This window comes from Dermacentor andersoni, chromosome 1, assembly GCF_023375885.2.
Source record: "Dermacentor andersoni chromosome 1, qqDerAnde1_hic_scaffold, whole genome shotgun sequence".
Lineage (NCBI taxonomy): Eukaryota > Metazoa > Arthropoda > Arachnida > Ixodida > Ixodidae > Dermacentor > Dermacentor andersoni.
The window spans coordinates 293,040,204-293,145,857 of NC_092814.1; the positions used below are offsets into that span (position 1 = coordinate 293,040,204).

The window sequence follows — 105,654 nt, forward strand, 5'->3', positions numbered from 1 at the left end:
CTTGCATTTTCTTTATTTCGATGAAACTAGACATGCTTTCTCGGAAATAAGTACGCGCAGGCCTGGTGTCTGGGTCGCAGTAGTACCCAGACATCCTTGCACGCCATAAACTATGAAGGCCATTGAGCATTATTAAGTCGAAGGGAACCCCGTCCTCATTCTTTACCGCCAGGTACCCGATTCCATGCGGATTTAATGGTAACTCTTTCTTCATTGTAGGAAAAATTATGGGGTTTTACGTGCCAAAACCACTTTCTGATTATGAGGCACGCGGTAGAGGAGGACTCCGAAAATGTAGACCACGTGGGGTTCTTTAACGTGCACCTAAATCTAAGTCACGGGTGTTTTCGCATTTCGCCCCCATCGAAATGCGGCCGCCGTGGCCGGGATTCGATCCCGCGACCTCGTGCTCAGCAGCCTAACACCATAGCCACTGAACAACCACGGCGGGTGTTCGTTGTCGGACATCCCAGAAGAACACCCCGGCCCAGCAATGCAAAAAGACATGGTCTATTGTTACATGTTGCTTGAAAAATCGAGCAGTGCGAGTCCCAGGGTACAAGGAAGCCACGTTCTTCCATGAATGTCTTCACTGAGAGTGTTCCTGTGTGTAATTTAAAAAAGAATGTCTTTACCCCAGTAGGCACCTGCATATTTTTCACTCGTTTAAGGACATCCTGTCCTGATCTTCCACTGTATAGCACTCTGTACAATGGCACTGGAAATACAATGTCGCAAAGATCTTTATATAATGTTTTCCTTTTAACGTCTCAAATACTCAAATACTGAAATAAATACTCAAAAGAAAAACGCACAGAAAGAAAGCGCACGCTATCTGCAACTTCGTTAAGATTGCCACGAAGCGTTCCGGGCATACCATCTGTACTAACAATAAGTGCCGGCAAAGCGCCTCTCAACCGAGCTGGCATACAGTACGCAGAAAAGGATCACGCACATCCCGAAAAAACAAAGATCTGTTGACGAGCTGTCGTACAAAAAGATGCGCCAAGCCCAGCCCCCCTTCCTTCACGTGCCTGAACAGATTGGTTCGGCTACACCTTTCCCAGGTAGAGCCCCAGATAAAAACCGCGAACACTCTGTGCAACCTTTGTACGTTTACCCTTGAATAGTACAACGTCTGCATGATGTACAACAACTTCGTAATAAAAAACATGTTACACACAGTTGCCTTTGCGAAAATGGACAGGTTGAAGCCTTTCCACCTGTCTGCTTTTTCTATTGTCTGGTTTGCTTGGTTCGTCCAGTATTCGTCGCTATTTTTGTAACTGTCCATGGGAACACCTAGACAATTGGTCAGGGTTTTCATCCAGCTCACATTTGCAAAATTGTCCGGGGCCGAGGACCACTCTCCGTGCCACAAACCGAGGGACTTCCCCCAGTTCACTGTACTGCCCGTCACATGACAAAAATTTTTCGCTACCCTTATTGTTTCCGTCACACTTTCTTTGCTTGTACAACACACCGCGATGTCATCTTCATATGCCAAGAGCTTGATGTGTGTGGCTGCCAAGCTATACCCGCGTATTTGTTCATTCTCAGTTATTGCCAAACACATAGTTTCTATGTAAATGTCAAACAAAAGAGGACTGAGAGGGCAGCCCTGAAGCACAGAACGCCTGACGTTAATGGGGGCCCCCAATTATTTATTCACAATTAAGCGTGTTGTGAAATTCTGGTACGCCAACGCCACTCCCTCAGTGATGATGAAACCAACATTAACGTAATCCAAAATGGCAAACAAAATATCATGAGAGACACAATCAAACGCTTTCTCGAGGTCGAGCTGAAGCACCGCGACTCCGCCCGAGGTGACGTCACAGCACACCAGCACGCACCGCATCATGTGAATATTTGAAAAAATGAACCTTCCTTTGATACCACACGTTTGGTGATCTACCACTATGTCCTTTATGACGCTTTGAAGTCTGGCAGCCAAAGCTCTCATAAAAACCTTATAATCAACATTCGTTAAAGATACTGGCCTGTAAGATGTTACTAGCCTAAGTTTCTCCACTTGGTCACTCTTAGGAATGAGTATGGTATGCGCTTTTCCAAAAGAAGGCGGCAAAGTTTCGTTATCATACGCATCATTAAACAGCTCAGTTAGCAACGGCGACAGTTGTACTTAGATTTAGGTGCACGTTAAAGAACCCCAGGTGGTCGAAATTTCCGGAGTCCTCCACTACGGCGTGCCTCATAATCAGAAAGTGGTTTTGGCACGTAAAACCCCATAATTTACTTTTTTTTAACGGCGACAGTTCTTTCTTGAAAGCTTTATATAAACACGCGCCCAGACCGTCAGGTCCAGGTGATTTGCCTTGGTTCAAATCATCAATCGCTTTTTCAACTTCGCTTTCTGTTATTTTCCCTTCCAATGATTCTTTCGTATCGTCACTCAATCGCGGCATGCGACATAGAAAGGCCTTTATAAACTCGTCTATATTCACTTCTTGAAACGCAAAGAGCGACTGGTAATACTCTAGAAACACTCGGCCTATGCACTTACTATCGTCGGCAACTGTGCCGTTCCATAAAATCCTGTCGACATGATTCCGTCGTCCTTGCGCTTTTTCAAGTCCCAGCGCCCGTTTAGTGGGCGTCTCCCCTGCTACTAATGCATTTGCTTTTGCTCGCACAATCGCACCTTGATACCGTTCCTTGTCAAGCTGCTCGATTTTTTTTCTTTAACGGCTCCTACATCTTGCTTATACGCCCCAGGCTCTTCGCACTCTAGCGCTATCAGCTGCTTAAGCGTCTTTCGTAAGCCCCTTTCTTTCATTTCCTTTTCAAATCTTAAGCAGCTCGATCTTTCTAAAGCTTTCATTTTTACGTTTTGTTTGAACCATTCCCATTTCTCTGCTCTTGTTTCACCATTTTCGTCACTTACTTTCCTGACGGCCTCATGTACTGCCTAAGGCATTCATTTTCCATAGGTCCCAATTAAAATCTTCTTTCTTACTCTCCGTGCCTATATGACATTTCACCAAGCAGTGATCTGAAAACGATACTGGTGCCACAGAATAACTATTGCACTTTGGAATCATGTCTTGCGATACGTATATAAGGTCTAACCGCGCATGACTACTACATTGATATCGCGTGTACATGACTTCCCGCTCCCCCTCCAGGCACTCACAGACATCAACCAGTTCATTATCACAAATTAGCTTAGTCAACACACTACTGCTTTTATCTCGAATACCAGCATTATTGACTCTATCGCGAGCCCTCAAAACAACTGAAATCCCCCAACAAAACCATGCACTTATCTGTGTTAAGATACTGAAAAAGATTCGCAAAAAATGAGGCGAGCTCTTCCACAGCATTCGGCGCATATATGCACATGACTCTGAATTCAAGTTCACGAAAAACAAAATCACAAAAAATAATCCTTCCGGATGGACATGAAAATACATTTTTACCAACAAGGCCAGGCAACTTCTTAACAAACAGAACACAACCGGCGGACGTCCCTACCGCGTGGCTCACGACCTAATAATAACTAGTCATGAAACGCCGCACCATGCTCCCGGTCTCCTCGTCTTCGTCAACTTTTTGTCTCCTGGACAGCTAGTACGTCTAGGTCGTGGTCAGTGGCCAACCGCCGGATTTGACTTTGCCTACGTCTAGCCGCCGACCCTCTTACGTTTAGTGTGGCAATAATGAGTGACGGATTAGGAGCCATGCTGAACTAAAGTATAAGTTAGGCCCTGAGCATGGTGCTTACCCTTCACGACCAGCCCTCGGCTAGCCGCCTCGGGAACTGCCTGTCTTCCCGGTGGTGTTCGTCTGCTGCACTTTGTCACCAGGCCTTCTCTCGAGCGCAACATTTGGCTTAGGCTTGAAGACCGACCGCCTCCCTAGAGGCGTCTTCGCCGGCGGCGCGTCACTAGTGCTCGATGCCACGTTGTTCTTGCCTCCGGCCTCGTCACGGGGGCACTTGGATGTGGCACCAAGACCAGCGGCCCGTTCCCCATCGTTAGCGGCCTCGCCCTCTTGCATCGCTGACTCGTCGTCATCCCGTTCAGCTTCACTAGCACCTGCCTTCGCAGGATCTTTGTCCTTCTCGACCCTTGCAGGCACCTGCTCAGCGACTTGGACGACCTTGGCGTCAGCGACCTCCGGTACCCTCATGGTACTTGTCGCTGGGGGCACTTGTTCTCCGGCTCCCTTAGCAGCGTCTTCGGTTTCGACTGCATCCATGACGTGTACTGCTGCCTCTTCACTCGCCACTGGGCCAGTCGCAGTGGCGTAAGTCTTGACGCAGTCGGCGTCGACGTGCCCGAAGCGTCTGCAACGCGAGCGGTGCGGCACCTTACAGTCCCGCCTGACATGTCCTGTGCCTTGGCAGCGTAGGCATTGCATCGGACGACCGGGCACCACTACCAAGGCCAAACCCCCGGCAACGCGTACCTGGTGAGGAATATCTTCCACTTTCAGTCCGCCCTTCAGCTTGAGAAGAACTGTCCTCGTGGTCGAACATTTCTCCGCAACGCCTTGAACACGCCACTTCTCCCGGCTCACCTCAACCACCTTGCCGAAGGCCGCCAACGCAGTCCGTACGTTTTCTTCCACGCCGTGCAGCAGCCAGTGAAGCCAGAGCTTCACCTGCTGGTCCTGAGGGTCGACGATAACACATCGCCGCCCCTTAACCTGAAGCTCTTTCAAGGCCAGCAGTCGCTTTGTTGCAGCCGCATAACCGAGGGTCACTGCCCAGACATGATTCACTTGGTACGCCCCAAGGCACACAACTTCCGGCAGCAGGCCCGTGGGCGTAAGAGCATCCCTAAAGTATTCGACCTTATAGGCCTCGCTTGTACATCACCGTGTAGAAACACGGTGTTATTAACAATTCGTCCTTTTGGCAGCTGAGGCAAAATAAACTGGTGGTCCGTTTCTTCGTCGTTGCTTAACCTGTTTCCGCGGCCAAAAGTGGCCGCTGTCGCTACTCCAATGAGGCTATGATTCTGCTGACCGCTCAGCTCGGCTGCCGGAAGCAGAATGAACGAGCCGACGTCGCTTCCCATATGCGGCACGTTTACAGTATCGTATTATCTTGGCTCTCTGCAAAAACGAAGACAAAGAAGTGGGCATGTTTGATCACGTTTGGACTGAAGAGAATGGGAGCATACTGAAAAAAAGAATAGGTAATTTTCTTCTGTTTTAAGTAAACACTTCTTCATAAACCGACTGACAGTAACATGAGAAATAATAACGGGCTCGTCAGGGATATCAACCCGGGACCTCTCGCAGCCAAAGCGAGAATCATACCCCTAGACCAACGAGCCTTTTTTTTTCTTTATTACCGGTTTTGCAACAACAATACACATACAACACATGCAAAGTCAAAACGGGGTTACAATACAATTTGTCAATACATTGAGCGATATGCCATCAGTCGTGTTGTGACTGGCGTTGTCACTTAAAATTCCCTTCGTGTGACTAAGGGTTCTACCCTGGCTGCCCAGGGAGAAAGAGATTCTTTTATTTTTTCGACTTCTAATAACCGAGCTATGCTCTCTCGAAAGTACAGCCTTGCTGATCCTCCATCGGGTTCACAGTAGAAGCCAGCCATTCGTGAGCGCCATATACTGTGCAGGCCTGTCAGCATGATTAGATCGAAAGGTACTCCTTCTTCCTTGTCTATTGCAAGGTACCTAATGCCATGCGTATCTAGTAGGAATTCTGATTTGATTGTCCTCTGCAACGCATCGCAGAAGAACACCGCTTCCCAACAGTGAAGAAAAACATGGTTGATCGTTTCCGGCATTTTGCAAATAATGCAATGAGACCTCCATGGCATATAAAACCCACGCTCCTCTACAGGGAGAGTTCCGGTATGCAGTTTGAAAAAGAAAGTTTTCGCACTTGGTGCTACTTGCATTATTTTAACCTGTTTGAGTACGTTCTGACCCAGGTCTGTACTGTATATCGCCCTGTACAACGGGATTGGCAACACTATATCACATAAGTCTTTATAGAATTTCCTCTTTTTAACAGAATATAAATAATCATTCGAAAAACTAACACTCAAAAATCGCACACTCGCTACTACTTCCCGAAAATAACCTTGTACCGTCCCCGTCAAGACTTGCGTGCTAATAACATATTCAGGTAACAGTCGCCCTAATCTGGCCTGGCACACCGTTTGCAGAAATGGGTCGCTGACCTCGCGAAAAAAGAAAAATCTATTCACTAATTGTTTGAGAAAAAGGTGTGCCAGTCCAAGTCCCCCACACTTTACACTCCTGAACAAATTTGTGCGACTGCACCTTTCCCACGTAGATCCCTACACAAAGGTCGCAAAAACCCTATGCAGTTTCTGCACATTTACCCTAGAACAGTGCATCACTTGTATCACATACCATAGTTTAACCTCAAAAAACATGTTACACATGGCTGCCCTCGCAAACATGGAGAGATAATTCGCCCTCCAAGCTTTCGCCTTTTCGCGTAAGAGTTCTGCTTGTTGCTGCCATAGTCATTATTTTTGTAGGATTCAAGTGGCACACCAAAGTACTTCGCCGGCGTTTTCTGCCATAAAACATTGGCAAGAATGTCCAGGGTAGACGGCCACACGCCGTGCCAAAATCCCAGACACTTTCCCTAGTTTACCCGGCTCCCTGTAACGTCGCTAAACAATTTAACAGTTATAATGGTTTCTTCAATGTCTTCATAGTCAATACAACATACCGCCACATCATCGGCATATGCGAGCAGTTTGACCTCTGAAGATTGTAACCAAAAACCATGAATAGAATTATTTTCAATTATTGACGAACATAACGTTTCAATATATATCCAAAACAAAAGTGGACTGACGGGACAGCCCTGACGCACGGAACGCTGCACTTTATTGGGGGCCCCCAATTCTTTGTTAATAATTAGTCTGGTAGAGCAGTTCCGATACGCCAGAGCTGCACCGTCCATGATGATGGATCGGACATTAATGTGTTCCAATATTGCAAACAAAATAGCATGCGCTACGCAATCAAATGCCTTCTCCAGATCCAACTGGAGTACGGCCACACACGCTTCAAGCGAGTCACAACATTCAAGAACTGAGCGCATCTTGTGAACATTCGCCGCTATAGTGCGACCCTTAATTCCACACGTTTGGTGCGGGCCGACTTTGTCTTGAACAACCGACTGAAGTCTAGCTGCTAAGACTTTCATTAGTATTTTGTAGTCGACATTTGCGAGTGCTATTGGTCTGTATGATGTTACACTTTTCAACTTATCTACATCCTCTGTCTTCGGAATCAACACCGTGTGTGATTAGCCGAAAGATGGCGGTAACGCCTTACCATCGTACGCTTCGTTAAAAAGTGCTGCAAGTACTGCTGACAATTCCTTTTTAAACCGCTTGTACGACGCAGCGCAAAGCCCATCAGGGCCCGGCGACTTGCCAGGATTCAACTTGTCAATAGCGCGTTCCACTTCAAAAAACAGTTATCGGCGATTCTAATGCAACTTTTCTTCACTCAGTTGAGGCATGCTTTTCAAGACGTTTGTCTTACACTGTTTTAGGTCCACGGGCCTAAATGCGGACAGATTTTCGTAGTGTTCAAAGAACGCACGTGGGATACCATCATTAAACTTCGTTACCACCCACCTCGATCATGTCAATATAATTACGTCGAGCGTGCGATTTTTCCAGTCCGAGCGCCCTTTTTGTGGGCGCCTCCCCTATCGCAAAAGATTCGGCTCGAGCACGAACTATAACTCCGCGATAGCGTTCCTCGTCATGCAGTTCAAGTTTCTGTTTAATATTCCGCATGTCGCTTTTGTATGCTCCCGGTTCTTGGCACTCCAGCTCTGTCAGCTTTTCCAAGATTATTCTCAGTTCCTTTTCTTTCTTTTTTGTTTCATGCATTATTGCGACGGAACGATCGATGGCTTTCATTTTAATGCACTGTTTAAACTCTTCCCATCCATCTGTTAATTCACCCTCGCCGCTCATTAGAATTTTTTTGATGCAGTCCGATACATATCCTCCGAAACTTTCGTCAGTAGTTAAGTTTGAATTCATTTTCCACAGCTCCCAAGAGAAGCTGCCGCCTTTTTCTTCCTTCCTATGTCACATTTAACTAGACACTGATCAGTGAAGGAAATAGGATATACACTAACTATTACACGTTGGTATTGCTTGAAGTGACAAATACGATCTAAGCGCGCATGGCTATTTCCTTGAAAGTGCGTGAAACGCACATCTCGCGTCCCTATCATACATTCAGCCACATCTGCTGATTCGCATTCAGTAATTATCTCGTTCAAAGCATCCCGACTTTTATTATTTTATTATTAAACTCACCTAACAACACCATCTACTTTTCAGAAGACATATGCTCTTTTAACTTGAAAAAAAAACAAAGCCCGTCCAACGCGTTTGGTGCATAACGACGCAAAGAAAAATCACATAAAACTAATCTACCAGATGGACATGAAAAAAAACCTTGCACCGTGATACCGGATAATTTTCTAACAAACAGCACGCAGCCCGCTGACGCCCCTAAGGCGTGGCTCACTACCGCGTAGTACCGTGGCGTAAACCGCTGCACCATGCTTCGGGTCTCTACGTCACCATCCACTTTTGTCTCTTGCACGGCTAACCCGTCAAGGTCATAGTCCACCACCAGCCTACACACTTGGCTCTGCTTTCACTTGGTGGCCAGAACTCGAACGTTTAGCGTGGCCAATCTAAGCGACGGGTTGGGAGCTGTGATTATAGGTCTAGTGAAAAGATTTGGCCCGGAGCATGGTGTTTACCTTTCGCGCCTAGCACACAGCTAGACGCCCCCGGAGCCGCCCGGTGGACCGGTACCACTGGAAAGAGGTGGGGGCTTCTTCTCGGACTTCTTGTCTACGGTAGCTGGGTTCGGTAGTGGCTTGTAGCTGCTGCGCCTGCCCATTGGCGTCTTCGAAGGCGGCCCACCTTCCCCACTTCCTTCGTTCGCTGCATTGATGTCGGGAGCCTTCTCAAGAGGTAGTTTGACCGAGGCTCCGGCATTGCTGCTCATAGGGTCGTTCTTAGCCGACTGGTCCTCAGTTCTCTCCATTCGCTCGCAGGCTTCCGTTAGGCTGCTCATGCTTTCTTCCTTGGTCTCTTCTGCTGGCTCTTTCGCCGCACCTTCAGTAGCGTTTTCCTTGTCCGGTGGTGTCCCCGCGCCCGCATCAGGTGCAAGCACACCGCCTACAGCATATGGGGTTGCCTGGTCTCCTGCCCCTTTCACCGCATCTTTGGCCTCGGCCGCAACCATCACCAACCTTGCCGTGTCATCGCCTTCGGCTGGCCCGGTCATAGAGGCGTATGTACGTACGCACTGGTCCTCGGCGTGTTCAAACCGACGGCATTGCGAGCACCGGGGAACCTTGCAGTCTCGTCGTACATGACCAGTGCCTTGACAGTGCAAGCACTGCATTGGCCTGCCAGGAACGACGACTAGGGCCAGCTCACCGGCGACCCTAATTTGGTGCGGGAGATCTTCCACCTTCACGCCGCTGTTGAGCTGGAGCAAGACGGACCGGGTAGTCATCCCCTTGTCGTTGATACCCTGAACGCGCCATCGCTCTCGCGTGACCTGTACGGCTTTAGCGAAAGCCGCCAACTCCGTTCTTACATCTTCATCGGCCACACCATGTATTACCCAGTGAAGACGAAGCCGCACCTGCTGGTCCTAAGGGTCGACCACGATGCAGCGTCGCCCGTTTACCGTCAGCTCCGTGACTTCCAGCATCCGTCTCGTGGCGTCCGCGGTGTTCATGGTCACAGCCCAGACGTGGTTAATCTGGTAGGCCCCCATGGCCACCACCTCCGGCAGCAATCCTGTTGGACTAGGAGCATCCCAGAAATCCTCTACTCTGTAGGGTCTAGCTCGCACGTCGCCGTGCAAAAACACGGTGTTTAGCACGACGCGTCCCTTTGGCAGTGGAGGCAAAATAATCTGATAGCCTGCGTCATCTTCGCTGTTCCACCTGTTTCCGCGGCCAACAAAGGCCGCTGTCGCAGCTCCACTGAAGCCCATGATTCTGCGGACCGCTCAGCTCGGCTGCCGGAAGCAGACTGCCCCTAGACCAACGAGCCGACGTCGCTTCCCATTTGCGGCACGTTTACAGTATCGTAACATCTTGGCTCTCTGCAAAAACGACGACAAAGAAGTGGGCATCTTTGATCACGTTTGTGCTGAGAAGAGAATAAGAACATACTGAATAAAAAAAGAATGGATAATGTTGTTCGGTTTTATTTAAACATTTCTTCATATGCCGACTGACAGTAAAAAGAGATAATAACGGGCTTGTCCAGGATTTGAACCCTGGACCTCTCGCACCCAAAGCGAGAATCAAACCCTTAGACCAACGAGCCGATGTCGCCTTTTTTCTTTATTGCCAACTTCGACGTTCTAAATCAAGGTTTACAAAGGATAAAACGTGTGGGCCACACTTTGGCCAACACGGTACTAAAGATTTTTCAACAACGGTAATTCATCAAATACAGAGATCCATTGCGGTGGATCAGGCAGCGCTTTGAAAGCATCTCTCTCACACACAGCAATCTCAATGAAATTTTCCCGAACCGGTCGAACAGCAATGTCTCTGTTTTGGAATTGCAGTCTAGTTTTCCACATTGCGTGGAGGCTCAGGATCATAATAAGGTCATACGGGACATCCTCAGTGTTATCAATCGGTAAGAAGCGTATTCCATATGGGTCTAAGGGTAAGTGTTCTTTCAATGTTCTCTGCAGAACATCCCAGTGAAAGATGGCGTCCCAGCAGTGTAGGAATGCATGTTCTATTGTTTCCAGTGTTTTACATTATAAGCAGTCGATGCTGCAGGGGATGAATATACGCTTTTCATGAAGCCAGGTCTTAACGGGAAGTGTTTTCGTGTGTAATTTAAAGAAAGATTTAGCTGACGGCCGTATTGGCATTCTTTTCACTCTCTTTAGAACGTCTTGTCCTGGGCCTCCATGGTGTGGAAGACGGTACAAAGGTTCAGAGAGCATTGTGTCCACGAGATGTCTGTATAGTTTTTTTCTTTGTAACGGTGGACAGATATTGCTGTGAAAAATGTGCATTGACCATCCTATATCAACATACCACTTCACGCAGGTAACCAGTCACGGCTCCTGGCATATTGCGAACAGTCGAAACAAGCAATCCTGGAATTTGTCTACACAGCCGTACCTGTATCACCGTTCGGAGAAAAGGATCGTCTTGATCCCGTAAAAACACAAAGCGTGACACGACTTGTCGCAGAAACAAATGAGCTAGACCAAGCCCACCTTTCTTGACAGGGAGGAACAAGTTCGTTCGACTCATCCTCTCCCAGGTGGAGGCCCAAATGAAAACTGCGAAAACACGGTGTGCTTTTTGTACGCTTACCCTCGCAGCACACAACACATTTATAACGTACCATATTTAGAAACTAAAAAAAGATTGCAAACAGTGGCTCTAGAAAACATTGACAATTGCTTTCCTCTCCACCCGTCAGCCTTTTACTTTCCTTTCGAAACTTGATCGAGCCAGTACGATTCAGGTTCACGGTAACTTCCGAGAGGCACACCCAAGTACTACGTTGGTAACAACGACCACTTCAATCGATAAAGGGTTTCCGGCGTGTCTTTCCAACTACCGAGCCAGAAGCAGTCTCTCTTATCCCAGTTTATCTGGTCTCCAGTTGAATCACAAAACTTTTCAACGACAGTCGTGGCCTCCTTAATGCTCGCTTTGTTTGTGCAGAAAATCGCGATATCATCGGCATATGCAAAAATTTTAACGTGCGCTGCCTGAAGCCGATAGCCTGCTATGCGCTCGTCATTTTTAATCGGCAAACAGAATGGTTCGAGATAAGCAGAAAATAGAAGGGGCGACAGCGGGCATCCTTGCCGCACCGACGAGAGCACGCGAAAGCTATCGGTGAGCTCCCCATTACAATGAAGCGCGTTAAGCATTCTCTGTACGCCATCATGACGCCTTCCGCTATGACGTTGCCAACGTTCGTATGTTCCAGTATGCAGAACAAAGCCTTGTGCGAGACGAGGTCGAAGGCGTTTGCCAAATCGATCTGCATCATCACGACGTGATCGCCAATCGCATCGCAACACTCAAGCACACTTCGAGCCACTTGTACATTTGTTGTGATACTGCGGCCTTTAATGCCACAAGTCTGGTGCGGCCCTACCAATGTTTTAATTGCACTTTGCAGTCGTTTGGCTAAAGCTTTCGCGAATATTTTATAATCGATGTTGGCTAGAGTTATCGGGCGATATGACCCCGGCAACAAAATATTTCCTCATCATCACTCTTCGGAATTAGCACGATATACGAGGTTGTGAAAGACAAGGGCAATCTTTTTCGCTTATACGCTTCGCTGATAACTTCGTGAAGAACACGAGCCAATGCAGACTAAGGTTCTATAGAAGATGGCTCCCAAGCCATCAGGCCAGGTGCTTTATCGATGGACAACTCATGTATTGCGCACTCTATCTCACTCAGGATAATTGGCAGTTCCAGCCGTGTCCTAATTTCTTCATCGAGCTTTGGCATCAGTGAGAGAAATTCTTTCTGGTAGCTATATTTAGGATTCCGCGGATGACGGCGATCCCTTGCTTGATGTCATTTTTGTCGGACGTAATGCTGGACGGGTTAGCCGCCAGCTAGCCTTTAGCTAGCTGGCGGATTTCTTTCCGACATGCGTACCTTTTCTCGTCTAATAAGGCTCGTTTCGTTGGAGTTTCTCCCGCCCACAACTTCTCAGACCTTGATCTCACTAGTGCTGCTTTGTATTTCTCGGTGTCCATCCTTTCCAGTTCAGTTTTCACTTCCTTTAGCTCGTTAACATGCACACCAGGCTCGACACTTCCCATGCTAATAAAGAATTGCAGTTGCTGGTGAAGCTTTGTTTCTGCTTGTTGCAGGTTGTGTCTAATGACACTGCTTCTTTCAATGGCCATTGTTTTTACTTTCTGTTTAGATTCTTCCCATTGAATGGCAAAGCTTACTGGCTTGGCTGAAGTCAGGTTTTCTAGTTCCTTCGCTACAGCATCGACAAAAGGATTGTCATGCAACAACTGCGCATTCATTTTCCAGAGATCCCAGTTAAAGGGCCGTTTGCTCTGTCTTTTCCCGAACGTAGCAGTTACCAAGCAGTGATCTCTGTATGCTACAGCTTGCACATCATATTCACAACATAAGGGCACTAATTCGGCTGACACGTACAATCTATCTAATCTAGCGTGGCTATCACGCTCGAAGTGGGTAAATCACGGGTGAGTACCACTGGCAAAAACAATACCCACATCTTCCAGGTCATAATCATGCACCACCGCGTTTAATAATTCGGCACTCTCATCGCGAGCGCGTGAACATTTTGCTCGGTCTTCAGCATAGCAAACACAGTTAAAATCACCCAGCACTATTACGGCCTTGGAACAGTTTACGTACGCTTCAAGACGCTCAAAGAAAAATCGACGGTCTGTTTCAATATTCGCCGCACAGATACAAATAACACGCTAATCCAAATCCCAAAAACAAAAATCAGCCACTGAGAGGCGCCCAGTTTCACACGAAAACTGACTGCACACAAATGCCCAAGTTATTTCGTATCAATATAGAGCAGCCGCCTCATCCACCAACCGCGGGACAAACACACACGTCAAAGTGAGCATGAAAATTAGGCACCATTATGTCGGTTAGCTCCTGGCTCTCGTTGCTTGGATTCCCACTATATGTAAGTCATTATCCAAGAGGAGACGACTTAGCTGACATTGCCGTCTTCTTGCACTGATCCCTCGTACATATAACGTAGCGTTCCTTCGATATTAACCGCCGTGGCTACACGGTAGAATGGTGCCCATCACAGTTACACAAGGACGAGTGCTCATAATGATGCGCCGATAACCACGTCGAATGCCACTAAAGGAGACACAGCTCGACCTTCCGAAAAGGGCACTCAAGTGCAACTTGGGCCTCCTTTCCTGACAAGAATCTAGAAAAGTAGCACTCAGAATGACGGCCATTGCACTCACCGACCCCCCAACCCCATTCGAGCTAGACAGCTCGGAGTTACGGAGGCGGTTTACCCGCCTGCCGTGGATCGACCGTAATGCTCGGCCGCGGCTTCAAGGTCGACCTCCTTATACCTGGCGCTTTGGGCAGTGGCTCGTCTCCATGGCTGCCGTTCTGTTTCGCCGCCCGACTAACTGTCTGGTCGTGGCGCCGTTACCCCGTCGGTTGGCTAGCTGGGCCGGTAAGGGTGTCCATGCCCTCAGGATCAAGTAGGCAGGAGGTCGCGTCCGTCTCTGGTGGGGTTTTCACTTCAGCATTCGGCACGGCCGCAATGCCCTCTGCAGACGCTTGTCGGTGTCCTGTGGCGACAGCCTGAGCGACGTGTTTCTCCTGCTGTTCAAGTCGCACCGCAGACTTTGCCACGACGTCAGCTGCTTGACCAGCCGCGGACGACGCGTCTTCCATGTCCGCCTCATCCATGAGTAGGGATGAGTTGTCCTCGTTGCCCACGGGTCCGGTCACGATAGCGTACGTCCGCTCGCACTGACTGTCCTCATGACCGAAGTGTCGGCAGGCACCACACCGTGGAATACGGCACTCGAGACGAATGTGGCCTGTGCCGCGGCAGCGTAGGCAGAGAGGAGCCCTGCCCTGCACAACCACGGGAGCAAGTTCGCCGGCGACGCTCACCTGATGCGGAAGGTCGTCGAGCTTTACGCCCGGCTCCAACTTCAGCGTAACGAGCCTTGTTCAGTTCTTACCTGCTACGCCGTGAACCCACCAGCGCTCACGGACGACGTCCGTGACCTTTCCAAACGGCACGAAGGCAAGACGTACATCCTCGTCAGGAACGCTGTGCAGCAGCCAATGCACTTTCAGACGTACGTCCTGGTTGGCGGGGTCAATGACGAGACACCGGCCCTTTTTGACCTGCAGCTCTCCAACGCTGACGATCTTTTTCACCGCGTCGCTGTCCTTGAAGGTCACAGCCCACACATGACTCATACGGTAGGCCCCGAGAGCAACCACTTCCGGCAGGAGCGATAACTGAGCGAGCGCGTCTCGAAATCTTCCACCCGGTATGGGCGGGCCCTGATATCACAGTGTAGGAAAACCGTATTCAAAACAAAACGCCCTGTTGGCAAAACAACTCGATACTCGTTGTCCGAGGCAGAAATCCTGTTACGGCGGCCCGTCTGGGCCGCTGAAGCCGCTCCTACGGAGCCCACGATATACACGTCCGTCACGCTCGGTGGCCGGAAGTGTTGAAAAAAGTTATTGACCCGGACGTGATTTTAACACGCAAACTTCTGATGTGGAGTCAGACGCGGTACCGTTGCGCCACCGAGTCACGACAAATCTGCTATACCTTTGTTCAAGCTGCATGCAGTATATGGTTATGCATAAAGAACGATCGGAGCGCGTTCTCAGTGGAGTGCAGATGACGCCCAATTCCTATCCCAATAATGTAGCCCAGTGGCAACCAGATGACCTTATAATGCGTCAGCGGAAGGAAAAAAGTTATTGACCCGGACGTGATTTGAACACGCAACCTTCTGATCTGGAGTCAGACGCGCTACCGTTGCGCCACCGAGTCCCGACAAATCTGCTATACCTTTGTTCAAGCTGCATGCAGTATATGGTTATGCATAAAGAACGACCGGAGCGTGTTCTCAATGGAGTGCAGATGACGCCCAATGCCTATCGCAATAATGTAGCCCAGTGGCAACCAGATGACCATATAATGCGTCAGCGGAAGGAAAAAAGTTATTGACCCGGACGTGATTTGAACACGCAACCTTCAGATCTGGAGTCAGACGCGCTACCGTTGCGCCACCGAGTCTTTTTTTTTTTCTTTATTACCTTGTGATGAACATTGTACGAACATAACAGCAAACAAAAATACATCAAATCCCTAGCCATACGGCTAGTTCGTATGTTTTAAAAATGGCTTAATTTTGGCCAATTCATCAACAACAGTAATCCACTCCGGAGGATCATTTAGGGCCTTATAAACATCCCTAATATAAATGACAGCTTCTACGAAATAGTGTCTTGCCGATTGGGGATACAAATTCGCATGTCTGACGTCCATTCTTGTTCGCCAGATACTGTGCATGCACACGACCACGAACATATCACTTGGTACTCCTGGTTCAGCACAAGGTAAGTACCGGATTCCGAAAGGGCTTAAAGGCAGGTCTTTTTTTAAAGTCCTTTGAAGCACATCCCATAGGAACATCGCGTCATGGCAGTCGAGAAAAACATGTTCAATTGTTTCCGGTTTTCTACAAATGGAGCAATTGTCAGACCATGGAACAAAAAGGCCTTTGCTGTGTAACCATGGCTTCGCGGGTAGTGTGCCGGTATGCAGTTGGAAAAAAAGATTTCATTGAAGGATTCACCGGCATTCGCTTAATACGCTTGAGTACGTCACGCTCAGGGCCCAACTGGTACAACTCACGGTACACAGGAATCGGCAAAAAAACATCAAGCATGTCTTTGTATAAGCGCTTACGTGTCACACTCGTTAGGTACTCATAGGAGAATCTTGCCTTAAGAATCTGCACCGAAGATACAACTTCTCGTAGGTAACCAGATAAGACTGCTGGCCTCAAACAATACGTTGATATTACGTAGTCTGACAAGGAATCCTGTAACCGCACTTGGATTACAGTTCGAAGAAAAACGTCAGCCTGTTCACGCAAGAAAAAAAATCTCGTCACAATCTGCTTGAAAAATAAATGTGATAGTCCCAAGCCCCCATTTCTAACTTAATGAAAAAGGTTGCAACGGCTCATGCGCTCCCAAGTGGACCCCCAGATAAAAACTGCAAAGACCCTATGCAGTTTTTGTACAGAAACTAGTAATTCCTATCACCTGCAGCACATAATACAACTTAGCAATTAAAAACGCATTACAAACAGCGGCTCTTGAAAACATAGAAAAATTATGTCCCCCCATTTTTCTGTTTGTAACTTAACTCTTCCTGCTTCATCTGCCCAATAGTCCTTGCTATCCTTATAGTGTTTCAGTGGAACTCCCAAATAGCTATCCGGTGTGGTGTTCCATTGTATGCTGCACAACGTGCCTGGACCGTGTTCCCAGTTGCCATGCCAGAAGCCAAAACATTTTGACCAACTAATCACGCTTCCTGTTGCTGTACAAAAATCCTTAGCCTCTTGTACAACTTCACGCATGCTTCTTTCATCTTCGCAAAATGCTGCTATATCGTCAGCGTAAGCATTGAAAAAAGTGTAGCCCCGAATAATCGGATTTGCAAGTACTTTTAAACAAAAGGGTTCGAGGTAAAGATCAAAAAGGAGGAATGATAAACAGCAGCCTTGTTTTACAGATGTTTCAACGCAAATACTTTCACTCAGTTTCTTATTAATCACAAGTTTCACTGTACATTTGTCATACACCATTTTCACGCCCTCTAGAATTAAAGATCCTACATTGACGTGGTTCAGTATAAGGAACAATATTTCGTGCACGGCTCTGTCAAATGCATTATTAAAATCTAGTTGAAGCATAGCAACTCGATCCTGCATGGCATCGCAATATTCAAGAACAGTTCTTGCTACATGGATATTTGTAAGAATAGATCTTCCTTTAATTCCGCATGCCTGATGCGGACCTACAAGGGACTTTACAACACTTTGGAAACGGCGAGACAAAACTTTCATGAAGACCTTGTAATCAGTATTCGTTAAACTTATCGGTCGGTATGTTTCTACTGAAAGCAGTTTGACCGGGTCATTAGTTTTCGGAATGAGTATGACGTGGGATGTTCGAAAGGATGGTGGTGTTAGTTTCTTTTCATAGCACTCTTCAATAACTCGGTGTAGAAATTCTGCCATTTCACTTTTGGAGAACTTATATACAGCTGCCCCGAGACCATCTGGGCCAGGTGATTTACCAGGACTGAGATCGTCTATGGCCTGCTCAACTTCTGCGACTATTACTGGCCTTTCAAGTGACTGTTTTGTCTCGTCATCAAGACTAGGCATGAGCGGTAGAAAAACACTTCGAAACCTTTCAGTATCGCATGCTTTATGACTAAAAAGCTTTCTGTAATATTCAACAAAGGCACGCTCTATCATTTCACTCTCTCGAGTAACGTTATTTTGAAAACTGATTTCACTAATTTCCTTCGATACTGCATGTCTCTTCTCATCGCTGAGCGCGCGCTTTGTGGGCGTCTCACCCAACCATAGCCGCTCGCACCGCGCCCTTATCATTGCGCCGCGATACTTTTCTGTTTCTATGATCTCAAGCTTCACCTTTACTTCTTTTATTTCTTTCGAGAACAACCCGGGCTTAGCATTGTCTGCGCTGACCATGTAATCTAACGCAATATGCTGCTCCTTTTCTTGCTGTTTTTCTTTCTGCCTTAATATACTTGCTCTTTCCAAAGCGGCGATCTTGAAGTCGATCTTGAACTGTTCCCACACCTGTGTAAAATTACACGTTTGATTCAGCTGCATACTGTTTATATATTCCTTTATCTTTGCAACACAAATTTTATCCTTTAGTAATTTGTTGTTGAATTTCCACAACTCCCAGTTGAACTTTGACACTTTTTTCTTTGCACCTAAAATAATCATGACTAAGCAGTGATCACTAAAGCTCACATGCTGCGTATGGTACTGGGAACACAAAGGTACAAATCCAGCAGGCACATAAATTCGATCCAATCTAGCATGAGACACATTTTGAAAGTGAGTGTATTTTGCTTGGTCTTCGTGCGTCAACACTAAGCCAATATCTTCGAGTTCATTCTCCTCAATCATTACGCGTAATACTTCTGCACTTTTCTCTCTATGATTTCTGTTACTAGATCGATCTTCAGGCCGACATACGCAATTGAAGTCGCCAAGAAGTAATACACTCCTTTCCCCTTCTAGGCAAGGTCGCACAGTATGAAAAAAATCTTGCGGCTCATTGATTCTATTCGGTGCATAGACACAAACAGCACGCCAGGCAATTTCAGCAAACACAAAATCACAAAATACTAGCCGACCATTTTCACTACTAGACACAGATTCAATAACCCCAATGCTTTTTTGAATAAAGATAGCACAACCACCGGACCTACCAACTGCATGACTCACGCATACATTATATCTGCTACGGAAGACTTCAACCATTTTACCAGTAAGTTCTTCACTCTCGATTTTGGTCTCTTGGAGCGCTAACAAGTCTATATCACTTTCTAAGAGAATGCGACTTAGCTGATATTGCCGTCTTCGTACAGAAAGGCCTCTTGAATTAAAAGTTGCGATGCGCAAGGCATTTTTAAAGTTTACCGCCAAATCAAGTTGGGATTATTGCCAATTTACTCACTTTTTTTACGTCAAACAGGGGCATGGGCTGACAAGGCTTCCATATATGTGGCCGTTCCAGGGTATTAACGCGAACAAGTACTCCGCTGACTGAGCGGGGTTGTACAAGGGAAGAAAAAAAAAGAAAAAAAAAAGAAAAAGCCGCCGCTAAGAAGGCGGCAGTTTTGAATTAGTCCGGCGGGCCGGCGCAAGGTTTGGCGTTGGCTTGAAAGACTGCCGTCTGGACGTTGCAGCCTTTGTGGGAGGTTCTCCGGTGCTTGTTACATCACCTCTTGCAGAGGTGTCTCCAGTTTCCTCTCGGGTTCTCTTTGCAGGTCCGCTGCCAGACGCTGCCATATCGACATCTGTGAAAATTTCCTCTGTGGCTTTCTTGTTTTCCGGAAGAGAATCGCTGCTGTGGTCTTGGGTGTCGTTTGCGTCTTCTTTCGGTGTGTCCTTGCTCACTACGGCAGCGATAGGCCCAGGGTTTTCCTCGCTACTCGGTTTGTTGGCGTCTCCGCCTGGGGTGTGCAGAGGCACTGCTGCCTCAGTCTTTCCTTTCTCGCCATGTTCTCTGGTAGCTTCTTCTGCATCGTCCATCATGTGCTCGGAAACCAAATCCCTCCGGGCTGGGCCTGCTACGCTGGCGTAGGAACGCACGCACTGGGTCTCGTCGTGGCCGTAGCGACGACAGAGCCCGCAACGTGGAACACGGCACTCCCGACGTATGTGGCCGATGCCGCGGCACCGGAGGCAGAGCGGAGCTCTGCCTGGAACGTGGACGAGTGCGACATCTTCAGCAACACGCAATTGATGAGGCAAATCTTCGATGGTGACGCCCACTTTCAGTTTTAGTGTTACGGAGCGCGTTGTTGATCCTTTATCAATGCATCCTTTCACCTTCCATTTCTCTCTTGTGATTTCAGTCACCTTTCCGAAGACCGCCAGAGCCGTTCGCACATCGTCGTCCGGCACACCATGGAGTAGCCAGTAGAGCTTCAGGCGTACTCCTCTGTCGCAGGGGTCTATAACCATGCAGCGCTCATTCTTGACATTGAAGGTGTCTGCAGCCAGTATCTTCTTCTTTCCTTCCTCGTCCTTGAACGTCACTGCCCACAGGTGATTCATTTGGTACGCCCCAAGGGCAACCACCTCCGGCAGCAGTGAAAGACGGTCGAGTGCGTCGCGGTAATGCTCGCAGTGATACGGCCTTTCCTTTAGGCAACCATGCAAAAACACCGTATTCAAAACAGAATCACCTGTGGGCAGATGCGGCAAAACAACCTGGTAATCTTCAGCCTGCTTGTCAGAAGACCTAGTTCCGCGGCCATTGGCCGCTGTAACCGCTCCGAGGGAGCACATGCTTGCACGACCGTTCACTGTGGTGGCCGGAAGTGGAATGCGCCACCGAGTCACGACAAATCTGCTATACCTTTGTTCAAGCTGCACGCAGTATACGGTTATGCAAGAAGAACGATCGGCGCCCAATGCCTATCGATGACGCCCTATCGATGAACGATGACGCCCAATGCCTATCGCAGTAATGTAGCCCAGTGGCAACCAGATGACCATATAATGCGCCAGCGGAAGAAAAAATGTTATTGACCCGGACGTGATTTGAACACGCAACCTTCTGATCTGGAGTCAGACGCGCTACCGTTACGCCACCGAGTCACGACAGAAGTGTTATATCCGCACCTCTGTTCAAGCTGCATGTAGTATACGGTTATGCAAAAAAAACGATCGGCGCGCATATTCAATGGAGTGCAGATGACGCCCAATGCCTATCGCAATAATGTAGCCAAGTGGCAACCAGATGACCGCATAATGCGTCAGTGGAAGGAAAAAGCTATTGACCGGGACGTGATCTCAACACCAAACCTTCTGATCTGGAGTCAGACGCGCTACCGTTGCGCCACCGAGTCACGACAGAACAGTTATATCCGCACCTCTGTTCAAGCTGCATACAGTATATGGTTATGCAAAAAGAACGATCGGCGCGCATACTCAATGGAGTGCAGATGACGCCCAATGCCTATCGCAATAATGTAGCCCAGTGGCAACCAGATGACCATATAATGCGTCAGCGGAAGGAAAAAAAGTTATTGACCCGGACGTGATTTGAACACGCAACCTTCTGATCTGGAGTCAGACGCGCTACCGTTGCGCCACCGAGTCTTTTTTTTTTCTTTCTTTCATGGTATTTATTACAGTAGCAAGAACCCGATATTCACCAGTTGTGCATAGTCAGAGAATGGAGAGCACACTGACAGTCACTCAGAGAAAAGGCATCGTGCATACTGTGGGTAGAAATGTGGTTCCACTTTAGAAGGGTGGTAAGGATAGGCACCTCACCAAAATGGGGTACCAGTCCGGCTGGGTATCAAGTTCATCATAAACCTGCTTTAGGTGTAGGGTCATTTGGATGAAATTCACCCTTGTAGGTACAACCGTTTCGGCGTTTCTGTCCATCATTCGCGTTTTCCACAAACTGTGCATTCCGATGAGAAAAAACATATCAAAAGGGGCACTATAATCAGCGGTCGGCAGCAGGTATCGCACAGTATGAGCGTTGATGTCAAAGTCTTTTTGTAAAGTCCGTTGGAGGACATCCCAAAATAGTATGGCGTCAGTGCAGCTAATAAAACAATGTTCAATCGTCTCTGGCACGTCACAAAGGCGACAGTTAACAGAAGAGACAAAGATACCCTTTTTCTGTAGCCATGTTTTAACCGGTATGGTTTCACTATGAAGTTTATAAAAGAACGTTTTGCAGCAAGGGGATACATACATTTTACGAACTCGCTTTAGAACATCGTGACCTGGCCATTGAATGTATAGTGATCGGTAAAATGGAGGCGGAAAAAGCATGCACAATAGATCTTTGTATAACGTTTTACGCGACGCAGAGTACAAGTATTCAGTGGAAAACCGAACTGTCAGGAAACGAATCGCCAAGTAAACTTCTTGCATGAATCCCCACAAGCATAAACGCGAAGAAAAATTCGAAGAAACAATTAAGTCGGGTAACGTATTAACAAGTGTGACTTGCATGAATGACCGAAGTATAGGATGCGATGTATCGCGAAAAAAGAAGAAACGAGACACTATTTGCCGCACATAAAGATGCACTAAACCCAGCCCACCTTCACTAACGGGCCTGAAAATATTGTCTCGCCTCATGGGCTCAAAAGTTGAAGACCATACGAAGGTTGCAAAGATTCGGTGAAAGCGTTGGATGTAGAGCCTGGCACAATGTATAACTTGCAATACATAGTAAATTTTTGTTGCCAAGAACTTATTGCAGGCCTCGGCTTTCCCAAAAATAGAAAGTCGGTGTGGAACGAATGTCACGACAAATCTCCTATACCTTTGTTCAAGCTGCATGCAGTATATGGTTATGCAAAAAGAACGATCAGCCCGCATATTCAATGGAGTGCAGATAACGCCCAATGCCTATCGCAATAATGTAGCCAAGTGGCAACCAGATGACCGCATAATGCGTCAGTGGAAGGAAAAAGTTATTGACCGGGACGTGATCTCAACACCCAACCTTCTGATCTGGAGTCAGACGCGCTACCGTTGCGCCACCGAGTCACGACAGAACAGTTATATCCGCACCTCTGTTCAAGCTGCATGCAGTATATGGTTATGCAAAAAGAACGATCGGCGCGCATATTCAATGGAGTGCAGATGACGCCCAATGCCTATCGCAATAATGTAGCCCAGTGGCAACCAGATGACCATATAATGCGCCAGCGGAAGAAAAAAAGTTATTGACCCGGACGTGATTTGAACTCGCAACCTTCTGATCTGGAGTCAGACGCGCAACCGTTGCGCCACCGAGTCACGACAGAAGTGTTATATCCGCACCTCTGTTCAAGCTGCATGTAGTATATGGTTATGCAAAAAGAACGATCGGCGCGCATATTCAATGGAGTGCAGATAACGCCCAATGCCTATCGCAATAATGTAGACCAGTGGCAACCAGATGACCATATAATGCGCCAGCGGAAGAAAAAAAGTTATTGACCCGGACGTGATTTGAACACGCAACCTTCTGATCTGGAGTCAGACGCGCTACCGTTGCGCCACCGAGTCACGACAGCAGTGTCATATCCGCACCTCTGTTCAAGCTGCATGCAGTATATGGTTATGCAAAAAGAACGATCGGCGCGCATATTCAATGGAGTGCAGATAACGCCCAATGCCTATCGCAATAATGTAGCCCAGTGGCAACCAGATGACCATATAATGCGCCAGCGGAAGAAAAAAAGTTACTGACCCGGACGTGATTTGAACACGCAACCTTCTGATCTGGAGTCAGACGCGCTACCGTTGCGCCACCGAGTTTTTTTTTTTTTTTTCTTTATTGCCGGTAATCAGCAGTACATCGGAAGGACAACATAAGGAACATATATACACAGACAGATGAACTTCTCATCCGTTAACAAAAATTAATAAGTAAAAGCCGCCTGTTATATGTGAGCTGGCGTTGTTTAAAACTCTTTAAGATTAGCCAGGGGTTCTATCCTGGCCATCCAAGGCGGTAGGCACTCATGTGTAGCAAGCACATCAGGAAAACGTGTTATTTGTTCTCGAAAGAAAACACGGGCTGGTCTTGCATCGGGATCGCAATAGAAGCCAGCCATGCGGGCTCGCCATATACAGTAGAGGCCAGTTAACATTATCTGATCGAAAGGTGTTCCGTCCTCGTCATCTATCGGTAGATACCTTATGCCATGTGGATCAAGAGGAAATTCTTTCTTCATTGTTCGCTGTAGAACATCCCAAAAGAAAACCCCCGCCCAACAGTGTAAAAAAACATGGTCTATTGTTTCTGGTTGTTTGCATATGAAGCAATCTGAGCCCCATGGCATGTAAAAGCCCCTTTCTTCTAAAAACGTTGCAACTGATAGTGTTCCTGTGTGTAGCTTGAAAAAGAAAGTTTTCATACCAGGCGCTACCTGCATTTTTTTAACACGTTTGAAAACATTCTGGCCTGGGCCTCGACTGTACATAGTTCGGTACCGAGGTGAAGGAAAAAGGTTGTCCAATAGATCATTGCGCAGCCTTTTTCTTGTGACCGTAAACAAATATTCTTTGGAAAACCGTACAGCAAGGAAACGAACACTCAGCACAATTTCCTTATAGAATCCGAACACTGCCACCGGTACACTTTCAGAGCTTATAATAAACTCGGGTAACAAATGCGCAAGTCTAACTTTGCAAACCGATTGAAGAAATGAATTATCATTGTTCCTGAAGAAAAAGAACCGTCCGACTAATTGCCTCACAAACAGGTGGGCCAGCCCTAGCCCTCCATCTTTCACCCGTCTGAAAAGATTGTTGCGGCTGCATCTCTCCCATCCAGAACCCCACACAAACACGGCAAAAACTCTGTGCAATTTCTGTACATTGGCTCTGTTACAAAAAATGAATTGCATAACGTACCATAGCTTAGCTACGAAAAACAAGTTGCACACTGTAGCCCTGGCAAATACTGAAAGGTGTTTGGCTCTCCACGCCTCAGCCTTCTCTTTAACCCTTTTAAGCTCGCACTGCCAGTATTCGTCGCTCTGTTTATAAGCTTCAAGTGGTACACCCAGGTATTTTACTGGCGTTGTCGACCACGTGACATTCGCAAAGATAGCGGGGGTCTTAGGCCACTCCCCATGCCAAATACCGTGGCACTTGCTCCAGTTTACTCTACTTCCAGTGATTTCGCCAAATTTTTTAACAACATTTATCGTTTGCAAAACGCTCTCCTTGTCATTGCAACACACGGCTACGTCATCAGCATAGGCTAGAAGTTTAACTTCTGATGCTTGCATTGTAAACCCATGAATACATTTGTTCTCAATCACTGCCAAACACAGAGTCTCTAGATAAATACAGAACAGGAGTGGGCTGGCTGGGCAGCCCTGACGCACGGAACGTTGAATGCTGATGGGGGCCCCCAGTGACTTGTTAATTATAAGCTTAGTACTTCCGTTCCGGTACGCCATGGCCACCCCGTCAGTAATTATGGACCCGACATTTATATGTTTTAGAATGGCAATTAAAATAACATGAGCAACACAGTCAAAAGCTTTCTCCAAATCAAGTTGGAGAATAGCAACTCGCGACCTTAAGGCGTCACAACATTCCAGAATTGATCTCATTATGTGTATGTTTGTGCTAATAGTACGTCCCTTGATGCCGCATGTTTGGTGACTACCTACTATGGTTTCCATTACTGATTGTAACCTGCAAGCGATGATCTTCATGAATACTTTGAAATCATTGTTGGTAAGTGATATTGGTCTGTACGACGTTACATATTTTAGTTTCGTAGGCTCGTCGGTCTTAGGGATGAGCACGGTGTGTGCTTCCCCGAAAGAATATGGCAATGCGTTTACTTCATACGCTTCGTTAAAGACGTCAGCGAGAAGAGGCGACAAGTCTGATTTAAACTGTTTATAAAAAGGGGCGCAAAGGCCATCCGGACCCGGCGATTTTCCAGTTTTTAAATCATCAATTGCCTTTTCCACTTCACGTGCTGATATCGGTGCCTCTAGTCTGTTCTTCGTGTCGTCGTTGAGTTGCGGCATGCGTCCCAAAAACGTGGCTCTAAAGGCATCTACGTCAACAGGACTCAATGCAAAAAGCTGTTGAAAGTGCTGGAAAAACACTTGCGCTATGTCCTCACAGTCTGTTATTTCGTGATCATCTACTTCAAGTACATCTACGTGGTTACGCCGTGCGTGCCTCTTTTCAAGACCGAGCGCACGTTTAGTTGGAGCCTCATCTGCTGTCAAAGCCTCTGCCCTTGCGCGTATAATCGCTCCCCGATATCGCTCTTCATCGCATATCTCCCATTTCGATTTGATGCTACGCATATCGTCTTTGTATGCGCCCGGTTGGCTGCACTCTAAGGCCGTTAACTTTTCCAACACCACCCTTAGTTCTTTCTCTTTAACTCTTTCTTCGTACTTTATTTTGCAGGAGCGATCGATGGCGGCTAGTTTAATTCGTTGTTTAAAATTTTCCCACTTTTCGGTGACTCGCAACACGTTATTTCCCACTTCTTTCAAATATTCCTGTACTTTGCTTAGAAAAGGCTCGTCAGTTAACAATTTGGAATTCATTTTCCACAACTCCCACGTGAAAGTGTGGTGTTTTGCTTTGCGTCCAACATACATCTTGACCAAACAGTGATCAGTGAATGAAAGAGGCGTGACACCGTAGCTGTTACACAGGGGTATTACGTCTAGTGACACGTACATTCTGTCTAGACGCGCGTGACTATTGCCCTGGAAGTGTGTAATGAACCTCGCGTGTTCCAACCAGACAGTCAGCCACGTCGTCTAGGTCGAAATCGGTTAATAATTCAGCGAGGACATGGCAGCTTTTGTCATTTGTTCTTCGGCCTGTTCTGTCCCGATCTCGGAGTACACAATTAAAATCTCCCAGAATTATCACTTTTTTTGTTCATGCAAATGTGCGTCCTTAAGGATGAAAAAAACAGAGTGCGCTCTTCACAAACATTAGGTGCATATACACACACAACACGCCACGAATCATTACCAACATTAAAGTCAACGTACACTAACCTGCCTGAAGGGCATGAAAAATAATTTTCGATAGATAAGCCGGGAAGTTTCCTAATAAATAAAATAACACCCGCCGACGCACCTTTAGCATGGCTCACTACCGCGTAGTATAAAGACGTAAACCTTAGCACCATGCCCCGGGTCTCCTCCTCCCCTTCAACCTTTGTCTCTTGCACGGCCAGAACGTCGAGGTCTTGGTCCACCATCATCCGGTACACTTGGCTTTGTTTACGCTTGGCGGCCAGACCTCTTACGTTTAGCGTGCCTAAGCTAAGCGTTGGGAGGGCCATGACCTCCTGCAGCAATCCAGTCGGGATGAGTGCATCTCGGAAGTCTTCGACCCTATAGGGCCTCGCTCGCACGTCGCCATGCAAAAACACGGTGTTTTTCACGACAGGTCCCTTGGGCAGTGGTGGCAAAATAAACTGGTAGCTCGCTTCCTCGTCATCGTCCATAAGCCTGTTACCGCGGCCGGTGGCCGCAAAAGCCGCTCCTTCGGAGCCCATGATCCACACGTCCGTACAGCTCGGCTGCCGGAAGTAGAATCCGTTGCGCCGCCGAGTCACGACAAATCTCCTATACCTTTGTTCAAGCTGCATGCAGTATATGGTTATGCAAAAAGAACGATCGGCGCGCATATTCAATGGAGGGCAGATGACGCCCAATGCCTATCGCAATAATGTAGCCAAGTGGCAACCAGATGACCGTATAATGCGTCAGCGGAAGCAAAAAAAGTTATTGACCCGGACGTGATTTGAACACGCAACCTTCTGATCTGGAGTCAGACGCGCTACCGTTGCGCCACCGAGTCACTTTTTTTTTTTCTTTATTTCCAGACAATCAACAAATACATCAATACACTACTCCCCCCCTCTGACAATATTCACTTTCCCACCGCTGCGCTTGGAGCTTGCGGTTGAAATTACAAAACTTTCATTTTGGCAAGGGCATCCATCAATGACAACAGATCATCGTCATATGCTAACTTCTGAAACACTTCCCGTAATTTACTGATATTTTCAGCAAAATATGAGTTTACTGTTCTCACATTTATATCACAATTCCTTACAGCCATGCGGTTTCTCCAGATACTGTGAAGGCCAAGAAGAAAGAACATGTCATAAGGTATACTGTCTTGCACTGTGGATAGGTAACGGATACCATGCGCTGTTAACGGCAATTGTTTTTTAAAAGTTCTTTGCATAATATCCCAAAAGAAGACCGCACTCCAACAGTCTAGAAAAACGTGTTCTATAGTTTCTGGTTTCTTGCAAATCAAACAGTTAGCCCCCCATGGTAAATAGTCCCCTCTTTCTTCTAGCCATGTTTTTACAGGAAAGGTATTAGTATGTAGTTTAAAAAAGAATGTTTTCACTCCCCCTGGTACAATCATTCGTTTCACACGTTTTAGCACATCCTTCCCTTGGCCTTCGCGGTACATTAATATACTATACTACATGCAGCTTGAACAGAGGTGCGGATATAACACTTCTGTCGTGACTCGGTGGCGCATGTCACAAATTATGCGTGAGTTTTGTGACATGCGCCACCGAGTCACGACAGAAGTGTTATATCCGCACCTCTGTTCAAGCTGCATGTAGTATATGGTTATGCAAAAAGAACGATCGGCGCGCATATTCAATGGAGGGCAGATGACGCCCAATGCCTATCGCAATAATGTAGCCAAGTGGCAACCAGATGACCGTATAATGCGTCAGCGGAAGCAAAAAAAGTTATTGACCCGGACGTGATTTGAACACGCAACCTTCTGATCTGGAGTCAGACGCGCTACCGTTGCGCCACCGAGTCACGACAGAACTGTTATATCCGCACCTCTGTTCAAGCTGCATGCAGTATATGGTTATGCAAAAAGAACGATCGGCGCGCATATTCAATGGAGTGCAGACAACGCCCAATGCCTATCGCAATAATGTAGCCCAGTGGCAACCAGATGACCATATAATGCGCCAGCGGATGAAAAAAAGTTATTGACCCGGACGTGATTTGAACACGCAACCTTCTGATCTGGAGTCAGACGCGCTACCGTTGCGCCACCGAGTCACGACAGAAGTGTTATATCCGCACCTCTGTTCAAGCTGCATGTAGTATATGGTTATGCAAAAAGAACGATCGGCGCGCATATTCAATGGAGTGCAGATAACGCCCAATGCCTATCGCAATAATGTAGCCCAGTGGCAACCAGATGACCATATAATGCGCCAGCGGAAGAAAAAAAAGTTATTGACCCGGACGTGATTTGAACACGCAACCTTCTGATCTGGAGTCAGACGCGCTACCGTTGCGCCACCGAGTCTTTTTTTTTTTCTTTATTGCCAGTCCTCGACATATCACAACACAAATTCCTAAATGATATAAACAAAGACCAAAGAAGCAAAAAGGGATGAATACACAAACGGAACAAAGAACAGTAATATTTACATTCGCTGCCGTCCGCTACTGTAGCACGACGTTGTCGGATTAAAATTCCTTTAGTGCTGTAAGGGGTTCAACCCTCGACAGCCACTCAGGAACAGGCTGTTGCAACTTGACCACTTCCACATACCGTTGCATGGATTCACAAAAGTACAGACGCGCCGGTCGGGCATCCGGGTCACAATGGTAACCGGCCATTCTTGCGCGCCATAAACAGTGGAGGCCCGTAAGCATGATCAGGTCGTACGGGAAACGTTCGTCGTCATATACTGGCAGAAACCTGATTCCGTGGGGATCTATAGGTAGCTCCTTTTTTAGAGTCCTTTGTAACACGTCCCAGAAAAAGACCCCTTCCCAACAGTGGATGAAGACGTGATCTACGCTTTCTGTTTTTTTACTTATAAGGCAGTGGGTTCCCCATGGCATGTAGAACCCACGTTGTTCAAGGAAGATTTTAACAGGTAGAGTACCGGTGTGTAATTTAAAAAAGAACGATTTAGTGGCTGGTTGAACTGGCATCTTCTTCACCCTTTTCAATACATCTAGGCCTGGGCCTCCACTGTACGGGGCTCTGTACATCATCATCATCATCATCATCATCAGCCTAGTTACGCCCACTGCAGGGCAAAGGCCTCTCCCATACTTCTCCAACTACCCCGGTCATGTACTAATTGTGGCCATGTTGTCCCTGCAAACGTCTTAATGTCATCTGCCCACCTAACTCTCTGCCGCCCCCTGCTACGCTTCCCTTCTCTTGGAATCCAGTCCGTAGCTCTTAGTGACCATCGGTTATCTTCCCTCCTCATTACATGTCCGGCCCATGCCCATTTCTTTTTCTTGATTTCAACTAAGATGTCGTTTACCCGCGTTTGTTGCCTCACCCAATCTGCTCTTTTCTTATCCCTTAACGTTACACCCATCATTCTTCTTTCCATAGCTCGTTGCGTCGTTCTCAATTTCAGCAGAACCCTTTTCGTAAGCCTCCAGGTTTCTGCCCCATATGTGAGTACTGGTAACACACAGCTGTTGTACACTTTCCTTTTGAGGGATAGTGGCAACCTACTGTTCATGATTTGAGAATGCCTGCCAAACGCACCCCAACCCATTCTTATTCTTCTGGTTATTTCAGTCTCATGATCCGGATCCGTGGTCACTACCTGCCCTAAGTAGATGTATTCCCTTACCACTTCCAGTGTTTCGCTACCTATCGTAAACTGCTGTTCTCTTCCGAGACTGTTAAACAGTACTTTAGTTTTCTGCAGATTAATTTTCAGACCCACCCTTCTGCTTTGCCTCTCCAGGTCAGTGAGCATGCATTGCAATTGGTCTCCTGAGTTACTAAGCAAGGCAATATCATCAGCGAATCGCAAGTTGCTAAGGTATTCTCCATCGACTTTTATCCCCAATTCTTCCCACTCCAGGCCTCTGAATACCTCCTGTAAACATGCTGTGAATAGCATTGGAGATATCGTATCTCCCTGTCTGACGCCTTTCTTTATAGGGATTTTGTTGCTTTCTTTGTGGAGGACTACGGTGGCTGTGGAGCCGCTATAGATATCTTCCAGTATTTTTACATATGGCTCATCTACACCCTGATTCCGTAATGCCTCCATGACTGCTGAGGTTTCGACTGAATCAAACGCTTTCTCGTAATCAATGAAAGCTATATATAAGGGTTGGTTATATTCTGCACATTTCTCTATCACTTGATTGATAGTGTGAATATGGTCTATTGTTGAGTAGCCTTTACGGAATCCTGCCTGGTCCTTTGGCTGACAGAAGTCTAAGGTGTTCCTGATTCTATTTGCGATTACCTTAGTAAATACTTTGTAGGCAACGGACAGTAAGCTGATCGGTCTATAATTTTTCAAGTCTTTGGCGTCCCCTTTCTTATGGATTAGGATTATGTTAGCGTTCTTCCAAGATTCCGGTACGCTCGAGGTTATGAGGCATTGCGTATACAGGGTGGCCAGTTTCTCTAGAACAATCTGACCACCATCCTTCAACAAATCTGCTGTTACCTGATCCTCCCCAGCTGCCTTCCCCTTTTGCATAGCTCCTAAGGCTTTCTTTACTTCTTCTGGCGTTACCTGTGGGATTTCGAATTCCTCTAGGCTATTCTCTCTTCCACTATCGTCGTGGGTGCCACTGGTACTGTATAAATCTCTATAGAACTCCTCAGCCACTTGAACTATCTCGTCCATATTAGTAACGATATTGCCGGCTTTGTCTCTTAACGCACACATCTGATTCTTGCCTATTCCTAGTTTCTTCTTCACTGTTTTTAGGCTTCCTCCGTTCCTGAGAGCCTGTTCAATTCTATCCATATTATAGTTCCTGATGTCCGCTGTCTTACGCTTGTTGATTAACTTAGAAAGTTCTGCCAGTTCTATTCTAGCTGTAGGATTAGAGGCTTTCATACATTGGCGTTTCTTGATCAGATCTTTCGTCTCCTGCGATAGCTTACTGGTTTCCTGTCTAACGGCGTTACCACCGACTTCTATTGCGCACTCCTTAATGATGCCCATGAGATTGTCGTTCATTGCTTCAACACTAAGGTCCTCTTCCTGAGTTAAAGCCGAATACCTGTTCTGTAGTTTGATCCGGAATTCCTCTAGTTTCCCTCTTACCGCTAACTCATTGATTGGCTTCTTGTGTACCAGTTTCTTTCGTTCCCTCCTCAAGTCTAGGCTAATTCGAGTTCTTACCATCCTGTGGTCACTGCAGCGTACCTTGCCGAGCACGTCTACATCTTGAATGATGCCAGGGTTCGCGCAGAGTATGAAGTCGATTTCATTTCTAGTCTCACCATTCGGGCTCCTCCACGTCCACTTTCGGCTAACCCGCTTGCGGAAAAAGGTATTCATTATACGCATATTATTCTGTTCTGCAAACTCTACTAATAATTCTCCTCTGCTATTCCTAGAGCCTATGCCATATTCCCCCACTGACTTGTCTCCAGCCTGCTTCTTGCCTACCCTGGCATTGAAGTCGCCCATCAGTATAGTGTATTTTGTTTTGACTTTACCCATCGCCGATTCTACGTCTTCATAAAAGCTTTCGACTTCCTGGTCATCATGACTAGATGTAGGAGCGTAGACTTGAACAACCTTCATTTTGTACCTCTTATTAAGTTTCACAACAAGACATGCCACCCTCTCGTTAATGCTATAGAATTCCTGTATGTTACCAGCTATTTCCTTATTAATCAGGAATCCGACTCCTAGTTCTCGTCTCTCCGCTAAGCCCCGGTAGCACAGTACATGCCCGCTTTTTAGCACTGTATATGCTTCTTTTGTCCTCCTAACCTCACTGAGCCCTATTATATCCCATTTACTACCCTCTAGTTCCTCCAATAACACTGCTAGACTCGCCTCACTAGATAGCGTTCTAACGTTAAACGTTGCCAGGTTCAGATTCCAATGGCGGCCTGTCCGGAGCCAGGTATTCTTAGCACCCTCTGCAGCGTCACAGATCTGACCGCCGCCGTGGTCAGTTGCTTCGCGGCTGCTGGGGACTGAGGGCCGGGGTTTGATTGTTGTATTCATATAGGAGGTTGTGGCCAAGTACTGCACCAGGGTGGCCAATCCTGCTCTGGTGAGAGAGTGCGTTACCGGTTCTGGTCACCGGGATCAGGCCGCACTCCAGGCCTGTTTGTGCAATTTTCTCAACACACGTTTTTTTTTTTTTGTATTTTCCGGTGGAGAATAGCGCGGCACCGGGATTTGAATCACGGTCCTCTTGCACTGGAGACGGATACTCTACCGTCCCCGTAGGAGTTAAATTAAAAATTAATTTATGGGGTTTTACGTGACAAAACCACTTTCTGATTATGCACGCCGTAGTGGAGGACTCCGAAAATTTCGACCACGTGGGGTTCTTTAACGTGCACCTATTTCTGAGTACACGGGTGTTTTCGCATTTCGCCCCCATCGAAATGCGGCCGCCGTGGTCGGGGTCCGATCCCGCGACCTCGTGCTCAGCAGTCTAACACCATAACCACTGAGCAACCACGGCGGGTCCCGCAGGAGTTGTACGCCTCATTTAACCTACAGTGGTGCCCTACTTGGTCAGTCAAGGTGGACCAATCTGAGCTCGGTTATACAGCATGGATGGCACTCGGCTAGAGAACCTGGTATTTATGACCTGCACATGTGAGTGTGAGGCCATAAATATTTGAAGATCTATATAAATATATATATATATTTTTTTTTTAGGAGGGTTCCCGTACAGTGATAAAATAAAGGAAAAGACATTAAAAGAAAGAAAAAAAAAAGAAAAAAAAAGAAAGAAAAAGGGGCAGAAAAAAAAGGAACATAACAGGTGATTTGAACTCGTGACCCTTCGATGTCGCCCAGAAAGATAGCTCAGTCGGTTGGTTCGTCAGGCCCCAGGCTACTTTCAAGCGCCACAGCTCCTGCTCCGAGCCTCACACTTACGTGGAAAGAGACTCATGTTGTCCGCGATAGTCGGTTTGGAAGGCATACTTTCTAGGAAAAATGTCCGCTCAAGGAGAAGAGCCAACTCGAGCGGCTTTAGAGGCTAGGAAAACTGCCTTAAAATATTTAGACTTGAGGGAAAGCTTCGTTAACAAACTATAACACGGCAATCAGCACTCGAATACGACGAGAGAAATTACTGAGACGTGGAAAATTCCCTTGAAAAAAAAAAATCTGGTTTGCTAGGCAAATGCTTGTATGTATTGAACCTCTTAAAAGATGAGGGGTGAAATATGCGCTCACCGAGAGGGCATCTTCGGCACGAGACATCCCCAAGGCACCTTACAGAGATGTGGAGAGCTTCGCGGCCGGAACGAAGCTTCCCTTCTCCGCCGGCCAAGAGGGGGAAACGCGCTTTCCGATCGCTCAAGGTTGCGCGGACAAAGCCTAACTCTAGCGTCTAGGAAAAGCTTAACCAGGTGCGATGGCGGCACGCATAGCGTGGGAAGCTAGCCGCCAGAATAACTATACCAAGGACTGCTGCTGATGAGGGCGAAATACCTTCGTGTAACTATAATAACCCTAATAGGACTACTTTCGAAAAAAAAAAGGAAACGGCCCAGAGGGCTATACTACGAGAGCTATGACTGATAGTTTTCTCTCTCTCTCTCTCTCTCTATATATATATTTATATATATATATATATATATATATATATATATATATATATATATATATATATATATATATATATATATATATATATATATTCATCTCATCTATGGGATCGCATGCGCGCGCTGTTTCTTTGTCTCTGCGTGTAGTACAGTAAAGAGAGCCAGTTTAAGGGCGGAGAAGAAGAAAGAAGAGAAAAGCAAAAACTGCAGCGTCGTGGTTTTAAAGCGCACCCGTGGTAGAGAAACGGAATGCGATATAAGCGTGCGTAGCCATGATACGCACACGACAAACTGCCTTAAAATATTTAGACTTCAGGGAAAGCTTCCTCAGCAAACGATAGCACGGCAATCAGCACTCGAATATAATTATAACCCTAATACTAATTGTAAATATTCATCTCATCTATGGGATCTAATGCGCGCGCTGTTGCTTTGTCTCTGCGTGTAGTAGTTGAGAGAGCCAGTTTAAGGGCGGAGAAGAAGAAAGAAGAGAAAAGCAAAAAACTGCAGCGCCGTGGTTTTAAAGCGCACCCGTGGTAGAGAAACGGAATGCGATATAAGCGTGCGTAGCCATGATACGCACACGACAAACTGCCTTAAAATATTTAGACTTGAGGGAAAGCTTCGTTAGCAAACGATAGCACGGCAATCAGCACTCGAATATAATTATAACCCTAATACTAATTGTAAATATTCATCTCATCTATGGGATCTAATGCGCGCGCTGTTGCTTTGTCTCTGCGTGTAGTAGTTGAGAGAGCCAGTTTAAGGGCGGAGAAGAAGAAAGAAGAGAAAAGCAAAAACTGCAGCGCCGTGGTTTTAAAGCGCACCCGTGGTAGAGAAACGGAATGCGATATAAGCGTGCGTAGCCATGATACGCACACGACAAACTGCCTTAAAATATTTAGACTTCAGGGAAAGCTTCCTCAGCAAACGATAGCACGGCAATCAGCACTCGAATATAATTATAACCCTAATACTAATTGTAAATATTCATCTCATCTATGGGATCTAATGCGCGCGCTGTTGCTTTGTCTCTGCGTGTAGTAGTTGAGAGAGCCAGTTTAAGGGCGGAGTAGTTGGAAGGCATACTTTCTAGGAAAAATGTCCGCTCAAGGAGAAGAGCCAACTCGAGCGGCTTTAGAGGCTAGGAAAACTGCCTTAAAATATTTAGACTTGAGGGAAAGCTTCGTTAACAAACTATAACACGGCAATCAGCACTCGAATACGACGAGAGAAATTACTGAGACGTGGAAAATTCCCTTGAAAAAAAAAAAATCTGGTTTGCTAGGCAAATGCTTGTATGTATTGAACCTCTTAAAAGATGAGGGGTGAAATATGCGCTCACCGAGAGGGCATCTTCGGCACGAGACATCCCCAAGGCACCTTACAGAGATGTGGAGAGCTTCGCGGCCGGAACGAAGCTTCCCTTCTCCGCCGGCCAAGAGGGGGAAACGCGCTTTCCGATCGCTCAAGGTTGCGCGGACAAAGCCTAACTCTAGCGTCTAGGAAAAGCTTAACCAGGTGCGATGGCGGCACGCATAGCGTGGGAAGCTAGCCGCCAGAATAACTATACCAAGGACTGCTGCTGATGAGGGCGAAATACCTTCGTGTAACTATAATAACCCTAATAGGACTACTTTCGAAAAAAAAAAGGAAACGGCCCAGAGGGCTATACTACGAGAGCTATGACTGATAGTTTTCTCTCTCTCTCTCTCTCTCTCTCTCTCTCTCTCTATATATATATATATATATATATATATATATATATATATATATTCATCTCATCTATGGGATCGCATGCGCGCGCTGTTTCTTTGTCTCTGCGTGTAGTACAGTAAAGAGAGCCAGTTTAAGGGCGGAGAAGAAGAAAGAAGAGAAAAGCAAAAACTGCAGCGTCGTGGTTTTAAAGCGCACCCGTGGTAGAGAAACGGAATGCGATATAAGCGTGCGTAGCCATGATACGCACACGACAAACTGCCTTAAAATATTTAGACTTCAGGGAAAGCTTCCTCAGCAAACGATAGCACGGCAATCAGCACTCGAATATAATTATAACCCTAATACTAATTGTAAATATTCATCTCATCTATGGGATCTAATGCGCGCGCTGTTGCTTTGTCTCTGCGTGTAGTAGTTGAGAGAGCCAGTTTAAGGGCGGAGAAGAAGAAAGAAGAGAAAAGCAAAAAACTGCAGCGCCGTGGTTTTAAAGCGCACCCGTGGTAGAGAAACGGAATGCGATATAAGCGTGCGTAGCCATGATACGCACACGACAAACTGCCTTAAAATATTTAGACTTGAGGGAAAGCTTCGTTAGCAAACGATAGCACGGCAATCAGCACTCGAATATAATTATAACCCTAATACTAATTGTAAATATTCATCTCATCTATGGGATCTAATGCGCGCGCTGTTGCTTTGTCTCTGCGTGTAGTAGTTGAGAGAGCCAGTTTAAGGGCGGAGAAGAAGAAAGAAGAGAAAAGCAAAAACTGCAGCGCCGTGGTTTTAAAGCGCACCCGTGGTAGAGAAACGGAATGCGATATAAGCGTGCGTAGCCATGATACGCACACGACAAACTGCCTTAAAATATTTAGACTTCAGGGAAAGCTTCCTCAGCAAACGATAGCACGGCAATCAGCACTCGAATATAATTATAACCCTAATACTAATTGTAAATATTCATCTCATCTATGGGATCTAATGCGCGCGCTGTTGCTTTGTCTCTGCGTGTAGTAGTTGAGAGAGCCAGTTTAAGGGCGGAGTAGTTGGAAGGCATACTTTCTAGGAAAAATGTCCGCTCAAGGAGAAGAGCCAACTCGAGCGGCTTTAGAGGCTAGGAAAACTGCCTTAAAATATTTAGACTTGAGGGAAAGCTTCGTTAACAAACTATAACACGGCAATCAGCACTCGAATACGACGAGAGAAATTACTGAGACGTGGAAAATTCCCTTGAAAAAAAAAAAATCTGGTTTGCTAGGCAAATGCTTGTATGTATTGAACCTCTTAAAAGATGAGGGGTGAAATATGCGCTCACCGAGAGGGCATCTTCGGCACGAGACATCCCCAAGGCACCTTACAGAGATGTGGAGAGCTTCGCGGCCGGAACGAAGCTTCCCTTCTCCGCCGGCCAAGAGGGGGAAACGCGCTTTCCGATCGCTCAAGGTTGCGCGGACAAAGCCTAACTCTAGCGTCTAGGAAAAGCTTAACCAGGTGCGATGGCGGCACGCATAGCGTGGGAAGCTAGCCGCCAGAATAACTATACCAAGGACTGCTGCTGATGAGGGCGAAATACCTTCGTGTAACTATAATAACCCTAATAGGACTACTTTCGAAAAAAAAAAGGAAACGGCCCAGAGGGCTATACTACGAGAGCTATGACTGATAGTTTTCTCTCTCTCTCTCTCTCTCTCTCTCTCTCTATATATATATATATATATATATATATATATATATATATATATATATTCATCTCATCTATGGGATCGCATGCGCGCGCTGTTTCTTTGTCTCTGCGTGTAGTACAGTAAAGAGAGCCAGTTTAAGGGCGGAGAAGAAGAAAGAAGAGAAAAGCAAAAACTGCAGCGTCGTGGTTTTAAAGCGCACTCGTGGTAGAGAAACGGAATGCGATATAAGCGTGCGTAGCCATGATACGCACACGACAAACTGCCTTAAAATATTTAGACTTCAGGGAAAGCTTCCTCAGCAAACGATAGCACGGCAATCAGCACTCGAATATAATTATAACCCTAATACTAATTGTAAATATTCATCTCATCTATGGGATCTAATGCGCGCGCTGTTGCTTTGTCTCTGCGTGTAGTAGTTGAGAGAGCCAGTTTAAGGGCGGAGAAGAAGAAAGAAGAGAAAAGCAAAAAACTGCAGCGCCGTGGTTTTAAAGCGCACCCGTGGTAGAGAAACGGAATGCGATATAAGCGTGCGTAGCCATGATACGCACACGACAAACTGCCTTAAAATATTTAGACTTGAGGGAAAGCTTCGTTAGCAAACGATAGCACGGCAATCAGCACTCGAATATAATTATAACCCTAATACTAATTGTAAATATTCATCTCATCTATGGGATCTAATGCGCGCGCTGTTGCTTTGTCTCTGCGTGTAGTAGTTGAGAGAGCCAGTTTAAGGGCGGAGTAGTTGGAAGGCATACTTTCTAGGAAAAATGTCCGCTCAAGGAGAAGAGCCAACTCGAGCGGCTTTAGAGGCTAGGAAAACTGCCTTAAAATATTTAGACTTGAGGGAAAGCTTCGTTAACAAACTATAACACGGCAATCAGCACTCGAATACGACGAGAGAAATTACTGAGACGTGGAAAATTCCCTTGAAAAAAAAAAAATCTGGTTTGCTAGGCAAATGCTTGTATGTATTGAACCTCTTAAAAGATGAGGGGTGAAATATGCGCTCACCGAGAGGGCATCTTCGGCACGAGACATCCCCAAGGCACCTTACAGAGATGTGGAGAGCTTCGCGGCCGGAACGAAGCTTCCCTTCTCCGCCGGCCAAGAGGGGGAAACGCGCTTTCCGATCGCTCAAGGTTGCGCGGACAAAGCCTAACTCTAGCGTCTAGGAAAAGCTTAACCAGGTGCGATGGCGGCACGCATAGCGTGGGAAGCTAGCCGCCAGAATAACTATACCAAGGACTGCTGCTGATGAGGGCGAAATACCTTCGTGTAACTATAATAACCCTAATAGGACTACTTTCGAAAAAAAAAAAGGAAACGGCCCAGAGGGCTATACTACGAGAGCTATGACTGATAGTTTTCTCTCTCTCTCTCTCTATATATATATATATATATATATATATATATATATATATTCATCTCATCTATGGGATCGCATGCGCGCGCTGTTTCTTTGTCTCTGCGTGTAGTACAGTAAAGAGAGCCAGTTTAAGGGCGGAGAAGAAGAAAGAAGAGAAAAGCAAAAACTGCAGCGTCGTGGTTTTAAAGCGCACCCGTGGTAGAGAAACGGAATGCGATATAAGCGTGCGTAGCCATGATACGCACACGACAAACTGCCTTAAAATATTTAGACTTCAGGGAAAGCTTCCTCAGCAAACGATAGCACGGCAATCAGCACTCGAATATAATTATAACCCTAATACTAATTGTAAATATTCATCTCATCTATGGGATCTAATGCGCGCGCTGTTGCTTTGTCTCTGCGTGTAGTAGTTGAGAGAGCCAGTTTAAGGGCGGAGAAGAAGAAAGAAGAGAAAAGCAAAAAACTGCAGCGCCGTGGTTTTAAAGCGCACCCGTGGTAGAGAAACGGAATGCGATATAAGCGTGCGTAGCCATGATACGCACACGACAAACTGCCTTAAAATATTTAGACTTGAGGGAAAGCTTCGTTAGCAAACGATAGCACGGCAATCGGCACTCGAATATAATTATAACCCTAATACTAATTGTAAATATTCATCTCATCTATGGGATCTAATGCGCGCGCTGTTGCTTTGTCTCTGCGTGTAGTAGTTGAGAGAGCCAGTTTAAGGGCGGAGAAGAAGAAAGAAGAGAAAAGCAAAAACTGCAGCGCCGTGGTTTTAAAGCGCACCCGTGGTAGAGAAACGGAATGCGATATAAGCGTGCGTAGCCATGATACGCACACGACAAACTGCCTTAAAATATTTAGACTTGAGGGAAAGCTTCCTCAGCAAACGATAGCACGGCAATCAGCACTCGAATATAATTATAACCCTAATACTAATTGTAAATATTCATCTCATCTATGGGATCTAATGCGCGCGCTGTTGCTTTGTCTCTGCGTGTAGTAGTTGAGAGAGCCAGTTTAAGGGCGGAGTAGTTGGAAGGCATACTTTCTAGGAAAAATGTCCGCTCAAGGAGAAGAGCCAACTCGAGCGGCTTTAGAGGCTAGGAAAACTGCCTTAAAATATTTAGACTTGAGGGAAAGCTTCGTTAACAAACTATAACACGGCAATCAGCACTCGAATACGACGAGAGAAATTACTGAGACGTGGAAAATTCCCTTGAAAAAAAAAAAAAAAAATCTGGTTTGCTAGGCAAATGCTTGTATGTATTGAACCTCTTAAAAGATGAGGGGTGAAATATGCGCTCACCGAGAGGGCATCTTCGGCACGAGACATCCCCAAGGCACCTTACAGAGATGTGGAGAGCTTCGCGGCCGGAACGAAGCTTCCCTTCTCCGCCGGCCAAGAGGGGGAAACGCGCTTTCCGATCGCTCAAGGTTGCGCGGACAAAGCCTAACTCTAGCGTCTAGGAAAAGCTTAACCAGGTGCGATGGCGGCACGCATAGCGTGGGAAGCTAGCCGCCAGAATAACTATACCAAGGACTGCTGCTGATGAGGGCGAAATACCTTCGTGTAACTATAATAACCCTAATAGGACTACTTTCGAAAAAAAAAAAAGGAAACGGCCCAGAGGGCTATACTACGAGAGCTATGACTGATAGTTTTCTCTCTCTCTCTCTCTCTCTCTCTATATATATATATATATATATATATATATTCATCTCATCTATGGGATCGCATGCGCGCGCTGTTTCTTTGTCTCTGCGTGTAGTACAGTGAAGAGAGCCAGTTTAAGGGCGGAGAAGAAGAAAGAAGAGAAAAGCAAAAACTGCAGCGTCGTGGTTTTAAAGCGCACCCGTGGTAGAGAAACGGAATGCGATATAAGCGTGCGTAGCCATGATACGCACATAGTACATGGTACCAGCAAAACACTGTCACATAAATCACGATATAACTTTTTCCGTTTTACACTCCACAAATATGCACTTGAAAAACGAACACGCAAAAAAGAAACACTCTGAACTATTTCCCGAAAGAAACCACGGACTGGTCCTGGCATTATTTCCGTACCTACAACGAATTCGGTAAGTGATCTTGACAGCCTCATTTGGATCACCGTGCGCAGAAATGGGTAGTGTGTATCTCGAAAGAAGGAGAATCTATTCACCAGTTGACGCAAGAAAAGGTGCGCCAACCCCAGACCACCATCCTTCACACGTCGGAAGAGATTATCTCGGCTGCATCGCTCCCAGTTCGATGCCCACACGAATACAGCGAACACGCGGTGCAGTTTCTGCACATTAATACGAGAGCACTGTAGGACCTGCATTACGTACCAGATCTTTGACACGAGAAACATGTTGCACGCTGTAGCTCTCGCGAACATTGACAAGTGACAGGCGTTCCATCGGTCGGCTTTTTCTTTTAGTTTTTTTGTCCGCTCCTTCCAGTACTCGCTACTGTCCTTGTAGGCATCAAGGTGTGCTCCAAGGTACTTAACTGGCGTCGTGACCCAGTTTACGTTCGAAAAGTGGTCTGGTGTAGACGCCCATCTTCCCTGCCAAAACCCCAAACATTTCTGCCAGTTAACGTAGCTGTTAGTGACGTTACCAAACTTTTTGACGATATTAACAGTTTTCAATACACTTTGTCTTTACAGCACACAGCCACATCGTCAGCGTATGCCAGTAGCTTCACTTCTGCTGATTGAAGACTAAACCCCTTAATACATTCATTTTCGATGATGGCCAGACATAGCGTTTCTATGTAGACACAAAACAGGAGTGGACTGAGTGGACAACCCTGGCGAACGGAGCGCTTCACGTTAATGGGGGCCCCCAACATCTGATTAATTATAAGTCTGGTATAGCAGCTCCGGTACGCCATGGTCACCCCTTCAGCGATTATGTGGCCAAAATTAACGTGTTCAAGGATGGTAAGCAATATGTCGTGAGAAACACAATCAAACGCCTTCTCCAAGTCTAGCTGGAGGATGGCTACTGCATCGCACATGGCGTCACAACACTCCAGCACACACTTCATTTTATGGATGTTAGTGAAAATGGTTCTTCCACGAATACCACACGTCTGGTGTGGGCCGACTACTTCCTGAATAACTGACTGGACCCGTCGTGCCAACACCTTCATCAATATTTTGTAGTCGCAGTTAGTAAGCGCTATGGGTCTGTAGGAGGAAAGTTGCTTGAGCTTTTCGGTCTCTTCTGTTTTCGGTATTAGTACTGTATGGGACTGGCCAAAGGATGGTGGAAGTATTTTCAGTTCATATGCTTCATTGAAAACTGCTGTTAAGATAGGAGCTAGGTGGCTTTTGAACGATTTGTACCAAGCGGCACAAAGACCGTCTGGACCTGGCGACTTCCCAGGATTCAGGTCTTCGATGGCTTTCATCACTTCATGTTCTGTTAATGGTCGTTCTAAGGTTTCTTTAACCTCACTCGACAGCTGTGGGATTCGTTGCAAAAATAATTTCTTGAGATCGTGCATGTTGACAGGCGTGAATGCAAAACGTTCTTTGTAATGCTCAAAGAAAGCACGCCCTATATTATTGTTATCCGTTAATACCACCCCTTCATATTCGATAGCCTCAATCTGCTTACGTCTCGAGTGCTTTTTTTCTAGCCCCAGTGCTCTTTTCGTTGGCGTTTCCCCGCATGATAGCCTTTCTGCTCTGGCGCGCACTAGCGCACCTCGGAAGCGATCTTCGTCGAATACCTCGAGCTTCTTCTTAACGGCGCGCATATCTTGTTGATAGGCGCCAGGTTGCATGCATTCAAGCTTCGCAAATTTTTCTAGCAATGTTGTTAAATCCTTTTCTCTGGCCTTTTGTTCATATCGCAGTACGCTACTTCTTTCGATTGCCTTCAATTTAATGCTTTGCTTCAGCAACTCCCATTCCTCACCAAATTTCGTAGAACTGTCTGTTCCAAAAGAATTCAGAGCAGCCACTACATTTTCGTTAAAAGTTTCATCCCGTACCAGCTCTGCATTCAATTTCCACAGTTCCCAGACGAACTTGTTTCGTTCTTTCTTCCTGCCCACCGTGCATTTTACCAGGCAGTGGTCAGAATATGATATGGCCGTAACTGTGTAGCACTGGCATTTTTCAACCAAATCATATGAAAGATAGATACGGTCTAAGCGTGCGTGACTTGTGCCCTGAAAGTGAGTGTAGCTTACGTCTCCGTGACCGTGAAAACATTCTGCGATATCTTCTAATTCGAATTCGCGTGTAATCTGCGCCAGGATATCACTACTTTTGTCACAAACCACGCGACGCGTAGACCTATCCTCAGCTTTCAATACGCAGTTGAAGTCGCCTACACAGGCTATCATTTTTTGCACATGTAAATGATGCTTTAAACTCAAAAAGAAATTTGCCCTCTCTTGCACAGTATTAGGCGCATAAATGCAAAACACGCGCCATTCGACATTACAATAGCTGAAGTCACAAAAGACAAGTCGACCAGAAGTACAGGAGAAGTAACCATCTATAACAAGACCAGGGAGCTTTCTCACGAACAGCACACACCCTGCCGAAGTCCCTAAGGCGTGGCTCACTACCGTATAGTAGTTATACGTGAACCTTTGCACCATGCTCCCGGTCTCCTCCTCGCCGTCTACCTTGGTTTCTTCCACGGCTAAAACGTCGAGGTCGTGGTCCACTAGTAGTCTGTAAACCTGACTGTTTCCTTTTGGCGGCCAGACCTCGAACGTTTAGCGTGCCGAGGCTAAGCGACGGGTTGGTAGCCATTATTGGTGAAAACCGGAGGGGAGAAGGCCCGGAGCATGGTGCTCACCTTAACGTCTAGCTGACCGCTAGACGCCTCCGTGGCCATCCGGTGGCCGTCGCCCGGGTTCCTCTTTGGTCGGCTTCGGGGTAAGCCTACGGTCAGTCTCCAGGTTCGGCTTAGGCTTGAGGGTGGAGCGCCTTCCAGGTAGCGTCTTAGCGGGTGGTGCCTCGGAGTCACCGCCGGCCTTTCCGTTGACTTTCTCCTCGTGCTGCAGGGATCTCTTGACCGGTGCCGAGACGGATTCGACGCGGGCGCTAGCAGGGGTCGCGTTGTCGTCCACCTCTGCCTGCGTTGCATCCGTAGCTGGCTGGTGGCTCTCATTTTCTTGCGGGGCCGTCTTCACGCTCTCGACTGTAGCTGCTGGTTCTTTGGGGGGAGGGATATTCCTTCCTCCTTCGGCTTGCTTGGTCGTCGCGCCGGTTTCTGCCGCCACTTTGCCGTTTCCAGCTCCCGTGGCCGCTTCCTCCGCCTCGGTCACGTCCATTACATGGTCTAACGTCGACGGCTCGCTCTCCGCCGAACCCGCGGCTACTGCGTATGAACGCACACAGTCCACGTCGTTGTGTCCAAAAAGCCTGCACCGCGAGCAACGGGGAACCTTGCATTCACGACGAACGTGGCCAGAGCCCCGGCAGCGCAGGCACTGCATGGGACGTCCTGGGGCTACCACCAGCGCAAGCTCGCCGGCGACGCGGATCCGGTGGGGCAGGTCGTCGACTTTCATTCCTGCCTTCAGCTGCAGCAGCACTGCTCGGGTCGTCGAGCCCTTGTCGGAAACGCCATCCACTCGCCAGCGCTCCCGGGTCACTTCCGTCACTTTGCCGAAGGAGGCCAGCGCGGTCTTGACGTCTTCGTCATCCACCCCATGCAGAAGCCAGTGGATACGAAGCTTCACCTGTTGTTCCTTGGGGTCGATGACCAGGCAGCGACGCCCCTTCACCTGCAGCTACTTCAGGGCCGCCAGCTTTTCGGCAGCCTCGGCTGTCTTCATCGTCACCGCCCATACATGGTTGATTTGGTATGCTCCAAGGGCGACGACGCCAGAGAGCATACCAACAGCTTGAACCGCGTCCCGGAAATCTTCCACACGGAACGGGCGAACACGAGCGTCGCCGTGCAAAAAAACTGTTTAAAACGATGCGTCCTGTAGGTAGTCGAGGCAAAATAATCTGGAAATCCTTATCTTCCTCCGCCGAAAGCCTGTTGCCGCGGCTAACAGCCGCATACGCCGCTCCATTGGAGCCCATGATCCCGCGATCCGTTTAGCTCGGGAGCCGGAAGCAGAATGTTGCGCCACCGAGTCACGACAGAAGTGTTATATCCGCACCTCTGTTCAAGCTGCATGCAGTATATGGTTATGCAAAAAGAACGATCGGCGCGCATATTCAATGGAGTGCAGATAACGCCCAATGCCTATCGCAATAATGTAGCCCAGTGGCAACCAGATGACCATATAATGCGCCAGCGGATGAAAAAAAGTTATTGACCCGGACGTGATTTGAACACGCAACCTTCTGATCTGGAGTCAGCCGCGCTAGCGTTGCGCCACCGAGTCACGACAGAAGTGTTATATCCACACCTCTGTTCAAGCTGCATGCAGTATATGGTTATGCAAAAAGAACGATCGGCGCGCATACTCAATGGAGTGCAGATGACGCCCAATGCCTATCGCAATAATGTAGCCAAGTGGCAACCAGATGACCGTATAATGCGTCAGCGGAAGGCAAAAAAGTTATTGACCCGGACGTGATTTGAACACGCAACCTTCTGATCTGGAGTCAAACGCGCTACCGTTGCGCCACAGAGTTTTTTTTTCTTTATTGCCAGATTTCTCCTCGTACAATGGACAGGAATTCTTGCTGGAATTCGACATACATACACTTAGGTTGTACTAAAAACGAGACTCGTACTTTGTCTCGTGTTGTTAGGTTAGTACGGCTCTTGGGTTAGCAACTGATCAAACAACGGAAAGTGTCCTGTAGACGTCGCGGACGTACATAATAGCGTCTCTGAAGTACACTTTTGACGGTTGTGATTTAACATTCTCGTGTCTTACATCCATTCGCGTCTTCCATACACTGTGCATTGTCAACAACATCAGGAGATCACACGGCACGTCCCCTGTCTGATCAAACGGCAGAAATCGAATCCCGTGAGGTGTAAGTGGAAGTTGCTTTTTGAGTGTCCTTTGTAAAATGTCCCACAGAAAAACAGAGTCTGAACAGTCTAAAAATACGTGCTCGATGGTTTCGGGCTTATTGCATATTGTACAGTTAGTACTCCAAGGGACAAAAATACCTTTTTCTTTAAGCCAGGGTTTTACAGGGAGCGTGCCGGTGTGAAGAAAGAAGAAAAACGTCTTGGTCGACGCTCTAACAGGCATCTTTTTAAAGCGACTCAAAACATTACGTTCTCGTCCTAGTACATATAAGGAACGATAGATCGGCACAGGACACATCACATCAAGCAAGTCTCTGTACAATTTTTTCTTTGTTACAGCCGAGAGATATTCAGTCGAAAAGTGGCTTTTCAAAAAACGAAAAGCATCAACGACTTCTTTCATAAACCCTTTCAATGGAACATGATTAGTAGAATACGATGACACTATGTATTCAGGTAATGCCTGGCTCAAAAACACTTGACAAATACTCTGCAGGAAAGCATCGTTCTGTTGCCTCAAGAAAAAGAACCGTGTAACAACTTGTTTAAGAAATAAATGCGATAAGCCTAGCCCTCCGTTTTTAACCAACTGAAATAAGTTCAGACGACTAGTACGCTCCCAGTTCGACCCCCAGATAAACACAGCAAACAGTCTGTGTAACTTTTGCACCGACATCCTTGCCATGCAAAGCACTTGCATCATATAGAAAACTTTTGTTACGATGAACATATTACACACAGTTGCACGTGTAAAGATTGAGAAATCGCGTCCGCCCCATTTTGTTGTTTGGGATTTAACCCGGTCAATTTCACCCGCCCATTGGTCTTTGTTTCCGCGATAGTGTTCCAAAGGAATGCCAAGGTATTTGCCCGGCGTATCAGTAAACCTTATACCTTCGAATTGTGTCGGCCTCTCGTCCCATTCACCGTGCCAGAATCCTAGGCATTTTTGCCAACTAATGGCGCTTCCAGTTAGGCTGCAAAAGGTTTTTGCTTCCTTAATGGCACTTTCGATGCTTTTTTGAGTTCGGCAAAAGATTGCAATGTCGTCTGCGTATGAGAGGATTTTAATTTCGTGCGTTAAGAAGCGATAGCCGCATATAGTTTTGTTGTTCAGAATTTCTAAACAGAACGGTTCAAGATATATGGCGAATAGCAGGCTTGAGGCTGGGCATCCTTGGCGCACACTAGACCTTACTGGGATTCCTTCGCTAAGCTTTTTGTTAATAAGCTTAGTAGTACAGTTTTTATATGCCATTTTCGCGCCTTCACTTATTACGCTGCCTACGTTAACTTGTTCTAGCACTGCGAACAGTATGCCATGTGCGACTTTGTCGAAAGCTTTCTCTAGATCTAGTTGAAGCATTGCTATCTTTCCGGAAAAAGCGTCACAACCTTCTAGTATGCTTCTGGTGGTATGTATGTTTGTGAATATGCTTCGTCCTTTAATCCCGCATGTTTGATGTGGGCCAACTATAGCTGTAATTACTGACTGGAGTCTTCTTGCTACTACTTTCATAAAGATCTTATAATCTACATTTGTCAAACTTATGGGCCGATAAGACTCTACTGACTGCAATTTGGAAGGTTCATCGGTTTTAGGAATTAGAACTACGTGACTCAGTTTGAACGATGGAGGCATTTGTTTGCTATCGTAGGCTTCTGCTATAACATGGTATAGTATTTCTGCTACTTCATTCTTAAAAACTTTATAGAACGCTGATCCGATGCCATCTGGCCCAGGCGTTTTTCCTTTGCTCAAATCTTCAATTGCTTGTTTGATATCATCTCTAGTAATTTGTCTTTCAAGCTCTAGTTTAATATCCTCGTCAGGCCTTGGCATTTGCTTAACATAGTCGTTTATAAATACATCATTTACTTGCACTTCGTTGCCGAGCAAACTACGGTATCGCTCTACAAATGCTGTTTCAATGACGCTCTTATCTGTCGAGACTTCGTTTTGGTAGCAAATTTCATTTATTTCGTTTTTTGTTGCATATCTTTTTTCTTCACCGATCGCCCTCTTAGTTGGTCTTTCGCCTAACCAAAGCCTCTCTGAACGCGCTCTAATAACAGCGCCTTTATATTTTTCTTCTTCCATCTGTTCCATCTGTTTTTTAACATCTCCGACTTCACTTTTAAACAAACCCGGTATTGCAGTCTCTGCATTCAAAAGGAAATCAAGTGTGCACTGTAGTTCTGTTTCTTTTTGTTTTTCTTTATGTCGTAGTATGCATGATCTGTCTATTGCACTTAGTTTAACTTCGCACTTGAATTGTTCCCAAGCTTCGATGAAATTTGTGTGACTCGTGGACACTCTTTCCAATTTCTCGCGTACTATTTGGACAAATGTGTCATCGGTTAAGAGCTGTTCATTTAATTTCCACAGTTCCCAGTTGAATGCAGAGACTTTGCGCTTTCTACCTATTTCAAACATTACGAAGCTGTGATCACTAAAACTAACATGTTTCACAGCATAGTTACAACACATAGACATAACATCCGAAGAGATGTAAACGCGATCTAGTCGCGCGTGGCTTTCGCCATGAAAGTGAGTAAATTGCACTTGATTTCCACGGAATATGTCCCCTACATCAACAAGGCCACATTCATCCACCAACGCCTTAAGCTGTAGGGCACTTTTGTCCCGTACTGGTTCATTCTTAACTGAGTCTTCGGGCATGCAAATACAATTAAAATCGCCAAGCAAAATGACTTGCCTGTCACACTTTAGAAAGCCAGCTACACAATCAAAAAAAACTTTTCTTTCTGTAATTTGGTTCGGCGCGTACACACATACAATTCGCCATTGTACTTGGTTTAAATAAAAGTCGCACAATGCTAGGCGTCCGTCATCAGAGGTGATAACACCCTCTTCAACGATTCCGATACCTCGTTTCAGAAAGATAGCACAACCGCCAGACTTTCCAACGGCATGGCAAACACAAACGTTGAAATCTAATGCGTAAGTTTGGACCATGCGGTCCGCCTGCTCCTCGCTGTCTATTTTTTGATTCCTGTAAGGCTAGAATATCGATGGTATTTTCTTTTAGCAGACGTCTTAACTGCACTTGCCGCTTTCTTGCCGTGAGACCGCGCACATTTAGCGTGCCTATTCTTAATGCCGATAAGGACGTTGAATTCATAGAAAGCGAAAGGTCAAGCGGACCGCTGGATGATTGTGCCGAATTGACAGGACGCACACTTACACTGTTATTTCGCACTGATTCGGGGTGCTTCGTCAAGCATGGCGAAGCCGAGGTGTTTTCCTTGTCGGTAGGCATGGCGACGTTTCGTGCTGCGCGTCCCGCTCCAGTCTAGCAGTAAAGTCATCCCTCGTACAGTGCCCTCCGCTGACGCGGAGGCCCTGTCGGTGTCGTCCTCCTGTCTGGAGGCACGTTGGGCTTCACCTTCAGGGGAGCCCTACGGTGGGACCCTGCCTTTTGGGGCGGTTCACCGGCGTTGACCTTCTCGCGGTTGTCGTCTTCGGTGGTAATTTCCCATGGTCTCTTTGAGACGGCGACGCCAGGGTTGGTCTTTCCTTCTTCCAAGTTGATGCCCTCCATTGCGGTTCCGCTCTCTTCCGTCTCGACTGTTACGCTAACGGCAGCACAGTTGCTAGGGGTTTTCTCAGCCTCTGGCGTATTCTGTGGTACGTCGTTCTTTCCATTGTCACTGGCCGCAGCTTTCATATGTCCCTTGTTTTCGGATGGGACAGAAGGCGTGGCACCCGACGTTGTCGGCTTCTCGCCTCCACTGACGGTCTCCTCCGCGTCGACTTGGTCCATGAGGTGCTCATCGACGGTGTCGCTTCGCCCAGTTCCGGTCACACTGGCGTAGCTACGCGCGCATTGACTCTCGTCGTGGCCATAACGACGACAGAGCTTGCAACGCGGAACTCGGCACTCGCGCCGTATGTGACCGGTGCCATGGCACCGGAGGCAGAGCGGGGGTCTGCCTGGGACGTGCACGAGCGCATGGTCTTCCCCGACGCGAAGTTGAAGAGGCAGGTCTTCCACGGTAACGCCTATCTTCAGCCGTAAGGACACCAGGCGCGTGTGGGAGCCTTTGTCGTTGCAGCCTGCAACGCGCCACTTTTCCCTCGAAATTTCGCTGACCTTGCCAAAAGGCGCCAGGGCGCCTCTGACTTCGTCGTCCGGAGTCGTATGTAGAAGCCAATACAGCTTCATCCTGACGTCTTGATTTCGAGGGTCTATTAGCATGCATCGGTGGTCCTTTACGCTGAAGGCTGGAGCAGACAAAATCTTTTGTTTGCCCTTTTCGTCCTTGAAAGTGATGGCCCAGACGTGGTTCATCTGATAGGCACCCAGGGCCTCCACTTCCAGCATCAGCTGCAGATAGTCAAGTGCCTCACGGAAATGCTCGACTCGGTAGGGCCTCGCCTTCACGTCTCCGTGCAAAAAAACGGTCGTTGTAACAGTCGATCCTGTAGGTAGTTGCGGCAAAATAACCTGGTAGTCATCCTTCGGTGTGTCGTTCAACCTGAGACCGCGGCCCTGCTGGGCCGCTGTAACCACCCCTTCGGAGCAAAACATTCCGCGACCGTTCACTGCGGTGGCCGGAAGTGGCGTTGCGCCACCGAGTCACGACAGAACTGTTGTATCCGCACCTCTGTTCAAGCTGCATGCAGTATATGGTTATGCAAAAAGAACGATCGGCGCGCATACTCAATGGAGTGCAGATGACGCCGAATGCCTATCGCAATAATGTAGCCAAGTGGCAACCAGATGACCGTATAATGCGTCAGTGGAAGGAAAAAAGTTATTGACCCGGACGTGATTTGAACACGCAACCTTCTGATCTGGAGTCAAACGCGCTACCGTTGCGCCACCGAGTCACGACAGAAGTGTTATATCCGCACCTCTGTTCAAGCTGCATGTAGTATATGGTTATGCAAAAAGAACGATCGGCGCGCATATTCAATGGAGTGCAGATGACGCCCAATGCCTATCGCAATAATGTAGCCAAGTGGCAACCAGATGACCGCATAATGCATCAGCGGAAGGAAAAAAGTTATTGACCCGGACGTGATTTGAACACGCAACCTTCTGATCTGGAGTCAGACGCGCTACCGTTGCGCCACCGAGTCACGACAGAAGTGTTATATCCGCACCTCTGTTCAAGCTGCATGCAGTATATGGTTATGCAAAAAGAACGATCGGCGCGCATACTCAATGGAGTGCAGATGACGCCCAATGCCTATCGCAATAATGTAGCCAAGTGGCAACCAGATGACCGCATAATGCGTCAGCGGAAGGAAAAAATTTATTGACCCGGACGTGATTTGAACACGCAACCTTCTGATCTGGAGTCAGACGCGCTACCGTTGCGCCACCGAGTCACGACAGAAGTGTCATATCCGCTCCTCTGTTCAAGCTGCATGCAGTATATGGTAATGCAAAAAGAACGATCGGCGCGCATACTCAATGGAGTGCAGATGACGCCCAATGCCTATCGCAATAATGTAGCCAAGTGGCAACCAGATGACCGCATAATGCGTCAGCGGAAGGAAAAAAGTTATTGACCCGGACGTGATTTGAACACGCAACCTTCTGATCTGGAGTCAGACGCGCTACCGTTGCGCCACCGAGTCGCGACAGAAGTGTTATATCCGCACCTCTGTTCAAGCTGCATGCAGTATATGGTAATGCAAAAAGAACGATCGGCGCGCATACTCAATGGAGTGCAGATGACGCCCAATGCCTATCGCAATAATGTAGCCAAGTGGCAACCAGATGACCGCATAATGCGTCAGCGGAAGGAAAAAATTTATTGACCCGGACGTGATTTGAACACGCAACCTTCTGATCTGGAGTCAGACGCGCTACCGTTGCGCCACCGAGTCACGACAGAAGTGTCATATCCGCTCCTCTGTTCAAGCTGCATGCAGTATATGGTTATGCAAAAAGAACGATCGGCGCGCATACTCAATGGAGTGCAGATGACGCCCAATGCCTATCGCAATAATGTAGCCAAGTGGCAACCAGATGACCGCATAATGAGTCAGCGGAAGGAAAAAAGTTATTGACCCGGACGTGATTTGAACACGCAACCTTCTGATCTGGAGTCAGACGCGCTACCGTTGCGCCACCGAGTCTTTTTTTTTTTTTTTTTTTTTTTTTTATGGCCGATTTTTTTTTTTTTTTCTTTATTGCCAATCCTCGACATGTCACCACAACACACATTCCTTAAATGATATAAACAAAGACCAAAGAAGCAAAAACGAATGAATACACAAACGGAACAAAGAACAGTAATATTTACATTCGTTGCCGTCCGCTACTGTGGCACGACGTTGTCGGATTAAAATTCCTTTAGTGCTGTAAGGGGTTCAACCCTCGCCAGCCACTCAGGAACAGGCTGTTGCAACTTCTGCACTTCCACATACCGTTGCATGCATTCCCGGAAGTATACACGCGCTGGTCGGGCATCCGGGTCACAATGGTAGCCCGCCATTCTTGCGCGCCATAAACAGTGGAGGCCCGTAAGCATGATGACGTCGTACGGGAAACCTTCGTCGTCATATACTGGCAGAAACCTGATTCCGTGGGGATCTATAGGTAACTCTTTTTTTAGAGTCCTTTGTAACACGTCCCAGAAAAAGACCCCTTCCCAACAGTGGATGAAGACATGATCTATGCTTTCTGCTTTTTTACATATAAGGCAGTGGGTTCCCCATGGCATGTAGAACCCACGTTGTTCAAGAAAGATTTTAACAGGTAGAGTACCGGTGTGTAATTTAAAGAAGAACGATTTAGTGGCTGGTTGAACTGGCATCTTCTTCACCCTTTTCAATACATCTAGGCCTGGGCCTCCACTGTACAGGGCTCTGTACATGGGTACCAGCAATACACTGTCACATAAATCACGATATAACGTTTTCCGTTTTACACTCCACAAATATGCACTAGAAAAACGAACACGCAAAAAGGAAACACTCTGAATTATTTCCCTAAAGAAACCACGAACTGGTCCTGGCATTATTTCGGTGCCTACAACGAATTCGGGAAGTGATCTTGACAACCTCATTTGGATAGCGGTGCGTAGAAATGGGTCATTTGTGTCTCGAAAAAAGAAGAACCTGTTTACTAGTTGACGCAAGAAGAGGTGCGCCAACCCCAGACCACCATCCTTCACGCGCCGAAAGAGATTATCTCGGCTACATCGCTCCCAGCTCGATGCCCACACGAAAACAGCGAACACGCGGTGCAGTTTCTGCACATTAATCCGAGAGCACTGTAGGACCTGCATTACGTACCAGATCTTTGTTACGAGAAACATGTTGCACGCTGTTGCTTTCGCGAACATTGACAGGTGACCGGCGTTCCATCGGTCGGCTTTTTCTTTTATTTCTTTTGTCCGCTCCTTCCAGTACTCGCTACTGTCCTTGTAGGCATCAAGGGGTGCGCCAAGGTACTTAACTGGCGTCGTGACCCAGGTGACGTTCGAAAAGTGGTCTGGGGTGGACGCCCATCCCCCGTGCCAAAACCCCAAACATTTCTGCCAGTTCACGAAGCTATTAGTGGCATTACCAAACAGTCTGACGATACTCACAGCGTTCAATACACTTTGCGTATCTTTACAACATACGGCCACATCGTCAGCATATGCCAATAACTTCACCTCTGCTGCTTGGAGGCAAAATCCCTTAATGTATTCATTTTCAATGATGGCCTGACATAGCGTTTCTATGTAAACACAAAACAGGAGTGGGCTGAGTGGACAACCCTGGCGAACGGAGCGCTTCACGTTAATGGGGGCCCCCAGCCTTTGATTAATTATAAGTCTCGTATAGCAACTCCGGTACGCCATGGTCACCCCCTCAGTGATTATGTGGCCAAAATTAACATGTTCAAGGATGGTGAGCAATATCTCGTGAGAAACGCAATCAAACGCTTTCTCCAAGTCAAGCTGGAGGATCGCTACTGCATCACACATGGCATCACAACACTCCAGCACACACTTCAACTTGTGAATGTTAGTGAAGATTGTTCTTCCGCGAATGCCACACGTTTGGTGTGGGCCGACTACTTCCTTAATGACTGACTGCATACGCCGTGCCAGCACCTTCATCAGTATTTTGTAGTCACAGTTAGTAAGCGCTATGGGTCTATAGGAGGAAAGTTGCTTGAGCTTCTCGGTCTCTTCTGTTTTAGGTATTAGTACTGTATGGGACTGGCCGAAAGATGGTGGAAATATTTTCATTTGGTATGCTTCATTGAAAATTGCGGTCAAGATAGGAGCTAGGTGGCTTTTGAACGATTTGTACCAAGCGGCACAAAGACCGTCTGGACCTGGTGACTTGCCAGGGTTCAGGTCTTCGATGGCCTTTATCACTTCCTGTTCAGTTATTTGTCCTTCCAACGTTTCTTTAACGTCACTCGACAGCTGTGGCATTCGCTGCAAAAATAAGTCCTTGAAACTTTGCATGTTGACGGGCCTGAATGCGAAAAGCTTTTGGAAATGTTCAAAGAAGGCACGCCCTATATTCTTCGTATCAGTTACTACCAGCCCGTTATATTCGATGGCCTCAATCTGTTTGCGTCTGGAGTGCTTTTTTTCTAATCCCAGTGCTCTTTTCGAAGGCATTTCCCCGCATGCTAGTCTTTCTGCTCTCGCGCGCATGAGCGCACCTCGATAACGCTCTTCATCGAAAACCTCGAGCTTTTTCTTAATAGCACGCATATCTTCTTGATAAGCTCCGGGTTGCATGCATTCGAGCGTCACGAATTTTTCCAGTAATGTTTTTAAATCCCTTTCTCTTGCCTTCTCTTCATATCGTAGTACGCTACTTCTTTCAATTGCCTTGATTTTAATAGTTTGTTTCGACAGCTCCCATTCCTCGCCCAATTTCATAGAACTGTCTTTTCCAAAAGAATTCAGAGCATTCACTACCGTCTCGTTAAAAGTATCGTCCCGTAGAAGCTCAGCATTCATTTTCCACAGTTCCCAGACGAATTCGTTTCGTTCTTTTTTGCGGCCCACCCTGCATTTTACCAGGCAGTGGTCAGAAAAGGATACGGCAGTAACTGCATAGCACTGGCATTTTTCTACTAAATGATATGACAGGTAGATACGGTCTAATCGTGCATGACTTGTTCCCTGGAAGTGGGTGTACTTCACTTCTCGGTCAGCCCCGAAACACTGAGCGATATCCTCTAATTCAAATTCATGTATGATCTGCGCCATGATATCGCTGCTTTTGTCGTAAATTACGCGTCGCGTAGACCTGTCTTCGATGTTCAATACACAATTGAAGTCCCCAACACAGGCTATCGTTTTGTGCACAGACAAGTGGTGCCTCAAGTTCAAAAAGAAATTTACCCTTTCTTGCACCGTATTAGGCGCATAAATGCACAGCACGCGCCATTGGACATCGCAATAGCTGAAATCACAAACGACAAGTCGACCGGAAGAGCACGAGAAGTAACCGTCTATAACCAGGCCTGGAAGCTTCCTCACGAACAAGACACACCCCGCCGAAGTCCCTAAGGCGTGGCTCACTACCGTATAGTAGTTGTACGTGAACCTTTGCACCATGCTCCCGGTCTCCTCCTCGCCGTCTACCTTGGTTTCTTGCACTGCTAAAACGTCGAGGTCGTGGTCCACTAGCAGTCGATACACCTGACTCTGTTTCCTTTTGGCGGCCAGACCTCGAACGTTTAGCGTGCCGAGGCTAAGCGACGGGTTGGTAGCCATTACTGATTTAAACGGGAGGGGAGAAGGCCCGGAGCATGGTGCTCACCTTAACGTCTAGCTGACCGCTAGACGCCTCCGTGGCCATCCGGTGGCCGTCGTCCGAGTTCGTCTTTGGTCGGCTTCGGGGTGAGCCTACGGTCAGCCTCCAGGTTAGGCTTAGGCTTGAGGGTGGAGCGCCTGCCGGGTAGCGTCTTAGCTGGCGGCGCCTCGGAGTCACCGCTGGCCTTTCCGTCCACTTTCTCCTCCTGCTGCAGGGACCTCTTCACCGGTGCCGAGACGCTTTCGACGCGGGCGCTAGCAGGGGTCGCGTTGTCGTTTTCCGCTGCCTCCGTAGTATCTGTAGCCGGCTGGCGGCTCTCATTTTCTGTCTGGGTCACCCTGACGCTGATTAGTGCGGTTTCTGGCTCGTCGGGAGGAGGGACATTATTCGGTCCTCCTTTAGTCGGCGTCGTCGTCCCGCTCGCTTCTGCCACCGCATTGCCGCTTCCAGCTCCCTTGGCCGCATCCTCGGCCTCGGTCACGTCCATCATGTGGTCTGATGTCAACGGCTCGCTCTCCGCCGACCCCGCGGCTGCTGCGTATGAACGTACACAGTCCGTGTCGTTGTGTCCGAAAAGCCTGCACCGGGAGCAACGGGGAACCTTACATTCTCGACGAACGTGACCAGAGCCCCGGCAGCGCAGGCACTGCATGGGGCGACCTGGGGCTACGACCAGCGCAAGCTCGCCGGCGACGCGGATCTGGTGGGGCAGGTCGTCGACTTTCAGTCCAGCCTTCAGCTGCAGCAGCACAGCTCGGGTCGTCGAGCCCTTGTCGGAAACGCCATCCACCCGCCAGCGCTCCCGGGTTACTTCCGTGACTTTGCCAAAGGAAGCCAGCGCAGTCTTTACGTCTTCATCATCCACACCATGAAGAAGCCAGTGAAGACGAAGCTTCACCTGCTGTTCTTTAGGGTCGATGACCAGGCAGCGACGCCCCTTGACCTGAAGCTCCTTCAGTGCAGCCAGCTTTTGGGCCATCTCGGCTGTCTTCATCGTCACAGCCCATACGTGGTTGATTTGGTACGCTCCAAGGGCGACGACGCCAGAGAGCATACCAAGAGCTTGAAGCGCGTCCCGAAAATCCTCTACGCGAAACGGGCGAACACGAGTGTCGCCGTGCAAAAAAACTGTGTTTAACACGATGCGTCCTGTAGGTAGACGAGGCAAAATAATCTGGTAGTCCTTATCTTCCGATGTCGAAAGCCTGTTGCCGCGGCTAACAGCCGCATAAGCCGCTCCACTGGAGCTCATGATCCCGCGATCCGTTCAGCTCGGGAGCCGGAAGCAGAATGTTGCGCCACCGAGTCACGACAGAAGTGTCATATCCGCTCCTCTGTTCAAGCTGCATGCAGTATATGGTTATGCAAAAAGAACGATCGGCGCGCATACTCAATGGAGTGCAGATGACGCCCAATGCCTATCGCAATAATGTAGCCAAGTGGCAACCAGATGACCGCATAATGCGTCAGCGGAAGGAAAAAAGTTATTGACCCGGGCGTGATTTGAACACGCAACCTTCTGATCTGGAGTCAGACGCGCTACCGTTGCGCCACCGAGTCTTTTTTTTTTCTCTTTATTGCCAAATTGGCACAATACAGTGAAAAAACAACATCACAACATCACATTAAAAATGCTAGCTTGTGTCTGGCTAGCATAAGTGGGTAAAAAAACGCTTCACGGTCAGGAGTTCGTCCAGATAAACACACCAATCTGGCTTTTCTTCCTTCTGTTTGTACACATCTCGTAAATATGCAATGCTTTCGTTGAAGTTGTCCCGGGCTGACCTCGCGTTGACGTCCGCATTACGCACTGACATTCTGGTTTTCCAAACACTGTGCGTTACTAGAATCATTAGCATATCGTACGGCACACCTTCGCTTTCGACGGGAAGAAATCGAATGCCGTAGGGTGTAAGCGGCATTTCCTTTTTCAGGGTTCTTTGCAAGATGTCCCATAAGAATACGGCATCGTAACAACCGAGAAACATGTGCTCGATTGTTTCAGGCCTTTTGCATATTACACAGTCTACCGACCATGGTACTAACAACCCTTTTTCCTTTAGCCACGGTATTGTAGAAAGTGTGCCACTATGGAGCATGAAAAAGAAAGTTTTGACTGACGATCGGATAGTCATACTTTTAACCCTTTTTAAAACATTGCTGCCTGGCCCAGGATTGTACATCCTTCGATACAAGGGAACAGGCATCATCACATCAATTAGGTCTTTGTAGCGGCGTTTTCTCTTGACCTCGCTGAAGTATTCCATTGAAAATCTTACTTTTAGAAACTGGACAGCCGCAACAATTTCATGCATGTATCCGCGGACATTGCGTTGCATATGGGCGCATGATGACACAAAGACATCTGGCAATGCGTTCGCCAATCTCACTTGCATAACACTTCTTAAAAAAGGATTTCTTTGATTGCGATAATATACGAACCTAGAGACAATTTGTCTCACGAACAAATGAATCAAACCCAGTCCTCCCGATCGCACTGGAAGGAACAAATTTGTGCGGCTCACCCTTTCCCATGATGAGTTCCATACAAAAACAGCCAACACTCTATGCAGTCGTTGAATACTCATGCGCGACATGTGCAACGCTTGCAAAACATACCATACTCGAGCAATAATAAAAATGTTACACACTGTGGCACGGGAAAAAATTGATAGGTCTCGTCCTCCCCATTTTTGTGTTTTCTCTCGAGCCTTTTCTGTCTGTTCTTTCCAGTATTCTTGTGTATCCTTGTAATGTTGTAGTGGAACGCCTAGGTATTTACTTGGAGTAGTCGTCCACTGAATGTTGGCGTACGTGACTGGCACACTATCCCATTCACCATGCCAGAAACCCTGACATTTATTCCAGTTTATTCTGCTCCCTGTGTATTGACAGAAAGCTGTGGCATCTTTTATCGCATTTGTTACACTTTCTCTATCGGTACAGAAAACCGCTATGTCGTCGGCGTAAGATAATATTTTGACTTCACAAGCCATAATACGAAAGCCTCTTATTTCCTCATTTTGAATAATCTTTAAACAAAATGGCTCTAAATAAAGGCTAAAAAGTAGTGACGACAGAGGACACCCTTGTTTCACCGAAGAGACGACATGGATGCTTTTGCTGACTTGTTTGTTAATTATAATTGAGGCAGAGCATCCAGTGTAGGACATTTTTACACCTTCCAGTATTATTTTCCCTACATTTACATGTTCCATAATGGCAAACAATATTTCGTGCGTGACAAGGTCAAAAGCTTTTTCCAGATCTATTTGGAGCATTGCCACGTGGTTGGAAAAAACATCACAACACTAAAATATTTCTTGCTACATGAATGTTCGTCGTTATGCTCCTACCTTTAATTCCGCACGTCTGGTGTGGTCCGACTATATCTTTAATAAAACCTTGTAATCTTCTTGCCAAGACCTTCATGAATATCTTGTAATCTACGTTAGAGAGGGTAATTGGCCGGTAAGAGCCTACCAATAATTGCTTAAGTCGGTCGTCCGTTTTAGGAATGAGAATGATATGTGATTGACGGAAGGAAAGGGGAAGCTCTTCTACTTCATATGCCTCTTGTATTACCGCATGCAATGCCTTAGCTATAGGAGTTTTAAATTTCTTATAAAACGCTGAACCCAGTCCATCGGGACCGGGCGACTTTCCGGGGTTCAAATCATCGATTGATTTTTCAATTTCGTTTAATGTAATTGAGGCTTCTAGGACTGATTTTGCATTGTCATCTAGTTGCGGCATAAGTGGAAGAAAAGCGTTTACGAATCCCTTGTTTACTTCTTTCCTTTCACCAAACAATTTCCGAAAGTGCTCTACGAAAGCGTCTTCTATATCACTTTTCTTATCTGTGACTGCACCTCGGTACCTTATTTCTTTGATTTCTTTTTTGGTCGCGTATCTTTTTTCGTCACTAAGGGCGCGTTTGGTGGGCGTTTCGCCCATCCACAAATGCTCTGCACGAGCCCGTATCACTGCTCCTCTATAATTTTCGACATCGATAAGCTCAAGTTGTCGCTTGACGTCTCGAATTTCTTTACTGCGCAGGCCGGGGGTAACACTTTCTTGGCTGATCAAGAAGTCTAACTGGGCTTGCAGTTCTTTTTCGCGTTTTATTTTACTGTGCTTAAGTGCAGAAGCCCGTTCTATCGCCTTAACCTTTATTTTTTTCTTTGAAAAGCTCCCATCTGCCAATTATGTTCTGGTGATCTTCAAGTAAGTCATTAAGGTTTTCCATTGCGTAATCTACGAAAGGTTTGTCATCCAATAGATTGTCATTAAGTTTCCAGAGCTGCCAATTAAATGTACTTTTTCTTTTTTCTGCTCCAAGCGAGAAAGACACTAAGCTGTGGTCACTGAAAGAAACATGATTGACTGTGTAATTACTGCACAAAGGTACAAGAGCTGTCGATATATAAGCTCTATCTAGTCTAGCGTGGCTATTTCCTTGAAAATGAGTGAACTTGGGGGAGTTACACGAAAACAAAGATCCCACGTCATCTAAATTGTGTTCATCCACTATTGCGCTTAAAAATATTGCACTTTTATCTCGAATAGGTCGTTTATTCACTCTATCTTCTGGTTCACAAACACAGTTGAAATCACCCAGTAATATGACCAGCTTATCGCATAGTAGGTGTTTTTCCATTTCCTCAAAGAACACTCGCCGGTCATGTTCCTTGTTTGGTGCGTACACGTTAATCACCCTCCAATTTTTCATTGCGAAGGTGAAATCACAAACAATATAACGACCACATTGACTGACACTCAAAGATTCCTCTACAATCTCAATAGAATTTCGAAGAAATAGAGCACAACCTGCTGACAAACCTACTGCATGACTTATGGCAACATTGTACCGATTTCTAAAAGGTGATACCATGCGATCACTTTGTTCCTGCGTTTCTACCTTTGTCTCTTGAACTGCTACGATATCCAGCTCATTTTCTAATAGCAGGCGACTAAGCTGGTACTGTCGTCTCCTAGACGCCAGACCTCTGATATTTATCGTCGCTATGCGTAGTGCGGTGCCTGATTTTAAAGCCATTTCTTTTTATATGTTCTGCAAAATGATCGCATTACAGTACCCCTTTACAATCTGAAAAATTATTTAGCATAGTATAACACTTACAGCGAAGATGAACCTTGTAGACACATCACTTATGCAGCACAATGCGCGCTATAGGCATCTTCTAACCGGAAGGCTTCACGACACTTGCAAATGAGTTCGCTCACAGTCCCCACGTCTTCCCGAAAACCCCAAAAGGTTGCGCTGCGCGGAGAGTCGGCGTCAAGGCGGAGGTTTTCCCGCCGACCGCCGCTCAGCGGAAAAATTCGGCCTCTGCTTCAATAAAGACCGTCTTATGCCGAGTCCCTTCGGCGGTGGTTCTGTCTCTTCAACTCCTTTGTCTGCTTCCTCGACGCTCTCCTCCAATGGCCGCTTGGTGAGCTGTCCACTGAGGCTTTCGACGACGTCCATGCAGGTCTCTTGGGTTTCTTCCATTTTTGTATCCTCGCTGATAGGTTGACAGGCGCCCTTCGATGTGGTGGCTTTTTCCACGGCCTGGTCTTTGGTATCCCGTTCGCGCTCTGCTGGTTGACGCCTTTCCTCCAAAAAGGGTTTGTTGGCTGCCAGCGTTACCATTTTGCGGACTGTGGTGTCCTTTGACGGCTTCGAAGCTTCTTCAGCGTCGTTTTCATCCATGAGAAGTTCGGATGAATCCTCGCCACTCGTAGGCCCAGCGACGCTGGCGTACGTCTTAGGGCATTGACCTTCTTCATGTCCGAATCTACGGCAGGCACTGCATTTTGGAACCCTGCAGTCGCGGCGAATGTGCCCCGTTGCATGACCGCGCAGGCACATCGGCGGACGGCCTGATACGACCACCAAAGCTTGTTCACCTGCGACGTTCAGCTGGTGTGGTAGATCTTCCAGCTTAACGCCTGCCTTGAGACGCATGGACACCAGCCTGGTTGTGGACCCCTTGTCAGTGATTCCGTGTACTCGCCACCGCTCTCTGCTAATTTCTGTCACTTTTCCATAAGGAAGGAAGGCCACCGGCACGTCCTCGTCTGGAACGTTGTGCAACAGCCAGTGCACTTTCATCCTTACATCTTGGTTTCCAGGATCAATGACGACGCAGCGCCGGTCCTTGACCTTCAATTCACTCGCGGCGAGTAACTTCTTCACGGCTTCGGCACTACTGAAAGTTACGGCCCACACGTGGCTCATCCGATACGCCCCTAAGGCGATCACTTCAGGAAGCAGCGACAAACCAGACAACGCGTCGCGAAAATCTTCGACTCGGTAAGGCCGCGCTTGAACATCTCCGTGAAGAAAAACTGTATTAACAACAAGACGACCTGTTGGCAAATTCGGCAAAATCAACTCGTAGCCTTCTTCAGATGAAAAGTTCCTGTTGCCGCGGCTGGCAATAGCCGCTGTAGCCGCCCCTACGGAGCTCGTCATCGCACAACCGTTCGCTTCGGCGGCCGGAAGTTCGAGTCACGACAGAAGTGTCATATCCGCACCTCTGTTCAAGCTGCATGCAGTATATGGTTATGCAGAAAGAACGATCGGCGCGCATACTCAATGGAGTGCAGATGACGCCCAATGCCTATCGCAATAATGTAGCCAAGTGGCAACCAGATGACCGTATAATGCGTCAGCGGAAGGAAAAAGTTATTGACCCGGACGTGATTTGAACACGCAACCTTCTGATCTGGAGTCAGACGCGCTACCGTTGCGCCACCGAGTCACGACAGAAGTGTCATATCCGCACCTCTGTTCAAGCTGCATGCAGTATATGGTTATGCAAAAAGAACGATCGGCGCGCATACTCAATGGAGTGCAGATGACGCCCAATGCCTATCGCAATAATGTAGCCAAGTGGCAACCAGATGACCGCATAATGCGTCAGTGGAAGGAAAAAAGTTATTGACCCGGACGTGATTTGAACACGCAACCTTCTGATCTGGAGTCAGACGCGCTATATACCGTTGCGCCACCGAGTCACGACAGAACTGTCATATCCGCACCTCGGTTCAAGCTGCATGCAGTATATGGTTATGCAAAAAGAACGATCGGCGCGCATATTCAATGGAGTGCAGATGACGCCCAATGCCTATCGCAATAATGTAGCCAAGTGGCAACCAGATGACCGCATAATGCGTCAGTGGAAGGAAAAAGGTATTGACCGGGACGTGATCTCAACACCCAACCTTCTGATCTGGAGTCAGATGCGCTACCGTTTCGCCACCGAGTCTTCCTTCTTATTACCGGCTTGGCCAAACAAAGTACAATGTGAAAATGACATGGCCATAAAAAACAACTAGTCAATGCCGGACAAGTATGGTGTGATAAGAACGATATAGGTTAGTCAGTTTGTCCAAAGCACTTAGCCAATCAGGAGGATCACTCTGTGCACAGACAAATTCGCGTATATATAGCACACTTTCAATGAAGTATTCTTGTGCAGGGGCCTGAACAATGCGCTCATGTCTAATATCCATACGCGTTCGCCACACGCTATGCATGCACAGAAGCATTAACAGATCGATAGGCACTCCCTCTAGTTCCGCGCATGGCAGGAAGCGTATCCCGAATGGACTTATCTGCAAATCCTTTTTACTGCTGCGTTTTAGAACATCCCACAAAAATACTGCGTCATGACAGTCCAGAAAGATATGCTCGATCGTCTCCAATTTTTTTCATATAAAGCAATTCACAGACCAAGGTACAAAAATGCCTTTGCTTTGCAACAACGGCTTCACTGGGAGAGTGCCTTTATGTAGTTGGAAAAAGAAGGATTTAACAGAAGCTCTTACCGGCATTCGTTTAACACTCTTAAGAGCATCTCGTTCTGAACCTAAATCAAATACTGTACGATACAACGGTACAGGCAAGAATACATCAACAAGATCTTTATACAACTCCTTACTAGTAACAGCGGCCAGATATTCACTAGAAAATCTTGCTTTTAGTACTTGGAAAGACGCGACCACTTCACACAAAAAAGCACTTACAGGCATTTGCCCCGTATACATGGACGACACTACATAATCAGGCAATGAATCGCGCACTCGAGCTTCAATCATTTTTCTCAGAAAGGCATCCTTTTGATCACGCAAAAAAAGAAACCTGCTTACAATCTGTTTGAGGAACCTATGTGACAACCCGAGCCGTCCATTCAACCCTGTATGGAACAGATTACTAGGACTTGTACGTTCCCATGTTGACGCCCAAAAAAACGTCGCGAATACTCTATGCAGCTTTTGCACAGACATCCTCGTCAGACATAACGCTTGCATCACGTAAAAGATATTAGCGACTAAAAACAAATTGCACACAGCGGCTCTTACGAACATTGAAAATTTATGCCCTCCGCATTTGCCAGTCTGGGCAAATGGGGACTCGCACTACATCATTGTCCCAATATTCTTTGCTATCGCGATAATGTTCGAGTGGCACACCTAGGTAGGAGCCTGGCGTTACTGCCCATTGCATATCACAAAACCTCTCCGGCGTGTATTGCCATTTCCCATGCCAAAAACCAAGACACTTGTTCCAGATAATAGCTCTTCCACTTGCAGTACAAAATTTTACAGCCTCTTGTACAACTGCTTCAACACTGTCATGGTCCGTACAAAACACTGCTAAATCATCAGTATATGCTAAAACTCGAACTTGAATTTCATGAAAGTGTATCCCCGGATGTTTGGGCTCTTCAGCAGCCACAAACAAAATGGCTCGAGGTAGAGAGCAAAAAGCAGGGGAGGTAGAGGGCAGCCTTGTCTGACAGACGACTGCACATGAAAACAATCACTTAACTGCCTATTTATTATCGGCTTCGCTATACAACCATTGTACATCATTTTAACGCCTTCGGTAATAACGGTTCCAACGTTGACATGGTCTAGGATCGACAACAAAACTTCGTGTACGATTTTATCGAACGCCTTGTGCAGATCTAACTGCAACATGCCCACGCGCCCATGCATTGTCGTAGCATTCAAGGACACTTCTAGCTGTGTGAACATTGATAAAGATTTTCCTGTCTTTTATGCCGCATGTCTGATGTGGCCCTAAAAGTGACTTAATAACACTTTGAAGACGTCGAGCTAAAATCTTCATGAATTTATTATAGTTCACGTTTGTTACACTGATGGGACGGTATGACTCAACAAACTGTAACTTAATCGGATCATTCGTTTTAGGAATTATTACTACGTGCGAAGCTCGGAACGATGGAGGAGTTACTTTCTTTTCATAAAATTCGCTAATCAGTCGTTCAAGTGCGACTGCCATTTCTGTTCTAAAGGCTTTATATAGAGATGCACCGAGACCGTCTGGCCCAGGAGACTTGTTTGAACTAAGCGCCAGAATCGCTGATTCCTCAGCTGTAATATGGGCTTCTAGAGTGCGCACAATATAGTCCTCTAATCTCGGCATCAGTGATAGGAATTCTGTTCTAAAGCAGTCAGTGTTCGGTGTTTTAAGGCTGAATAGATCTGTGTAATTTTCGACAAATTTCTCTTCGATTTGGGACTTCGTTTTAATAGCATATTTCTGTTATCTCTTTCGACAGAGCGTGCCTTTTTCCATCACTGAGGGCCCGTTTGATGGGCGTCTCCCCGAGCCACAGTTTTTCGTTACGCGCCCTTATCACTTAGACCAACGAGTCGACTTCTTTTCCCATTGCGGCACGTTTACAGTATCGTAACATCTTGGCTCTCTGCAAAAACGAAGACAAAGAAGTGGACATCTTTGATCACGTTTGTGCTGAGAAGAGAATAGGAGCATACTGAAAAAAAGAATAGATAATTTTCTTCGGTTTCAAGTAAACACTTCTTCGTATACCGAATGACAGTAAAAATAATAACGGGCTCGCCCGGGATTCGAACCCTAGACCTCTCGCACCCAAAGCGAGAATCATACCCCTAGGCCAACGAGCCCTTTTTTTCTTCATTGCAAGTCCTCGACATGTCCCAACACAATTCCTTAAATGGTGTACACAAAGACCAAAGAAGAAAAGCGAATGACTACACTAACCGAACAAAGAACAATAATATTTACACTCGTTGCCGTCCGCTACTGTGGAATGACGTTGTCTTATTAAAATTCCTTGAGCGCTGTCAGGAGTTCAACCCTGGACAGCCACTTAGGAACAGGCTGTTGCAACTTCTGCACTTCCACATACCGCTGCATGCATTCCCGGAAGTATACACGTGCCGGTCGGGCACCCGGATCACAATGGTAGACCGCCATTCTTGCGCGCCATAAAAAGTGGAGGCCCGTAAGCATGATGACGTCGTACGGGAAACCTTGTACTGGTAGAAACATGATTCTGTGGGGATCTATCGGTAACTCCGTTTTAGAGTTCTTTGCAACCCGTCCCAGAAAAATACCCCTTCCCATAAGTGGATAAAGACATGATCTATGGTTTCTGGTTTTTACAAATAAGGCAATGTGTTCCCCATGGCATGTAGAACCCACATTGTTCCAGGAAGATTTTAACAGGTAAAGTACTGGTATGTAATTTAAAAAAAATGATTTCGTGGCTGGTGGAACTGGCATCATCATCACTCTTTTCAATACGTCTAGGCCTGGGCCTCCACTGTACACGGCTCTGTACATGGGTACAAGCAAGACACTGTCACACAAATCACGATATAGCTTTTTCCGTTTTGCACTCCACAATTATGCACATGAAAAACGAACACGCAAAAACGAAACACTCTGAACTATTTCCCGAAAGAAACCACGGACTGGTCTAGGCATTATTTCGGTGCCTACAACGAATTCGGGAAGTGATCTTGACAGCCTCATTTGGATCACTGTGCGCAGAAATGGGTAGTGTGTATCTCGAAAGAAGAAAAATCTGTTCACTAGTTGATGCAAGAAGTGCGCCAACCCCAGACCACCATCCTTCACACGTCAGAAGAGATTATCTCGGCTGCATCGCTCCCAGCTCGATGCCCACACGAATACAGCGAACACGCGGTGCAGTTTCTGCACATTAATACGAGAGCACTGTAGGACCTGCATTACATACCAGATCTTTGTCGCGAGAAACATGTTGCACGCTGTAGCTCTCGCGAATATTGACAAGTGAGAGGCGTTCCATCGGTCGGCTTTTTCTTTTAGTTCTTTTGTCCGCTCCTTCCAGTACTCGCTACTGTCCTTGTAGGCATCAAGGGGTGCGCCATGGTACTTAACTGGCGTCGTGACCCAGTTTACGTTAGAAAAGTGGTCTGGTGTGGACGGCCATCTTCCATGCCAAAACCCCATACATTTCTGCCAGTTCACGAAGCTATTAGTGACGTCACCAAACTGTCTGACGATACTCACAGTGTTCAATACACTTTGCGTATCTTTACAGCATATAGCTACATCGTCAGCGTATGCCAATAGCTTCACCTCTGCTGATTGAAGACAAAACCCCTTAATACATTCATTTTCGTTGATGGCCTGACATAGCGTTTCTATGTAGACACAAAACAGGAATGGACTGAGTGGACAACCCTGGCGAACGGAGCGCTTCACGTTAATGGAGGCCCTCAACGACTGATTAATTATAAGTATGGTATAGCAGCTCCGGTACGCCATGGTCACCCCCTCAGTGACTGTGTGGCCAAAATGAACCTGTTCAAGGATGGTATGCAATATCTCGTGAGAAACACAATCAAATGCTTTCTCCAAGTCTAGCTGGAGGATCGCTAGTGCATCGCACATGGCGTCACAACACTCCAGCACACACTTCATCTTATGGATGTTAGTGAAAATGGTTCTTCCACGAATACCACACGTCTGGTGTGGGCCGACTACTTCCTGAATAACTGACTGGACCCGTCGTGCCAACACCTTCATCAATATTTTGTAGTCGCAGTTAGTAAGCGCTATGGGTCTGTAGGAGGAAAGTTGCTTGAGCTTTTCGGTCTCTTCTGTTTTCGGTATTAGTACTGTATGGGACTGGCCAAAGGATGGTGGAAGTCTTTTCAGTTCGTATGCTTCATTGAAAGCGGCGGTTAAGATAGGAGCTAGGTGGCTTTTGAACGATTTGTACCAAGCGGCACAAAGACCGTCCGGACCTGGTGACTTGCCAGGATTCAGGTCTTCGACGGCTTGCAGCACTTCATGTTCTGTTAATGGTTGTTTTAACGTTTCTTTAACTTCGCTCGACAGCTGTGGCATTCGCTGCAAAAATAGATCCTTAAAATTGTGCATGTTGACAGGCCTGAATGCAAAAAGCTTTTTGTAATGTTCAGAGAAAGCACGCCCTATATTATTGTTATCGGTTAATACCACCCCTTCATATTCGATAGCCTCGATCTGCTTACGTCTCCAGTGCTTTTTTTCTAGTCCCATTGCTCTTTTCGTTGGCGTTTCCCCACATGATAGCCTTTCTGCTCTCGCGCGCACGAGCGCACCTCGGAAGCGCTCTTCGTCGAACACCTCGAGCTTCTTCTTAATAGCGTGCATATCTTCTTGATAGGCGCCCGGTTGCATGCATTCAAGCTTCGCAAATTTTTCCAATAATGTTTTTAAATCCTTTTCTCTGGCCTTTTCTTCATATCGGGGTACGCTACTTCTTTCAATTGCCTTCATTTTAATGGCTTGTTTCAGCAACTCCTATTCCTCACCAAGCTTCATAGAACTGTCTGTTCCAAAAGAATTCAGAGCAGCCACTACCTTTTCGTTAAAGGTTTTATCCCGTAGCAGTTCTGCATTTATTTTTCAGAGTTCCCAGACGAATTTGTTTCGTTCTTTCTTGCTGCCCACCCTGCATTTTACTAGGCAGTGCTCAGAATATGATATGGCGGTAACTGTAAAGCACTGGCATTTTTCTACTAAATCATATGAAAGATAGATACGGCCTAATCGTGCGTGACTTGTGCCCTGAAAGCGAGTGTACATAACGTCTCGGTCAGCCCTAAAACAGTCAGCGATATCTTCTAATACGAATTCGTGCATTATCTGCGCCAGGATGTCGCTGCTTTTGTCATAAACTACGCGTCGCGTAGACCTATCCTCGGCGTTCAATACGCAATTGAAATCCCCAACACAGGTTATGGTTTTTTGCACAGAGAAGTGATGTTTTAGGTTCAAAAAGAAAGTTGCCCTCTCTTGCACCGTATTAGGTGCATAAATGCACAACACGCGCCATTAGACATGGCAATAGCTGTAGTCACAAACGACAATTCGACCGGAAGTGCACGAGAAGTAACCCTCTATGACAAGACCAGGGTGCTTCCTCACGAACAGCACACACCGCGCTGAAGTCCCTAAGGCATGGCTCACTACAGTATAGTAGTTATACGTGAACCTCCGCACCATGCTCCTGGTCTCCTCCTCGCCGTCTACCTTGGTTTCTTGCACTGCTAAAACGTCTAGGTCGTGGTCCACTAGTAGTCTATACACCTGATTCTGTTTCCTTTTGGCAGCCAGACCTTGAACGTTTAGCGTGCCTAGGCTAAGCGACGGGTTGGTAGCCGTTACTGATGTAAACCGGAGGGGAGAAGGCCAGGAGCATGGTGCTCACCTTAACGTCTAGCTGACTGCTAGACGCCTCCGTGGCCATCCGGTGGCCGTCGCCCGAGTTCGTCTCTGTTCGGTTTCGCCGCAAGCCTACAGTCGGCCTCCAGGTTCGGCTTAGGCTTGAGGGTGGAGCACCTTCCTGGAAGCGTCTTAGCGGGCGGTGGCTCGGAGTCACCGCTGGCCTTTCCGTCGACTTTCTCCTCCTGCTGCAGGTACCTCTTCACCGGTGCCGAGACGCTTTCGACGCTAGGCGCTAGCAGGGTTCGCGCTGTCGTTTTCCGCTGCCTCCGTAGTATCAGTAGCCGGCTGGCGGCTCTCATTTTCTTTCTGGGCCGCCCTGACGCTGATTAGTGTGGTTTCTGGCTCGTCGGGAGGAGGGACATTATTCGGCCCTCCTTCAGTCGGCATGGTCGTGCCGCCTGTTTCTGCCGCCACATTGCTGTTTCCAGCTCCCTTCGCCGCTTCCTCGGCCTCGGTCACGTCCATCATGTGGTCTGATGTCAACGGCTCGCTCTCCGCCGACCCCGCGGCTACTGCGTATGAACGTACACAGACCGCGTCGTTGTGTCCGAAAAGCCTGCACCGGGAGCAACGGGGAAGCTTACATTCTCGACGAACGTGACCAGAGCTGTGGCAGCGCAAGCACTGCATGGGACGACCTGGGGCTACGACCAGCGCAAGCTGGCCGGTGACGCGGATGTGGTGGGGCAGGTCGTCAACTTTCATTCCAGCCTTCAGCTGCAGCAGCACTGCTCGGGTCGTCGAGCCCTTGTCGGCAACGCCATCCACTCGCCAGCGCTCCCGGGTCACTTCCGTCACTTTGCCAAAGGAAGCCAGCGCAGTCTTTACGTCTTCATCATCCACACGATGAAGAAGCCAGTGGAGACGAAGCTTCACCTGCTGCTCTTTAGGGTTGATGACCAGGCAGCGACGCCCCTTGACCTGAAGCTCCTTCAGTGCAACCAGCTTTGGGGCCGCCTCGGCTGTCTTCATCGTCACCGCCCATACGTGGTTGAATTGGTACGCTCCAAGGGCGACGACGCCAGAGAGCATACCAAGAGCTTGAAGCGCGTCCCGAAAATCCTCTACGCGAAACGGGCGAACACGAGTGTCGCCGTGCAAAAAAACTGTGTTTAACACGATGCGTCCTGTAGGTAGCCGAGGCAAAATAATCTGGAAATCCTTATCTTCCTCCGTCGAAAGCCTGTTGTCACGGCTAACAGCCGCGACAACGGCTAATGCCGCTCCATTGGAGCCCATGATCCCGCGATCCGTTTAGCTCGGGAGCCGGAAGCAGAATGTATATCCCTAGACCAACGAGCCTTTGTTTTCTTTATTACCGACATGGAAACATAGAAAACAAGATGTATTAACAGTACACAACAGTCACGACAAAAGCTCTGCCATTGGTTGGCGGTCACGGGGCTAAAAACATTTGACATTCGCAAGCTCAGTCATCACACTGAGCCATGTTGGTTTTTCTGTTTGCAAATTATACATCTCCTTAATATAACAAATCTTTCAATGAAGTATTCTCTAACAGGCCGGCATAGTAAACAGTTGACGTTCCAAGGCACGGAAAGTCCTTTTTCCTCTAGCCATGCTTTCACAGGTAAAGTATTGATGTGGAGCTGGAAAAAGAAGGACTTTACCGACGGGAGCACTGGCATTTGTTTTACTCTTTTTAGCACGTCCTTTTCAGGTCCAATGCAGAACATTGAGCGATACAATGGCACCGGCAACATTGTGTCTATCAGGTCCTTGTATAAGCGCTTTCGTGGTACCCTACTTAAGTATTCCATGGAAAACCGAACTTTTAACAGCTGAAGAGCCCAGACCACTTATTTTAGGAAACCACGCACTCCGCCTTGACTGCACCTATGTGACGATACAATTAATTCAGGTATATCTTCGCTCAGCCTTGTTTGAGACATAGTTAATAAAAATGGGTCATTTTGGTCGCGTAAGTAAACAAACCTCGACACAATCTGCCTAATGAACAAATGAGCCAGACCTAATCCTCCACTTTTAACCGAACGAAAGAGATTAGGTGCGACTGGTGCGCTCCCAGCTTGAACCCCATACAAACACTGCGAGTACTCTGTGTAAACATTGTATGTTAGCCCTTGACATGGACAACGCTTGGAGCACGTAAGAAATTTTGGCAACGGCAAACAGGTTGCACACTGTCACACGAGCAAACATTGAAAAATTGCGGCCTCCCCATTTAAGTGTACACTCACGAACCCTTTCAGTTTCGGCATTCCAGTAATCAACCGCGTCACGGTAATGCTCGAGCGGCCCCCCTTGGTATTTTGCCGGCGTGACTGTCCAGCGGACATTTGCAAACGTACTCGGATGGTCTTTCCAGTTGTCGATCCATACCCCTAGGGATTTATTAAAGCCGATAGCACTGTCTGTCATTCTGCAGTATGATAAAGCCTCTGCGACCGCGATTTCGATGCTTTCTTTATCCCGACAAAACAACGCGATGTCGTCCGCGTATGCCAGCACTTTCACTTCCGCGGACTGCACTCTGAAACCCGATATTCTATTGTCATTCTTGATTTTCCTACAAAGCAGCTCCAAGTAAATTGCGAATAAAACACGCGACAAACCACACCCCTGGCGCACAGATGACCGGACGCTAAAGTTTTTGGCAACCTCCTTGTTTATAATGAGGCTGGCGGTACAGTCTTGATAGCACATAGGATAGGAAATAGCACATAGGAACATACTGAAAAAGAGAATCGATAATGTTCCCCGGTTTTAATTAAACACTCCTTCATATAACCGACTGACAGTAAAAAGAGAAAGAATAACGGGCTCGTTGGGGATTTGAACCCGGCTCGCACCCAAAGCGAGAATCATACCCCTAGACCAACCAGCTTTTTCTTTTTTTTTTTCCTTTCTCAGGATTGAAACAAAACAATGCAAGTACAAATTCACGCTACATAAACGAATTAAAAACGCTTGCCCACTTTGGACAAACGTGGTTAATCAAAACCGCTTCAGGTTGACAAGGGCATCTAATACAAGCATCCATGCTGGTGGATCATTGTGCGCTTTATATATCTCACGAATAAATGCGATTCCTTCTTTGAAGTACTCTCTGGCTGGCTGGGCGTTCATGTCTGCATGGTGCACTGTCATTCTTGTTTTCCATATGCTGTGAAGGCATAGAGCCATAAACATGTTGTACGGCACCCCTTCATCATTTGGGATTGGGAGGAAGCGGATGCCATATGGGGTAATCGGCAAATCTTTTTTTTAAAGTACGTTGTAGTATGGTCCCTTAGGAAGGTGGCGTCAAGGCAATCAAGAAAAATATGGTCGATAGTTTCTGGCTGCTTGCACAATAAGCAGTTTGTCGTCCAAGGCATGAAGATACCCTTCTGCTCAAACCACAGTTTAACGGGCAGAGTTCCGGTGTGCAAGTAAAATAAAAACGTTTTCGCCGTAGATAGTACTGGCATTCGCTTCACCCTTTTCAGTACGTCTTTGCCTCCTGTTGAAAACATGGTGCGATACAATGGTTCTGGCATAGATACATCAACAGCACCTTTATATAGTTCCTTTCGGGTGACATTGCTTAGATATTCTAATGAGAACCGTGCCGTGAGGAACTCGTAAGACCAGACGACTTCTCGCAGGAAGACTCGTACTTTCGGCCCATTAACCCGATGGGACGACACAATAAACGCTGGCATAACGTCCCACAATCGCATTTGAATCCCAGTACGTAGGAAAGCATTGCTTTGCTCTCGTATAAAGAGAAATCTCGACACTACCTGTTTTAAAAATAAATGCGCCAAGCCCAGTCCGCCACTTTTCGCTGACCGTAATAGATTTGTACGGCTTGTACTTTGCCAAGTTGATCCCCATATATACACTGCTCGTACCCTGTGCAGTCTTTGAATGCTTGCTCTCGTCGCACACAATACTTGCAGAACGTACCAAATCTTGGCTACAAGAAAAAGGTTACACACTGTTGACCTTGCAAATATAGATAAGTCTCTCCCTCCAAATTTGGTGGATTTCGCTTTTATTTGTTCCGCTTCATTTCTCCAATAATCACGAGTGTCTTAGTAGTGATTTAAAGGCACCCCAAGGTATTTCGTTGGCGAAACCATCCATTGCATGCTTTCAAAGACGGCTGGGGTGTCGTCTCAATCCCCATGCCAAAAGCCAAAAGATTTGCTCCAGTTGATAACGCTGCCCGTCACTTTACAAAAACTCTTCGCCACACTGACGGCATTCCTGACGCTTTCTTGGTCAGAACAGAAAACTGCAATGTCGTCAGCGTACGTAAGCAGCTTAACCGCGCTTGTGCTCAACCTAAAACCTTTTATTGCACTGCATCATATGATTTTCTGACAGAAAGACTCCAGGTATAGCGCGTACAGTAAAGGAGACAAGGGGCATCCTTGCCTAACAGAGGACTTTATCTGCAAACTGGCAGTTAACGCTTTATTAATTTTAATTTTGCTAGAAATGTCTGCGTAACACATTTCTATACCTTCTGATAGGACCATCCCGACATTGATATGTTCTAGAATGTTGAAAAGGAATTTATGCACAACTCTGTCGAATGCCTTCTCTAAATCCAGTTGTAACATCGCGACCTTCCCGCAGTACGCGTCACAGCACTCCAGGACGGTTCTAGCCACGTGTATGTCCGTTACAATGGACCTTCCTTTTATGCCGCAATTCTGATGCGGCCCCATAAGCCTGGTTATAACGCTTTGAAGTCGCCTGCCCAAAACTTTAGCGAAGACCTTGTAGTCCGTGTTCGTTAGACTTATCGGTCGATAGCTCGTACAGAGAACAAAGCAGCTGGATCGTCTGTTTTTGTAAAAAGTACAACATTGCTCTGCCTGAAAGGAGGAGGCAACTCTTTGTTCTGTGTGCCTCCTTTATTACGTTATGGAGGACAACTGCTACCTCCGCTTTAGAAGCCTTGTAGAATTCTGAGCCAAAGCCATGAGGGCCTGGCGATTTCCCTGTACTCAAATCATCGATTGCCCCCTCAATTTCTGCAACGCTGATTGGTGCTTCGAGATTCGTTTTAACTTCTGCTTCAAGTTTTGGCATGTGTCTCAAGAAATCGCTTTGAAAACCTTCCACAATCTGTGGTTCGCGGCCAACTAAATCCCGATAATATTCAACAAATGCGTGGCATATCAGTTCCTCGTCTTACACAACTTCATCTTTGTACATTATCGCTTTTATTTCGTTTCGCGGCGCATAGCTTTTTTCATATTATAGAGCACGTTTGGTCGGGGTTTCACCCATATACACTTTTTCCGCACGCGCTCGTATAGCTGCGCCCTATTAGATTTGGAGTCAATTAATTTAATTATGGGGTTTTACGTGCCAAAACCACTTTCTGATTATGAGGCACGCCGTAGTGGGGGACTCCGGAAATTTCGACCACCCGGGGTTCTTTAACGTGCACCTAAATCTAAGTACATGGGAGATTTGGAGTCGGGCTTGTAAGACGATCGGAGGAACTTGGGGCGACAGGACTAGGCGAGCAGGATTTATTTACATTATTTACAGTTTAAACAAGACATACATCGACAGTCTAGCGCGGCTCCCAAATGGAGCCCGCAAGACGAATGTACAGCAAACGAGCATACAGCTCACGAGTACATTGACGTGCACAGAGCACGACGACGAGCACACTCTAGCAGCCGACAATCGCTGCTTACAAGCACTCCGTTCGACGTCATCGAACGACGTCATCGTAGAAAGTCCTCGTGGTCGCCTTTGTGAGAAGAGGGTAGGGGTTTTACACACACACATGCCGCACAGGTTTCGGTGCTCTCTCCGAGGGCCGACGACCTTTGCAGCGCAGTCGTCGTGGTATCCATTGTCTGGCGTCCTCGTAGTCAGATGGTCACGCCCAACCCCCGCTGCCGCCTCTAAATTCCAGAGCTGCCTTTTTCCTCTAGTCGCCACGTGTGTCGGCAGACTGTGAAGAATCCTCGGGCCCCCGTATCGCAAAGCACCCTTTTGCCAGGGCGGCTCCCCCTGCCGCAGGAGACCATGACGTGGCCAGCCCTGCTGTCGTCACCGATCCTCCAAACGCGGCGCATGGTCGTTTAGCGTTGTCGTCCTCGCTCGTTCTCTGAAGGGCGCCGCCACCGCGGGTCGGTCGAAGCACGTGCAGCGGGCTGAAATAGCTGGCACGTTGCCACCCCAGTCGGCCATTCCTAACAGCCCCTGTACCTTTCTGCATTATTAATTTCTAGTTTGCTTTTAATTTCTTTTATTTCTCTGGCAAAGTTACCCGGCGCTGTAGCTTCTGCATTCAAATAAAAGTCAAGCTAGCTTTGCAGCTCAGTTTCTTCTTTGTTTTGCTTTCTCCGCAATGCCCCTTCTGTTTCGATGGCTGAGCTTTTTGCGTTTTCCTTAAAATCTTCCCATGCCTACGCGTAACACTCCGGTTCATTTGCCAGTAGGTCTCCAATTTTCCCTTTTTATTTCCTTCAAATATACCTCATCATTGAGGAGTTTAACATTGAATTTCCACAGCTACCAGTTAAATTTCGCCGGTTTCCTCGGACCTAGCGCACACACAACTAAACTATGGTCGCTAAAGTGGCTATGGTGTTAGGCTGCTGAGCACGAGGTCGCGGGATCGAATCCCGGCCACGGCGGCCGCATTTCGATGGGGGCGAAATGCGAAAACACCTGTGTTACTTAGATTTAGGTGCACGTTAAAGAACCCCAGGTGGTCAAAATTTCCCAAGTCCCCCACTACGGCGTGCCTCATAATCAGAAAGGGGTTTTGGCACGTAAAATCCCATAATCTAATTTTTTTTAAAGAAAACGTTTTAAATGTCATATTTATTGCAAACGGGTGCCAAATCTACCGAAACATAAATACGATCTAATCTAACGTGGCTGTCCCCCTGGTAGTGGGTAAACCGAGGCAATGTACCGTTTGACAGGAAGCACCCTACATCTTCTAACAGGTGTTCTTCAGTCAGCGCATTTAGTACTGACACACTCGCATCTCGTATCGGTGCAATTTCTTGTCCTGTCTTCTACTCTGGATACGTAATTAAAGTCCCCCATCATTATAATTGCCATGTCACAGTTCAGATAATGTTCAACACTTTCAAAAATCACTCTGCGTTCGCTTGCTACATTTGGGGTATGTAAACCAACTATTAGGAACTTCTGGGCTTGCAACGTTATGGCACATACAATAAATCGTCCAGTGTCACACGCGTACACACTGTCAACAGATATTCCTGTGGAGTGGTTCAAGAACACGCGCAACCACCGGCTGTACCAACTGCTTGCGCAACGCATACATTATAGTACGCCCTATAAGGTTCAACCATGCGGTTTGTTCCGTCTTGACTTTCGATCTTCGTTTCCTGTATGACAATTACGTCCAGTTCGTTTTCCATAAAAAGTCGACTCAGCTGGTATTGCTTTCCCTGTGTCGACAAGCCCCGTACGTTAAGGGTGCCTACATAAAGAGGCATTTGGAGAGTAACAGCCATTTTTTTTTCATTACACAAACCGCATAGCAGCACCTTGCTTATCACAAGGCGGCAAAACATTCACATTTCTATAGCATATCTCAGTCGCTCCAGCCATTTTGATTACAACTTCGATTTCGTCGTGACGACGTCAACGCACTGTTTTTCCGGTCAATTCCGTTGCTAGTGTCCGGTTGAAAAAAAAAACGGCTCGACGCCTTGTTAAGTCACCGGCGGGGCTGGCGGTTTCCACTCAGGCCGTGGCTTCAGCGGTATTTTCGGTGCGGGTTTAAACGTAGTCCTTCGATGAGGTGTCGCTTTCACAGGCGGCTCATCCGTTGCATTCTGGTCGGTCTTGTGTCCTTCTTTGCCGTCCTCATGGAATCGTTTTGGTGCAGGGCTGCTGGTACTTGCCATGATGACGTCTGTAGTCACAGGGCTTTGCTCGTCCCTCACGCCAGGTGCATTGTCTTCACTCGTTGGAGCGCACATCGACAGTGTCTCTACAGCCTTGGTTGAAGCGTTGGCTGTCTCTTCCGCAGTAATGACTGCAGCCTTTTGCTTCACATGGGACACGTCAGCTGCACCAATAGTTCGTGAGCTGTCTGCCTCGGGGGTAGTTTCAGCGGCGTCTGCCTCGTCCATTAGATGTTCCGTCGACAGTTCTTCGCTTGCTTTGACTCCGGCCACGTTTGCGTAGGTTCACACGCAGACGCTTTCATCGTGGCCATATGGCCGACACTTGGCACAACGCGGTACTCGGCAGTCGCGTCAGATATAGCCTGTGGCATGGCACCTCAAGCATAGCGGCGGGCGTCCCGGTGCAACGAGTAATGCCATGATTCCTGCAACCCGCAACTGAAGGGTGAAATCTTCGAGTTATGCCAGGCTTGAGCTTCAGACCAACCATGTGCGTAGACGAGCCTTTGTCAGCTATTCCGTGCACTCGGCAGCGCTCCTTGTAGATATCGCTTGTTTTCCCTTACGGGGGTAGAGCAGAGCGCACTTTTTCGTCCGCTACATTATGTAGCGCCCAGTAGAGCTTGATACGCACTTCTTGATTTTCGGGGTCGACCAGAAGGCACGGTTTCTCGTTGACCCCGAACTTCCCCAATTTCTACCATCTTCTTAGTAGCTTCTGAACTTTTAAAAGTGACCTCCCAAACATGGTTCATCTGGAACGCCCCCAAAGCTATCACTTCAGAAAGCACTCCGAGATGTACCAACGTGTCACGAAAATCTTCTACACGGTAAAGCCTGGCCATCAAATCCCCTTGAAGAAAAACAGTATTCGCAACAGACGCACCTGTTGGCAGCGACGGCAGAATAACTTGATAGTTCATGGCTTCATCATCAAAAAACCTGTTTCCGCGGCCCGACTGGGCCGCTGATACCGCTCCGGTGGAGCACATTCCGCACGCGTCCGTTCGCTATCACGGCCGGAAGTAAAATCTAGACCAACGAGCCGACGTCGCTTCCCACTTGCGGCACGTTTACAGTATCGTGACATCTTGGCTGTCTGCAAAAACGAAGACAAAGAAGTGGGCATCTTTGATCACGTTTGTGCTAAGAAGAGAATAGGAACATACTGAAAAAAAGAATCTATAATGTTCCTCGGTTTTATTTAAACATTTATTTATACTCCGAGTGACAGTAAAAGAAAAAATAATGACGGGCTCGTCTGGGATTTGAACCTGGGACCTCTGGCGCCCTAAGCGAGAATCATACCCCTAGCAGGTCCCGCCAGGAACAAAAACCTTCTTTTTTAAATTACACACGGGAACATTACCATGCAGTTGAGAAATTTTTGGAGGGAAAAAAGAGTATTTTTACCGTGGGGAACGCACTGTTTAATTTGCAAGCAGCCAGAGACAATAGATCATGCTTCTTTTTAACTGTTGGGAAGGCGTGTTTTTCTGGGATGTATTGCAGAGGACACTAAAGAAAGAATTTCCACTAGAGCCGTATGGCATTCGTTACTTAAGCATAGATAACGATGATGGGGTGCCTTTTGATGTAATTATGCTCTTGGGCCTCCACTGTATTTGGCGCGCGAGAATGGCAGGATACCATGTTGATAAAGATGCGCGGCCTGCACGAATGTATTCCAGGGAAAACATGCACTGGTTTGTCGCTATCCATAAAGCGACAGAGGAACCACCTGAGTGGCTCCCAAGAGTAGAACCTTCGGTGGATTTGCGCGAATTTTGATTACACTGAGCCAGCACGATGCTGGTTGAATACGTGCACATTCTGCAAATGTATTCTGCTTTGGGTTTCGTTATGGTGATTGTTGTCTCTTGTGAAAAGTTATGTACCAAAATCAGGCAATAAAGAAAAAACAATATAGACCAACGAGCCGACGTCTTTTCCCATTTGCGGCACGTTTACAGTATCGTAACATCTTGGCTCTCTGCAAAAACGAAGACAAAAAAGTGGGCAACTTTGATCACGTTTGTGCTGAGAAGAGAATAGGAACAGACTGAAAAAAAGAATAGATAATTTTCTTCGGTTTTAAGTAAGCACTTCTTCGTATACCGACTGACAGTAAAAAGAGAAATAATAACGGGCTCGTCCGGGATTTGAACCCGGGACCTCTCGCACCCAAAGCGAGAATCATACCCCTAGACCAACGAGCCGACGTCGCGTCCCATATGCGGCACGTTTACAGTCTCCTAACATCTTGGCTCTCTGCAAAAACGAAGACAAAAAAGTGGTCATCTTTAGTCACGTTCGTGCTGAGAAGAGAATAGGAACATACTGAAAAGAGAATGGATAATGTTCTTCGGTTTTATTAAAACATTTGTTTATATGCCGACTGACAGTAAAAATAAAAATAACGGGCTCATCCTGGATTTCAACGTGGGACCTCTCGCCCCCAAAGCGAGAATCATACCCCGAGACGAACGAGCCTCTTTTTTTCTTTATTGCCACTTCTTGACATTTTCACATACTCGTACATCTTATCAGCAACACAGCCAAAAACAAACCAAATAAATGAAATATTCCACGCATCATGTAGAAAAAGAAACACGCTGTAACACAGCGGCCAGCACGACTTGGCTGACTTTGTCTATTAAAATTCTTTTAGGAATGGCAATGCTTCTATCTTCGGTAGCCACTCAGGTACAACAACTTGTCTTTTTTGTACTTCAATAAAGCGGGACATGTGTTCACGGAAATGCAGGCGCGCAGGCCGCGCGTCTGGGTCGCAATAGAAGCCTTCCATTCGGTCTCGCCATAGACAGTAGAGGCCTGTCAACATGACGAGGTCAAGTGGAACCCCATCCTAATTGTCTAACGGCATAAATCTGATGCCGTGCGGATATAACGCGAAATCTTTCTTTATTGTTCTTTGGAGGACATCCCAAAAGAACACCCCCTCCCAACAATGCAGCAATACATGGTCAACTGTTTCTGGCTTTTTTACAAATCAGACAATTGGAACCCCACGGCATGTAATACTCGCGTTCTTCCAAAAACGTTTTAACTGTCAGAATGCCAGTGTGAAGCTTGAAGAAAAAGGATTTAACTCCTGGCTGCACGTGCATTCTTCTTACGCGTTTTAAAACGTTATTACTATGGCCTCTACTGTATATGGTTCTGTACATCGGCACTGGAAAAATAAATTCACACAGGTCACTGTAAAATTTCTTTCTTTTTGCACTGAACTAATAATAATTCGAAAACCATACTGACACAAGGGACACTCGCTACTATCTCTTTAGAGAACCCGAATACAGTACCAGGTATTATTTCACTGCTGATTACAAACTCTGGTAACGCATAAGAAAGTCTCGCTTGGCACACCATTCTTAAGAACGGGTAGTTGATGTCACGAAAGAGAAAAAAGAATCTATTTACAGGCTGTCGCACGAAATGGTGTGCCAAACCCAGGCCCCCTTCTTTCACTCACCGAAAAAGATTCGTGCGGCTGCAGCGTTCTCAGCTGGACGCCCAAATAAAGACGGCCCACACTCGATGCAACTTCTGCACATGCACTCGCGAACAATACAACACTTGCATAATATACCATAATTTAATTTAAAAAAATGTAAATTGCACACTGTCGCTTTGGTGAAAATTGAGAGATGTGCACTTTTCCACCTCTCCGCCTTTTCTCGTGTTTCTTTCACGTTGTCTAGCCATAAATCATCAGTTTTCTTATAATTTTCAAGGGGAACGCCGAGGTACTTTACTGGTGTTTCACCCATTTCACGTTAGAAAATGCGTCGGGGGCTGACGGCCACTCGCCATGCCAGAACCCCAGGCACCTTTCCCAATTCACAAAGCTCCCCGTCACTTCCCCAAACCTTCTTACTACCACAACGGTCTCCAGGAGACTCTTTTTCCTTACAGCACACAGCTATATCATCAGCGTGCGCCAAGAGCTTTACCTCCGACGCCTTTAATCGGAAGCCATGAACCCGGTCATTTTCAATAATTGCTAGCCATAACGTTTCAATATAAATACAAAATAAGAGCGGACTCACTGGGCACCCTTGACGCACACTCCCCTGGACCTCAACGGGGCCCTCCAATCTGTTGTTGACTATGTGGCGCGTTGTGCAGTTTCGATACGCTATGGATATACCGTCCGTGATGATTGAGCCTAAATTAACATGTTCAAGTACGGCAAACAAAATGGCATGAGGTACACAATCGAATTCCTTTTCTAGGTCAAGTTGAAGGATTGCGACAGCCGACCGATAGGCATCACAACACTCAAGCACACACCTCATAGAATGAATGTTAGTAAAAATAAAGCGACCCTTAATACCACAGGTTTGATGGTATCCCACAATCTGCGTCATAACTGTCTGAAGTCTACTAGCCAATATTTTCATAAATATTTTATAATCACAGTCAATTAAGTTGTTCTGTATGAGGTCACAAGTCTTAGCTTATCCTTTTGTTCTGTTTTTGGAATGATCACAGTGTGCGCTTGAGAGAATGACAGGGGCAACGTTCCGAACTCAAATGCATCATCAAATACATCTTTCAACTCAGAGGAAAGGTCATGTTTGAATGCTTTGTAGAATGCCGCGCCCAGGCCATCCGCAATGGGCGACTTACCAGGGTTAAGATCATCTATCGCCTTTTCTATTTCTACTATTGATACCGGCGCTTCGAGAGCGGCTTTTCTTTCTTCTGACAGCCGCGGCATGCGTTCCAAAAAGGTTGTTTTAAAACCTTCTACATCTACTGATTTATGGTCATATAGCCCTTCATAGAATCGAAAAAACGCTTGGCTTATGCCCTCTGTATCTGTTACGTCAACGCCGTTTTCTTCTATCACATCGATGTGCTTGCTGCGGGCATGTGCCTTTTCGATTCCGAGCGCTCGCTTTGTGGGCGTCTCCCCAGCAGCCCAAGCCTCGGCTCTGGCCCACACGAGTGCTCGCCGATAGCCTTCTTCGTCTACTATGTCGAGTTTCTATTTTATACTACGCATGTCGTCTTTAAACTTGCCCGGCTCTCGACACTCAAGCTTAACCAGCCGAGCATCATTCTTAAATTCCTTTCTTTGACTTTTTCCTCGTACTTAAGGCAGCTAGATCGCTCTATGGCTTTCATTTGGCATGCTGCTTTAATAAATCCCATTTCGCGTCAACAATGGGCATCCTTTCCGCTTTCATTTCGTTTATCGCCTCTTTCACAGCTTGAATAAAGCATTCGTCGCTGAGAAGCTTTACGTTCATTTTCCACAAATCCCATGAAAATGTGTTTTGTTTTCCTTTGCTTCCCATCAGACATTTAACTAGGCAGTGCTCCGAAAACGACACGGGTGCTACATGATACTGGGTGCAGAAGGGTAATATCTCTACAGACTCATAAATACGGTCAAGGCGAGCGTGACTCAGTCCTCGAAAATGCGTGAACTGCACTTCTCTCGCTCCTTCGAGGCATTCTGCTACAACAATGGACCATCATGCAGGAAACCTTAGGTAGTGACCATTACATCGTCGTCAATACGGTATAAGCCGGTCCAAGGAAAAAGATGGGTAGAGAACTGAAACTTGTAGAATGGGACTCTTTCCGCTAAATCCGACAGGAAGATGTGGAAGACACTATAACGAACATGGAGAAATGCGCAGAGAAACTACAAGAAAGCAATAAACGAGCTACGACAACTGTTCCAGAGGAGGCAGGGATAGAGGAGATGGATAGCAAATTATTGCAGATGTGGGAAGCGAAAGGTAGTACGCTGAAAAGATGGAAAACGCAAAAACATAATCGGTAATTAAGGAAGAGAACTGTGGAATTAAACAAGGAAATCGAAGTATATGCCAATAGGTTAACCCAACAAAAGTGGGAAGCCACGTGCGACTTGGTGGAAAGGCAGATGGGAATGTCTAAGACCTGGAACATTCTCTGATGCCTCTTGGACCCCGGCAGTACAAAAACCATACAAAGACACAATCTACAGAAGGTTATACACAGCTACGACGGTACAGAAAAAGAGCTCTTTCGATAGCTCCAAAATATGTACCTTGGTGATGCGGATAGAGAACTACTCCCGGATTAACTAGGTAACGAGAATCCTGACCTTGATACCCCTATTACGGAGGCAGAAGGCAGATAAGAAATTACCAGGCTCAACCAGCAATCTGCACCAGGCCTGATGGGATAAGCAACAAAACACTCAGGAACTTCGACAATGCATCCATCCGAGCTCTCACGGATTCCATGAATAACTGCTGGGAGCAAGGTGGCATTCCAAGTCAATGGAAATCAGCCCAGATAATTTTTATAACGAAGCCTGGAAAGAAACCACAACTGACGAACTTAAGGCCCATATCGCTAACATCCTACGTCGGTAAACTCATGGAACATGTGGTTCGCACACGCCTCGTGAGATACATGGCTGATGGAGGACTTTATCCACATACCATGATTGTATTTCGTCCCAAGTTATCGACGCAGGATATTATGCTTAAACTAAAACATCAAATCAGAGATGCGGGTGAGAAAACTCTAGACACCAAGGCAATACTCGGTCTCGATCTAACTAAGGCCTGTGACACTGTCACACACAAGGCAATACTACAAAATCTCCAAAAGCTGGATCTAGGACGTAAAACATACGGGTACATCAAGACTCCTTGACGGACCGTACCGCAAAGATTTCGATTGGCGAATACAAATCGGAGGTGCTCAAACTAGGTAATAGGGGTACCCCGCAGGGTTCAGTCCTATCTCCATTTCTATTCAGCGTGGCAATGATCGGTCTTCCTGCGAGACTCGAAAAGATAAAAGGACTTGGACACAGCCTATACGTGTACGACATCACCCTTTGGGTTGCGGCTGGAAGCAATGGGCATGTGGAAGAGATCCTTCAAACAGCAGTAAACACGGTCGAAGACTACATCAGAGACAAGGGAGGGAGATGTTCCTCGCAAAAATCAGAATCAGAATCAGAGAAAGGCCGGGAATTATGGTCACAGTAGAAGGCACCACGATACCGATAGTGGAGAGTCTGAGAATACTGGAACTCCGCATATCCGAAAACGGCCATAATGGAGAAACCATTAGACTACTAGACACTAGTGTTCAACAAACAACCAGACTAATAAAGCGGATATCCAACAGGCACTATGGCTTGAAAGAGCACAATCTCATCCGATTAATAGAAACATTCGTAATCACTCGTATTGTATATGTGGTCTCTTACCTCAAGCTCTATGCTTCGGAGAAAGCCAAGATAGGATGCATTATTAGAAGGGCGTATAAGAAAGCCTTGGGTCTTCCGGCAAATACGTCAAACGAGAAATTCTTGGCGCTCGGCGTGCACAACACATTAGATGAACTTATTGAGGCCCAGAGAGTAGCGCAGTATGAAAGGCTTACACAGAGTTTGACGGGGAGACACATCTTAGATGACATTGAAATAACCTACGAAGCACAGCGTGGAGTGCGGAGAGACAAAGCAAGGAAAATAAGGGAACATCTATCAATACCACCAATCCCCAGAAACATGCACCCGGAGTTTCACCGAGATCGAAGAATCGCAAGAGCGAGAGCTTTACACAAATTATTCTGTAGTGCCAGGGACGTGGTCTATGTGGACACGGCGGAGTACGCAATTAGACAGAGTATGTCGATAGTTGGTACAAGTCTAAAGGGTGACTGCAGAGTTGGCGGCACGGTAAAAACAGGGAAGGCGGAGGTGGCGGAGGAGGCTGCCTTAGCACTGCCAATAGCCTCCACGGAGGCTAACATCGTAGTAAGTAACTTCAAGACAGCCGTCAAGGACTACGCAAAAGGAAGAATCTCACCGGAAGTGCTGAGAATTTTAAACAACCTTCGTGAAGATCGAGACGTTCATATTTATGGGCACCCGCACACTCAGCCCTTCCTGGGAACGAAATAGCCCACAGCCTGGCTCGAGAACTGACGGGTCGAGCAGGTGACACGCAACAAATACTGGGAACGGAGAGAGACCGGGTGACCAGCTTTAACGAACTCACCAAACAATATAAATTGGGAAGGGTTCATTTCCCCCCGGCACACTTCTCGCTGAGTAGACGGCAAGCGACGGCATGGCGCCTCTTACAAACAGATACATATCCGAACCCGGTGGCCTACGACCGCTACTACGCTGACCTTTAGATGGATAGATGTAGATTTTGTCAAAAGAGGGTGGACCTACAACGTATGGTTTGGGCTGGTCCTCGGATACCCACACGGCATAAAATAAACAAGACCAGAAAGCAGTGGGAGACCGCGTTGCTCAGCTGTGCACCGGAAGACCAACTCAAGGCAACCAGCAGGCCGAAGATGCCGCCAGGGCCCAGGGCTCGAAGCCGTCATCTAGGTAGAGAGGCCTAGGTCTCAAATCTGCTTTCCACAAATCAAGTTTATTCCTCCCTATTTGCCAGCCTGAGCTTTCACTTTTTTTCGTGAGCCCAATACTTTTTTGCTTTCGCGATAATGTTTGAGTGGCACACCTAGGTAGCTGCATCGTGTTACCGTTCATTGCATGTTACAAAACACCTGCGGCGTGTATTGCCAACTGCCGTGCAAAAAACCAAAACACTTCGTCCAGCTAATAGCACTTCCACTTGCAGTACAAAATTTTACAGCCTCTTTTACAAGTTCTTTAACACTTTCATAGTCCGTACAAAACACTGCTACATCATCAGCATATGCTAAATCTCGAACTTCCGTTTCATGAAAAGTGTATCCCCGGATGTTTGGGCTCGTAAGCTGCTGCAAACGAAAGGGCTCGAGGTAGAGAGCAAGAGGCAGGGGAGATAAAGGGCTGCCTTGTCTTATCAGATGGGTGCACAAGTATACTATCACTTAACTGCCTGTTTAATACCACCTTCGCTATACTACCATTTGACATCATTTTAATGCCTTGTGTAATAACAGTTCCAACGTTGACATGGTCTAATACTGAGAACAAAATTTGGTGTACGACTTTGTCGAAGGCCTTGTGAAGATCTAATTGCAACATGGCCACGTGCCCATGCATTGCGTCGCAGCATTCAAGAACACTTCTAGCTGCATGAATATTGATAAAGATTGTGCTGTCTTTTATGCCACATGTCGGATGTGGACCTACAAGTGACTTAATTACACTTTGAAGACGTCTTGCTAGAATCTTCATAAAGATCTTATAATCCATGTTTTTTTAAACTAATGGGGCAGTATGATTCAGGAAACTGTAACTTGATCGGCTAATTCGTTTTAGCAATTAGTACTACGTGCGACGTTCAGAACGACCGAGGAATTACTTTATTTTCGTAGCATTCATGAATCAGTCGTTCGAGTGCGACAGCCATTTCTGTTCTAAATGTTTTATATATAGGTGCACCGAGACCATCTGGCCCAAGAGACGTGTTTGAACTTAGCTCCTGAATCGCTGATTCAATTTCCTCAGCTGTAATACGAGTTTCAAGAGCTTGCACAAGGTCGTCCTTTAATCTCGGCATCAGCAATAGGAATTATGTTCTGAACCACTCAGTGTACGGTATTTTCAGGCTGAATAGATCTGTATAATGCTCGACGGACGCAAGCTCGATTATTTCACTTCGACTTGCGACTTCATTTCCATAGCATACTTCTTTTATCTCTTTCGGCAGAGCGTGCCTGCGTGCCTTTTTTCGTCACTGAGCGCCCGTTTGGTGGGCGTCTCCCCGGGCCACAGTTTTTCGTTACGCACCCTTATCACTGCGCCACGGTACGTTTCTTCGTCTGTTGCCTCGAGCTTAGTTTTTGTCTCTAATTTCTTTTGTGAACCATCCTGGCTTGTGACACTCCATACTAACCATAAGATATAGGGCACTGCGAAGCTATTTTCTATGCATTCATTGCCGTCCGCTACTGTGGCATTACGTTGCCTTATTAAAATTCATTGAGTGCTGTCTGGGGTTTAACCCTGGGGCCCTATAACGTAAAACTATTCCAATATGTTTTTATTCCAATCTCCTGACGTCAAATTTGCGTAACCGCCGACGCAAGCATCGGGCGATCACCCGCAGGGTTGACTGAACAGACCAATCAAACAGTCTCCTCGTTCACAGGAGGTCACTACTGCTTGCTTGAAAAACGAATAATATACCTACACTGAGTGGCTTGTCTTATCTAATTGGCTGACAAGAGGCGAGGCGCACTCTCAAGTGGAGGGGGATTCAATGGGGCCGAGCCACTGCGCTGAGAACTGATAACCGGATGAAGATGGTAATGCCGGCGTCTGTGATTGGTCCGCTTACCCCTACTTAGCTTGGGGTAACTGGCCGAAAATCGCGGCGGCATGCCACGGAAGCTTAAGAATGACGCTAAAACGGATCCTCAGCAAAGAAGAGTTGGGAGAACAAGGTCGTAAAGGTGTCGAAAGTGCTGGAAAACGTTACACGGCCACGCAAAAGTTTTATTATACGAAAATAAACACATGCTCCCCGGCAGGTGCGAGTAGCCAGTGCCTGAGCGATCGGCGGCAGCCATCTTTTATTCCTTTCTGAACGGGGCAGCTTGCGGCTATTCAGAAGAAAAATCAAATTTGTTCGGCATATTAATGCAGCCTTAACGCGCACGCGTCACTTTGACGCGGTGAGTTTTTTCGGTTTTGTGACGTCGAGTGACAGACAGATGAAGTGGGTGCAGCCCCAAAAATTTGGACCAATAGCCGAGGGCTAATGACGAAACGACGTTGAATCAGAAATAACAATTTTTCTTTTGTTCGGTCAAATCATGCATAAGCGGTGTGTACAGGTCATATCATATGGGGAGCTATCGTGGTTTTTGTGACGTCGCGTTACATACAGGTGAAGCGGGGGGGGGGGGGGGTCAAAAAAAAAGTTTTTGACCAATCGCGGAGGGCTGATTGACGAATTGGAATAGAAAAATTTGGAATATATTAACGTTATAGCGCCCCTGGACAGCCACTCAGGAACAGGCTGCTATGACTTCTGCACTTCTGCATGCCGCTGCATACATTCACGGAAATATACAGGCACCGGTCGGGCATACGGGTCACAGTAGCAGCCTGCCATTCTTGAGCGCCATGAACAGTGGAGGCCCGTAAGCATGATCAGGTTGTACGGGATTCCTTAGCGGTCATCTACTGGAAAAAACCTGATTCCGTGGTGATCTCTCCGTATCTCCTTTTACAGCGAAGCTGCATATGGCTAGCCGATTCGTCTTGCACAGCTAAAACGTTGAGGTGGTGGTCCACTAGTAGTCTGTACAGCTGACTGTTTCCTTTTGGCGGCCAGACCTCGAATGTATACCGTGCCGTGGCTAAAGGACGGGTTGGTAGCCATTGCTCATGTAAAAAGGAGGGAAGGAGACCCGGAGCATGGTGCTCAGCTTAACGTCTAGCTGATCGCTAGACGCCACCGTGGCCATTCGGTGGCCGTCCCTCGAGTTCGTCTGGGGTCGGCTTCGCGGCGAGCCTATGGTCGGCCTTCAGGTTCGACTTAGGCTTGAGGGTCGAACGCCTTCCGGAAAGCGTCTTAGCGGGTGAAGCCTCAGAGTCCCCGCCGGCCTTTCCGTCGACTTTCTCATCCACTGCAGGGACCTCTTGACCGGTGCCGAGACACCTTCGACGCGGGCGTTGGTAGGAGATGTGTTGTCTTTCACTGCCTGCGTAGCGTCAGTAGCCAGCTGGCGGCTCTCGTTATCTTCCGGCGCTTGCGCCACGCTCTTGATTGTTGCTGCTGGCTCCTTTTGGGGAGGGACATTATTCCGTCCTTTCGCCGGTGTGGTCGTCCCGTTCGCTTCTGTCGCCGCCTTGCCGTTTCAAGCTCCCTTGGCCACGTCCTCCGCCTCGCCCACGTCTGTCATATGGTCTAATGACGACGGCTCGCTCTCCGCCGAACTTGTGGCTACTGCGTAAGAGTGCACGCAATCCACATCGGTGTGGCCGAAGAGCCTGCACCTGGAGCAACGGGGAATCTTGCATTCTCGTCGAACGTGGCCAGAGCCTTGACAGCGCTGACACTGCATGGGATCACCCGGGGCGACCACCAGCGCGAGCTCACCGGCGACGCGGATCTGGTGGGGCAGGTCGTGAACTTTCATCCCAGTCTTGAGCTGCAGTAGCATTGCTACTGCAGCTACGATATTGTCCACTCGTCAGCGCTCGCGGGTCACTTCGGTCACTTTGTAGAAGTAGATCTAGGTGAAGTCTAGACGTTACCCATAACCGGGTAGTTCCATATAACAACAAGGCAAAACAATTATAAAATACCTGCAAACAAAATTGATGAATAGGTGTATGGGAAGTAGTAGATAGATTCTAGTTTATGATTTTAATTGAATGTAGGAATAAATGAAAACAAAAATACAGGTAACATAAGGGATTTTGTAGAAATATAAGAAAACCTTAAGTACTGATTTGAGAGTCGTAATCTTTCTAACCCTGCAATAAAATTTTGGATGGCATCGCCGATTTAAAACTGGTACAGCGCAACATAGAAAGGAAGAAACAAGCCAAGCCGCCTAGATAAAGGAACAGAGCGCTGTGTCACTGTGTCCAAGGGTCGCGGTCCCCAAAGATAGAAAATTTTAAACATTTAAGTCTGATCTAAGAAGGCGTAAGGGCGTTTCTAATGTTCTTCTTCGCAAATTCAGAATATCTTTGACCATCAATGAGAAAATGATCTGTGGTTTCATGTTCCTCGCAAGAGGGACATGAGCCAGACCAGCTCTGTGTAGGTAAAAATTTAGAAATGGAATTTGGAAGCGTAGTCTAGTGATTGCGACTTCAAGTGCTAACGTTTGACAGAATTTACTATACTAGTAATGTGACAAGTGCTGAACATATGTAGAATTTGTTAAAGGGGCGTGAAATTCACGCAGCGTCATTTGCTTCCGAAATCTCGCCCCTATGATGAAAGCTGATGCTGGTAGGATTTCAATGAATGGGCTATTCAGGGACGCTTTCACCAACGAATCTGCCATTTCGTTTAGAAATAGGTCCTTATGTCCTGGTACTCAAACCAATCTAATCAAAGCTAAATGAGGGGGTACTAACAAGTTGAAAGCTCGCAAAACCTGGGAGTCTTCAGAAGCAGTGAGGGAGGAGCACAGAGACAGAGAATCCGTCACGACCACTGTGGAACGTGTTGCTGTACTTAGTTTACGAAGGGCTAGAATTACAGCTAAATGTTCTGCTAGAAAACTTGGTACGAAGCCTGGGAGGTGAAGAGAAAAGCACCAATCGAAAATAGAAGAAATATTCTGATTCCACACTTCATCTTGGGAAGCGTCAGTAGCAATAACTGTCTTGATCGGTATGTGCAAAAAGTAAACATTTAAGATAGAGCCTAGAATGCGGTAAGATGGTGACTGCATTTTTAGGGGGAAACAGCACCGAACTGAACTTTACTGGAATTGGTGTTGCAACAAACAGCAGTCACCTAACGAATTTGGGCGTTTAACTGATCTAGGAGAGTTTGTATAAAAATAGTCTGAGGTGTGTGGAATCGCGGCCAGTACAAGCCACACACAGAAAAAAATCCGGCTGGGAGATAAAAACTGCTTGTGAACGCCTTATATGGGATTCATATAGCCGTAAAAATGATTGGAGAGCTAATAATCGAAACTGCGTTAGAAGAGAAAAGATCCTAGCTTCCAGATATAAAACTTCATTCACTACAAATTTAGTTAACCCTAAATATTGTCGCAAGGCCTGCCTCTCCAGAAGAACAAATGGGCGAAGTTTATATGCAGGTGCTCCAGAGCACAATACACACCCAAATTGCAATACCGGGCGAATATACATGCGGTATATCGACAACAGCGTTCTTCTTCGCATTCCTGATCGACTGTTGCCCAGCCTGACCCACCGAGCCGACGCCGAGGAATCTGAACCCGAGCGCATGCACCCTCTAGTCTCGTACCAAGACATCACACAACACTACAAGCTAACCCGCAGAACATATGCACCCCCACACAAGTCACTACCTAGAGAGCAGGAGCGATTCCTCCGAGCTCTACAGGTTAATACATTCCCCCACCCAACCAGAAATCACCTCATAGACCCTGCACAATTCTCTCCGCAAGGCCGCTTCTGCGCAGAGCCCGGGTCCCTCAGGCACATAGTAGGGGGTTGCAGAGCGGCACCATTAAATCCTCCGAACCCTTACCCCACTAACGAGCTTTGGGAGAGAGCCTTGGCCAGCTCCGACCTCGAGGATCAGCAACGGCTGATTGCGAGGGCCCAGGACGCGGCCCGAGCTCAAGGCATTCTGGAATGAGGACGCCTTTCCAAAGCTGCATTCACCCAATAAATATGTTTATTCTATCTCTATTGCCCAGCCTACGTAGCAAACCAACCGCACGAACACCCTTTGCTATATTAGAGTCAGTGTGTGCTTTCCAAGACAGAGAACAGTCATATATCACGCCATAATACTTGACGGTGTGCACCTGTGGGATGATATCAAGATGATAAGTTAGAGCAGTATATATGGGGTCCTTTAATGGAAATGCGAACACCTAGCATTTGTTAAGTTGAGACAGACGCACCGCATCAAGCCATCTTTGTATAACAGAGAAGTGTGTCTGTAATATTTGATAAATATTTTGGATCTCATTCGCTGACGAGAGAAACGCTATGTCATCAGCATACACGTACGTATGTAGATCACCATGACATGGGACGGAGCTCATTAGAATATTAAATAAGACTGAAGAAAATACTGCACCTTGTCGAACGCCTCTTGTCTGCGCGAACCTAGCCGAAGAAATGCCGCTTTAAAAGCGATAGAATTCTCTGTACTTTAGAAATTGGGCAATCCATGCTTGAAGGTAATTTGTAAAGAGTAATACTTCGCAGCTGATTGACTAATATCACATCCTCAACACTATCATATGCTTTTGAGATGCCTAGAGTGACTAATGCCGCATACTTCCTTTGGCGCCATACCAACTGAATACGGCTTTCGAGGTCAATATGAGCCTGCCATAATGACACTGTGATATGAAACCAATTTGTTTTGGACTCAGGACTGATCGCTCATTAATAAAATTTATCACACGAATATTTGTAACTCTTTCAATCAAGTTTACGAAATTTGAAGTTAACGCGATGGGCCTAATATTGTCTAACACATAACCATCACCCGTATTTTTAAGCAAGGGTCAAGCAAGGGTCACCTTGACAATTTTCCACTACGATGGAAGCTATGCCATTCTAACGGAATAATTGATAATGTCTGATAACCTTGTGATTCTGTATATAATGTTTTTACCATGGACGAAGTGATTCCATCGGGTCCCGGAGCCGCTGATGGAAAGCTTAGTTAAACATATGGTAATTCAGACTCGGAGATTTCCGCTAAATCTTCCTCAGTAGGTGATATCAGTGTAGCTAATGGAAGTTGGGAAGGAAAGCGACGTTCTAACCCTCTAGCGATTACCCCCCAATGAATTCTTTATTTCTTCGTGAGACAAAACTGCGGATTCTACATTCATCGGCCGTGGAATCAGTTTCCTGGGGCACAGAAAGCTACACAGTGTGCTTTTATTATTTCATTTAGAAAGAAATTCAGAATACTTAATGTCATACTCATCCTTTGCCTTCGACACTGTGCGTCTAAAAGTAACAGCAAAGAATTTATAATCCATCCAGTGTTGTGGGCTTTCATTATGCAACAGTTTCTTCCAAGCTGCCTTTCTTCGTCTGTAGTCACGGCAACAATAATTATCATTCCACCAAGGAAAAGAATTCGATTTAGCTGATTGTACGACAAATTCATATTTTTCCCGAGAATCATGCCCGAGAACAAATGCTCAATGTTTTCGATTTGAGACTAGCTTCAGTCAGAGAAGCCAATGAGGCTAGCAAGGAATTTTGACTTTGCTGTAATTTATGAAAGTACGCACATTATAAACTGCGGAGGTTACTGGACGTATAATACCAAAAATACCCAACAGTCGATAAGGCGGACAGGGAGAGGCTGGAGCTTGCGAATGTTAAGTCTAGGGCAGAAGCAGCCCGACCTCCGACGAAACCAGGTCGTCCTGAATTTACACAATTAGGATCGTTGTCCTGGGACCAATCCCACGAACGAGTGCCACACTAGTCTGTTTTTTAAACCTCATGTAACATGATGGGAGTTAAAGGCTCCCCTAGTAGAATATCATTTCCGCAAGTAGTAATAATAGTATCCAAAGGGCGCGTGTCATGAACACCGGAATGAAAATAGGCATTGGCTATAGTGAGTGAGTAAATACTTCATTTGAAAACAAGGCATTGACGGGTGACCTTGTGGTTAGGCAGCCACAAGCGCCTGGGCCCAGGCGGCTTCTTCAGCTCTCTTGATGACCTTGGCTTGCAGGTCAAGGTCGGAGCTGAGCAACACGGCCTCCCACTGCTCTGTATTACTTATTTCGTGATTTGTGTGATTTCCCGCTGGGCACGATCACATAATGTGGAACAAATTCACTTTTTTCTTACAGTGGTTACATGTATTAGGGTATTGGTCCGGGTTGTAGTAGCGATAGGCTACGCGATTGGGGTAGGTGTTCGTCTGAAGTCACCTCAAAGCTACTTCTTTCGCTTGTTAAGCGATTTGTGTGCCCGCGCGTACACTGCCCTGGTTAACCTGTAGTGCTGAGTTATTTCCTGGTAACTGACCATGCGATCCCTCTCTGATCTTAATGTGAGCCGCCCGGCTGCTCGGTTGGGGAGTCGGGGATTGGGTTGGGGAGTCCTCGAGCGGTGGTGTGGGCGGAATTGTTTGCCGGATAGGGAGGAGTGTGCTGGTGCCCAAATGATCTGGATTTGTCGTGGGTGTTGGTTGGTGTTTAGTATGCGTTTCACGGGAGCCGAGACCCGACCTTTCGCAAAATTGCGTACTGCTGCTCTGGAATCGCTAATAATGTAATGACAATTTGTAGGGGCTTTTGCCAGAGTAGCCGCCTCTTTCGCTGTTTCAGTGCTTCTGGTTCGGATTGAACCACTAGCGCGCATTTGACCTGAGGAGTCCACCACTTCGAGGGACATACAGTTGTGTTCTATGTATTCTGCTGTGTCGACATAGAATACATCTTTGAAGGCGTGGAATTTCTGATGTAGGGCTTTGGACCGTTCGGCCCTCCTTTCCTTGTGGAATTAGGGGTGCATGCTTTTAGGGAATTGAATAATTTTGAGATGGCGCCTCTGATCATAAGGAATGTCTACTACAGTGCTTTGCATTCACTCGCAGTTGATGCCGAGATTCTGGAGGATGTTTCGCGCAGCGGCACTCTAAACTAGCATTTCGTATTGAGATATAAGGTGCTCTTCCATAAGTTCCTCGAGGATGTTGTGCACAGCAAGGGCTAGCAATTTAGCGTTCGCCGTTCTTATAGGTAGCCCAAGAGCTTGTTTATAGGCACTTCGGATAATTCCCTCTATTTACTCTTTTTCACCCGTTTTGAGGCAGATGTATGAGGTGGTGTAGGGGATGCGGCTGAGCACGAAGGCTTGTACCACCCTTATGAGGTTGGCTTCTTTCATGCCAGAGTGTCGGTTGGCATTTCTTGAGATGAGTCACATCATCTGTTGGACGCGCGCTTCTAGTTTATGAATGGTTTTGCCGTTGCGCCTGTGAGTTTGCATGGAGAGGCCGTGTACATGGGTTGTGTTCACCACCAGGATCGCACTTCCTCCGGCTTGCACAGTGATCTCTGCGTGTGGTCCAGTGTCGGATTTACGGTTTGTAGGGGCTCGAGTAGGAAGAGTTCTAATTTTTGCGGGGAGCAGGCGAGGCCTTTGTCGGTCACGTACTTTTCAACCGTGTCTACAGCTTGTTGTAGCGTGGTTTCTATATCTCCATCGCTACCACTAACCACTCACACGGTGATGTCTTCGGCATACACACTGTTGTGTAGATCTGGAATCTCATTAAGTTCTTCGAGTAACTGGATCATTGCTAAATTGAAGAGGAAGGCGGACAAGACTGATACCTGCGGCGTGCCATGATTTCCGAGAGGGATCTTGTCCGATTGTAGTTCCCCTATTCTTAGTTCCGGTGTGTGGTGGTTAAGGAAATATTTGATGTAGTTGTAGGTCCTCTGGCCTACACCTAGGTACTGCAGATTATCCAGTATAGCATGATGCGCTACGTTGTCAAAGGCATTTGTAAAATCAAGGCTACCCCAGGTGGTCGAAATTTCCGGAGTCCTCCACTACGGCGTGCCTCATAATCAGAAAGTGGTTTTGGCGCGTAAAACCCCATAATTTTTTTTTAAATCAAGACTCAGGACAGCCCGAGTACCATTCTTCGATATGTGGCCTAGAACTTGATATTTAAGCTGAAGCATGACGTCTTGCGTAAAAAGCTTTGGACGAAAGCCAATTGTGAAGCTCGAGAATAGGTTGTTCCCTCCGCAAGATTGTGGAGTCCGTTCAGTATGACGTGCCCCATGAGTTTTCCTACGCAGAAAGTCAGAGAGATTGGGCGTAAGTTCTCGAGCTGTAGTCACTTACCATGTTTAGGTATGAATATTATTTGTGCATGCTTTCATTGCGATGAGATAGAACCTGTTTCCCAACAGCGGTTGAAGTACCCTGTTAGCGCAGTGATAGATGCGTCGTCTAGACTTCGGAGAGTCTTACTTGTTATGCCCTCAGGGCCTGGTGCAGATTTCGTTCGGAGTTTCAGCAAGACGTCTCGTACTTCAGCCTCTAGGATGGGTGCGTCTAGATGAAGATTCTCCGGACCAGCGTATGGCTTCTGGGGGATTTGTGCACTTGTGCGTATGTACCGGGTTCTGAGCTCTGTCAGGAGCTCGTCGTTCGTGCCCTGGTAATGGTGAGTGATGTTATTGAGGTCTTTCAGCTGCTCGGATTTACTCTTATTCGGGTCCATAAGATATTGGAGGAGATTCCACGTTTTGGCTAGGCCAAGTTATCCCTGCATGCTGTCGCGTACCTTCTCCCATTGATGTTTGGTTAATTGGTTAGCGTATTCTTCGATTTCCATGTGGATTTACGCGATGCGCGAGCGGAGTGCCCGGTTCAGCTTATTCTTTTTCCAGCGGGTTTGCATGCTCTCTCTGGCTTCCCACAAGTCAAAGAGGTGGCTATCCACCTCGACCAGACCATCGTCTTCAGGAATCTCCCTCATGACGCGTTTCACGCAATCTCTGTGATCCCCGATCCAGGCTTCGAGATCGTTTATATGCTCGGTGGCGGTTGCCTCCCGAATATGGCGGAAGCGCTCCCATTCCGTGAGCGTGACTCGTTTGCCCTTCTTGCAGGGGGGACCCACCTGAATGTAGATTTCTATGATATAATGATCGCTACCGAGGCTTTCCCCGGTATTAGTCCAATCATAGTTGTCTATGTTTTTCATGAAAGTTAGATCGGGAGTGGTGTCCATACTGACACTATTACCAATACAGGTGGGTGTCTGGGGTTCTGTGATGAGAGTCAATCCCTCTTTTTTGGCTTCTAGCCAAAGATTACGACCATTCACCACCTCTGCGCGGTATCTCCATGCAGCGTGGGGAGCGTTAAAGTCACCTAATAATAATATGGCCTGTTGTTGGGAGATCCGGAGAACCTTCCTGAAGAGAGTTCCGAACTTGTGGTATCGGCACTTTGGGCTACTATAGACATTAAGGATGAATATGCTTCCATCCTCCTTACGTTTAGGGATGAGTTAAAGAAAGACGTGGTCTATTCCAACTTCTTCAATATAATGTTTAATGGCTGTTAGAATTCTGTGAACTAGAATAGCGGTGGTGGAATCCAACACAGCAGCATTATAGGATTTGTACCCTGCCAATTTTACATGGCCTCCCGTCTCCTGAAGGGCAATGATATCCGGGGCCTCCTTGCGCCGAACTCACTGCTGAAGGTTTCCCCGTTTCAGGCGAAACCCACGGCAGTTCCACTGCCAGATCTTGTAGTTAGGAGTGTGAGCCATGTTGAGGTGGCGGGGATTCAGCGGTCGGTTTAGAGATTTCGGAAAGGGATGGGCGATCGTAGGGTTTGGATGCCATGCCCTTAAGGGAGCCGGAGGCCGTGGAGGTGAATCTCGACTCCCAACGGAAGACCTTGACTTCAATCGCGACTACCCGGGTTTTTAGGTTGGTGGTTCTGGTTTCCAGAATGTCTACACGTGCACCTATTTGTTGCAACTAGGCCCCATTTTCCTAGTGTTGCTGAAGCATCTGGCCGGCAAGTTTAGTAATCATATGTTCGAGTTTCTCGAATCTTGGGGATATGTCTGCAGAATTGTCTGCATGTTCTTCTGCCTTACGTTTCTGTGGTGGTGCTGTGGTGTTGTGCGAGGGTGTAGACGGTGGGGTTGGGCGCGGCGTCTGACTGTGCTCCTGTCGTCTTTTGTATAGTCGGGTGATTTCTTTCTTTTACAACAGCGCAAAGACTAGGACGAGGCGAGTGCACATACACAGCACTGAACTTACAACTGGTTTTATTGAGGCGATTTCCACTGCTTAAGTACGGTGGTAACCAATATGATTTCTGCCTGCTGCTTAGTGATTTCGGTTCTCTGTTGTTCTATTAACTGCCTCATTTGTTGGAGTTCTGCCTCGAGAGCCTGCATTTTAGGATACTGAGCATTGGGAGAAGAGACCATGTTAGCCCAACTCACCTGTGGAGCGCTGTTAGTCGGGGTCGTTCGTCTCCCGGAGCTCGACCGGTTCCGCGACGACCCGCCGGAGTCGGTGGCGCTCGGAGTTGAGCTTAGTCTCGGGTAAGATCGAGATTGGCTCCTGCTGCTCGATCCTCCGGGAAAAAATCTTGCACTGGTTTCTTGGCTGTTCTGCGTCAATCGGCGTTCTCGCGATCTACTTTGGCTGCCCTCGTTGGGGTGGTTCTGTTCTTCCACCGAGAGTTTTTGCCATTGTCGTTGTCGGATGATGTAGGGGATTTGGAAACGCTTCTTGCATTGCTTTGAACCGGAGAGATGGTTGCCGTTGCAGATAGCGCACACTAGTTCATAGTTATGGTCCGTTGGCGGGTTTGGCTTGCCGCACCGGATACAACATTTTTCGTTCGGAGTGGGGCACACAACTTCCCTTTGGCCGACTTTTCGGCAGATTATGCACACTTCGATCTTCTTCTTGTACAGAAGACATCGGTACGTGGTATCTCGATAGTTGTGGTGGGGTACTTCTTCACCTTGAAAAACGATCATAACTGAGGACGTCTTGCCCATGCGCGTGGCGTGCAGGACCCGGGGGAAAGGGGGGGAGTGGTGTTGCGCGCCAAACTACTAATAATGTCTTCTTGTGTGTCGTAGTCCGGAATCCCGTGGATTATTCCCTTGGTCGAGTTTTCGGAGGCCGTAATGCAAGTAGTCATGCTGAATCTTTTCTCTTGTAGTTTGAGCCCCTTGATTTGGCTGTACTTTATGGCGTTGTCCCTTCTCTTGTTATGCCTATAATAATGATAATTTGGCTGGTGCTGATTCGGATCGTGTCTGCTAGTTGCGTTGCCTCTTCGAAAGTGGCCGTTCTCATATTGTTGTTGATGAGCGCGGAGCTCCAGCTGACTGTATTGAGTCCGTCACGAGGTCGGACTACCACTTTGAAGTCGCCTTCCGGCAGCTGTGGAGGCTTCGGCGCTTGCCGACGTGGACGGAACGCCAGCGTCTGCGCTACGGAACTAGTTGTTGTACGCGGCATGGCGTTCAATTCGGTAAGGCTTGGTTTACTTCGCTGTTCAACGAGCCATCCTGCCTTGTTTAATTCTTCTGGGGCGACTTCAGTCCCCTCCACTTCTATTTCCATAGCTGCCTGATGAGTTAATAGAGATGCCGGGCGGCTGAACCGGCGTTAGCGTTAACGCGGCGGCCGGCGAACCCGGCCCGAAATGTGGCGTTTTATGGAAGGATTTGGAAGAACGTGCCGAGATGTTGAGCTCTTCGTGATCCGGATGACTTCCCGCAGACGTGGCGATAGTTACTTCTAGGAAATGTAGAGGTTGACGGTCGCTGTGAGGTGAAAAAGCCGGAGCTCATGTGAGGTACCTCTACATCGCTCTGCCCCCTAGCGGCTTTCCGCATTGGCTATTAAAGATGTCCGACAGGTCGGAAGACTTATGTTTAGCACTGGAATTTAAAACTCGAGGCACAGGAGCTGTACGGCTACTTTTGCCTTATGGCAAATTGTGGATCATATTAGTGGGAGTAAACCACCCTCTCTCGAAAAATGATCTAATCGAAATGAACGAAAACTTTTTAAATGAAAATTTATATCTGGGGTGAGCCATGTTTTCTGTAATAAGATTATACCAAGGTTTAATTGAACGGCAAGATAACGTAAATCAGTGTACGAAGCAAATATGTAAGTACAGTTCCATTGCAATACTCTCAAGGATGCTATTTTGAGGACAGTATTGCAGTAGCAACTGCCTTCTCCAAAATGTTTTCCTTGAGAACCCTACTGGGCGGAGTCTTTTTGGACTTATACTGAAGGGACGTAGAAGAGAGAGAGAGAGAAACAACTTTTGTAGTGAGCCCTTAGTGACGGTTGGTGCACGCTGGCACCAGATGGGGTGGAACCTTCTTCTCAGGTCCCATATGTGTCCAGCAGTTCCTGGCCCCTAGCCGCCAGCGCGAGCTGGGTCGGTAGGTCGGGGCTGGACAACAAGGTCTCCCATCGCTCGGGGGGGTTGGGGCTGGGGAGGGTGGGGGGTATGGATGGGGGGGGGGGGGTTCTTGAGCTTAGTGCACTCTGCAAGGATGTGTGCTAGAGTGCCTTTTGACCGTCTGCAAAAAGGGCATGAAGTGTCATGCTCTGTTGGAAACATCTTGTGCAAGAGCACGGGATGCGCTAGCGACCCCGCTTGCGTGCGTGGCACGATTGTTTGCTGCATTCGGCTGAGTTGCGGATGCGGACGGGGAAGCCTATATCTGCCGCTTCTGTACATGTGCGTGATTTCTTTGTAGCTTGTCACGGGGTGCGGCAGCTCTGGCTCGTCCTCGGCCCGGATTGACAGTTCTCGGGCATAGTGGTCGGCGAGTGCGTTGCCTTCCACTTGCGAGTGAGCCGGGACCCACACGAGCTCAACGGCCCGTCCCGGGGATTTGCATTTGGTGAGGACCGCTAGTGCCGCGGGAGAGATGTTCCCCTTCCGGTAGCTTGCGTAGGCGGTCTGGGAGTCTGTGACCACGGTTCTCACTCCCGGTTGTGCGAGTGCGAGGGCCACGGCCACTTCTTCTGCTTCGGCTGTATTCGTCGTCCGTATCGACGCGCCTGTGACCAGTTTATCGATGGTGGTGACGACCGCCGTTGCTCTGGTTCCGTGCTTGGGAAGCGAGGCGTCCGCGTAGAGGACCTCGGGGTCCTCTTCCGGCTGTCGAGCCAGCGCCTTGGCCCGCGCAGAGCGTCTCTCGTTGTTCCTCCCCGGCTGCATGTTCCAGGGGAGGGGCTTGGTCTTAATAATGTCTCTCCACGTAGTGGGGAGCGGCTCCGTTGTCGGTTGCTGTTCGATTTGCCATCCTATCTTGCGTAGGACGGCCCAACCGTGCTCTGTCCGGCTCAGCCTTACTCTCTGGTGGGATAGGTGTGCTTCCACCAGCTCTTCCACCGTGTTGTGGGCACCCATTTCCAGCAGCTTCTGCGTTGATGAGTAGACTGGGATGCCCATGGCGAGTTTGACTGCTTTTCTTATCGTCGTGTTCAGCGTCTCGCGGTTCACCTTCGCAAGCTGGAGGTACGGGGCGGAGTACGTTACGCGTGACACGACGAATGCCTGCACCAGGCGCAGTGCGTCTTCTTCTTTGATTCCTCTGTTCCGGTTGGTGACTCTCCGGATCATGCTCAGGACTTGCTCTGATGTGGTCTTGATTTTGTTGACGGCTGCGTGCGCCTTGCCGTCGCTGCGCAACAGCAGGCCCAGTATCCGGATGTGCTGCGTTGGTTTGATCTCTGTGCCGTCGACGGTGATGATTATGTTCGGCGGCGGCTCTTTCTTTGGTCTTCCGGGCTGTACCATGAGCAGCTCTGATTTCTGTGGAGCGCAGCTCAGGCCGCAGGTCGTGGCATACTCGTGGACGGTCGTTGCCGCTCTCTGCAGGGCTTCCTCCGCCCAGGCATCGGACCCCGCGCGGTTCGTCCACACCGTTATATCGTCGGCATAGAACACGTGGTCCACGCCCTCGATCTGATTGAGTAGTTCGGGCAGAGGCAGGAGTGCTAGGCTGAAAAGCAGAGGCGACAGGACAGACCCCTGTGGGGTACCCCTGTCTCCGAGCTCCACAGGCTCTGACCGTTCATTTCCTATCCGGATAGTTGCTGTTCAATTTGTTTAAATTTTTAATATCTTTAATATAGCCGTAGGTCTTGCGGCCACACCCCGTCTTGCGCAGGTTCTCGAGTACGCTGGCGTGGGACACGTTGTCGAAGGCCCCTTTAAGGTCCAAAGCCAGAATACCCCGGGGCGCGTGCCTCGTTGCTCTTTTAATCACTAGTTCGTGTAATTGGATCAGGACGTCTTGGGTGCTCAGGTGCTGGCGGAATCCATACATGGTCGCCGGCATCTGATTTGTCTCGTCCAGGTGTGCTTGAAGTCTTTTGAGAACCATGCGTTCCATGACCTTGCCCGCACAGGACGTGAGCGAGATAGGGCGCATGTTATCGATCGTCAGAGGTTTGCCGGGTTTAGGTATGAACCGTACCTCGGCCTCTTTCCATTCTGCGGGCAACTTCGAGCTTTCCCAGGTTCTGTTGATGTGACCCAGGAGCCCGCGTGCCGCCGCATCACTCATGTTATTGAGCAGCTTGTATGTAATGGCGTCCGTTCCAGGTGCGCTCGTCTTATTACTCTCGTCTATGGCTGTTAATAACTCCGTGATGGTGAACGGTTCATCCAATGCCGGATTTTCCGGTCCCCCGTACTCCTCCGGTATCGGAAATCGCCCTCTCTCCGTCTTGAGGTAGATCGCCTTGAGGTCTTCAATGAGCCTTTGGCCGTTGCCATCGTAAGCGTTCAGAACTTTCGTGAGGTTGCGGTTGGTAGCGGTCTTGCTGCTCAACGGGTCGATCAGGTGTCTGAGCAGGCACCAGGTCTTGCGCGTCGACAGCTTTCCCTGCAGCCTGTCGCATGTACTCATCCAGTTCTCTCGGCACAGCTTGGTTGCGTATTCAGCGATCTGTTTGTTGAGGAGCGCGATGCGTTTGACAAGCTTCTTGTTTCGTCGTTGACGCTTCCATCTTCGCGTGAGCGAGTGCCGCGCCTCCCACATGTGTGCTAGTTTGGCGTCGACGAAGGGCGTCTGCATCGTTGTCACAACTTCTTGAGTAAATCTGTCGAGCGCGATCTTTTGTTCTCGCGCCCATTCTGCGTACGTTTGATGTCTGCCCTCCTCCGCGTTTTCTCTGGAGGTCTCGTTTTCTTCGTCCGTGTGCTTGCGCATTCGGTCCCAGTCGGTGATCCGGGCTTTGCCGAAGGCTGCCCGGTACTTTGGACCCTTTATCGTTACACTTATGATGCTGTGGTCGGAGCCCAGGTCTACGTCTTCGTTCCACCAGGCCACTTCTAGGGAGCCCGCCATCCACGACAGGTCCGGGGTGGTGTCCCTGTTGACGCTGCCCGGTACTTTGGACCCTTTATCGTTACACTTATGATGCTGTGGTCGGAGCCCAGGTCTACGTCTTCGTTCCACCAGGCCACTTCTAGGGAGCCCGCCATCCACGACAGGTCCGGGGTGGTGTCCCTGTTGACGCTGTTTCCCTTTCGGGTGACGACGCCCGGTTCATTAAGCAGCGCCATTTCTTGGTCCTCTATTGCCTTTGCGAGAGCCTTGCCTCGTTTAGATTGGTATTTGTAACCCCATGTAGTGTGAGGGGCGTTGAAGTCGCCCAGGACCAGGAGCGGCCTGTTCCCCGCCAACCTCTTCGCCTGGCTCACTGTTGTTTCAAAGTCGTACGCCTTTGTGACGGCCTGCAGTATGCGCTCATAACAAACAGGTTTCCGGCACTGCCAATAGTCCTTGTGTGAACCTCGACTAGCGTGTGTTTGCAGCCCTTTTGCGCCGTGAGGTGCTGGGTGGCTGCTATGTTGGTGCGCACCAGTAACGCCGTCCCGCCTTCCGTCGGATCCGTGTAGGTCACGTAACCCGGGAGTCTGGGTCTGCCGTGTGTCTCTTGTAACGCGATCATATCCGGTTTCTGGTCGAGCCCATGTATGTGAAGTTGTAACTCGGCTTCCTTTGTGCGGATGCCCCTGCAATTCCATTGGTAAATAATCGTTGTTTCCCCCCCGCGGATTTGCTTTTTACTGTTCGGCGTCTGCACCATCTTCCTTTGACGTTTTGATGCGACCGCGCCTGTACGCGATCGATTCGTTGACTTTATTGGCGCGTTCTTTCCTTAGCGCTGCGAACTTGTTCTTCACGGTTATCGTCGCTGTCTTCGCCGCCAGTCGTTCGTGCTTGACTGACAGGATCTTTATTTGACCCTCGAAGACCTCTAACCTGGCATTCATATTGCCGAGATTCTCGTTAATTTTATTGATGGCTGCGAGTATCGCTGCCAGTTTGCCCTCTTGCGGCGGTTGCTGTTGTTGATGTGACGTCTGCGGTGCCGCTGCTGCCGTCTTGCAGTCAGAGGTGGTTTCAGCGTCCATCGCTTCTTGAACATTCAATGCTAGTTGCATGGGCTGCGCCTCTCCTCTCCGCTCTTGGCAGGGCGAGAGGGGGTCCCTGCGCGGCACCTTGCGTTTCTCGTTGGCGTCCTCGGGCGCCGAGCTCGTTTTGGTTATTGTAGTCGCTGAGCTGCCGCTAACTAGCGCATCTATTTTACTCATGAGTGCTCTGATCTGCGCATTCTGTTCCTTAATCTGGGCGCTTTGCCTTTCGATTAGTCTTTTAAGTTCTGTACATTCGCCGCACTCTTGGCGTGTTGCGGCGTTTTGGTTAGAGGGGGGAGGTGGGGTAGGGTTGAGGAGTGGGAACTCTCTGTCGTTCCCTAGAGCGACGGAAGACCCGTTGGTCCAGCCCACCTTTTTCTCGGCGAGTATCCCTCGTTGATTGGACTCGACCCGGGTTCTTGATCTGGTCCGGGACCTCGAACGGGATCCCCGGCGTCTTGCGCTCGAGCTACGACTGCCTCCTTTCTCCATCGTCTCCCAGCGGCGGCCGTCCTTGGAGCCAGCCGATGGCGCCTGGTCGGCCCTGTTCAGGCCATCCCGGGAACGGGATCTCGATCGTTGACGGCTTTGGTGGCTGCCCTTGCGGGCCGGCGTTCTCGAACGGCTGCGCGAAGAGATGCTGCGTTGGGGTCGGCCTGCAAGACCTCTTTCTTCTTGGCTGCTGTCGTCGATGACCCGGCGCCGCTCCCAACGCCGGCGCCGCACCACGTACGGCGTCTTAAATTTTGCCTTACAGGCCCGGTCGGCGGTGAGATGGTGAGAGGCCGCATTACAATCTTCACGTCTTCGCGCGGGAGGTCTGGCATTCTCGCGCCCTTGAGCAGCTTGCCCTTGTTTACTCGCTTCATCCTGTGACGAAGGCTCTTGTCGGTGGCTCCATAGATGTCATCGCCACGTCTGTTGCTGACGTCAACTGCGGCTTCGGCGCCATCTTGGCTTGCGTGGCTCCTTTGCTTCAACTTCTCGCCGGCGGTTTTCCCCCTCTCGGCTCTCGTGAGCTGATCCGGCGAAATTTCTTCGCCATCGACCTCAATTCTCATAGCGGTCGACATATTGGGTCACTGTCCGCTTGCCAAATTAGCGATTGGTCGGTAATTGGCTGCGGCTTGGTGCGGCCTGAGAGTAGGCCTACCGCTTCCCTCGGCCGAAGCCGAGGCCGGTGGGCGCTCTTCGTGGGTCACAAAATCGGCTCTATTTGCCGAAGAAATGGACGCCTACCTCGGAATTGGGTATCCCGGTGGTCCACGTAGGTTCATACATCCGATCGATGCACTTTCATGAAGATCCGAGTTGAATAATTGGAGCAATTAGTGAAAATTCAGAGAGCTGACGTGGAACACGCTCAAGCAACGCAATGGCTCATACATAGAAGAAGACAGAGATAGAATGGCTCAGACATAGAAGAAGCACGGTTCAGTGGGGACCGGCTCCGTTTCTGAGATCCTGGTTGAGTTCAACGTCTGTGGAGACGTGCAAGTCTAACGTATGTTGTTAACCAGGATTCGAGGAAGACTCAGCGG

The 105,654-nt window shown here is 47.5% G+C and overlaps 23 non-coding genes across 23 annotated transcripts; all 23 read right to left on the minus strand.

The window, feature by feature from the left end:
• Window positions 1-15,553: 15,553 nt before the first annotated feature.
• On the minus strand, window positions 15,554-15,625 carry TRNAW-CCA (transfer RNA tryptophan (anticodon CCA)). Its single transcript has one exon. It is a non-coding gene; the product is annotated as a tRNA-Trp (tRNA).
• A 174-nt stretch (window positions 15,626-15,799) lies between these two features.
• TRNAW-CCA (transfer RNA tryptophan (anticodon CCA)) lies at window positions 15,800-15,871 on the minus strand. The gene has a single exon. It is a non-coding gene; the product is annotated as a tRNA-Trp (tRNA).
• A 5,086-nt stretch (window positions 15,872-20,957) lies between these two features.
• On the minus strand, window positions 20,958-21,029 carry TRNAW-CCA (transfer RNA tryptophan (anticodon CCA)). Its single transcript has one exon. It is a non-coding gene; the product is annotated as a tRNA-Trp (tRNA).
• Window positions 21,030-21,461: 432 nt separating this feature from the next.
• TRNAW-CCA (transfer RNA tryptophan (anticodon CCA)) lies at window positions 21,462-21,533 on the minus strand. The gene has a single exon. It is a non-coding gene; the product is annotated as a tRNA-Trp (tRNA).
• A 1,599-nt stretch (window positions 21,534-23,132) lies between these two features.
• Window positions 23,133-23,204, minus strand: TRNAW-CCA (transfer RNA tryptophan (anticodon CCA)). The gene has a single exon. It is a non-coding gene; the product is annotated as a tRNA-Trp (tRNA).
• A 180-nt stretch (window positions 23,205-23,384) lies between these two features.
• On the minus strand, window positions 23,385-23,456 carry TRNAW-CCA (transfer RNA tryptophan (anticodon CCA)). Its single transcript has one exon. It is a non-coding gene; the product is annotated as a tRNA-Trp (tRNA).
• Window positions 23,457-23,636: 180 nt separating this feature from the next.
• On the minus strand, window positions 23,637-23,708 carry TRNAW-CCA (transfer RNA tryptophan (anticodon CCA)). The gene has a single exon. It is a non-coding gene; the product is annotated as a tRNA-Trp (tRNA).
• Window positions 23,709-27,689: 3,981 nt separating this feature from the next.
• TRNAW-CCA (transfer RNA tryptophan (anticodon CCA)) lies at window positions 27,690-27,761 on the minus strand. The gene has a single exon. It is a non-coding gene; the product is annotated as a tRNA-Trp (tRNA).
• Window positions 27,762-28,687: 926 nt separating this feature from the next.
• On the minus strand, window positions 28,688-28,759 carry TRNAW-CCA (transfer RNA tryptophan (anticodon CCA)). The gene has a single exon. It is a non-coding gene; the product is annotated as a tRNA-Trp (tRNA).
• A 180-nt stretch (window positions 28,760-28,939) lies between these two features.
• TRNAW-CCA (transfer RNA tryptophan (anticodon CCA)) lies at window positions 28,940-29,011 on the minus strand. Its single transcript has one exon. It is a non-coding gene; the product is annotated as a tRNA-Trp (tRNA).
• A 181-nt stretch (window positions 29,012-29,192) lies between these two features.
• On the minus strand, window positions 29,193-29,264 carry TRNAW-CCA (transfer RNA tryptophan (anticodon CCA)). The gene has a single exon. It is a non-coding gene; the product is annotated as a tRNA-Trp (tRNA).
• Window positions 29,265-45,576: 16,312 nt separating this feature from the next.
• On the minus strand, window positions 45,577-45,648 carry TRNAW-CCA (transfer RNA tryptophan (anticodon CCA)). The gene has a single exon. It is a non-coding gene; the product is annotated as a tRNA-Trp (tRNA).
• Window positions 45,649-45,829: 181 nt separating this feature from the next.
• TRNAW-CCA (transfer RNA tryptophan (anticodon CCA)) lies at window positions 45,830-45,901 on the minus strand. Its single transcript has one exon. It is a non-coding gene; the product is annotated as a tRNA-Trp (tRNA).
• Window positions 45,902-51,039: 5,138 nt separating this feature from the next.
• On the minus strand, window positions 51,040-51,111 carry TRNAW-CCA (transfer RNA tryptophan (anticodon CCA)). The gene has a single exon. It is a non-coding gene; the product is annotated as a tRNA-Trp (tRNA).
• Window positions 51,112-51,291: 180 nt separating this feature from the next.
• TRNAW-CCA (transfer RNA tryptophan (anticodon CCA)) lies at window positions 51,292-51,363 on the minus strand. Its single transcript has one exon. It is a non-coding gene; the product is annotated as a tRNA-Trp (tRNA).
• Window positions 51,364-51,543: 180 nt separating this feature from the next.
• TRNAW-CCA (transfer RNA tryptophan (anticodon CCA)) lies at window positions 51,544-51,615 on the minus strand. The gene has a single exon. It is a non-coding gene; the product is annotated as a tRNA-Trp (tRNA).
• Window positions 51,616-51,795: 180 nt separating this feature from the next.
• Window positions 51,796-51,867, minus strand: TRNAW-CCA (transfer RNA tryptophan (anticodon CCA)). The gene has a single exon. It is a non-coding gene; the product is annotated as a tRNA-Trp (tRNA).
• A 180-nt stretch (window positions 51,868-52,047) lies between these two features.
• On the minus strand, window positions 52,048-52,119 carry TRNAW-CCA (transfer RNA tryptophan (anticodon CCA)). Its single transcript has one exon. It is a non-coding gene; the product is annotated as a tRNA-Trp (tRNA).
• A 180-nt stretch (window positions 52,120-52,299) lies between these two features.
• Window positions 52,300-52,371, minus strand: TRNAW-CCA (transfer RNA tryptophan (anticodon CCA)). Its single transcript has one exon. It is a non-coding gene; the product is annotated as a tRNA-Trp (tRNA).
• Window positions 52,372-57,501: 5,130 nt separating this feature from the next.
• Window positions 57,502-57,573, minus strand: TRNAW-CCA (transfer RNA tryptophan (anticodon CCA)). Its single transcript has one exon. It is a non-coding gene; the product is annotated as a tRNA-Trp (tRNA).
• A 5,138-nt stretch (window positions 57,574-62,711) lies between these two features.
• TRNAW-CCA (transfer RNA tryptophan (anticodon CCA)) lies at window positions 62,712-62,783 on the minus strand. Its single transcript has one exon. It is a non-coding gene; the product is annotated as a tRNA-Trp (tRNA).
• A 180-nt stretch (window positions 62,784-62,963) lies between these two features.
• Window positions 62,964-63,039, minus strand: TRNAW-CCA (transfer RNA tryptophan (anticodon CCA)). Its single transcript has one exon. It is a non-coding gene; the product is annotated as a tRNA-Trp (tRNA).
• A 16,592-nt stretch (window positions 63,040-79,631) lies between these two features.
• On the minus strand, window positions 79,632-79,703 carry TRNAP-UGG (transfer RNA proline (anticodon UGG)). The gene has a single exon. It is a non-coding gene; the product is annotated as a tRNA-Pro (tRNA).
• Between the last annotated feature and the right edge of the window lie 25,951 nt (window positions 79,704-105,654).